At 47.2% G+C, this 102,123-nt stretch overlaps 3 protein-coding genes and 1 pseudogene across 14 annotated transcripts; all 4 read right to left on the reverse strand.

The window, feature by feature from the left end:
* Window positions 1–3,797: 3,797 nt before the first annotated feature.
* Myorg (myogenesis regulating glycosidase (putative)) lies at window positions 3,798–11,753 on the reverse strand. Of its 4 annotated transcripts, none has more exons than XM_038347769.2 (4): window positions 11,604–11,739; window positions 9,610–9,762; window positions 8,297–8,341; window positions 3,798–8,172 (listed from the first exon to the last, which is right to left on the reverse strand). In XM_038347769.2, exon 4 carries the CDS (start codon window positions 8,109–8,111, stop codon window positions 5,961–5,963), a length of 2,151 nt encoding a protein of 716 aa, XP_038203697.1. In that variant the 5' UTR covers window positions 8,112–8,172; window positions 8,297–8,341; window positions 9,610–9,762; window positions 11,604–11,739; the 3' UTR covers window positions 3,798–5,960. The 4 variants fall into 4 exon arrangements, with proteins under 4 accessions (XP_038203697.1, XP_038203695.1, XP_038203696.1 ...); XM_038347767.2 differs by having other exon boundaries at window positions 9,607–9,762; XM_038347768.2 differs by lacking the exon at window positions 9,610–9,762 and having other exon boundaries at window positions 11,604–11,719.
* A 1,772-nt stretch (window positions 11,754–13,525) lies between these two features.
* On the reverse strand, window positions 13,526–27,605 carry C11H9orf24 (chromosome 11 C9orf24 homolog). Of its 2 annotated transcripts, XM_038347771.1 has the most exons (7): window positions 27,471–27,605; window positions 20,100–20,244; window positions 16,567–16,679; window positions 15,583–15,658; window positions 15,147–15,381; window positions 14,059–14,145; window positions 13,526–13,671 (listed from the first exon to the last, which is right to left on the reverse strand). In XM_038347771.1, the coding sequence occupies exons 1-7, from the start codon at window positions 27,603–27,605 to the stop codon at window positions 13,566–13,568; spliced, it is 897 nt and encodes a 298-aa protein (XP_038203699.1). In that variant the 3' UTR covers window positions 13,526–13,565. The 2 variants fall into 2 exon arrangements, with proteins under 2 accessions (XP_038203699.1, XP_038203700.1); XM_038347772.1 differs by lacking the exon at window positions 15,147–15,381.
* A 467-nt stretch (window positions 27,606–28,072) lies between these two features.
* Window positions 28,073–86,256, reverse strand: Fam219a (family with sequence similarity 219 member A). Of its 8 annotated transcripts, none has more exons than XM_038347985.1 (6): window positions 85,900–86,256; window positions 35,030–35,078; window positions 32,091–32,193; window positions 31,839–31,919; window positions 31,258–31,312; window positions 28,073–30,757 (listed from the first exon to the last, which is right to left on the reverse strand). In XM_038347985.1, exons 1-6 carry the CDS (start codon window positions 85,957–85,959, stop codon window positions 30,602–30,604), a joined length of 504 nt encoding a protein of 167 aa, XP_038203913.1. In that variant the 5' UTR covers window positions 85,960–86,256; the 3' UTR covers window positions 28,073–30,601. The 8 variants fall into 8 exon arrangements, with proteins under 8 accessions (XP_038203913.1, XP_038203911.1, XP_038203909.1 ...); XM_038347983.1 differs by having other exon boundaries at window positions 28,073–30,760; XM_038347981.1 differs by having other exon boundaries at window positions 34,979–35,078.
* On the reverse strand, window positions 62,292–62,385 carry LOC119826928 (annotated as a pseudogene).
* Window positions 86,257–102,123: the final 15,867 nt, after the last annotated feature.

The following is a 102,123-nucleotide window of genomic DNA, read 5'->3' on the forward strand; positions in this document are numbered from 1 at the left end:
TGGTCCTGACCTGAGTCAGGACCTGGCCTGCTGGGATTTGGAGTCCAGAGCAATACAACTCTCAGGCCTGGGGGCTGGGATAGATGCGAGGGGCTGGGGTCTATGCTCCCAACTTAACAGACAGGACCTTACACGGCAATCCTCACTACCCCCTCGGCTGCCAAGCTCTTCGGACACCCATGCTGGTACCATCTCTCCAGGCTCAAGCAGGCACCTACTCAGGACACTTGGTATGTCCAGCAGACAGAACCTTCCACCCTCCAGTTTTCCAGGATGCCACAATGAAGGGCCTACCTGCTCTTCATCCTGGCACACTCATCTTTGGTGATAATATTTTTTTCCTAGACACCTGCTTTCTCACCTCTCCCAAGGAACAGATGCCTGGCATCTCCGGGATGACAGTACACGGGATGCCTTTCCAGCCACACCTCTCGCTGAGCCTGGACCCACCAACACCCAGCTCTCCACTTCCCCCTGTTGTCCCATGCCCGCAGGAAGTATCCAGACTTGAGTCTATGCCCCTTTTTTCTAAATGTTAGTCAAAATATCACCCCAGCTTCCTGTTACCTCTTATACAAACAGTCTGGAATGTAAACCCCAAGTCCTAGTCTCTGGCCTTCATCTTTGGAGGCCCCGTCCCTGTGCCCGCCAAACCTTGACTCCTCCCTGGAGGAGGGTCAAGACAGCCCGCCAAAATCTTGACCACTCCCTAGTCTATTTAAACTGCTTCCCCAGAAATTTCCCATGTGCCCCCCTCCAGTCGCGTTAATTCCCCTTTCCTCGGGGCCACCTGAGAGCACAGAACTCTCATTAAACCTGGATATTTTTAATTTGGCTTGTTGTGATTTGGCTTCATTTGCGTAGGCAGAGAGCTCGCGTTAAGAAAATTCCTAACAGTCAGGGCTGGGGCACAAGTCAGTGAAGTACCTAAGAGTAGAGTTTGTGGGCACCCTAAGTAGAGCATACTAAACCCTGGGACCTGAACAAACTGAGCCAGCTAGGGCCTGGCCCATAAAGACAGTGAGGTTTAGAAAGTGACCGCCATCTCTTCATATCTCAGGCACAAGAAGAATGTTCACGGAATGGCATGCATTTTCTCGGGGCCTGCAGGGTAGACACCAGCTAGCTGACTGGAGAAGGGTGGCTCACCTCCTTGATTTTAGAAGTGGTTTCACCTATCAAAGGACAGACAGGTGGGAAAGCTTCAATGTCTTCTTCAGTCTGAGGCTTCTCAAAACCCAAATCCACTTTTGGAAGCTTTCCCAATAACCAGCCATCCTGTTTCCTGCCAGTACTCAAGGTGCTCTTTATGGAACCCCCTTGTTTCCCCACTCCCACCTCCTCCGCCTAGGGTGAAGAAGCAGTCGTTGGACTTAGCTGGACGAAGAAGGCATACGTTTTCCTGTCCTAGGGCACGGAGGCTCCAGGAAATCAGAAAGCCCTCTTGACCATGAGAGCAGGACTTCTGTCTCCATAGAAGGCGCTTGTTTGCCGAACTGAAGACCTTAGGTGATGAAGCACAATACAAATCCCGTGCGGGTGTGGCAGCCATGGCGCAGCCCTCACGTCATCCAGGCTGAACTCTTGTCATCTTAGCCTTTGGTCTGACCCAGTTCTTTACTAACTTGAGGACTGGAGGGTGGTGCCAACTTCCTCCGGCTGCCCCCTTGGGGCTGTCCGTAGGTAGGCAGTCAGAACTTTCCAGAACCCTCATTCCACTCGGTGTTGTGTAATGTAGAGTGGTTAAGGCACCTGGGAGGGAAACGCAGTCCAAAGACACAGAGCATGACATCACAGCTTTCTACATCCTTTGGCCTGAGCACCCCAGGGACAGGGCAGCCTTCTGAGTCCTTCCCGTATCTCCTCCAATGCCACCAGCGCTTGCCACCCAAAGCTGAATAGCTCCCCTCTTATCAAGCTGCTGGAAAGATACTTGGGCTTGCTGAAGTAAATGATTAGCTCGAAGATTAAAAAAAAAAAAAAAAAAAACAGCCTGTGCCTTGGAGCTGTGGTGTACTCTGTGGGGGTTGTGTGCAGAAACCCTGGGAGCCAAACAATGGAAGGAAACCACCCAGTGGCCACTGCATTTTCCTTCAAGGCTAAGTCTGAGCAGACCTCTCCTGGCAAGGGATTGTTGTGCAGTTGTCCCCAGGATAGGAGGCAGTGTTTCTTCAAATGCTTTTTAAACTATACTTATATGTACCTGAAATTTTGGACGAAACAGAGCACCAACCAGATCTTGGATTCCCCCCATCCCACAAGAGACATGACTGAACTTTGGATAGCTCTCCTTGACTGCTGAGTGGGTTGGATGAGATCAGACATGTTTGGGGTGGTATGGTTGTAGACTTGTGTGAGTTTGACTCGAAGGCCTACCAGTGGAATGTCACAACAAGGCCTGAAGTGGGGAATGTCGCTGGAATCCTAGAGGTCAGACTCTAGGGATCCTGACAAATCTGACTCCAAAACAGAGAAATGGTGAACAGCAGGAAAGGAATTTCCATCAGCGTAACTATACTAGGAAGACAAGGCGGGCAATGTCTTCAGCCCTGGCATTAGAGGTGCTCACTCCTAGATTACGTTAGAAAGGGACAGAATCCAGAGCAAGAGGCGTGCAGTTAATCAACGTTGGTCCAACTGTGGTCTGGTTGATCATTATCTCAGGGTTGGTTTGGCAGGCCTTGTTCAGTTGCCTGGGGGTAGGGGTGGTTTTGATCCTTGTCACAGATGTTTATTGGGGGAGCTGTGTTCCTGGAATCCACCAGACTCTGAGAGAATGACTGGGTGCAAAGGAAACAGGTGCAAAAAATGGAGGCTTCTACCAAACTTTCGTTCTGCCTTTTTAGTTAACACATTGCGCACCTGGAGGGCCAAGGGGAAAGTCAATGCTTTTAGCAAACCACCCTTTAAGCCTTTGTTCAACAGGGGCCAGAGGATGGAGAGGCCAGTCTCACCCTGGATTTGAGGAAGAAGGGTCCCAGGGCTTGTGGAGGAGAACTGGCAGAACGCTTGCTCTGGATTCAGAGCAGGGATCAGAGACACTTTACTCAGAAGTGGGGAATGACGGCCAAAATTCTCTTAGAAAACCCACTTGGCTAAAGCTTAACCCATTCATAACCTATCCCAAAACCCCCTTCAGTGACCATTCAGGTTCTCCCCATTACCTCTAGAGAAGGGGGTTCCAGATTACTGTATGTCACCCCCACTGACATGTAAACAGCAGCCTGGGTGCAGGGAGAGACCAGCAAGTACAAGGCCTTGTGGAGCAATGTTAGGCTTAGGCTTTCAGAACCAATGTACAGGGAGAGACACAAATTTGGACTGCACAAGAGGTGCTGACAGGGGTGTGGGGGGACAGGACAAGGCCAGAAGGGGCTGGAGAGGTGGTTCGGCAGTTAAGAGCATTTGTTGCTCTACCTGAGTCTGATTCCTGGCACCCACATGATGGCTCACAACCATCCATAATGCTAGTTCCAGAGGATCTGTTGCTCTTTTCTCACCTTTGCAAGCAGCAGGCGTGCACATGGCACATGCAAGACACTCATATGCATAAAGTAAGTCTCTAAACATCCCAGCTGGGCGGTGGTGGTGCATGCCATTAATCCCAGCCCTTGGGAGGCAGAAGCAGGTGGATCTCTGGTGAGTTCGAGGCCAGCCTGGTTTACCGAGTGAGTTCCGGGACAGGCTCCAAAGCTACACAGAGAAACCCTGTCTTGAAAAACCAAAATAAATAAATAAATACATGGATAAATAAAAACCCAGAGAACCCTTGTTTTTAAACAAGAAAACAACAAGCACCACAAGAGCCATCTTTTATTGGGCACCTGCTTTGTGCCAGGCACTCTCTGTATATCTGTGCTTGTTATTACAATGACCTCAGAGGTAGGCACCATCATCACTTTCAGAGAGGCTCAGTGGGGTTAAGCGGCTTATTCAAGGTCACCCAGCTGACTGGCAAGTAAAGACCAACTGGGGAAGTAGCTCACTGGAAGAGAGCTTGCTTAGTATGCTTGGGCCTCTGGGTTCTGTCTTCAACACCGCCAATGAAAAGAAACAAAAGAATTGGCACTGGAGAAGGACGTCTGTGGGAACCCTGAAGCTCAGGGCTTTTCACCCAGAGAAAAATGAAGGATTCAGGCACAGGTGCTGTTGTCAGAGCCACTGAGGGAAGCTGAGAGGCGGTCCTCGTGGTCCACCTTCTCTGGCAAGTCGCTCCTCCAGACTTAGCCAGAGTTGGGAAAACCTGACTGGAGTTGATCTTAGAACAGAATTTCTGAGATGAAAGACCTTCCCGATACATGTGTTGGCCGGAGTCCGTGTGTAATGCCATTCATGTGCCGCACACATCACTACCAGAGTAAGGGTTCCCTTTTAGGCCACACTTGAGCATGTGTGCAGAGTGAGACAGCTATGTAATTTTTTTTTCTTCTTTGAAACAGGGTTTCTCTGTGTAGCCCTGGCTGTCCTGGAACTAGCTCTGTAGACCAGGCTGGCCTTGGGTTCACAGAGATCCGCCTGCCTCTGCCTCCCGAGTGCTGGGATTAAAGGCGTGCGCCACCACCGCCCGGCTGACAGTTAAGTAATTTTAAAGGGCTGTTTATTTCCTTTTAAAACATGATCTAGGGATTGAACTCAGGTTGTCAGGCTCACCAGTAAGTGCCTTCACCTACCGAGTCACCTCCTCAGGCCAGCTCTAGTGTTTTGAATCCTTAAACTTGGCTGGCGTTCTCCTAGGGAAACCATCTGGGAAGGGGTTAGCTCAACAATCAAAGTCTTGAGTTTGCCCCTGGATCCTCCTCTCTCTAGGTTTATCCACAGCCTCAGGGATATTCCGTTCATTGTGTGGATTAGAGACCCACAGTGGCGCTCTCTCTCTCTCTCTCTCTCTCTCTCTCTCTCTCTCTCACACACACACACACACTCTCTCTCTCTCACATACACACACACTCTCTCTCACACACACACATACACACACACAGATATAAGTATGTGTACACATACACATAGACACAGGTTCTTGAATTAAGGCATTGAGTCCGGCCTGCATGGCCCTGCAAATCTGCCCACTAGGCACTTGCAGCCCAGGGCTGGGTCCAAGGTTGAGTTCAGAGTGTACACAAATAGGTTAGTGCAGTGCTGAGTCTGTTCACAGAGACAATTAGTTCAGGCTGAGCCCAGCTCTCCTGCTGCCTGGGAAGAGACCTTTTGCTTCCTTGTCAGCTGGCCAAACCAAACGTCTGTATCTTTTCTTCCCCAGATGGAGTAGGACCAGGTCAATCACTGTCCAGGTGTGTGTTAGCAGCTCAGGGCCTCGCTGCTGTCATCAAGAAGGTACACTTGCTTTTTTTTATTTTTCTTTTCTTTCTTTTTTTTTTGTTTCAAGACGGGGTTTCTCTGTATAGCCCTGGCTTGTCCTGGAACTCATTCTGTAGAACAGGATGGCCTTTAACTCGGAGATCTGCCTACCTCTGCTTCCCAAGTGCCAGGATTAAAGGCAGGCGCCACCACTGCCCAGCTAAAGGTACACTTTCTAAATATGGTAGGAAACTATTTGGGAACTTTCTAAGATAATCGGTTCCTCATCTCAGAGGACAGAGACGGCTACAAAGGCCAGGGGGAAAAGAGGTTTCTCTGTGTGCTTTTAAAACCAGACCCTGTGTAACAGAAAGAACAGACCTTTGTCCTGAGTTCTCTGGTCTCCGACCCAGGGAAGAGGTTTCTGAAGACTGGAGTCAATGTCCGGGGTGGGGTGGGGCTGTTAGGACTGTGCACTGGGGCAGGGGGTTGTTCCAGCACTTCCATCTGTTTGGCTGGAGCACTTTTAAGTCAGTGCCCATTTCCTAGGAGGAACGGAGGTGGGAACTTCCTGAGGGTGCACCATTTAGGTATGGTAAAGGATTAAAACTCTGCATGAAGGCTGGGATTAGGGCTGTGGGATTCCTACTAGGTCTCGAAGTGGGTCAGGACGCCCAGGTGAAATAGGCGACCTCGTCCAGGTCGACTGGGTAATCCGTGAGCAGCACCGGCGTCTTGTCAAAAAGCTCACCCTTGTAGCTGCGCCACTTGCCGGCGGGCAGATAGACGTCACGCTCCTGCTTACCAGGCTCCAGCACCGGCGCCACCAGCAGCGTGTCCCCGATAAGGAACTGCGAGTCGATGCGGTGAGCGGTTTCATCCCCCGGTGCGATCCACCACAGGGGGCGCACGATGGGGTCGCCAGTGTCGGTGACCTCACCAGCGAGCTCGAGCAGCAGTGGTGCCACGAGCGAGGCGCGCAGAGCGGCGAACTTGTGTGCGATAGCTACCACTTCTGCGTCGTACTGCCAGGGCGGGATTGAAAACTGCATGGCAGGCATGAAGGCCGCCACCTCCAGCCAGCGCACATAGAGCTCGCGCTCCGGCCCCGGCCCATCTTGGCGGCCGTCTGTGCGCTCTGGCACCGCGTTGCCACCCACCATATCGGGCAGGATGAACGGATAGCCCAGCATACTGACCGTGAGCACTGCGGGGATAAGAGAGCGCAGCCCCAGGTCGTAGCCCCATACCGAGTCGCGGTCCACCAGGCGGAAGAAACAGGAGATGTTTTGTGACTGGTACCCGACGCGGACCTCGGCTAGAGAGAAGAAGGGCAGCGCCATCTCGGTGTATCGTCGGCTCCACACACTGGGGTCAGGCAGAGGCCTGTAGGTGCTGAAGTCCCGGGGCAGGTAGCTGACCTCACCCGCGTCGAACTTAAAAGATTCCACGTTGTAGCGTGAGCGCAGGCGTCGTAGATGTCCCTGGAACCAGTCTCGGGCCTCTGGGCGCGTGAAGTCCAGCACTGCGCCAATGCCGTTCCACCAGCGCACCAACGCTGGCAGCCGGCCCGTGGGTTCGCGCACGAACAGCTCACGCTCCACGCCCTCGCCGAAGCGCGACGAGTTGTAGTTGACAAATGGATGCACCCAAAGTGTGACGCGGAAGCCAGCCTCTCGCAGGCGGTGGAACATGTCAGTGGCATTGGGGAACTTGCCCTCGTCGAAATCGAAGTCGCCATAGGCGGGTGTGTACATGTCATCGATTTCCAGGTGGCTGCTGTTGAAGCGGTGCTGACGGATCTGCTGGGCGAATTGCAGCACCTTGTTCTGGTCCACGGCGCGCCCATACAGCGCCCACGTGGACCAAATGGGGTCTCGGAAGGCCTCTGCTGCTGGTACCCTGGATGGCTTGTTGAAGTAACGCCGAACCATGTACTTATGGATGGAGGTGACATCTGAGCCCACGCACACGCGATAGCTGAGCTCTGGCGCTGCAGTACGGCCAGCTGGTGGCTTGTAAGACGTGTCGTGGTAGCGTGCCTGCAGCCGCATCGAACGCTCCGTGCTGTTCCAACCCAGGTGGAAGGGCACGGAGTCATTAACTTTGATGGCTGCCGCGCGTGAAGATAACCAGTAGCGCTCAAGGATGCCCCCGAAGGCGGCGTCAGAAGAGTAGACGTCGCTCGTGACAAACGGCTGCGGCTCCTGCTGGCCATCCAGGCGGATAGGCCAGTGTTGCGTCCTCATCTCTGCGCCGCCATACCAGTGCGCCGCAGCATCTCCCAGAAACATGGCATGCTCCACAGCACGCCCCGGTGTAGTTTCTTCCCAGCGCACGCGGTAGCACATGACAGTGTCCTTGGGTTTTACAGTCTGGATGAAGAAGTGCAACGGGCGCCCATCGACCGTTTGGGAGCAGCCAAGCCGGGCACCCTCCCGGCTACAGGAGTCCAGATCCAGCTCACCTGAACGGAACGCCAGGCGGAAGACTTGCTCACCCTTCTGGTTACGGATGGAGAAGCCGCCAGGATTGAGGTCCAGCAGCTCTGCACGCAGGCGTTCGGCTTTGCGTAGGGAGGCGCTGTAGTAACACCAGGCCACAACCGCTGCCAGCACCAGCAGTAGTCCCAACACCGCCGAGCCTAGCAGAGGCCTCAGCTCTTTGGTGGGCTTGGGTTTGGCAGGTGAAAAATTGTCAGGCAGGAAAGTGTACATGGCTGCTGCTGGGGTGACTTCGAGGCTTTTAGGGCCTGTGTTGCTACTAGGTCGGTGTCGCTGGTAGGCCTGGCTCTTCTCCCGAAGGTTCTGGGACATTAGTCGCCAGCTAAGGAAGGAACCACCACGCCAAGCCCATCTGAATCTGGCCTGCTGGAGTCTGCAAAGGGGAGAGAGAGGACACTGAGCTTTCTCTTCGTGTATTTCCAGCAGCCTAGTTGAGGGGCCTAAGAGCTTGACAAATGGCAAAGTCAGGGTTTTGTCCAGGACAGTCGGTGTCTTACCCTCCTTCCTCTCAGGCCCCACTGCTTGCCAAATCGATGAGAACTCTGTGAATGGGGAGAATCGTGTGAATTAGAGCATGCTTCTTCTGTCTTTTCCCGGAGAAGCAAGGCTCTGTCCAGGTTCACAGCGGAAGCAGGCAGCCCCTGAAGAAGGAGCACTGAAGAAGCCCTGGCTAAGAAGAGGGCCTATTCTATCACATGTAAGGTCACGGTAAGAGGGGGCAGATGGTCCAGCCAATCCCTTGAGACCTTTTTTTTTTTTTTTGGTTTTTTCGAGACAGGGTTTCTCTGTGGCTTTAAACAGCCAGTATGCTGGCTTCCCTGTCTCTAGGGAGGCAATGACAAGAGGAAAAGGGACAGCTCCGTCATGGAATTTGATCTTGAGTCCAGCTAGATGGCTATCTGGAAATTAAAGAAAGCACTCAAAGCCACATTCAGTCACAGAGACTGGTTTAGAGGGGGGTGGGACTGGGGTCCAGCATTAGGACTGGGGCAGGTGCTTGGCGAAGGATCTTGCTTCTCTGATCGGCCTCTCTTTGCCCACAAATTCTACCTGGCTCTAAGCCACTAACCACCAAGCCCATTTCTCTGCTCATCTTTCTTCTCTGCTCCCAGGAGGGAAGCTGCAAGCTTTGTAGTCAAAGCTCAAGACCTGATGTGGTTCCAGTTACATTTCTATGCAGTCTAGATGAATGGCCCTGACTGTGGGTTCCTCCTGCCCTAACTTCCACAGCTGGAATTACAAGCATACACCACTGCATTTGAGCTCAGTTCCTCTCTGGCTCCATGTCCAGCCAGGCCTATCCCAAGCCTACCAAGCTCATTCCCTAGCCTAAACCCTCAAGTCACCTGCTTTGGGAGATTTCAGCCATCTAGCCTGATAGCCTCTCCTTAGCCTATCAGCTCTTCAGGGAACAAGTACCCATCACCACACATGGAAATGTTCACATGAGGGGCTGGAGAGATGGCAGTCAGTGGTTAGAGCACTGACTGCTCTTTCAGAGGACCGGGGTTCAATTCCCAGCACCCACATGGCAGCTCACAAATGTCTGAAGATCCAGTTCCAGGGGATCTGACACCTTCACACCAATGCACATAAAATAAAGTTAAATAAGCCATAAAATATTTTAAAAATAAAAATAAATGTTCACATGATATGTCTGCAGGAAAACTTAGGCTTGGGGGACGGTTTGTCTCACCCCTCTGCAAAGGCCACCAAGGCCACTAACTCTTCCTGTCTCAACCCTCAGGGGCAGAGTCCAACAAAGAAGCAGCAGCTGCCACATGCAAACACAGGCAGACAGACATACTACCAGCCAGAGGGTTGCTGAACTCCCCAGCTGGGGGGAAGACTGGTAGATGGTAATAAGCCGCTTCCCAGATGCCAATGTCTGTCTGTCTCCAGTGACTTCCAAGGTGAAAAGCTATCCAGGCTCTTCTCCTTGTCCAGCTCTCCCATGCAGAATCTGTCAATGCCAGGGGTAGGAGAGCACTTAACTTCCAGAGGACCCAGGGTTCGAATCCCAACACTCACACAGCTGCTCACAACTGTAACTCTAGTCCCAGGGGATCCGATGAACTTTTCTGGCTTCTGCATACATGGTGCACATACAGTCAGGCAAATGCCCATACACACAAAATAAAAATAAGTCTTAAAAACAAGTCAGGTGCAGAGCAGAATGTTGACCCTGGAAGACAATACTCAGCATCGTTCTTCTCTTTTATCTTTTCCCTCTCTTTTTTGTTTCTTTCGAGACAGGGTTTCTCTGTGAAACAGTACTAGCTGTCCTGTAACTCTCTTTGTAGACCAGGCTGGCCTGAGAGATGCACCTGCCTCTGTCTCCCTTTGCTGGGATTACCATTTTTATCCCTCACAATCTTTCATCTCTCCAATCACTGCCCAACCCCAGCCTGGAAGAGCCTCTTATTTCCTCTCTGCCTATACAAGTTAGAGCGCCCTAGCCTCCCGGAGGTAGCACTGTCCTTTGCTGATCCTCTCACAAAGCTAAGTGGAACCAAGGCTACATTTTGGGCACTAAGGGATTAAAGGAGAGGGACTGGTTTGAAACAGGAAAGTCTCCCTCAACTTCAAAACATCCATATTAAGTTGGCTTTCTCTTATGACCCCTGGAGACCTGAAAAGCTCACTTTGATGGCCTCAAAGGCCCTTTCAACACTTGGGTTCCGAGAAACAATGTTTAGAATTATTAGGTTCTAGCTGGGCGGTGGTGGCGCACACCTTTAATCCCAGCACTCGGGAGGCAAAGGCAGGCGGATCTCTGTGAGTTCGAGGCCAGCCTGGTCTACAAGAGCTAGTTCCAGGACAGGCACCAAAGCTACAGAGAAACCCTGTCTTGAAAAATTACCAAAAAAAAAAAAATAGAATTATTAGGTTCTTTGATAAAGGACAGGAGCCCACAGATTTAAGTACCCATTTTGATGGGGCCTCACTGTTTTCTTCCAGAGGAACCAGTAGTATCTGATACCATTAACACGGTGAGCTGTTGTGTCCCTTTTACAGACGGGAAAACAGGGCTTGTCTGCAATCACCCAGATAACGACTTTCCTGGGATCTGAAATCCTGCCGCCACCTTCCATAAGGAGAGATGGGCGTGGACCAGTGAGGCCTGTCTTCTCAAGGGCTGATGTAGCTTCTCCTTGCCGCAGGCAGATCAGGAAGATTTTAGGGGTGCGAAAGGGGCAATTTAATGGCATCTGGTATTGCAGCTGTCGGGAGGAACTCTGTGGTTCCAGTCTTAGTGGCGTTCAAGACCCCTGTAATCTGTCGCGTTTGCCATCTGGCCAAACACAGGCTAAAGCTAGCAGGTGGGATGGGCCTCCCTATAGGCTCAGCCTAAGAAGCCTCTTCCCGCTCGCTTCACACTCAACCTCAGACTTGGCTGCAAGCCCCTAGCTCACAGTTTAAGGACGAGGACCCAGCTCAGCCCAACTGAGCCACTTAAGGCGGAGTCCTTTGTCGGACACTATTGGGAGAGGAGTGGAAATGTCAAAGGTAATTCGATCCTGCCCATCTCCCTCCCCTGCTCAGGGACAGGATCCACAAGGATCAAGTGACTGCACTCCAACACAGGCTGGAATACTTCACACCCACCCTTGGCGCCACACCCAACACGGCCCAAAGGGGCAGAGGAAGGTCAAAGGACCGGTCGCCCGCTGGGAACCGCCGGCCTAAGGAGGGGCTCAGGTGTCCAGGGTCGCTCTACCAACGAGAGAAAGTTCAGGAACTGTGCTCCTCAGGCAGCTCGGCACCCCTTGGCCTCAAAGTCTTCCCACTGGGCTCACTCACCGCACTGACCACCACACGTAAGAAGGGGAGTAGCGATCCACCGGGAGATTCTCTCCACGCTAGCAGAAGTTGAGCAGCCACGGACCCTGCGGGTTGCAGCTGGCTGGGCAATGTTGAGCCCCTCCTGCGCCCCGCCCTCGGTCTACTCGGCCACGCCCAGTCGTCCAATGTGGCTTCAGGTTTGGGACTCCAGCCCCACCCCTGTCTCCCGGCCCCTCCCCCACAGTCTCTTGAAGCTCCGAGTGCCTTGCCGGAACTTTCTTCTCACCGCCCTAGCTCTGCCCTTTGGGCCCGCCTCTAGATTGGTGCCTCGGGTTCCACCTCCCGCCTCAGGCACCGCCCAGCTAGGAGCTGGCCACCGCTAGCCTGATTTATCCCCGGGCCTTATGGGAGATGTAGTTCTAAAGGAAGAAGGAGTTGCTGAATGTTGGGGTTCTTGCAACTCCAGACTAAGCTTGCTATGTGTATGAGAGCACCTCAAAGTGAGGGGCAGAGGTAGCTGTGATGGCTTGAATAAGGATGACTCCCATAGGCTCAAATATGTGACTGCTTAGGTACCTGTTGGAAAGGATTACAAGGATTAGGGATCATGACTTTGTTGGAGTAAGAATGGCCTTGTTGGCGGAAGTGTGCCACTCGGGGTGGGCTTTGAGGTTTCAAAAGCCCATCCCAAGCCCAGAGTCTTCCTGACTGTAGATCAGAAAGTCTCATCAGAACTCTCAGCTACTTCTCCAGCACCATGCCTGCCTGTTGCCATGCTCCCCACAATGATAATGGACTAACCTCTGAAACTGTAAGCAAGCCTCCAATTAAATGCTTTCTTTAATAAGAGTTGCTGTGGTCATGGTGTCTCTTCCCAGCAATAGAACAGTGACTAAGAGGTCTTTGGGAATCCATTCCCTCTAGATTTGGGCAGCTGGATACTTTAATGAACTAGTGCAGGGCACGGGATGGGAAGCAGGCAAAGGCACTTGCCACCGTCAGCTGACCCAAGTTCGGTCCCTGGAACCCACGGAGTGGAAGGAGAGAGCCGACTCCACACAGCACATATACTAAGTGTAAAAACAGGTTGTCACAATTCTGGGAGGACCTGTGTGTGGAGGACTGCTCGCTACTAATACCCCAGTCACAAGCTTCACAGTGGGAACTTGTAGACCCAAACAGCCTGTGTTGTAAGCCTTCAGTTCTCACGGGACCAGACCAACTATGTCCCTGTTTCTGCTAAGTGTGTGGCAATGCCCATTCTCTGACCTATAACGTGTAGCTCCTGCTCTTAGTGACAACCTTAGTTAGAAACGTCTGTGCTGGCTGGGAGATAATGGCACACTCCTTTAATACCAGCACTCAGGAGGTAGACACAGACGGATCTCCATGAGTTCAAGTTTATATAGAGTGTTCCAGGATAGTTACACAGAGAAACACTGCCTTGAAAAACAAAACAAAATACCTGTGCTGTGCCCATACCTTTTTCCCTAAAGCAAGCAGTGGTGCAAGAGAAGATTCTAGAACACCCCACCCACTGCTCCCTTGTAGGACAGAGAAACGTGTTACAATGGGAAGTTTCTTGATCGTGAGTCTTTCCAAAAATGATGTTCTGTAGCTCTTAGGCTGGGCAGGGGAGGGTGCCAAAGGTGTCTGAGCAGAGAGAGCCTTTGGGAGCTTGTGATGAGGACCTGGGATCTGAGATGTGAATGGAGTCTGTTTATGGGTACATTGGGGAAAATGTCGGCTAGAGGGTCTTCACATCGATGGAGCTGCGTGCCTAGCTGGGCTCAAGCTCTGCGGTGATGGGGAGGAGGACATCAGCGGGGTTACTCCTGTACCAGGAGGGCACTTAGGGGTGTCCTGAGGTGACTGGAGAGGGAGGGTTCACATCCAGATATTTCTAGGGAAGGACACAGGAAGCAGTCTTTGTGGTGAAGAGTTTATTACTCCACCCTCTTCCTTGACCTGGCCAAAGCTTTACCAGGAATGGTAGACAGGATAGGTCTCAGACACAAACTCAGGATGGACAACATAGTTGTTTCTCTGGGGACCACCAGTTTTCTTGAAGTGGCTTGTGTCCCATCTGCAGGGAGAGATGAACCTGACTCCAATTCTCGTTATTAACCTTATCTCAACATTTCACCTCTGACACTGACCGCACGCTGACCTCAGTTCTACTGTTGATTTTCTGATATCCAAGACATACCTTCTCAACCTTGACTTTTATCCTTTATATAAAACCCTGAACCCAGTTCCATCGACTCTAAGGCCACAGCCAACTCAAGCCCTCGTTGAGGTCTTCTGGTTTTTCGCAACCGTTGACTTCCCCATGGCACTAGCGCCCCCTGGCGTTAATTTCCTGTCTGAGCACCTCAACATGCATTTCCCACCCCCAACTAGTCTCCCGGCTCATCCCCCACCGCCAATAAAGGCACTGCCTCCGGTGTCCAAGTAAAAGCGCCGAACTTACTTAAGGTTGGGAAATGGGTAGTATGATGGCGGGGGAGTTGTAACAGCACATTGCATTCCGGGCCGGTGAACGTAGGGCGAGACACTCCTAGTGAAGGAAGAAACAGCAGGGAGAGGTCGGGCATTTTGATATCCTCATAGCCCAGTATTCCAGACCAAGAACCTGGATACAGTATCAGTCCTGTGGTTCCTTCTTTGGCCCTTCATAAACCCATTACAACAGGGCCTCTGAGAAGGTTCCAGGAAGTCCCCTCCGCACCAAGGCCTGGTTTTTGCTGCCAGGAGTCCAGAGAAGATCAGATACAGCCTTTGAGGATCCAGCATGCCCCCACCCCTTCCGTGAGACAGCGAGTTCTTCAACTCAAGTAGGTAGCGTTTCTAGGCCTTCTAGAGGCTGAGACGCTCCCCATACCCACACCCCTTCTGAGGGAAAAGATCCAATTTTTGACAATGAATCAGGCTTGAGGAGGTGTAGGAGATCATCATAGAGTTAGGGACAGCGTTCGGGGCCTTTCTGTACAGCTCTAAACAGTCACAGACTTGAAAGTTTCTCCCTAGACCCAACTGGTATTGTCTACTGTGTCTGGATGCAGTGCTGCTCTGTGCGGTTAGCATTCAGCACTCAAGGAATCCAGGAATCCTATGGGAAAGCAGTGACCACTTCCTTCCCCATCCCCCATGATGAACCTGCCCCCTGCTGACGGTGCTCCTAAGCCCAGGCTAGAACCTCTGCCTCCAGTCCCAGGAGTCCAAAACGGGCCAGGGCCCATGAATGTGAAAACCAGGGCCCATGAATGTGAAAAAGGTTTGCGACTGATGTGAGGGCTTTGGGATCCTCTTAAACTGTTTTGCAGGCTGTCCAGAGTACAAACACTTATCAGGTTGACCTTGAGCACGGAAGGAAGGGACAGGATTGAGGACTTGGGGTAACCTTCACGCTGGTTTTCTGCCTTAGCTGTTCGCTTGTGCCCTGGGGATGGGGACCTGGCGTGGAAACAGAGCCAGAATGAGGCAGAATGCGGGATTCTAGGGGGGGGCAGGGCTCGTTTGTGGGTGGAGCCCGGCCAAAGCGGGCGGAACCCTGCGAACCTTACAGTCGGCTCCACGGAACACAAAGGCCGCAGGCGGCGTTCTCGGCTAGGCTCCCCGGTGGTGCAGTAGTCCATCCCGCGCAGACAGTAGTGGCGGCCGGAGCAAGGGCTTTCGTATCCTTGGAATGGCAGGCGGCCCGGCAGAGGGTCCACGCACCCGCAGCGGGGCGCAATCTGTGGCAGAGTCCGGTTCCGGGACAGCGAGTTCAGCATGTTCACTACCACCTCGCGCTCTGAGCCCAGAGTCCAGGATACCCAAAGACAATGTCAGAGGGACGGGGGTGGGGTGGGGGGAAAAGCAGGATCAGCGTCCGAGGGGGAGACAAAAACAGGGACAGACACACAACTACACCCTCTTTTGGTCCCCCATAGCCCCTTCCTGCCTTCTGGCTTTCTCCTTCGCACTCTGTAATCCTGCCCAACCCGCCGTTTACCGTAGGCGTTGAGGCGCTCCGGCTTTGGAGGGTACTCCAACGGCATTCCTCGTACTACTGTCTCCATCCCGGCATCCTGGAAGCGGCACACAGTCTACCTTAAGCTCTGTCACGAGACAGTTGCTCCTTTTTTTGGGGGGGGGGGTCTTCCCTGAATGCCCAGACTTCAGGCGGCGCAGTCTCCCCTCCTCAGCAATTCCCCTATTCTTAGGGGTTGTTTGGAGTTGTTGCTGGGCAACGCATTTGCTCCTCCCACGCCGGCAGGGTGAAGGTGAGGATGCTAGAACCCGAGTAAGGGGTGAGTGGTAGAGGTGCTTTTAGGCCTGGGACTCTAACAACTCTACTTTAACATTTGCCTATATATCCTCTGTGTCTGTGCGTCTCTATGATAGGGGGCTCTAGCTAATATTGCTTGTTCATCAGAATCTCTTGGGGGAACTTGCGGGGGTAAAATCCGATTCACGAGAAAGTTCTATTTCAAAAGGCTTCAGTCAGCTTTCAGCTTCCAATTAAGCTGGGCTGCTCTGGATTTCAGTTTGCCTTACATGGCTTGAAATAGGCCCGGAGACTCCATTTTCTTCCAGGTCTCCTCTTGCTGTTAAGCAGTCTCGTCTTTCTCCAATCCTTGTTCCCATCACAATGGAGGGGGAAAGTGGGGCAGGGAGGACCTAGTTCATTACTGACTCGAGGGTAGCAATGGCGTCACAGTAGCCAGACCAGATGAGGCAGGGCTCCTTGGCAAACTTCAAAACGGTCAAGGAGTGCACAGTAGCCATGCTACCACCAAGCTGGGTCAGAGACTGGAACCCAGGGGGTTGATCCCAGGCCAACTCCTGGCCGCCATTGTCAGCTAAAAAATAAAAACCCTAATTTTACTGATGGAGAAGAGTCACCGCCGTGCGGAGATGGTATGTGTGTGTGCGTGCGTGCGTGCGTGCGTGCGTGTCCCAGACCTCAGGTAGCTGTAGTCGGCACAGTAGGTACCTTAGGCAGGCGGGGGAGACAGGTGGTGTACTTGTTCCAGTAGTTGCTGTAAGGTCCTGTTCTCCAAGTGTTGTAGCGGTCATTGTCCAGGTAGCTTGAACAGCATTTATCCTCTTCATCATAGGAGTGGAGACGTCAGGGTTACTTCTCAGTCCACCCAGAGCCCGGGACCGTCTAGATGTTTGATCTCTCTCACAAAGCTGACCCTCACTGACCCCCGTTCCCAAGTCCAGACCTGCAGATCCCCTACCAATTGTTACTCACTTTGGAGGCGGGATCTTACCAGGTAGCCTGGAATTCTATGTAGCTCAGGCTAACCTCAGTCTGTCTATCCTTCCTCACCTTCCCTAGTCCTAGTGATGGGGATACAGGCCTGGAACACGATGCCATTGTCTACCACTTCTGTGTTTGTTTTTGTTTTGCCATTGAGCTGCAGATAATGTCTCACCTAAGGGACGCTTTCGAGCAAAGTTTGTATCCATTGGGCTATAGTCTTTCAGCCCGACTGCACCCTCTTTGAATCAGCCAGCCTGGAAATGGGGCCTCCCCTCCTCTAGCATGTCCAGGCTCCAAGGTCTGCCTAGTCAACCTTAAAACTGCTTGAACTTCTTCCCTCTTCCTCTATGATCTCACCCCTTTATCCTTGTGTTGCCTTCACCAGGAGACAAAAATAATGTCATGGTTAGCAGTACACTGTGGTACAGTGCCTGGCTTCAAATTTCAGCCTGGCAGGGAAAAAAAAAGGTGCAGGATTTGTTGTCTAGATGAGTTAATCTATACAAACGTTTTAGAAAAACGCTGAACGTAGTGGCTCTTGCCCGTAATTCCAACAGGCTGAGGCAGGAAAATTGCTTTGAGTTCAAGGCCAGCTTGGACTATATGATAATATCCTGATTAAAAACACCAAAACAAAGAAACAAAAAGTCCAGACGAACCCAGGCCTGAGGAGGTGGAGACAGAAAGATCAAGAGTTTCAGGCCCTCCTGGGCTACAGATGGAGTTCAAGGTCAGCTCTGGGCTACCTGAGACCCTGTCTAAAGAAGAGCAGCGGGAAACGAAGAGGAGGAGGAAAGAAGGAAATGAATGCTTGGCTCACAGAAAGCTGTTGGGGTTAGCCTACACGTCTCCTCGCTCCGTAACCTAACATCAGTGTAGAAGTTACGACCCTTTCCCCCAAGTGAAATTTAAAACAAGATACTATTTATTCTAGTCCAAAACCTTTTAGTACTGCTTCATCTTTTAACCATGTCTACAAGGCTCTCTATGGTCTGCCCCCCCGCAAGTCTGAAGGACAGAGACTGATGAGGGATAGGATGAATGGGAACTCTGGCCTGATGGTGCATTCCTGCAACCCCAGCGTTTGTGGGGCTTAGGTTGGAGGCTCACCAAGGGTTCGAGGCCAGCCTGGATGACACTGTGTATTTTAGGCTAGCCTGGGCTACAGAAGAACCAATAAGTAAAGGTATTTTTTTAAAATTTTTTATTTATTTATTTATTTTTATTTATTTATTTATTATGTATACAATATTTTGTCTGTGTGTATGCCTGCAGGCCAGAAGAGGGCACCAGACCCCATTACAGATGGTTGTGAGCCACCATGTGGTTGCTGGGAATTGAACTCAGGACCTTTGGAAGAGCAGGCAATGCTCTTAACCTCTGAGCCACCTCTCCAGCCCAAGTAAAGGTATTTTCTACCCAGGCTGACCATCTGAGTTCAATCCCTGGGACTCGTGTGGTAGAAGGGGAGAACAGATTCCTCAAAGTTGACCTCTGACCTCCACATAAGGACTATGACATGGCTTGTCCCCCATACACACATATGAAACTGATACATGTAATAAAAATATTTTAAAAGACTGAGCGTGGCCGGGCGGTGGTGGCGCACGCCTTTAATCCCAGCACTCAGGAGGCAGAGGCAGGCGGATCTCTGTGAGTTCGAGACCAGCCTGGTCTACAAGAGCTAGTTCCAGGACAGGCTTTAAAAAGCCGCAGAGAAACCCTGTCTCGAAAAACCAAATAAAAATAAAAAATAAAAATAAAAAAAGCAATTAAAGCCATGTGTGGATTACATAAAATGGCCTCAGGGGAGACAATGGTGGGTAAAGGTGCGTGTACAGCAAGCCTGGTATGAACTCCACCTCTGGAGCCCACTTAAAGGTGAGAACAGACTCCCGGTTACCCTGACCACCAGATGTGCCGAGACATATTTCTCCGCTACCCCTGCCTGTAAATCAAAGATGGCGGCTCTGGATAGCACCCCAAAGAAGCTCCCATTTCCACACTGAGTGTGCTAGAGGCAGGGAAGTTGAAGAAGGAGGTTATTTCAGGGAGAGCGTGGTCAGAAGAGTGGACTGCAGGACCCGTCTCAGAGGCAAGTACAAGTTCAGGGTTCCAGGCTCCCAGCGTCAACTGGGAGTTATCAATTTATCCAACAAAGCTTGGAAATAGGGGCTGGAGAGATGGCTCAGAGGTTAAGAGCATTGCTTGCTCTTCCAAAGGTCCTGAGTTCAATTCCCAGCAACCACATGGTGGCTCACAACCATCTGTAATGGGGTCTGGTGCCCTCTTCTGGCCTGTGGCATACACACAGACAGAATACTGTATACATAATAAATAAATATTAAAAAAAAAAGCTTGGAAATAAATGTACCGATCAAGTCCCACGATAGAGAGGATTCAGCTGTGAAGAAGACAACATTTTGTCCTTTTGAAATAGACAGACAGATCCTAAACATGTAGCCAGAGGAGAAAGGTGGTTTTTTTTTTTTTTTTTTTTTTTTGAAACGATGTGAGTCTAGACTATGTCTCCGTGAAAGAGAAGAGCAAGATAAAAAACTGTAGGTGGAAAGAAAATGAGCCATGCTGTAAGGGCTGAAAAACAGACAGCTGGAGAAAGCCGATGGAGAAGGCTGGTTAAGGGATGGAAGAGACAGGGCCTGTAGGAGGCAAACCCTGTCCCCACTTTGCTGGGGGTGAGACCTCAGGCTTTGCCAATGATGTTTTTCTTTCCAATGGTATCTGGCTGTGTTCAAGTTGGCCTCAATCTGCTAGGCTAAAGTGATTGTCCTGCCTCAACCTTCTGCTTGCTGAGACTATAGCTTTTTGCCACCATGCCTGGTTAGATTCCAGCTCAATTTTGAGACTGCAAACTCTCCCAAAATATTTTTTTTAAAAAAAAGATTTATGTATTATGTATACAATTATGCCTACATGTCAGAAGAGGGCACCAGATCTCATTACAGATGGTTGGGAGCCACCATGTGGTTGCTGGGAATTGAACTCAGGACCTCTGGAAGTGCAGCCAGTGCTCTTAACCTCTGAGCCATGTCTCCAGCCCCAAAATATGGGTTTGAGTCTTCTCTAGGGTCAAGGACTGGACTAGGTGACAGGGTATCGGGGGTTGATTAGGGAACTGGTCTAATTCATGAGTAAGAAGGTAAGGACAAAGATCAGGATCCAAACTGGGCTCAAGTTGAGGGTTATTGCCAGGGCAATGACCTAAGGTCAAAATTAGGAAGAGGTTGAGAGCCTACCTTCATCTTGAGAGAGCCAGTATTTCTCAGGCAAGTAAGGGTGGCCTGATATGGAGTTCTTATAGGTGTAGTCCTGCGCAGCACATTTGACCATCTTCTGAAGAGCCTCGGGATCCACATGGCGGTGCATAGTCTGAGTCAGACCCTGGCCAGAGGGAGAGAGGAGGAGAAATGCAGAGAGATCCCAAGGCTTAGAACCTTGCTGCAGTTAGAGCTAGGCTTTCCTGAAAAGTTCAGCCTACCTGGAGTCCTACCTAACCCCAATACAGGAGGGATGAATTCTAGTGTCTCACTAGCCCTTCTGCAGAGACCTATTTTTGTTTTAATTTTATTTTTTTTAAAACCTTATTATTTCTTGTGCATTGGTGCCTTGCCTGCATGTATGTGTGTATGAAGGTGTTGGAGCCCCTGGAATTGGAGTTACAGACAGTTGTGAGCTGCCATGTGGGTGCTGGGAATTGAACCCAGGTCCTCTGGAAGAGCAGCCAGTGTTCTTAACTTCTGAGCCATCTCTCCAGCCCTTAATTTTAATCTTCTGTGTATGAGTGTTTTGCCTACACGTGTATACACGCATCACATAATGCAGGGCCTGAAGAAGCCAAAAGAGGGCACCAGAACTCCAAGAACTGGAGTTACAGGCATTGGCGCGTCACCATGTGGGTGCTGGGAACAGAATGTTTGCTCCGCAAGGGCAGCCAGCGCTCTTAACTGAGGAGCTGTTAACCTAGACAGAAGGCTGGCTTCCTGGGAACTGACTGCCCTATGCAGATTTCTGGGGCAGGGAGAACACCTGGCACCTTGAAGCCAAAGGATGGGTTTGGTGGGACACCTGCTTTAACGTTTAGCACCCTGTGTCTCTACAAGACCCAAAACACTGTTTTTGTTTGTCATGGGTCGTGGCGTTGTTCTTACTCGGAAATAAGAGGAAAGAGGAGGAAGGGAGGAAGAGGAGGAGAGGAGGAGGAGGAGAGGAAGAGGAAGAGGGAGGGAGGAGGAGGAGGAGGGGAGGAGGAGGGAGAGAAGCAAGAAGAAGAAATAGGGAGCCTAAACCTAATACTAATTCTCTCTCCCTCCTCCCTCCTCCTTCTTTTCTCCTCCTCCTTCTCCTCTCCCCTCCTTTTTTTCCAAGTCAGGGTTTCTCTGTAGCCTTGGAACCTGTCCTGGAACTAGCTCTTGTGGACCAGGCTGACCTCGAACTCACAAAGATCCACCTGCCTCTGCCTCTGCCTCCCGAGTCCTGGGCTTAATAGCCTGCGCCACCACTGCCCAGCTTTTTTCCTGTTCTTATCCTTTTTTAAAAAAAATATTTATTATGTACACAATATTCCGTCTGTGTGCATGCCCACAGGCCAGAAGAGGGCACCAGACTCCATCACAGATGGCTGTGAGCCACCACGTGGTTGCTGGGAACCGAACTCAGGACCTTTGGAAGAGCAGGCAGTGCTCTCAACCTCTGAGCCATCTCTCCAGCCTCCTCCTGTTCTTATTCTTGACTCTGGGGTCTTCTACTTATTGAAGTTTACCTCAGCCCAGCACTCCTTGTTTGGATAGATCTATGAAAATATAAATGGAGACTTCCTTTTGGGGTCCCTTGTCTTCAGCTGAGGGCAGAATTCCAAATAAGGCACAATAAGTTCCATGCTCTTAGAAGGACAACCAGTCCTAAAAAAAAAAGCTAGCTGAGACCCTTGACCCTTTGATTTCAAAGGCAAAGACTTTTTATGTGTGATGCCTGGTTGCTCCCAGAAAAGTCCTTAGTTCAGGACCTTCTGGGATAACGTGTGCTTAGCTGATGATGTTCTGCCATATATGTGGGTGGAAGCAACTTTATGTGCAAGGGAGCTATAGTTCAGCACTTCCCTGAGCTTTGTATACATAGTCTAGCTGTATTTAAACACATCAGAGATGTACATTTATATATACACATACTAAACACTCTCACTAAACCGTCAGACTCTCTCTCTCTGTCTCTGTCTCTCTCTCTCTCACACACACACAGGGAGAGAGAGAGAGAGAGAGAGAGAGAGAGAGAGAGAGAGAGAGAGAGAGAGAGAGAGAGAGAGAGAGAGAGAGAGAGAAGCAGCCATTCAGGGCTGGATTAGTGAAGTGTCAGCTGGGCAAGCATGGAGACCCGAGTTTGGACTGTAAAAAAGCCAGGTGCACTGAAGCATGCTTATTTTTTTTTTTTAAGATTTTATTTATTTATTATCTATACAGTGTTCTGCCTCCATGTACGCCTGCATGCCAGAAGAGGGCACTAGATCCCATTGTAGATAGTTGTGAGCCACCACAAGGTTGCTGGAATTAAACTCAGGACCTCTGGAAGAGCAGCCAATGTTTTTAACCTCTGAACCCTCTCTCCATGAACCCTCTTCTCCCATGAAGGCTGCTTATAACCTCCATGCTGAGAGCAGGGAGCAGAAACAGGCAGATCCCCGTAGCTCACTGACCAGTGAGACCAGCTGAGTCTTTGAGTTCCATGTTCTGTGAAAGGCGCTGTCTCAGATAAGATAGCTAGATGGACGGTGTGGGAGAGATGGCTCAGTGGTTAGATCCCTTGCTGTGTTTGCAGAGAACCCACATGGTGGTGGCTCAACAGGTGGAACTCCAGTTCCAAGGGATCTGATACCCTCTTCTGATCTCCAGGAACATGTGCACAGTGCACAGACGTGCGCGCGTGCACACACACACACAGAGAGAGGAGAGAGAGAGAGAGAGAGAGAGAGAGAGAGAGAGAGAGAGAGAGAGAGAGAGAGAGAGAGAGAGAGAGAGAGAGAGAGAGAGAGAGAGGGGAGGGGGGAGAGGGAGAGGGAGAGGGAGAGGGAGAGGGAGGAGAGAGAACCATTTAGAAGAACTCACAGGCATCAACCATTTTCTGTTAGAAGCTTTCCTAAGATGTCTGTGGTCTTTGCTCACGTTCATAAATAGAAAACTAAAAAAGCTTGTATCTGAGGCCATAGGCGATCTCGCCTGGGTAACTGGCGTGGCGCCCACCCCTAGTCCGGCTGGACTGTTGCCTGCAGAGTCTAACACCAGTGTCCCTCACACCTTTCCTCTTGTGGGGATGGGATTCTTTGGAACGGCTCCTTTAATCTTTGGCGTGGTGAAAAGAGCCAGCTGCCAGTGCAGAAGAGGGCTGCTGGGGGTTTTGACAGTCAGTGTGCGGATGCTCATCTGCTTTCAAGATCCTTGCAAAGAAAAAGAGGACAGGAGAAAAAAAAAAAAAGCCTGTGTCTTTTCTAGAGACAGAGCCAGGCAGTCACCCCGCAGCAAGGAATAAAAACAATTAGTAGGTTTAACTGCTTCTTAAATGACTTTCAAATATCCTTATTTTAGCCTTGGTCCTACTGCACCTTCAGTTCCAGAGAACCCCAATGGCCAATCCCTGAGCCTTTCGGAATTCTGTATCCTTAGGCAGAACGATGTTGGCTATCCCACTCCTGGCTTTCCGTCCGTTTTCTCAGGCGTGCTGTGCTAGGCCAGTTACTGCTCTCTGTCGTACTTCCCGCTTGCCAGGTTTCCTTGCCATTGGCGTTTTCTCGCCATCCTTGTGAATCTGGATCTAGAGTATCTGTTTACTGTAGTTTCAGGCAGGGGTCAGAAGGCATGTGTGTTCAATTTTAGCCCAGAGGATTATACTTCTTTATGTATTCTGTATACTAATCAGTTACATGTTGCAAATCTCTCAGTTTGTGGCTTTTTTTCTTTAATGTGTCTTTGATGAACAGAAGTTCTTAATTTAAACCAGCTGAATTATTAATCTGTTTGATGGTTAATGCTTTTTATGGCTAAAGAAATCTAGCCATACTCTCAGATAATGGAAATAATGTTCTGTGTTTTCTTCTGAAAGTTATATGGTATTATCTTATTTAATCCGACAGGACTTTCATTTTGGGTGTGGTATTAGATATTAATTTTATTTCTATCAATATGAATAACTAGCTTTCTTACCAAGCAGCCTATTTTTCTCCCATGAATTTGTCATGCTGCCCCAAGCTCGATGAATCCTTTTCCATAGTTTTATTGTCTACCATTTTTACTTGATATCGTTTCCATATGTGTGAGTCTATTCTTGATATATGTTCTTTTGTTTACTTATCTATTTATGACTTTCTATAACTTTTTAATTAATATATGTGACTAATATCTATTTGTAATTTTAAAAAAGATTTACTTATTCTGCCTGCATAAACACGTGTAGGTCAGAAGAGGGCACCAGATCTCTTTATAGATGGTTATGAGCGACCATGTGGTTGCTGGGAATTGAACTCAGGACCCCTGTAAGAGCAGCCAGTGCTCTTAACCCTTGAGCCATCTCTCCAGTCCTTGGAAAACTCCTTATCATTTGTGTGTGTGTGTGTGTGTGTGTGTGTGTGTGCATCTGTGAACATATGGATGTTCGTGTGAAGGCCAAGGCAATGTCCAATGTCTTCCTTTATCAATCTCTGCTTTACTTTTGAGACAGGGTCTCTCACTGGGCCCAGAGGTCTGGTTGAGTGACTAGCCAAAGGGCCCCAGGAATCCTCCTGCCTCGACTTCTCCAGCCATGGCATTACAGGCGTGAGTTACTGCACCTGGCTTTTTACACTGGGTGTTGGGAATTGAATTGGCATCCTCATGCCTGGACAGCAACTACCTTACCAATGCAGCCGTCTCCCCAGCCCCATTTATTCTTCCTTCCTTCTTATCCTTCCTTCCTTCCTTCCTTCCTTCCTTCCTTCCTTCCTTCCTTCCTTCCTTTCTTCCCTCCCTCCCTCCCTCCCTCCTTCCTTCCTTCCTTCTTTCCTTCCTTCCTAACTTCCTTTCTTTTTGTTTTTTGTTTTGTTTTTGTTTTTCGAGACAGGGTTTCTGGCTGTCCTGGAACTCACTTCATAGACCAGATTGACCTTGAATTTACAGAGATTCACCTGTCTCTGTCTCCCAAGTGCTGGAATTAATGGTGTACCCATCACCACCTGGCTCAGACCATTCATTTTATCTATTTTTTCTAGATCCTTGGTTAGAAATGTTTTTTTATTTGTCTGTGTCTTATCTTTCTAGATTAATCTCTCCAGAGATTTGTCTGAGTCTTATAAAAAAAAAAAAAACCAACTGTTGACCTACTGTCAATGTTGAACTCACTCTGTAGACTAGGCTGGCCTTGAACTCACAGAGATTTGCCTGCCTCTGCCTCCTGAGTGTTGGGATCAAAGGAGTGTGCCACCAGCACCCAGATTTCTTTATCTTTTTAGCAGTGTTGGGGGGTGCAATCTAGGGCTTCAAGCATGCTAGGCAAGTGCTCTACCACCAAGCAGTGCCGCCAGCCTTGATTTGCCCTATATCTTATTGTGAACTTACGTTGATTTGGTGGCACTTTGGATACCTGAAGATTTGCAGGGAGGGTATTTTCTCCCATAGAAGTTATACAGTGGTGTGTGGTTGTGTACATGCAGGTTTGTGTTGTATGTACATACAGGTGTGTGTGTATGCATGCAGGTGTGTGTTGTATGTACATACAGGAGTATGTGTGTGCATGTAGGTGTGTGTGTATGCAGGTGTAAGTGCATGCATGCAGGTGTGTTGTGTGTGTATGCGGGTGTGAGTGTGTGTATGCAGGTGTGAATGTGTGTGCAGGTGTGTATGCTGGCAAGTGTGTGTGTGCATGTGCGTGTGTGTGTGTGTGTGAATGTGCTAAGGTTTAGAAACACTGTACCTTGAATTTCAGTCTGGAGCTCCCAGATTTAGTTCCTCTGCTTTCCCTAGTTAAGCATATGCGGCTCACGTGGTGCTGGTATTGGCATTTGTTATCAGGCAATCCTGTTTTTCTTATCACTATATTTATCACTCGTGCTTGTTCAAAATAGAATAAAAATTAAAAATTAACTTCATGTGAGACTTAAGGCTTTATACAGGTATCCATATGCAGCCCAATTTGGCTCAATTTGCCGTCTTCCAAGCTCCCCCTCCTCCTCATTTTTTTCAGAGCACATTTAGACAAAAATACTTTTAAAATTTCTACTCATGAATTTCTTTTGTTACCACAAGCTCTAATTCCCCACACTCATTGTTCCTCTCCTGTCTCCCAGACACAGAAGGGACTGTGATGCCCAGGCCTAAGGTTAGCCTATTGGACCTTCCAGGCTGTCTTACAGGTAGCTCCAGGGAACTTGCACTTTCTGGTCATGTGAAACTTTCAGCTCTTCTTTTAACTCTTCACCTGCTTTTCCCTTTTCTTTCCAGTTCCAGCTGAAGGTCACCTTGAGAGAAAGGCCTTCTGTGACCCGTGGGAGTGGGCTTCCTCCATTTCCATTATGATGTTTATTTGCTGAACAGCATTTTGGACAACTTAGAAATTTTGTGGTTTTATTCTTGTTTATCATTACCCCCGCCCCACTGTAGTTCCACGAGAACAGGACCCTATACTATTTTCCACACTGCTGGATATACCTTGGAAAATGAATAAAATACAGAGAAGGAAGCTGGGAGCAGGTCTGTACTCTCTACTGCTGGAGGGTTGAGGCAGGAGGCTTGCTTGGAAAACAAAGCGAGTTCAGGGGTCGCCTGAGTAAGTAGGTTACTGAGCCCTCATATCAAACTTTAAGAAGCTGGGGCATGGGGCTGGAGAGATGGCTCAGCGGTTAAGAGCATTGACTGCTCTTCCAAAGGTCTTGAGTTCAATTCCCAGCAACCACATGGTGGCTCACAATCATCTGTAATGGGGTCTGGTGAATATTGTATACATAATAAATAAATATTTTTTTTTTAAAAAAGAAGCTGGGGCAATGGCTCAGTGAGTAATAATACCTGCTGTGTAGGCACGAGGGCCTGCGTTTGAATCCCCAGTATTCATGTAAACAAAAAGGATGCAAACAAAAAATACTTAAAAAATTAAATTGAGAATTTTAATAGCTAGAGTTATAGTTCAGGGAGTAGAACACTTAGCATGCTTGACACCTGGATTTGATTTCCAGCACCACAAAATGAACAATGACAAAAAAATAAGGCAGGTATGGTGATGCACATGCTATACACAGTCCCAGCACGTGTGAGGCCGAGGCAGGATGAGGAAAGCAGGGCAAGACTACACTACAGGTTTAAGGCCTGACTGTGTTATTAGACTCTGTCTTAATAAATGCAAAGCAATCACAAAATGGCTAGGCATGGGCCATGCCTGCAATCCCAGCCAACCTGGGAGGTTGAAGTAGGAGCATTTTCACAAGTTGAAGGCCAGCCTTGGCTATACGGTGAGGCCTTGTCTCAATAAACAAACAAACAAACAAACAATACATAAATGAAAAAGAAACCAAAAATAACTACAAACACAGGGACAGCAGCATGCCAGACATCCAGACACATGATTGTATAACCACCCCACCCGAAACCTGTACTTACTGGGGTCACAAACTTGTTGGCTTCCCAGGCCCATAGAGGTGGGTCCTTATAGACCTCCTTGATGGAGGTAGGAGCCCTGTAAGAGTCACTGTAGGTGCTGATGGGGGTCTTGGTCTTCCGGGAGAAGAGGAACATGGTGGAGTCTCAGGGATGCTGTAGTGGGCTCTGCCTATCAAGGACTCCTGCTGGACATCAGTGACCACCCCTTCCCTGAGATAGCCCACACCTCCAGCCTGGAAGGTGCCCCAGCTGCTGTGACCCCCTCCTTTTCGGGGACCTCTCAGTGTCCTTCCCCCTCAGCCTTCTTGCTTCTACCCCACCCAACTTCCTTCTCAGGATGGGCAGTGCCCATTGTGATATCACTTGCCTTGGCCGCATGCCTGAACAAGAGGCTGGCTTTCCTCCTGTGCCAGCCCCTTCCTGCCCTGAGCCTTTCAAAATCCTCATTTCCCAAGAGTTCAGAAGGCTCCTGGAAAACCTGTAGGCCACAGATTGACTAGGGCCACACCCAGGAACAAACAGAGGTAGAGGGACAACGTGCATCCAGGGGGTCAGTTTTCTCCCTTCCTCAGCCCACACCCCAGGTAAGGAGCTCAGTCTGGCTTGTTTGATGCTTTTAATATCATTATTTGTGTTACACGATACACAACCAAGGATGATGGTCAATACTGCGATGGAAATGTTAAAAAAAATATTATACACGGCTCATGTCTTCCACACACCTTCTTGGAAATAAATTAGTGAGCTCGGAGAAACCTGGCTGGGTGGCAGCCACAGCCGAGGGTGGGGGAGTGTTAAGGCAGTATCTACAAGGGGTGGGGGAGCAGGGGCAAGCTAAGGCCCTGGCTCTTCCCCTTCAACTTCCAGATAGGGGGGGAGGGCACCTTGGACTCTCCTTGGACACAGAAGCTGCTGGCTGCCAGCTTCCTATCCCTACCCACTGTGTATGAACCACTTCAGTCTAAAGGCCTTGCCTGCTAATGAACAAGTCTGTCCTGTGGGGAGGGCGCTTCCCCGGCTCTCAGGGCCAGAATCCCACAGTTAGTCAGCAGTCTAAAAGAGGAGGTACCCATGTTCTAGAAGGTGAGCCAAAGAGCCCAGTGGGGTGGGGTCGTAGGAGTTCTAGTTCTGGGGCCCAGAGGATGGGTGGTGGGAATGCTAACCAGGGTGGGGGAGGGGGCCACTATGGGCCTCGTGGCCCTGGCACATACTTTCTCTGACTTGCCTCCTTTGGCATTTTCGCATTATCTAGTTAGGATCTCTGCACTAGGGGAGGTAAGCTGGGCTGGAGGCGTGGGGAGTGGAGAGCTATACTCCCACACTTTGGAGTGGCAGCCCCCCGCGTGGCCTAGGAGAGGTGCTCTCCTTCCTAAGCCAACAGCCCCACTCCTCCCTCTCACCACGTCCATCCGCTCTAGCTCCCACCTCCCAGGACTGGCACCCAGAGTGTTGTGTGTGCATAGTAGCCATGACAGCAGAAACACCAGCCGTCTGGGGTGTCAGCAGGAGGCCTGGAGACGCTACACCTTGGCTGCTTTGGCTAGGTGAGAGGAGGCTGGTGGGGCATAGACCTAGCAGTCTGAGGCTCTCTGTGTTTCCAGTTGTTTTCACATGAGGGCAGGTCTATACTGCCCAGCCAGCGGAGAGCCACCATCTCCTCCTCACTGAGTTACATCCTCAGCTTTCCCTCCCCAGATCAGCCGAAGCAGCAGAAGCAATGACACCTCATACAGCTACACACACACACACACACACACACACACACACACACACACACACACTCAACACACACAAATTCGCATGTGCTCCCATGTCTACACAGGCATGCGCCCTCAAAGACAGATCTCATGGCTCTCTGCAGAAATTCCTTCAGATATGAAAAGACTCTGTCACTAATGTCAGCTATTTTTATTTTTCAGTTGAGAGAACTGAAGCCCTAAAGAAGCTTGAGAATTGCTTAAGAGCTCAGGGAGAGGGACCAGAACCCAGGCTTCTGACTGCCAGGCAGTGTTCCCAAGCCAAGCTGCCTTTCATACAGTAAACAGACCATAGCCATTTCCCACCACAGACACCCACCAGGCTGACCTGGATAGACAGGTTCAACCAGCACACAGACACACAGACACACAGACACACAGACACACAGACACACACACACACACACACACACACACACACACACACACACATGCACTACCACATACATACAGCCACTTGGTGCATTGTATTCTCGTAAGCTTGCTCTTGAAGAGCCTTTCTGGAAGACAGCCTCCTGGGCCTTGGGTTAACGTGAAATGGGAACAGGGCACTGGAGGCCAGCCTTATCTCCTGCTTCCAGCCTGGAACCAATAACCAGAAGACTGGGGGAGGGGGAGAGACGGGCAGAGAGACAGATGCATTGGTTAGCGGAGCTTGAGAACAGGTCATACCATCTCCAAACCTGGCCTCTCTCTAAGGCCCACCTACACTCCCAGTCCTCAGACAGTAGGAAGCAGGGAAATGTGACGGAGGGAAGGGAGAAAGGGAGAAGGCAGTGATCTAATGAAAGTATCCCTTGGACAGCTTTGCCTGGCGTCCCATCTGGAGATGAGGGGGAAACACAAATAGGTATAAGGGCTGGCACCAGGTTTGGGGAGAGGCGCTCTGAGGTGTTGAGAATTGTCCCCATTGCTTGGGGCCTTTTCTTCTCCAACCCCTTCCCTTCCTTTCCAGGCTGGGGTTGGGAAATTCATGGCTTCGCTGGCATGGGGCCAAACCCCTGGCCTTGTGATCCCTTCACCCGACTGCTTACAGTTGGCCTCTTGGCCTTTAGTGCTGCCCCCGACTGCAGCTCTGGGGAGAGGTGGCAGGGTGCTTGGGTGTGGTCTCTCCCAAGTAACTGAGCAAACAGCGTCCCCCCTCCTCAGCCCCTGGGCTGGAGACAGACCCGGTTTTGGTTTCTCCGGCTCCATGAACACACAGAGGTACACGTCCTACCATAGGAGGAAGCAATGACTGTTACGAGGTTGGCGGCTGTAAGGAGCTCGGGGCTGTAAGGGGGACCAGTGGGCCAGCTAGGTAGGGGTCGGCCACTGTCGCTTCCCACCTGGCCCGACTCGGCCCCGCCCCGTGCGCCGCGGCGACCCCGCCCGCTACTGAATGTGGCAGGCGGTGGAGGAAGTGGCCTGGCAGCACATGCAGGTGGGGTTCACGGACTTGGGGGGGATGAGATCTAGGTCCTCGTCGTCGGGGATCTCGTCTAACCGGTAGCCATCCTTCAGCAGCTGGATGTTCAAATCTTGGTTGATCTGCTGTAGAAAGGTTCGAGTCAGTTGGAAGGGCAAAACCCTGGGCTGGGGCCGCCACTGCCACCCCGAGGCCACTGTGACGGCCCCTTTTCATCCCAGATTTATTTCAAACTACGGCGTGACTTGCGTCTCATTTCCTCCAGGCAAGTCTTCCTAAGGTGCGGGGCCTCAACAGGCAGCCCCCCACTCCCCCAGTCGAAGGTCAACTTCTCACGTCCACGCTGGCCCTGTTCGGGATTTGCCCGATTTTAGGTCCACTCCTGCAAGTTGTTGCATGCATTTCACACCTGTTCTATTTTACAGCCCCGCTTTAATAACCCCAGGCTCACTTCAATTCTGGGCAGTGATTTCTTCCCAAGCTCCCCAGTCCAGGCCCCGCTTCTCGCGGAGCCCCGCCCCCCCACATGGATCGGCCCCACCTGCCTGCCTTCTGCCCCTAGAGAGCACCAGCCTTGCTGTCTGGCTCCCGTTGTCTGTGGAGGCAAGGGGTGGAGCCTCACCTCTGCAGAGGAGTAGCCAGAGGAAGAGTATCTGGACATGTCGAAGTCATCATCGCTGGCCGTGGAGAAAAAAGGAGAGGAAGTGATTCAGGGAAATTAAATAGAAAATTCTCGGCATCTTTGCCATACTCGCCGTCCCCCAGCAGTATAATTTAAATAATCCATGCTTATTATGCAAATATATGTTTGCAAAGACAGGTTTCCCAGTATGACCTTAAAATAAAGTGGCTTCTTAAATCCTTCAGGATAGAACTGCTACCAATCTCTCTTTCCTCCTCGTCCTCTGTTTTTGTTTTAACTTTTCTCTCCCTAGATTCAAATCATCCTGTTTGGATTTTCTCAAAGTCTCTGGCTAGCCAGATGCTCCCCTGAAACAGGGTTCTTCTCACTCTGACCTCTCTATGCTCAGTCCAAAACAAACAAACAAACAAAACAAAACAACAAAAAAAAGAAAACCCACCCCCTTGGGAAATTTTACCCATGGAGAGTTCTGGCAAGATGGCAGGTGTAGCCCGTACAACCCCATCTGTGCTCACATAGGATCATGGGCTTGCCCAGCTGCCCCCAGGCCCCATACACACCTGTCTGTGTCAAGAGCTACCAGTGGCTTCTCATCAGGGCTCTGGTCAAGCGAGGAGTAGCCTTTATTAGGGACGACCAGCCTGGGTAAAAAATTGGGGAGTTGGAGTGCCAGCTGGAGCATACAAACATGGCAGAGGATTTGATGGGGTCCTGTCCCCTTATTTTCCTCCCCCTCCCCCTGGATTCCCCGGAGGAGGGAGAGACTGGAGACCAGGTGCGCCTGGGTCTCAGTGGGGCAGAAGGATGCTTACCTCGTCCGGGCCATGACATTGTTCTTCTTGGGTTGCTGGTTGACAGGGCTGCCCATGCTGCCATTCTTCAGTGAACCCTTCCGGGCCAGCTCCCGCTGCTTCTCTGCAGGAGAATATGGGAAAGAAGCTGTGTCCTGCCCCAGGGCCACCAGGCCTTGCTGTCTGGCCGGTGACCTGCTCTGGGCCTTTCTTGTACACATTTCCTTCTCCACCGGGCAGAGAGCCCGTGGCCCTCCAGGCACCTGATGCTTGTGGACATGCACTTGGCCCTGCACAAGTTGAGGCTGACAGCGGTGGATGAAGAGAGGAGCTGAGTCCTGTTTTGGGACCACAGCTCCTGCGTTAGGCAGCCAGTGTGTGCTTGGTGTCAGGCTAGAGAGGAGATGTGCACAGATGGCTGGAGCCACCAGGGAGGCCTTTCTGGAGCGAGAAGGAAAGTATGACCCAGGCAGTGGTGGTACACATCTTTAATCCCAGCACCCAGAGGCAGAGGCAGGTGGATCTCTGAGTTCGAGGCCAGCCTGGTCTACAGAGTGAGCTCCAGGACAGCCAGTGCTACACAGAGAAACCCTGTTTCAAGCCCCCACCCCCAAAGAAGGAAAGCATGTAGGAGAACAAATCAAGACGTGAACATAACTGTGGATGGACTAGAGGGAGAGGAGGGAGAGCAGTGAAGTTGGGAAAGCAACCATTTAATCAGGTAATTTTCATTCAACAAGCACCAGAATTGCCAATTATGCACCAAGTACCCTAGCACAGGGACGGAAGGCTTCCAACGGCTATGTGCTCAGACCTCACAGAGACACACCCCCATTGTAGAAAACAAAATGACAAACAAATCTCAGAGCACACAAGCCCTGACTGTGGGACTAAGGCGTTTGAGATTAATGCCGATGGAAAGGAGTTCACTGAGAGTTTCAGAGTGGTAGGGGCAGAAAGGGGGTCAGTCAGGGAAGGGGCAGGAGGCTGGAGGAGCCCGTTTGGCCTCTGAACAGCCTTCAAGCTCTCCCAGATGCCCACCTATGGGGCTGGGCACCCGGGGACCCACTTAGTGCTAATGACCACTATTGCTACCAGGAGCTGCCTGGGTCCGGAAGGCTCAACCACTCTTTCTTACTCATGTCAAGTAAAGCCAAGATCTAGGGGGAAAAAAAAGCAGCCAGCCATGCAGTGGTGGCACATGCCTTCAATCCCAGCATTCAGGAGGCAGAGACAGTCGAATCTCTGAGTTCAAGGCCAGCCTGGTCTACAGAGTGAGTTTCTGGACAGTCAGGGCTACACAGAAAAACCCTGCCATGAAAAGCAAAACAAAACAAAACAAAAACAAAATATATAAATAAGTAAAAAATACAAAGCAAGAGCATAAGATGGGAGGGCCATTACAGCACCCACGACTCACTTGAAATGTTCTGATTCCCACACCTCTGAGCTCTCACATCCTACTGCCTGCCCACTGTCTTTGCCTCTTCCTCTACACGGGATTTTTCCAATCTCTCCAGCAGCAGTAACCGCCATTACCACATCCAGCCTCTAGGGGGTGCAATTTGCCATAAAGTTCTTGATTTTCTTTATCGCAAGTGAGACAGGTTGTGAATTTTCATGAGCTTTGGTGCTAATATAATGGTGAAGGAAAAAAGATGCTATTTTAAAAGCATGCTACGTTCGCTTGAAATCATGAAAAAAGATGAAGACAATAAGCCGGCAAGGCTCAGACTACGAACTACTATGCAACCATTTAAAAGAACGAAGTCATTCTCCATAGGGTCTCCGAGACATTATGTAGCGGGAGGGAACACGGCTCACAAAATGTGTACAATGCAATGCCATTTGTGCTAAAGTACAAAATGAAGCGCTGAGAACCTGCAATGGTTGCCTCTGGAGAGAGTAGAGAACTTATATGCACTTAAAATACTTCTATTGTTGCATTAAACAACAGTAAACAAAACTGGCTGTACTCTGAATAGAACGCCCTAGGAAGACAAGTGATTCCACTGAGAGAACTGCTGTTCTACTTAGAAATCGGCCTGGATGTGGTCTAAAAGCAAAGAAGAAATGTCTGTTTTAGTTGTATTTTTTTGAATAAACTAAAAGAATAGGCCCCGTGGAAAGGAACCCTGGCTGCTGTGGAGGGAGAAGCCTCTTAAAGAGATAAGAGGCTCAGTCTTAACTGAGGAGGATCCCAAGCTTTGGTGGCAGCTAGAGCCTGAGGTCTGATTGAAGACAGCAATGCCCTGCATCCAGTGGCCATCTCTCTCATGTGTGACAGGCTATAATTTTTCTTCAGGAAGTCAAATTTTCAGTGGAAGTCTGCTGTCTATAGTAGCCTTGGGTCAGTGAGATTTTGGTCCACAAAGTGGGAGGGGCAGTGTTTGGAAGAGAGGGGTAAGAACTGCAGCCAGGGGAGCTGTGGGTGCTGTGGGAGTCCGGTGACTTCAAAGCAGGATGTGGAACCTACCCTAAGAGAAAGGTGATGAAATATCTGGGAAGGAGTGGGTTCTAGGGTTCACTAAGAAGAGACAATCTCCCCAGATAGAAGCCACCCAGGTCCCTCAATCATAGTAGCAGCTCTATCTTGGGAGGCAGGTTCCTCCTGGGTGGCCCTTCTGCGTCCCGTCCTGGGGTTCCATGCTTTATACTTGCAGCCGCCTGAAGACCTGGGGCCTCTAGCCTCAGAGCCCTCTCCGGAGTTTCAGGACCCTGCCGCGAACATCACTGCCTTCTTTGTCTCGCAAGACATAAGGTGCCTGGGAGTGCCAGTGACTTACTTGGAGGTTTAGTCTTGGAACCATCTAGCCTGATAAACTTTAATTGTAGCACCTTGCTGTAAACCCAGCCCGAGAGCATCTTGTTCACTTCCCACATCGCCCTCCTCCCCCAGACACACTCACCCAGCTTCACTTGGAGCGGGGATGGTTTGTAATTCATGGCTACTGACTCACCCTCCCGGGCGTCACAGTCTCCGTCTGAGATAGAGGTGGCGGCTGGGTCCTGCTGGAGAGAAGGCAGAGAGACAGGTGATCTGGGGGGTGGGGGTGGATTGCCCTGAACCCTGAAGCAAACCTTCTCAGCTGCCTTCTGAGTTTCAGCAGCAGGCCAGTCTCCAGGGAGAGAGAGGTAGACTCATTTTCTACCTTAGTAAAAAGCCAGGATGTATGTCCTCCCCACACGCAGCTGCACCAGAAAGCCCACCCTTCCCCAAACCACAGGACTTCCTCTACAAGTTCACCCACAGGCCCTCTGGCTCGCAGGCTTTTCAACATATTTCTTAGGAAAAGGGTCAGTCTAGGTCCCTCTGGGTTAAGGATAGGTTAGGTCAGAGCAGGTCTTCCCTGAGAGGGCTCTTCTTTGTCTGTTTCCTCTTTGCAGGATCCAGACAACTGACCCATCCAGGCAAGACCCCAAGAGCTGAGCCACTGACTGAGACTAAGTCCTTCTGAAATTCCCAGATGAGCGCTGGAGTGAGCCCTGGGGGCTGGGGATGGTGGGTGAGAAGACCAATCAGCAGGTGGCCACGTAGTTTTGTGCTGCCCTGAAAGCAGAAGACAGGCAGCTGCTGACGAGGTAGGCAAGCACCCATTCTGGGTGTGCAGCTTTTGCAATCGCCCTACATGAGATCTCACTAGCCTCCAAGTCTGGACATACTCTGTGCTGCCCAAAGTCTTTAGCTAGCCTTGCCATCTCTCCGAAGTGCCCTCCCTCTTGCATGAGACCCATCCTGTCTCATGTCATCTATATACAGAGAAGTTGATGACCAACTTCTTTTTCTGTGGGGGAGATTAAAGATTTTATTCAGGTTAAGCAGTACTTGCATCTAGATTTGAGATGTTTCGTTTTACAATCATTTCTCTATTATAGGCAACCTGAGTTTTGTTGTAATTTTTTCTAGAACACACAAAGATGAATATTTTTTCATAATTGTCTGATTCATAATGGTCAAATTCACAATTTTAGAGGAAGCTAAAGATGAGCTTCTCTTGGGACGACCAACTCTTACTTTAAAATGCTTTTATTCTCAGGCCTGTAGACGTGGCTCAGTGGGTAAGATCTTGCAGAGGATCTGGATTTGATTTCATCCACATGGAAGTTTACAACCCTCTGATTCCTCTTCTGACATCTGTGGCACGAGGCACACATGTGGTGTATATACATACATGTAGGTAAAACACACAAGTAAAATCAAATAAATGTAAAAATGTTTTTATTCTTTGAGAACTTCATACAATGTATTTTGATCATATTCATCTCTACTCCTGCCAGATCCTCCCTTACCTCCTCACCCCTCCCTCAACTTTCTTTCTTTGTTTCTTTTTTTGTTTCTTTGTTTCTTTCTTCCTTTCTTTTTAAAGATTTATTTATTATGCATACAGTGTTCTGCCTGCATGTATGCATGCAGGCCCGAAGAGGGCACCACATCTCATTCTAGATGATTGTGAGTCACCATGTGGGTGCTGGGAATTGAGCTCAGGACCTCTGGAAGAGCAGCCAATGCTCTTAACCTCTGAGCCATCTCTCCAGCCCCATTCCTTTTCTTTTTTAATAACTCAGAAGTTAAATTTGTGCTGACCTTCTACTTCTGGGTGTGGGGCTGTCCATTGGAGCATAGTTGACCCGCCAACAGCCACAGTCTTAAAAGAAAATTGACTCTTTCTTCCCTTCCCAGAAACCATAAGCAGCTTATGCAACCCAGTTAGGGGTGCAGAATCAAGAGCCCTCTCCACTCCCGCTAGAATATCGATGGGCTTGATCTGTGCAGACTTGTGCAGGTAACCACTGCTGCTGTGACTTCACGGGTCTGGAAGACACTGTTTTGATCTGGTTCTCCCTGACTTTTGGCTCTTATAATCTTTCTGTTCCCTCTTCCTCAATGGCCCTTGAACATTGTGGGGCTATGATAAAGGGTTCCATTTGTGGCTGGGCATGCCACTGACACTTATTCTCTGCACTTTGGCTGATTGTGGGTTTCTGAATTAAGTACCAGGAGGATCAATGCAATCTGGGTGCTACCATCTTTAGCCAGGGATTAGAGTGGCCAAGTTAAGGTCTGAGAACTGCAGCAGATCCATGCTGCTTGCTCTGACCCTGAAGACACAGAAAGCAGATAGAAGGCTCCAGGACTGGCTCCAGAATCAGATCTAGGGATCTGTGTAGCTCCTGGTGACCCATTTAAAATGAAGTGAGGTCTGGAGGAGTGACTCAGTGGCTGAAGTGTTTGCTGTGCAAGCATGAGGACCTGGGTTCAAATCCCCAGAACTCAGGAGAAGTTGGGAGCACTGAGTGTCTGCAGTCCCAGGGTTCCTACAGAGTGAGATGGAGGAAGAGACAGGAGACTCTCTAGGAGCTCACAGTCTAGCTGGCCTGGTATGCGCACAGTGAAAACGAAAGGCAGTAGAATGCCAGGACCGATCCTCTGACCTTCGCACGCATGCCAAGACATGAGCACACCTGCTCTCTCACACACGAGTGCGCGCACACAAGCAGATCATATACTCATGAAAATAATAATAAAAGTGGGCAGTGGGCATGAGCACTGACTTGTTACTACTGTGTGAAGGAAGAATCTAGATGTTTGGGAGGGAGATCTTGACCCGTCTGTTCCTGGGTGGGCTAAGCTGCCACAGAGGCTTTCAAGTCCCTATGGGAAGAGCCTGGACCTCTTCCTCAGTCCCCACCCCTTAGCCATGGGCGAGGTGAGAGGGTGACAGGAGCCCTGTAGCAGGTGGGGTACAGCAGCACCCACATCTCAGAAGTGCTTGCATCTCAGATAACTTCCCAGGTGCAAACCTTCCCAATCCTCATCCTCCTCGCTCTGCAGAACTCCTTGGGACACTGTTCAAACTGCATCTTGGAAAAGCTGGCCTGCAGTGGCCCTTATCTCGGTTGCTACCCATAGAGGAGACCTGATGGTTGGACACCGCCATTACTCTTAGGCTGTAGGGTGAGCTCACCCCCCAGACATCCAGAGGGAGGGATTTTCAGGTGAAAAACCCTGTAAACCTGCAGGTGTTACCATGCCAGGAAGATACGGCCCATTTCTAGGCTCCCTAGTCACAGACCTTCATCCTTTCTGTAACCGTTGTCAGGAAGGACACAGCACACACATCCATCAGAACTGGCTTTCTCAGGATGCTATGCTCCCACGGCCCGTCTTTTGCTTCTGATCATTTCTGAGTCTATCCACACCTCTTTGTCTTCTCAGCAGGGTCCCACCCTTCTGACTCCATTTTCTCCTTGAAGATGCCTCCTGCAGTCTGGATTGACATTTTATGCTGATGGCTTCTAAATGAGGCCTTTTAATCATGTACCTGTTCCTTGACCCTCTCTCCTCGACCTGACACATGAGTGTTTGGTCTCACTGTGTTTTCCCTGAGGTTGGTTTTAGAGAACACAAACCTCTAGGCAATCAAGGCTGAGGCATAGTGCCCCAGCGCAGAGAGGTGCATCATTTTCTTCTCTGAGGTGGCAGGTATCAGAGGTAATATGTGGGGCAGAAATCCTAGGCTGAGGACTGGGGAGCTGTTGAGCAACTCTGGTTGGTGACCCTATCATGGCTCTCAAGACCCACTGGCAGTTCCTGCTAGTATTTGATCCTGAGTGAAGCCATAGGATCAAAGCCCTGAGCTAAGAGGCTCCATGTCAAACTCCCCTACTCCAGCAGCGCCTCCGTCACTGTCCATGGTAGAAGGCCATTTAAGCGGCAACTACAAAGGTCTCTGGCACAGTGCCATCAAACGCTGGAGACTTTGAGTGTCTTCTCTGAGAAATGCAGGCAGTGCACCATGACCACTGCGTAGAGATTAAATGTAAAATATTCATGAGCAGTAGTAGAGAAGACTCAGGCAGAAGGAAGCGTCTGGCTCCAAGAATCAGAGAGAATTTAAAATGCCCCCTAAGGACTTCCGACAGGCGTTAGCTAGATCCGGGAACTAGAGTGGGGATTAACAAGATTATTAATAAACACTCAGCAGAGACAGACCTGGAAATGCATCTCTAACAGCAATCCATGTCTCTACAACCATTCAAACAAATCCTCCAAAGGCTGCAGAGAAGATTAATAGCTCAGGCTATAGGCTAATGGCCAGCGCAACATCAACACAGTCAGAGGAAGCAAAGGAGCCAGAAGCATCCTTAGAGTAAGCGTGGTCCAGCAATTTTCATTAGCTTTGGGTGGGGCTGGAATGTAAGTGCGGCGTATGTGTAGGAATGGAAGGGGTCTGGGTTCCCTTTAACCAAAGAAAGCCATGGTAATTTACTTCTATATTGACTTTTCTGCAAAATTTGGGCTAGTAGAATCATTTTGTTGCTTAAGAAAAACCCACTAACTACAGCCCTGAGAGATGACTCAGTAGGTGAAGGTACATACCACTGAGGCTGACAATCCCTGGGATCCACATGGTGGAAGGCGAGAACCAACTCCTGCAAGCTGTTCTCTGACCTCCACATGTAAATAACTAAATAAATAAAATAAAAATAAAATGTTAAAAGTTCATTGATTTAATCTAATCTAGTCTTTTAAAATGCTTTATGGAAAGTACAGAAAACAATGCTAGTGAGATCCTGGGTACCTATCTGTGCACATGTGTTTAGGAGGGTGCATTCACTTATGCCTGTGTGCATAGAGAGGCTGAAGGGTCCATGCTGAGTGGCTGTTTCTACCGCTTTCTCGCTGAATCTGGAGTTCTACAATTAGGCTAGGTTGTCTGGCCAGTGAGCCCAGAGATCTGCCTGTTTTCACCACTTTGTCCCCCCAGCACTAGGGTTACAGGAACACACGGTCACGTCCAGCTCTTACATGGGTGCTGGGGTTACAGGAACACACGGTCACGTCCAGCTCTTACATGGGTGCTGGGGTTTGAACTCAGGTACATCTGCTGGCACAGCAAACATTTTGCCCATGAGCCATCTCCCCACCCACCCTCTATCAATTCTTTGTTTCTTAAAATAAGGAAAAATGAGCTGGACATGGTAGCGTGCTCCTTTAATCCCAGCACTCAGGAGGCAGAGGCAGGCAGATTTCTGAGTCGAGACCAGGCAGCCTGATCTACAAAGCAAGTTTCAGAACAGGCAGGGACACACAGAAACCTTGTCTCAAAAAAAACAAACAAATAAACAAAACAAAAATCCAAACCAAAGCCAAAAAAAATGAAACAAACAAAAAAACTGGGCTGGGGAGGTGGCGCAGTATTAAGAGCACAGCTGTTCTAGAGGACCCGAGTTCAGCTGCTAGCATCCACATCAGGCAGATCCACCCCACAATAAATGAGCAAATAAAGGACACCTGGGTCCTCAGAGGAGCTGAGGGAACCAACGACCTTGCTCAAAAGGAGAGACTGATCGAGACCGAGAACAAAGACGGCCCTCTGGGAGGCTGTGCCTCCTGTGCCCACACGTCGGCCTGCATGCAAGCCTCCACATGTGCATCACCTCTCTGGGGCTGTACTAACTCTTCAAGGCTCTCAGCCGCCTGGGTTCGTCACGGCTGGGGTAGCACAGCAAATAAAAATGTATACTGCGATCCAAGAGACCTATGGTGAGCTGAATAGATGTGGACGAGCAAACAGTGGGCACGAAGGAAGAAACTCTGTCTTGAAGGCTCATAGGTAAGAGGGAAGGACCTGGAGAGGGGGCAGGAGGAGTGCAGTCCTGGATGATCATCTACAGCCTGCTCTGGAAGAACTCTGGATGGAAAAAAAAAGCACAAGAGACCTGTGCTGTAGTTTTTCGTGCAGGTTCATGAGCCCCTGAAACTCACAAGCACCCAGTAGACAGTGTGGCTACCTCCTGGATATTCACGCTCTACCTCTCCTCCACCGGGAAAAGGCTTGGGTGCTGTGACTGCACTCTCAGTGCCAAGGTGATATCTGATGAAGGGAAGACGACCCACCCAATCCCACCCTTTGTCACACAAAGTGCCACAGAGATTGAGGTGGCAAAAGGTAGAGGCTGTGGGGCTAGTGAGATGGTTTAGCAGGAAAGTGCTAGCCAAGAAATTCCGACAACCTGAGTTCAAATCCTGGAGCCCACAGTGGAAGGAGAGAACCATCTCCCAAAAGTTGTCCTCTGACTTCCACATGAATACTATAGCATATATGTTCTCTCTCTCTCTCTCTCTCTCTCTCTCTCTCTCTCTCTCTCTCTCTCTCTCACACACACACACACACACACACACACACACACACCACACACACATACATACAAAACAAGACTCTGGAGGCACTGCCCCTGGGCTTAGATCCCAGCTCAGCCATTTACTAGTGGTATAATTTGGTTTCTTCAATTCTAAATTGAGATGGATATTAATATGTACATCCAAGACGCGTGTGAGGATTTATCACTCACTGCAGTAAATGCTGAGCACCACACCTGCATTAACATAAAGATGTTATCTGTAGAAGCTCAGAGTGCTCTGAGAGTGTCCAGCAGCCCACGGCCAAAGCTCTGGCACCGCACAGTTGAGATGTGGCTTATATGTGGAGCCTTCCGTGGGGAGGACTGACTTCACAGGGTCGGGGAAGGCCTGAGTAGGGGGCCTCTGTCTTCTCTTACCAAGCTATATTTTCCTATTCATAACAACTCTGCAAGCATCAGAAAGATAAACAGAAAACAGGCCCATCTTCAAGTGTCTGATAATTACCAATCAAGGGAAAATGAGCATAAAAAGTAGGTTTGGGTGTGGTTAAAGGCTACACCTTTAACCCCAGCACTATGGAGGCAGAGCAGGCTGATATCTATGAGCTCCAGGGCAGTCTTGTCTACACAGGGCATTCCAGGCCAACCAGGACAACAGAGACCTTGCCTCAAACAGGCAAGGAACAGGACAAAGGGCGAAATGGGAGTGACATCAAAATAGCAGCTTGGCAGTTCCTGGGAAGAACATTTAGGAATATTTGCGGAAGTTCAGAGCCTGCAGCTGGCAAGACACTTTTCAGGAACAGCCATGTCTGCGACAGCTGAACCCTAGAGGGCAGAAGTGAGGACGGGGGCTCAGATCGCAGTGGAAGGTGGGTCTTGAGTTGGATTTTTTTCTTAGAAGATAATGGGAAAAACAAAACTTAAGCATAGGAGCTTACTTGAACATGAACATACCTGACATAAAGAACCCTTTATAGCAGCTGTGTGGGAGACATGAGGTGAGGGAATGAGGATGGAGGTAAGACGATTTGTGCAAAGGAAAGGCAGAAGAGCCTAAACTAAGAAGCAGAAGACATAACAATACTCTGAAGCCCAGTGTGTATGAGAAAGTGTCTATATGCCTCTAGTTTTTTTATCTGGAGTATGTAGAAAAAACACTAATTACTCAGAAATGCAGGAGAGGGAAGGCACTGCCAGGTGCCTGGAAAACCAGGTTAGCTCATTTGGAGATACATTGTGTTTGAGTATATCTTTTGGGAAACAAATCACTAGTCAGTAGGATTTGGGGTTTGGGAACTGTGGAGAAAGGCTGGTCATGACTGAGGCTTAGGGAAGGATAAATCTTCCTAGAGAGAATGGACAGAATGGAAAAGCTAAGAACTCAGGATGAAGCCTCAAGGAGCAGACAACTTCAGGAACATGTGGAAGAGACTGGGTTGGAGCAGCGGGATGAGACAGGAATACAGTGGGGAGCTGTAAAGTTTCAAGTGCCCCAAAGAGAAGCTTGGTCCACAAGATAAAGATGAAATTTAGAAACAAGGATGTCCTGGCACCCCTGGACACAGTTTCAGCTGAAGAACAGGAGCAGAGATCATGTTACAAGGGAGGAAACAGGGAAGTGGAGGCAGTGGGAAGAAGATATTTCAAGGAGCTGCACGGGAGAAGGAAGAGACAGGAATGGATGACAGCCATAGGAAACATCAAAGTTGTAGGACTTCTCTAGGGCTGGGGACACACTAAAAGGAAAGAGTTAGGTATCTAAATAGAGGTTGTAATGGGGCATAGTGAGGAGTCTGGAGTAGACAGAGCCAGACCAGAAGAGAGAAGCTCTTTACAGAAAGGCCAAGGAAGTGCTAACGTGGAGGGATGCAGACAATTGGGTCAGAAAGGTCAGTGGAAAGTTGAGGAAGTTCATTCCAAAGGCCTTGCTGGGTACAGGAGAGGCGAGCACCAAGAGGATGCTGGTGGCTGGTCAGAAAGGAGGTCTGCTTGAGCAGTGCTAGCCAGCCTCGGGGATGGAAGGCGCTCTCCGAGGTGCTGAACAATGCTGCTTCTGTTTTGTGAACTGAGCATGGTTAGTTCAGGTAGAGGAAGTATTCAATTTCATTTTCCCCACGGGGGAACGTAACCTCTGTCTTCATTTCCAAGCAGCAGTTCTCAGGAGGAAGGGAACTGAAATGGACTTTGAATGAAGAGTGAAGTGAGATGCACATAGCAACATCATCTGACTTTTCTTCACAGCACAGTGTTAGAGGGGGCTGGAGAAGGAGGTTCTTAGTTGGGAATGCTAAATGGTTACCTCTGAAATAGAGTCATATATCTCTGGGTGACATCAGAAAGGAAGAAAGACAAACTATCAGGACGTTGGGGTCAGCAAAGATAATGCTGATAAAAAATAGAAAATCAGGGGAGGCCCCGGCTCAGGTCACTCTCTGATAAGGAGGTGTATTGATGGGAGATGACCAGCTCAGTGACTGTCACAATTTGTCCAGAGAGAAGTTCAACAGTCACCTGTGGCTTCAGCACTCTTGTTCAGGTCTACACACCTGTCCACTCAGACAACCCTTGGCAGTGGGCAGAATTAGAAATATTAAGATATGTTAGGCGGGAGAGCTAGCAAAAACACATTAGCTTCACTGGGTGTCCACCGCTAGGGAGATGCCTTTTCTTGTTTTTGTCTCCCATCTTCCCTCCAGAGCTAAGCAACTGGCTGGGACTTCTATCTTTCTGGGACATAGGAAGGACTTTAGGGATCCCATTTATAGGAAAAGACTTTTCGTGGGTTACAGTCTCTGAAGAAGAGATGGATGAGAAACCAGGGAAACACAAGATGATTTCTAATGTTGGGGGCTCTTACAAAGATAAGGGGAACAGAAAGGCTGGAGGCTTATAAAGCCTGAGTCTGGGGTGAGGGCAGAGAGTCCCTAGCTAATGGAGGATTCTCTTACTAATTTCAGTCTCCAGACTCCTGAGTTTTTCCTCTAATAAAACACTCAATTCAAACAAAATTAATACATTGTCCATGCTCTTCAGTTGTGGGTTACACACTGGAAGGGGAACGCAGAAAGAAGTCCATACTACACATGAGCAGAGCACCTGGGGGTAAGGACACACATACATTCATCACACACACATATATGCATGCTCATAGGCATTAACAAAGGATTCTCATGTTAGATCTGAGATCTAGGAACTCATGCTGGTCATGGAAGTAAGAAGTGGGCTTTTTTTGTTTTGTTTTTGAGACAGGGTTTCTCTGTGTAGCTTTGGAGCCTGACCTGGAACTATCTCTGTAAACCAGACTGGCCTCAAACTCAGAGATCCTTCTGAGTATAGGGATTATGCCCAGCTTTTAATTTAATTTTATATTTTTGAGACAGGTTCTCAAAAAACACCTGGGTAGTTCTAACTTGGTATTTCTTGGTATTGTTGTGTATCCCAACCTGGTTTCAAATACATAATAATCACCCTGCCTCAGCCTTCCAAGTACTGAGACTACAGGCATGTGCCACTATACACACTGTCTCTTTCAACTTCCTAGTCCACTACCAAATACAAGCACCAGTAAACCTTGGTATCTTTAAGAAATACTTTAAAATACACACACACACACACACACGCACGCACGCACGCACGCACGCACGCGCGCGCGCGCGCGCGCGCGCGCGCGCGCGTGTGTATGCGCCAGCATGCTCAGGTCAGAAGATGGCTTGCATGAGTCAGCTCCTTCCTTATGGGTCCCAGGGATTGAACTCAGGTCATCCATCTTGGTACCAGCAAGTACCTGTCCTAGCTGAGCCATCTTGTAGGCTTAGGCATTTACGGTATCTGTCATTTGGAGCATCAAAATGGATGCTGACCCCAAGCCTAATGCACCTGTGGGTAGCTGCGGCAAGTCCAAAGCAGTTTCCTCCTATAAAGTAATTAATGTGAATTTAAACTTTTCCTTCCTTCCTTCTTTCCTTTTGTGGGCATGGATGTCTGGTCTGTACCCGAGTCTGTGAACCACATTTGTGCCTGATGTCTGCAGAAGCCAGAAGAAAGTGTTGGATTCCCTAGGATCGGAGTTATAGACAGTTGCTGAGTCACCATGTGGGTTCTGGGAATCAAACCTGGTCCTCTAGAAGAGTAGCCAGTGCCTTTTAATCTCTAGGCTTCAATGCTTAGTTTTTAAAAACTGCATTTATCCCACCACTTTGAGACAATATCTATTACCAGTCTAGCATACTGGTGTTTTGTGTACACTACAGCTGGTAGCTCTCTGGAGTTTCCTCTTCTTTTCAAGCTGGAAGAGGGCACGGGATAGGCTGCTTCTGTGTAGTCCCACCTCTCTGGATATACGCTTGGATCAGACAGAGCCAGCCAGTTTCCTTGAGAACTGTGAAGTGCGATTAATCGAGAATGCCTGTGGACAAGGACATACAGCAAAGCCCGTGTGAAGGGGGGACTGAAAGGGCTCCCAGGCCAGGCTCTGGACCCACAGCTGCCTTGCCCTTGAGCACTTCATGGCAGAACCATAATGTTGGGGTGAAGGCTATTGCTTTGTGGTAGAGCACTTAGCAGGCCCAAAATCCTGGGTTCAACTCCCAATACCACAAATAGAAGGAGGAAAAAGAAAGCCCTAAAGAAATTCTACTGTCTTTATAGACTGGTCTCTCGTTCTGGGTAAACTAACTTCAGTTGAATTTTGTTTCTATAACCAAAAAGCACAAACTAATACACATGCATAGCACATTTAAAGGGAAACAAGATGGGCTGGATTGCTCAGTGGTTAAGCATGTTTGTTCTTCTTGCAGAAGACCAGAGTTTGGTTCCCAGCACCTGATGTGGGAGGGTCTTCTGTTTTAATAAAGAAACTGCCTTGGCCAGCCCTTAGGTGGGTGGAGTAGACAGAACAGGAAGAAGGAAGTGAGGTAGATGGCTTAGTCAGTTGCCCCGCCTCTCCTCTCTGGGGCAGACTGCCGTGCCTCTGCTCAGGGAGAGAGATGTGATGAAGCTCCAGCCCAAGATGGATGTATGCTAGAAACTAAACGGTAAGGCACCACTTCGTGGTGCTACAAAGATTATTAGATATGGGTTAATCAAGATGTGAGTAAGAGGCTGAAAATAATGGGCCAGGCAGTGTTTAAAATAATACAGTTTGTGTGTTGTTATTTCTGGGGCATAAGCTAGCAGGCGGCCGGGAGTGGGGCGGCGGGAAGCCGGCCCACAGCTCCTCACTACAAGCACCCACATTCATTGGTGGCTCACTAATGTCTGTAACTCCAGCTCCTCTGGATCCAACACCCTCTTCCAACCTGTAAAGGCACATGCATGGGCATGCAATACACATTAAAAAAACCTAAAAAAAAAGCACATGGTATGTTCTATTCTGATTGCCATTGTTACTATTGTTTTATTGAGACAGGCTGGCACTAAACTCGGGCCTCTACCTCAGTTTCCAGCAGCAGCACTGTGCCATGCCTATTCTGTATTTTATTTTATTTTGATTATTGGTTTTTTGAGACAGGCTATTGCTATGTAGCTTAGACTAGCCTGAGTTGTAGCCCAGGCTGGCCTCAAACCCATGATCCACCTATGTCTTCCTACAGTATGCTGGGATTACTGGCATGTATTGCTATGCCTGGCCCATTTGGCATTTTAAACAATTAGTATCAGAGGGCTGGAGAGATGGTCCGTGGGTGAAGTTCTTGCTGTGCAGGTATGAGGACCTAAGGTTGGATCCCCAGTACCCATATGAAAAGCAAGGTATGTGGCACATCCTGTAACTGAGTCCTGGGAAGGGAAGAGGGGTTCTGGGGGTTTTCTGGTCAAACAGTGAGCTCCAGGTTCAGTGAGAGTGGACCCTGTCTCAAAAAATATGGTAATTATTGACAGAAGACACCTAACATCAACCTCCAACATCCACATGTTCGGTCATGCACACATGTATACATATGTGTACACATACAGCACACACACACACAATTAATTCTCCATACTCTAGAATTGTTTTTGTTGCTATCTGTTAAATGGCTGCATATGTATCCACAGGGAGAGGGACAATAACTTTGTAATCCTTTGGGCTGACATTTAGGATGTTTGCAATTTTTCACTGTTGCAAATGATGCATTTGGAACCATTTCATAAATAAAGTAAAATTACAAAATCAAAAGCATGAATGTATATCAAACCATTTTCCCAAAGGATTGTTCCAATTTACAATGCTCCTAGTCATGAGTGAGAATATGGTTGCTTTTTAATATTTTATTTCACACTGTGTGCCAGGGAATTCCAGGCCACCAAACCTATCCATCATCTTCCGAGAGCTTCAGCTCTCATTTTCCTTCTTCCCTCTGGGAAATCTTCTTTCAAAGAACAGAACTTCCCCTGGGGATCACCTGCCAGACAAAATATTCCTGAGGCTACTAGTGGGGAACAAAGGAGGGACAGGTCTGTCACACTGCAGTTTGGGGAGGCCTAAGTGGATCACCAGTATTGCCTGGTAGCTAATCATAACACTTACGCCTATTGGTGTCAGAACACCAGCTATGGGAACCATGGAGATGGCAGAGCCAGGGGGGCAACCTCACAAAGCGTCTCCTTTGCTTTCAGACTAGGGCTAGGATAACTAAGCAGGCTGAACTGGAAGTTATTGAAGCTTGTATGGCAGTTCCTATGTTAACATTACAACAAGTATTGTGTATGTGCATGTGTGACGTGTGATTGCACATACACGGAAGTCAGAAGACAACTTTGTGGAATTGCTTCTCTCTTTTCACCTTTATGTGGGTTCTGAGGATGAAAGTCATGTCACAGTTCATGCACAAGCACCTTTACCCACTGAGTCTTCTTGTCTGCCACACTTTCCCTTTCCCTTCTCTTCTTTTCTTTTTTTAAACTTAAAATTATGTGTATGGATATTTTACCTGCATGAGTGTCTGTGTACCACATGTATGTCTGGTTCCCAGAGAGGCCAGAAGAAGACAACATATCCCCTGGAACTAGAATAACGGAGGATTGTGAGCAGCTGTGTGGGTGCTGGGAACTAGACCTTGGTCCTCTGGAAGAGCAGCCATTGCTCTTAACCACTGAGCCATTTCTCTAGTCCCTTTCTTTCTTTCTTTCTTTCTTTCTTTCTTTCTTTCTTCCTTCCTTCCTTCCTTCCTTTCTTCTTTCTTTCTTTCTTTCTTTCTTTCTTTCTTTTTTTTTCTCTCCTTTTCTTCTTTTCTTTCTTTTTTTTCTTTTTTTTTTTTTTTTTTTTTTTGAGACAGATGCCATGCAGCCCATGCTGGTCTCAAACTCACTGTGCAGTTAAGAATGGACTTGAACTTCAGATGCTACCAAGTACTTGAATTACAGCCATGCACGACCATGCTCAGGTCTTTCACCTATTAGTTTTCAGCTCTAGGGTGGATACTTGAAAGAAATGCAAAGTCTGGGGCCAGGGGCTTACTTTTATTTATTTATTTTTGTGTGTATGTTTTCCATGCATGGATGTATGTGTGGGGGCACACATATGTGTGTAGGTGTGGGTACATACACATGTGGAGGCTAGAAGCTGATATTGGGTAACCACTTTTCACCTCCTACATTGAGGAAGGGTCTTTGGCTAAACCTACAGCTCACCAATTTGGCTAGTTTAGGTGGCCAGATTTTTCTGGGAGTTGCTCCTTTCCACCTCCCCAGTAATGGCATTACAGGCCTGCCTGTCATTCATGTGGGTGCTGGAGATGCAAACTCCGGATCTCATGCCTGTGTAACAAGCACTTTACCTGCTGAGCCGCCTCCTCAGCCAGTCAGTGTATTTGAAAGATCTAGCATCCTGTTCTTCATAGTTAGGCTGTACATTTTCAGATCAATTTCCAGATACTCACTCTCTCCTGCCGGAGTGAAGCTGTTTCCTCCAGCTTGGGCATAAGCACCACGCTCTCAGAGCATCTGTGTGATCTTAAGACCCACAGGAGTGGAGGGAGTTTAGTAACGCTCTCATGGAGGGAGAAGGGAGGTATGATGCTCATCATACCTTCCCAACGCCATCTCACCCCAAGATTCCAATTGCCAGTCTACAAGGAAACAAGTGACTGGGATAGGATGCTTTAGTGGTGCAGCTACCTGGGACTCACCCTTGGGATCCCAGTAAAGGCTCTGGCTCACCAAGTTGGACGTTGGTATGTCAGTGACTTCTCTAGCTGGGGTGTATAGACATTTGTGTCTCCCCAGGAAAGAAAATCATGCAACACTCTCCAGAAACCTGGAACCAGGAGTCCTTGTTTGGGAGATGGAACAGCTGCTTGAGTTCAGCAGCTTTGGTCTGGGGAAATCTGGGTATAAAAACCAGAAGGTAAGCGCCAGGAGCTCAGAGCTCTTGGCTCCTTCAGGGAAGCCTGGTTTGGCTTGGCCCTGATCTTCAGCCCTACCCATGTATTAAGGAGGCTCCTTTCTTGCCCTGGACCAGTTTATGCTCTCCTGTGATCTACAAGGTCTTTGAATACCATTTATTCCCACCCACCTCATTTCAACCTCTTTAGAGAAAGGTCACCTCACTTAATTAAAGAAGTATAGACACAAAGTTCCTTTAAAAGAGATCAACAATGGGTTAAAATGGTAAATGCTATGCTATGTATACTTAAACATATGCACATGTGTGTGCGTGTACACACACACACACACACACACACACACACAAATCACCACCAGGTCCTAGGCAGCAGATGATGATGTCAGGGTGGGCAGTAAAGTAAAAGTAGTCCACCCACTCTTTAAAATTCAGATTCAATCAACACAGATTTCTGGGGAATGAAGCTTTTCATAGAAGAGAAATGATTCTAAGTGCAGGAGAGCTGGAGGGGACTTGGGCTTTGGAGATGAGACCCATTTTCTTCCAGGATGTGGATTCTGGTTCTTCAAGGTAAAGCAAGAGGTACACACAAAAGACACTACCCAGAACTGGCAGATGGGCAGGGGTTTGGACTTGGTCATGGGCAGGAGGTAGTGAAGCTAGAGCAAGAGAAATGTCAGCAGACACTGGGGTGCCTGGGCAGAGTCACTTGAGGATCCTCACCTGGACCTTGGCCCTAAATTTCACTAAAGGGGATTATTTTTTCTCTTTCTCTTTCTTTCTTTCCCAGAGTTGAGGACAGAATCCAGGGCCTTACACTTGCTAGGCAAGCACAGCATTCTAACTCTGAGCTAAATCCCAAAACACTAAAGGGGATTTGTTGTTGTTGTTGACTAACCTTTCTTTTATTCTCTTCCTCCTCCTCAACAGTGTCTTACTGTGTAAGACTTGTCCTTGGACTCTTAGTTATCCTCCTGCCTCTGCATCATGGGTGCTAAGATTATAGGCATGTGCCATCTTGCTTCAGATGGTCCAGTTACTTAAGAACTGAGCCTAGCCTGTTCTGGTTCACGAATCTTGTTCTGACTCAAGGACTAAAAATAATAGTCTGATAGAATCCATGGGATGCCTGCCCAGAGCAGCCGCACTTGTCCCTTCCTGTAGCAGCGGAAGAATAAGGAACTGCTTGTCCGCGATGGACAGTAAAGTTGGAAGGATGGTATCAATGGAGTCTCATACCATACCTCCTATCCCTGTCCTTGCTTCCGTTATGCCTGTTCTAACTTTCTAATGCTCATTACACCTGCCACATAGATTCCATCTTTTACTCATAAAGCCAACTTACAGCTCTAAAGCTTAACTCTGGCCAAATGCTCTGTTATTACTATTATTATTACCATTACTATTATTATTTTTTCTTTTCCTCTTCCTCCTCCTCCTTTTTCTTCTTCCGTCCTTAAGAATGTGATATTTCCTGAACAACAGCAATGGGTAGGACATGCTGTCTGCTGGGGCGATGAGACTGGGCCCTGGTTTTTTCCATGAAGATGATTTATTGGCTCATTCACTTCTTTCTGTTCACTCTTTTCTCTCCTCCTTTGCTCCCCTCTCTGCTATCCTGTTTGGTGGTGCTGGGAATCAAATGCAGGGCCTTGGACATGCTACCTCTGAGAGTCAGGGGTGAGAGTCAGGCATGGTGGTGCACACCTTTAATCCCAGCACTAGGGAGGCAAAGGCAGGGGGATCTCTGTGAGTTTAAGGCCAGCCTGGTCTACAGGGCTAGTTCTAGGACAGCCAGGGTTACACAATTAGTGGCTAGTTATGCAGCTCTCAAGGAAAATAATCAAATGCCCAAGTAGATTGTCGTGGGGTCTCTGCTAAAGGGTCTTCTCAGACTCAAGGTGGATTGTCGCCTATTCTGGCTCACCCATCACTTCCTGGCTGATGTGACCCTGACTGAATAATTCAGGGGTGCAACCTCATGCCCACAGCACCCACAGGGAAAGACTCTTGAAAGAAAAATAATGTGTGCAATCCCTAAGCCTCTGTACAGGTAACACACACCTCAGAGGATGCCTCTGTCCTGGCTGCATTCCTCTACCACAGTCCCACCCACCTGTGCAGAATTCGTCTCTTCTAGATAGGTGTGGCACCCGGTGCAGTCCACGTCCCTGTTATCCTAGGCCAGCAACATGAATATGTGCACAGATCACCTGGGAATTAGTGAGGTGCAGAGCCTGGTTCAGTAACTATGCCGCCCAGGGTCCACATTTCATCCCAGATCCCAGGGGATGGTAATGTAAGTACAGGGTTATGCTTTTGAATGGAAGCGCTCTAGGTCAGGTTTCCCAATGTCCCCAGACAGTTTTGCAAAGATTCCTGTAGCCCAAACTAGCTCTTATAGACCAGGCTGGCTTTGAACTCACAGAGATTATGGCTATATGTATAGCCATGGTGCTGTATCTGTACCTGTATTTCATGTAACCCCCTACCCCTGAACCGAGTAAGACCAACCATACCCATTTTAAGAGTGACAGTCCAGGTTGCATTAAGCACTCATAGTCATGCCTAGAAGATGATTTGAACCTAATTTGTCAATTTTTTCATACCTCAGTTTTGCCTCCAGAGAAATCAGATAAGATTACACGATTAATGCCATGCCAGAACTTACAGGGCAGTGGGACTTGTCTTCCAAAGCAGTCGCCTAGAAGGCTGGCACCTAGTCCAATCAGGTCTTTTACGCTCAGCTGGCCTCTGAGGCCCTTCTTAGAAGATGACAGTGGATGCTTTTCATCACTAACTTCCTGCTGAGTGAATTTTCTACAGGAAGAAAATATTGCCACCACCAAAGCAGTCCCTACCTCAAGATGAGGGTGAGGTGGGAGACAGTGTGCAAGGGGAAGGCATAGGGGATGGAGAAAGATGAGCCCAGGGCAGAAAAGCAGAGGCAGCATAGGACAGGGCACTGAAAGGGATGAAAAGGAGGCTAAGGGGTCCTTCAGCCCTGTCAGGGTGAGGAAACGGCAAGGTGACTGAGCTGGAGCAGAGAGACTAGAGAAGGAGCATCAAAGGAGGTGCAAGAGCCGGAGCCAGGCATGTCCACAGGTTAAAGAGGGTGGACGTGAGGATGAGGGTGAAGAGCTAGGCAAGGATACCCAGTTTCCTTGCTGACCTGGGCGACTAAGAGAATTATAACGCCACTGGATAAGAGAAAGACAGAAACGGGTTGGTTTTTGATGACTATGCAGAAGGGTGTACTTGTTTAAACATTTGAAGGGCTAGAGGAAAGAAACCACTAGAACATCAACATACAAGGAATGGGCAAAAGAAGATCTTGAGCCATGGTGAGAGGGGCAGGGACCAGGGAGAGGGTGGTGGCAAGGATGCTTGGGTTTTGAGAAGAATAATGGCAGAGAGAGAGGAGCCAGGACCAGAGGGCTGTTGTCATAATGACAGGCTGAGTCTGGTAGAGAGGAGGGCCAGTCATCTGAAGATGCCCAGAGAGAGAAATCATGACACACCATTCTAGGCTTGCTGACATTTTCATGAAAACTTTACTTCATTTTCAATAATTATGGATCTGATCCCTGCAAGGCTTCAAGGTTCCCACAGAGCGATGCCTTTTAGAAGGCACATTCAACCATGGCAGGTTCTGCTGTTTCTTAGGAAGTGTGATGTAAAAGCAAGGGATGCTGAGTAGGCTCTGGCCAATCTAGAGGTGAGAGCAAGTGGTGCAGGCAGGCATTTGACTCAATTCTGGAAATCCCAGAGTACCCTGATAACCTCTGGCCATGCTCTCCAGACTATATCAAAAAGCAGCCAGCAAGCCGGGCGGTGGTGGCGCACACCTTTAATCCCAGCACTCGGGAGGCAGAGGCAGGCGGATCTCTGTGAGTTCGAGGCCAGCCTGGTCTACAAGAGCTAGTTCCAGGACAGGCTCTAAAAAAAGCTGCAGAGAAACCCTGTCTCGAAAAACCAAAAAAAAAAAAAAAAAAAAAAAAAGCAGCCAGCAACAATCTGAACTTCTAGTTTTTGGGACAGGGGAGCCGGTACAGACTTCAGGAGTGGCCTGGGAAGCCAGGACAGATAGAAACAGTAACTCAATTTCCCCAGAACTTGGAACACCTGCTTCAGCAATTATAAACAGCCACACGGAGGCTCAGCCTGGGAACCTGTGCTCTGGGAAGTGGATATCATAATTTCTTACTTTTCAAACCCTCAATAACACCCTTCTGTAAGCACAAAACAAACAACAAACAAATGTAAAAAACAATCATGACTTTATTAATTCATCTTCAGGTGTAGTGGATTCAGTAAGCAACATTTCCCCACTATAGCCAGAGAAATTTAGACCATGCAGCTAAAGCTAGGGGTACGTCTTTGCCCTTCTGTCTCTTCATCTAGACACTGAATTCAACAGTGAATGGGAAGGCACTAGGGAGAGGGAAGGCAGACCTGAGCTATGGCACTGAGGCTGAATTCCTTTCAAAACCTTGACCTTGAAGAGCTCTACATAGTTTACCATGAACATGTTGCAGCATACATGCTTCAGTCCTACAAGGCATGACTTGCCAGGTTACGCAGCAGCCACAATCTCAGTAATTGTTTGCTTTGATTCATCTATTAGACTTCATTTGCCAGTTCTAAAAACTCCCAGTCTTCCTCGATATTAGTCCTTAATCTTTCATGTTCTGAGCAGGAAGGGTCAGAGAACTAGCCTATCTTAGGCTGTGGGCTGAGAGCCAGGCATCCTTTTTTTTCATGTTGCAGTGTGGCTAGACACATGATCAGACATCAGAGGGTTGGGCATTCTTGCAATACCTTAGCAGTGCTGAAATAGGCAGCATGGTACTAAGGAAGTTAAAGTTTGAATGTAACCACTTATTTAAAGTTTTCTTTAATTTAAATTAAAGTTGAAGTGAACATGTTTTTGTTGACCATGTTTGTGAATTACAGATGCAACATGCATTGGTAGAATCGTGTGATGGTCTAATGTGATTCTTCATTTTCACATCTCTCAGTCTGTGTGTATCTACATAAACAAAAAGAAACTCTTGCTTTGCTCTGATTGGAGGATTTCCAGGACTGCTGTCTTCTCCTGAACTTCATTTTAAGTGCGTGTATCCTTTGTTTGTATTTTGTATTAAAAAAAAAAAAGAAAGGAAAAAAAAGGAAAAGAATCCTTATTGTTGAGCATGTTGGCTTTGTCCCCTTTATTTTTTTCTCTTTGGGGGGACATATGAAGCAAGTTATTTTCTGTATCTTTTTCTTTTATAAACCTTTTGGTTTGTTTTGTTTTAAAATGGCTTTATAAAAGGGCTTTTGTAACCCCCCCCCAAAAAAAAAAAAACAAAAACCTTGACCTTGGAGAGCAAATGCATTTGGGGAAATAATCATGTTTTAGACATGAGCAGCTTGTATTTGCTATTTATGAAAACTGGCCTGTAAATACTTCCCAAGATGAATGAATGTATTATGACATTTGATGCGTTTGAAATAACTCAATAATCTAAAGACTTTCTGCTATGAGAGGAATGCTTGCTCTGTAGAATTAAATCTTGGTTACAATCAGGAAGGAGACTATGTTCCCTGGCAGGGAAACAGTGCTTTCTTTACCCACTCTACAACCTGGTTTCAGTGAGAACTCTGGTTATGAGACCTTCATATCTGGGCTTCAAGGAAGCATAGAATATTTATTTCCGGGACTACTTTGGATTTTAAACATACAAATATAAGTGTGGTACCCAGTACCTAGAATCCTGGCATTGGAGAGGCTGAGACTGGAGGATAGCAGCCTAGGCTACAGAGTGAGAGCCTGTCTCAAGAATACAACAAAAACAGGCTGGAGAGACTGCTGAGTGGTCAGAGCACTGGCTGACTTTCCCCACCTCCACTCTCCGGAGGACCTGGGTTCAATTCCCAGTATCCATATGGTGCCTCACAACTATTTCTAACTCCAGATCTGGTGTCCTCTTCTGGCCTTGATGGGCACTGCATGTACACGGTACACAGACATACACACAGGTAAAACATCCATAGAGATAAAATAAAAATTTAAGAATCTTAAAAAAGACCATAGGAGCTGATCTTTTACATATTACAGTTTCTACTCTTTCCTTAACCCGTCCATCTTGACCCCAGAGGAAACCTTTTGAGCACACTGTCATGCGTGCTTTTGTGTGATTCAGCGTTTCAGAGAGCAATTTTCAGCTTGTTACATCTAGGTCCATTAAGACAGCTTCTCTCTTTACAGACAGAAGAAACAATAATTTATGGAAAGAACCCCAAATCCCAGGTGCCTGCCCACAGTAGACTCTGGGGTGCTCTGAATTCTGAGAGAGTTTTGCACCCCCACTCTGACTCCCTCTGGCCCTGCTCCAGCCGGCTGCAAATTGTGTGGATCCAGCTGCTTTGACAGGCTGATGCTATCAGCCTCATGGTGCCTGGAGCACACAGATAGGAGCAGGCAATGGCGCCGTCTCACCGTATGTAGTAATGTAATTTAGTTTCTGAAATTCAAGTATAGACTCTTGAAAGCTGATGTTTTATTTTTTTTTTCAATCCTCCTCAGGAGGGAGTGGGCGTGTCACGGAAGTCCCAGAGGAGCCGTCTAAACAGCAAAATGGCTTCTGTTGTGTGTTCATAAACGGTTCAAAGTGATGGAAAAAACATGTAGAGAGGATTTGCAGGGAAGGTAAGTGCCTGGTGTGTCTACCTCCTTCCTTCCTCAGCTGTGCTGCTATGGAGCCCACTCCACTGGAAGGCTTCCCAGGCTAGGACTAGGCCCTCTTCCACAGTCTGCCGTGCTGGCGCTGGAGCAGATGCTCACCTACCCCAGGATCCACACACAGCAGCGTGAGTGAAGGAATGACTCAGATGGGCTGAGAATGGTGGGGGCTAAGGAGCAGAGCCAGCTTTCCCTTCAGGCTCCCCAGCCCTTGTACCATTTTTCCCTGGCTTACTGTACTCTGTGTCACTAGTCTTGTTCCCGACGGGCCACCCCAACCGCTCCCACCTCATATTCCTCTTCTTGGATCTTTCGTCCTCAGCCTCGACTGGTATGTTGTCTCTAAGAAGCTCCCATGGAAGTCAGGCTAGGTTAGACATTTCTGTAATTTACTCACAATTCCCCTCCTCATTTTCATGCACTTAACAGATGTTATTAAGTGATTATTCATACAGTTTATTTGTTTAATAAATGTTCCTGGAGGTGGGGACTGTGTCTTTCTCCACAGTGTCTTCCCAGTGCCTGGAACAGAAAAGTGTGGGCTATAATCTGACAGCAGACAATGCAGGGTGAGGCAAGGGTCTGTTTGTGACAGGTGACAAAGGCTGGTAGCTAGGGCTTGACTAGTGCTGACCCAGACAAATGTTGCGGCTGTGTATCCTCTTAGGGCTTTTCTTGGAGCTAAGAGCTGAAAAACTGCTTTCCAGGAAGTTAATTTGGAAAATAATCCCAGCAGGAGTCCCCAAACACTTACTCATCTGCAGGCCAGGCCTGGTTAAACCCCTCAGAAGGGGGCTGGGGAGATTGCTCAGGGGTTAAGAACACTGACTGTTTTTTCAGAGGACCTGAGTTCAATTCCCAGCAACCACAGGGTGGCTCACAACTATCTGTTACTCCAGGACCAGGAAATACCCACTCTGGCCTCCTGGGGCACCAGACACGTATATGGTATACAGAAACACATGCAGATAAAACACTTGTTACACATAAAATTTAAAAATTAAAAGTCCTTATAAAGTTCAAGGCCAAGGTAGCAATTTAGCTCTAGATAACTTCTCATGCAGACCAACTGAATAAGCCGAAACCTTTTTTGGTGACCAAGGTCCAGCTCAGCTATTTATTTACAATTATTTACTCTCAGGAGCTAACAATTAAGGCTCTGTTTGTTTGCTTGAGGCAGGGTTTCATGTCACCCAATCCTCCTGTCTCTACCTCCCAAGTTCTGGGATCACAGACTGTGCAGCCACACCAGCTTAAGTCTCAATTCTTGTTGGGTATTAGAGGAATGGACAAGCAGCTTGAAAACAAAACCACCGAAAGCCCTTGGAGGGAAACTGAGGTGGGCTGCTTTGATCTGTCCATTCACAGTGCTTTTGGATAACCCAGGGTTACAACCATGCTTATCAGCCAGACCCAGGACCTCTTGGGAGTTCAGCATCAGGACAGGAAGGCTAGCTAAGCAGACACCCATGAGAAACCTCCAGGACAGTGAGTTTGTCCTCCGGCTGTGGGTTCTAGCTTGCTGTGAACAGCACCAACTGAGGTCTGACAGGTCTCTTCGCCCCCTGAAAGCCCAGGCCAGCTTGGTTTCTGGCCCAGGCCAGAGTTCCAAAAAGAGGCCCAGGTAGAGTAAATGAGTTGTCCCAGGTCAATGCCAGATGGCAGCCCTGGGATTAGAATTCATGGGCCCTTCTTTCCAGCCAGCTGCTCCCTCCTTTGAGTCCTGCGCTGTTTCTTCTGAATGCTCAGGGTTGTATTCAATTTAGTGAGGTTTGTGGTCACATAATCACAGTTCCTAAATAAAACAATGAGTACAGAGCATTCGCCATGAGGAAGGAAAACACAGGGGTGCCTTTGCCCCTGAGAACAGACGGAGAGCGAGCTCTGGCTGAGTTAGGATTGTTCTTCTTGAACAAAACCCAATACAAACAAATCTCTTGGGACTGGGCAAAGCCCTCATCTGCTCTTATTTCTTCTCTATAAATACTTGTTGAGAGAGCCTGTGCTCAGTCTCATGGTAAGAGCCTCTCGGAAACTGAAATGAGGTGTTTCCAAAAGCAAGATGGAGTAGGCTGAGGAACAGCTCAGGTCAGGGCACTGGACATTTTCTTTTTACCAATCATCAGTTACTGCCCTGCCAGCGGCTCCATCTTCAGGAGTGCTATCTGAAAGCACTTCAGCTGGGGTGAGAGCCGCCTTCGTCATCCCAGCCTAAACTCCATCAGGCTCACTCACGTCTCGGTAAACAGCGAATGCTCTTTCCCTACCCTTCCTGTCCCACTGTGGCTGGTTGTGCTAGGCGTGTGAGTCAGCCTGCATGCATAGGGAAAACCATTTCCATCATCTGGGCAGTTTCTTCGACCAGTACATTTGTTGAAGTATAAGTTAGGCAGTGACTGTGGGGTGTAACAGATCCCTCACAAAAGGGTCTAGGAACCTGTGAGTGTTGACGAAAACAAGGTCTCTGGAGGAAAGGGTCTGCACAAGGCCAGAGCATGACTGGTTGAGAGGAATGGCTCAGGAGCATCTTTGCTGGGCCTCAGTGCGGGTGCATTCATGCTCTTACCTCCTTTGCTGGCCCATTCACTTGGCTGTGGGAGAGACAGGCAGAGGAACTTTCTACTAGAAAATCCAAGGTCTGTAAATGGCTGGGACTCTACTGCCCTCTCACGCCCTCACATCCCTCAGTATCACTAGGAGAACGGGAGAGGATCCTTCCCATGAGAGTGGTCAATCAAAGTTCCACCTGTGGGCTCTGGGCCACATGCATGGCTAGAGTGGGGTAGGCAGTCGGGGAGCCCCCAGACTCACTCATTTCATTTCTGCTTCTACTTGTTAGATATGCTCCTCCCATTCACGCCAGTGCCCATCCCCTAGCACAGTGTCTTTACATCAGATGTGTCCTCACTGCCAGGCTGAAGTGAGGTGGTAGCCATGGAAGACTCTTCTGTCAGACTCTGAAGCATGCTCGGTGTCTCTCTTCGTGTCCCTCTCTCATGCTCTGGTTAAAGAGGAGGGTACCAGGGATATTAAGAGACAGAGAACCTTTGTTCCCATACTCCCACAGAGTCCTACAGCCGTGAGGAATTTTGGTGTCAGATCCTGGCCATGGACAGCCCAGGAAATGGCATGACGTCTCTGAAACTTACTTCACTTTGAGAGAGATGGTGACCTCAGGAGAGTTCAATCAGGCTAGATGTGTGTTTGGGGAAGGTAGCAAAGGTGCTGATGCAGAGAGAGCCTTTGCACTCACAGGGAGAGTCTTGGAAAGAGAAGAGGCCAGGCCCTTGAAGTGAAAGACATGTTGAGAAAGGCTATTCAAATTAGAATAAACACAGGGCCTTAATAATGTCGGTATCCCACTCGGGAGGCAGAGGCAGGTGAATCTCTGAGTTCAAGGCCATCCTGGTCTGCAGAGTGAGTTCCAGGACAGCCAGGACTACACATAGAAGTTCTGTCTCTAAAAGAAAAAAAAAAAATCTAAATGAATGAATGAATGAATGAATGAACAAAATGGGTCTTCAGGCTTAGCCAGGAGAGGCAGGGCTTCTTTGGGAGCTATCCAGCGTTCTGAATCACCGCCTGAACAACGTGGGAGGATCTGGACAAGGCCTGCCTACTGTTAGTGGTGACCTTAAATGCCGCCAGTTCATCTTTGCCCACAGCTGACACCAGCTGCCTGCTTGCATCCATGGCCTGTATGCCTGAAGTTGCTCCAGAATGACTCCAATCACTCATGGCTCCAGCCTGGGCTTCATGCCAGAAGCTTGACTCTCTAGCCAGATTTAATAAGGGGTGAGATTCAGAATCTTAGTGTGTATGTGAAAAAAATGTTCCCAGTCTCTATGGATCTTCAGGACCAAACAAACCTTGTCCAAGGGCAAGGTGACTATAAGGAAGGGAGAAAATTCTTTGTGTGGTACTCATTAGCTCCTCTCCTCTCTCTCCCCTCTGTGACTAACACACACACACACACACACACACACACACACACACACACACACACATGCCGACATCACACACACAATGCACATCTAACACATGGGTGCACACACATGCATGCACACACATGCACAACACACACCGCACACACACATGAACACACACGCACGCAACACATGCACACTCTCACAACATATGTACACGCACACACACACACACACAGCATCAATTCTCCCTTCTGCCATTTCAGAGAAGATATTCTTTCCCTGTACCTGTTTTGTTCTTGTCTTAGATATTACAGGAAGTTGGTGGAATTACCCAATCTTAAATAACATGATATATTTCCTAAATTCAAAAGGAATATAGTCACTTAAAAGTCCAGGTAAGAAGAAAGTAGAAAAACATCACATTTAATCACACCATCTAGAGTTGTGGTTCTCAACCTGTGGGTCTCAAACTCTTTGGGGTCAAATGACCCTTTTACAGTGCTTAGGCCCATCAAAAAGTGCAGTTATTTATATTACAATTCATAACAGTAGCAAAATTATATTTATGAAATAGCAACAAGAATAGTCTTATGTTTGGGGTCATCACAACATGACAAACTGTATTAAAGGGTTGCAGCATTAGGAAGGTTGAAAACCACTGGTCTAGAGCTACTCACTGTTAGCATCCTGGCACAGCCTGGGTCTGTGTGTGTGCGTCAGGAGCAGGAGTATAGTGTAATGCTCAAAACAAATGGTTTTGAATTAAGTCCTACTTCTGCCATTTACTTATCTGTGTGGCTTCCTCCACAGCTGCGGCTGAAGCCAGGCAGGTTCTCTGCCATTGAGCTGCACCTCTGAGGTCCCACTGACATGAACTTCACCACGTTTCTAATCTCTCTGGCTCTCCATTTTCACCTTAAACACGAGGAACATCATAGCACCTGTCTCAACATTGTGGGGAGGAGTGTTTCCCACAGTCTGTGCCTCAGGGTAAGCAGTTGAAAAAGCATGTGCATGGTAGGTGTGTGTTAATCACATAAACACATGTGCACAGAGAAATCACACTGTATGCTGTTTAGTGCCCATTCCAAAACCAGATGATTCTCTATCTCAAGCACAAGCAGCACAGGAAATGGATAAATCTACCCTATTTGCTTAGATTGGGCAAGTGCTCCTGCACTCTGCATCCTGGCACCTTGACTCCTGTACCCACCTCCCCCACACCTCTCCTTGTCTTCTCTCACCCTTGACTCCTGTACCCACCTCCCCCACACCTCTTCTTGTCTTCTCTCACCATATTTTTTAAGATTTACCTTTATTATTTTTAGTTATACACATGTGTGTATGTTCATGTGAGTTCGGGTGCCTGTGGAGGCCAGAGGCCAGAGGCACTGGATCTCCTTGGAGCTGGGGTTATAGGCAGTTGAGAGGTGTCTGATGTGAGTGCTTGGAAATGAACTCAGGTCCTCCTTAAGTCGAACATTGTAAGCCATCTCTCCTTCTGATAACTCTTGGGGCCAGTTCCAAGCTCCTGGTTAAAAATCCAGGGGCCCGGGGCTGGAGAGATGGCTCAGCAGTTAAGAGCATTGCCTGCTCTCCCAAAGGTCCTGAGTTCAATTCCCAGCAACCACATGGTGGCTCACAACCATCTGTAATGGGGTCTGGTGCCCTCTTCTGGCCTGCAGGCATACACGCAGACAGAATATTGTATACATAAAAAAAAATCCAGGGGCCCTTTCACTCCCACCCACTGGATATGAGAATTTATTACGGAGCATGATTTGGGAGGGTATAGGGCAGAACAATGGAACCCTTGGGTGTGCAGGGCCTGCCACTTGTCTAGAGGATGACAACTGAGAATATATGTGACTCCATAGTCATCAGGGATAAGTTGCTTTTCAGCTACTATGTCTTCAGGGTCATCTGGGTTAAACCTGAAGCAGGGCCTCAGTCACATGCTCCTTATTCTACAGTTTGGTGAAGACAGACATGATGACCTGGCACTGTGCCCCGGGCCTTCCCAAAGGCATCTGCACTCCAGTCTAAAGCCTGCACTGGGGAAAGCAAAGGGACTAGATACAGGACTAGCAACAGAAAATTATCTTCAAGGTCCCTTAGGCTGTGTGCATCCCCAAGGAGGCCGTGTCTGCAAACACTGCACACCGTGAGAAACAGCTTAATTTGCTGCAAAGTCAATGGTCTTTTCCTAGGAGAATGTCCCCCACTTCAGAATCACTGGAAGTGCTGATTAGATCTTTTTGGAAACTATTTTCTCTTCAGTTTTTGTTTGTTTATGGACTGTGTAGCCCAGCTTGGCCTGGAGCCTGCTATATAGTCTTCATTTTCCCTTTAGCTATCTTCATCTTGTTAAAGGCAGCCTTCTTTTCTAGCCAAATACACTAAAAAAATGGTGGTGGAGATATTTTTAGCCTTATATTTTGGTTATGAGCCTAGCCTTTAACAGCTGAGTCATCTCTCCAGCCCATAGCTATAGTTATTTTGAAATAATTAAAATGTTTTAAAATGATATTCATTTGTTTGTGGGGGAAGGCAGTGTGCTACAGTGCCCATGTGCAAGTCAGAGAACAACTTTCGGAAGCTGGTTCTCACCTTTCACCATGTAAAATCCTGGGGGTCAAACTCAACTCATCAAGGTTGGCGGCAAGTGCCTTCCCCTGATGAGCCATATTCACTAGTCCTGAAATAATTCTATATTTATACATTGGGATAATTCAGAGAGTTCACCATCTAGTTTCCCCTAATGGGAACATCTAATGTAACTATGGTACACGATCAGCTCTAAGAGGTTAATACTAGAATGCTGTTATTAACTTAGCTACAGATTTGATGTGAAGTTCTCCAGGTTTTGTACTAGGTCCTTTTTCATTTTCAGCCTTTTCTTGACTTTTGAGGTCAAGAAAATGCCTGGTTAGGCACTTCCCAGAATGTCTTTTCAACTTGCCGAAAGTTTCTTTAAGAGCTGTTTTATTTCATTCGATTGTGTCAGAGTGTATGCATGTGCCTAATGAGCATGCCGTGCCTGAGGAGGCCAGAAGAGAGTGCTGGGTCCCCTCGAACTGTTGTAGATGGCTATAAACCACCATGTGGGTGCTGGGAACTGAATCTGGGCCCTCAGTTAACTCATCCTAACTGCTGAGTCATCTCTCCAGCCCCTGTAACCAGTTCAGGTTATAGAGACTGAAGGAGAATACAATGGAGGTGACATGTACTTATGATGGCACACTGGGAAGTACACGTCTCATTACCAGGGGGATTAACCTTAATCACTTAGGGTGGTACTCGACAGATCTCTCTATTGTAAAATTTCTATTTCTGTCATATTGTTTTCTCTTCATCAAAAACAAGTCAAGCCCATATATTCAAGGTGGAGAGAATTAAATTTCCAGAGAGAGGTGTGTCAAAGAAAGTGTGGATACATGTTTAAAACTGCCATAGCACCTAATAGTAGGAGTATCATATAACTATTCAAATATCTTGGTTCTCCTTAAAGGGCCACCCTCTAGATTTAGCAGTCAGTAAATCTTGACAGCAGCTATTGTTACTATGATGTTCCGTGGGAATTTTATTTACCTCATTATCTACAAACATAAAGTTTTAGCCGAGCGGTGGTGGCTCACTCCTTTAATCCCAGCACTTGGGAGGCAGAGGCAGGCAGATCTCTGTGAGTTTGAGGCCAGCCTGGTCTACAAGAGCTGGTTCCAGGACAGGCACCAAAGCTACAGAGAAACCTTGTCTCAAAAAAAAAACTTTAATGAAATATATTTCATGAAATTATATATATGTATATATAACATATATAATTATAATTCTTCTAAAAGGAGTATTTGTACCTTCTCCTTTGTTTATTTAACCATGTATGTGTATCGGTGTGGATTAATATTTATCTTACTTGGGGGTTATAACCCAGTGCCATCACTATTTTCTTACAGGTTGCTCCTGTCTCTCTTAGACCCAACTATGGGTCTTCCTCCTTCTATTTAGACTTCTGGCAAAACAATTGGAAATGTAATGTAGCACTTTCTTCAAAATACTTAACATATATTTAAAGACAGGGATTTCCTGTATAGTTCAGGCTGGTCTTGAACTTAAACTCTCCCTACTGTAGCCTCAAGTTCACCACCATGCTTGACTATATTTTTGTCTTTCTTTCTTCTCCAAGTCATCTTGTGCATTATTCTTTATCAAAAAAGTATGTGTAGCCGGGTGGCGGTGGCACACGCCTTTAATCCCAGCACTCGGGAGGCAGAGGCAGGCGGATCTCTGAGTTCGAGGCCAGCCTGGTCTACAAGAGCTAGTTCCAGGACAGGCTCTAGAAACTACAGGGAAACCCTGTCTCAAAAAACAAAAACAAAAACAACAAAAAAAGTATGTGTAAAATGGATAAAGCTAAAAATAAACAAAAAGTATGTGTGTGTGCACGTGCAGACATGTGTGAGCACATGTGCCATGGCATACATGTGAAAGTCAGAGGAGGGCACCATGGAGTTGGTTCTTTGTTTGCACCTTTACGGACTCTGGGGATTGGAAGCAGGACTCCAGGCTTCCAAGGCCTGAGCTATCTCGTCCACATTCATTACTCTTAAACACTGTTCTGAGAATGTAACTACTGAATACAGTACTGCTTTGCCCAAGACCCTCCAATGGCTCCTACCACTTAGAAACTCATTGACCTGATATTCAATAGTTTTAACAATATGGTCCCAATTGCCAATCAAGCTGTTTCCCCAATTGCTTATCTTTCTAAATCTTCTGTTCTCTCTGCCCCAGCTGCCGACCTTGTGGATGACTTCCAATGACTATTTCTAGTTTGATTATAATACCTTAAGCCATTAAAAAGTCTGTATTGGTTTCTTTATCTCAAAAAAGCAAGGCATGTTCACTGGGGAAACAAGGCAGTACAGAGTAGAAGACATGAAGACAAGCTTGACTCCCTCCCCTCCCTTCCCTGGCTTCAACATTTTTAGATGTACAGATGTTTTAACTGTGTGCACTTCGTGCACTTCATACATGCCTGCTTGCCCTCAGAGACCAAAAGAGGGTGTTGGGTTCCCTGGAACTGGAGTTACAGCCAGTTGTGAGCTTCCATGTGGTTGCTGAGACTTTACCATGGGTCCTCTGGAAGAGCAACCAGTGCTCTTAATTGCTGAGCTATCTTTCCAGTCCTCTTAGGTTGGTTTTAAGAAGTGATCTTTCAAGATTGTTCAGTATCTCTTATCTTCCTATTAACCTGTTACTCCATAATAAGCAAATGTAGAAGTATGTAGACATAAGAGCATAACACATAGCTGAAAAGATTACATTAAAAATAGATGTTTATGTTTTTATTGCAACTTATGTTTTCTCATTTAATCTCTGACAAATCATAAGGCATAGAAGTAATGTCTATTATTTATTATAATTTTGCAGAGGAAAAAAATAAGGCTGCATGTAGTCCCCATGCCAGGAGTTGTTACGTTTTCTGGTCCCTTTCCAACTTTGCCACATAAAAAGGCTGCACTGAAAACACAAGCAGGAAGGAGAACACCCAAGCACGTGATCATGGCTGTAGCTTGGGGGTCCTGAGACTAAACTCTCCTCCTGGCCCCCTTTGCTGGTAAAGGTGAAGCAGGGAGTTAAGAGGCAAGAACATGTCTGTTCAGTGTTGAGCTTTTCATTTCCAAAGAAAAGCCTTGCCTCCTCACAGCCAGACTCTGCAGTTTGGGAAGGCAGAGAGATATGAACGGAGTGTGTTAGGTCAAAGCTGAGGGGCCTGGCAGGGACAAGATGGCCAGATGAGTAGCCGAGAGGTAGGAGGTGATATTTCCACTCTCAATGCAATTAGTCAACTTGTCCACACAATACCTGATTCCACACACACATGAATGATGGAGAACAGCTCTAGTGTCTGTGTAGGGAGGGATGGGCCAGGGGAAAGAGTGCACTTTTTAGCATTTGTTACACAAAAGAGAAAAAGGAATTATAAAAAAATAAGTTGATTTCTCTTAACAGATTCCAGTACAAAGGTGAATGAGGAAGGAAGTGAAAGTTCTCATATGATTAGAACGGTTACTGCTCTATACTTTCAGACTTTAAAATGTATGATTATACATACAGACTGAAGCACAGATGGAATCAGACTACCCACATTTCATATGTATCTTATAAAGGCAACTTCTATGTTATATGCTTTTTTTAAATACTATGAAATCTTTCTGGTTTTTAAAAATTTATTTAACTTTATTTTATGTGGATTGATGTGAAGGTATCAGATCCCCAGAAACTGGAATTACATACAGTTGTTAGCTGTCATGTAGGTGCTGGGAATTAACCCCGGGTCCTTTGGAAGAAAAGCCAGTGCTCTTTACTGCTGAACCATCTCTCCAGCCCCTGTTATATGCTTTTTATGCCAAGGAAAAATAGCTTATAAATATCTTTTCATCTAAAAACTACTCACTATTAGTGTGCATGGTGTGTGTGGACACATGTGCTACAGTACATATGAAGAGGTCAGAGGTTGACTGTAGAATCGGTTCTCTCCATCTTCACGTGGGCTCTGGGAATCAAACTGTAGTCACCAGGATTATCTAGCAAGGGTCTTTACCTGTTGAGTCAACTCATCTAGCTGGCTGGCTTTTATTTTGAATTTGTTATAGAGCCAAAGCTGGCCCCAGCTCCTGATCCTCCTTCCTTGGTGTCCCAAGTGCTAGAATTATAGGCATGGGCTTACCATGCCTGGCTCACGTCTCCCATAAGAAACTCCCTAGGTATGCTGTGGGAAGGGTGTTTCATGATTTATTTAATCAGTCTCCATGGCCAAAGGCTTAGGCTCTTTGTTTGTTTTTGGAGGGGGTAAATTGAGACAGAGTTTCAATAGCTCTGGCTGCCCTGGAGCTCACTGTGTAGATCAGGCAGGCCTCGAAGTTCACAGAAATCCTCCTGCCTCTGCATCCCAAGTGCTAGGATAAAAAAGGTGTGTATCAGGGCTGGAGAGATGGCTCAGAGGTTAAGAGCATTGCCTGTTCTTCCAAAGGTCCTGAGTTCAATTCCCAGCAACCACATGGTGGCTCACAACCATCTGTAATGGGGTCTGGTGCCCTCTTCTGGCCTTCAGGCATATACACAGACAGAATATTATATACATAATAAATAAATAAATTTAAAAAAGGTGTGTATCACCATACACAGCTCTTTGCTTTTTAAATTTTCCTCTCCTCACTGTGATAATGGCGCAGCTACTGTAGCTATTATGTTTACTGCAACTATTTTAATGCTACATCATGAAATTATACACATATTTGTTTTCATGTTTTTTAATATTTATTTATTTATTTATTTATTATGCATACAATATTCTGTCTGTGTGTATGTCTGCAGGCCAGAAGAGGACACCAGACCTCATTAAAGATGGTTGTGAGCCACCATGTGGTTGCCGGGAATTGAACTCAGGACCTTTGGAAGAGCAGGCAATGCTCTTAACCACTGAGCCATTTCTCTAGCCCCTTGTTTTCATGTTTTAAGGTAGTGTCTCAGCACAGAGCTCACTCTGACTTTGAACTTGTGGTCCTCCAGCTTCAGTCTCCAGAGTTCAAGGATTACAGGAATGGACCATCACACCTAGATATATTTATTTAAAAACAATTATAATACTTAGTAAAGGGAAATCTTTATACATTTGCCTATTTTTCTAGTTTAACCACATCCCAAAAATAGGAATGAGGCTCCATTGTTAGTTGTCTATCCTCACCAACTCAGTTTGGGGGATGCTCTGGTTTCAAAGTCAGGAATACCAGTTGTATGACTTTTGACAAGTCTCTTTACTAATGCCTCTTTCATTTTATGGGTGCAGTATTAACTAGTTTGCAAGGAAGTGTTAGAATGAAGGCAATAATGAATACAGAATGTTTTACAGCATGCTTGGCATGGTCAACAAATGGGAGCTGGGCTTTATATTTATGCCACCTATTCCTTATTTTCATTTCCCCATCTAGTCTAAAGTATTCACCAGTTCCAATTTCCCTGCCACCAGAGAAGCCCTGGGATGCTGGATAACTTGAGCTTTGCTGTGATCAAGACTAAGAGGTATTGCCTTCTCACTGGGTCTGCATTTCCCAGGAATGCCTTAAAGCTAATTTCCAGAGTGCCATCTTTAGTGACTAAATAACAAAGAGACAAACATTCCTTTTTCCCTCTCAATTATTTTTATTGGGATCTTAATCAGAACTATTTACTCCCTGGACACTGCAGATCAGGCCGTTTAAACAGCCGGTCCTTCTTTTCTCTGAAGCAAGATGCTATATTACAGCCTGGAGGTGGCAAAGGGTCTATGGAAAACATATGGGGCAACAGACCCTGAACTGCATGAGCCTAGAACAGCAGCCCAGGTTGAATCCCACCACCCGTGTCCTTTCACAGCTGGGCTCCACCGCCAGTTCTGCCAAGTACTCATTTATACAGCTGAAATTAGCCAGGACCCAGTGGTAACTCTGTGACATGCCAAAAGGGGGCAGTGTGGTACTGTGGTTAAGAGAATGGGCTTTGCGATTTGAACACCTGGGTTTGAAGTGGTTTGAAGTCAATTATCAGAGTGACCTTAGGTCTCAGTCCTTTTTCTGTAGATGAAGAGGGGACTCCTTTACAGAGTGGTAAAGGTTAAGTAAAATGTTGCATGCATGGAAAACGCTCACCACTAGCAGGGCACATATTAAATATGGTGGAATGACACCGGTTACTAAGAAAAGGAGGTTCATCCCTCCACTCATTCGTTCAACAGGTATTCAGGGAAAGAATACTATGTGACGGGCACTTTGCAGGGGACTAATGTAAAAACAGAAATGGTCTCTGCCCTATGGAACTTAAAGCCCTATAGCAATAGAACAATTATGCACACCTTTCTCAAGTTACACCTGTGAAAAGTACAATAAGGAGAGATGGCCCCAAGGCAAGTTTAGGAGATGAGTTGGAGTCAGCCCAGACAACAAAACATTCCAAAAGCAAAACTATGTGCAAAAGCCCTGAAGCAAAAGGAAGCAGACTTCAGAGGAAAACCAGGGCAGGATGCAGTCGGTGGTGAAGGCAATGGAAGAGGTGAGCTGGACAGGAAGGCTGCAGGCAGACGACCTGAGGCTTTGCAGGAGCTGTAGGCAGACAACCTGAGGCCTTGCAGGAGCTGCAGCAGATGACCTGAGGCCTTGCAGGCCACTGAAGGATCCCAGTCTTTTTCTTTTGTTTCCAGACAAGCTCTCATGCAGCCCAGACTGGCCTTAAATTTACTGTAGCTGAGGGTGACCTTGACTCCCGCCTCCACCTTCTAGGTGTCGACAGGTTCCCATTACCATTCCCTGCTCAGGGATTGAATCTTTACAGGTGGGAGCAGAAGCTGGCGTGTAAGGGGTAACAGACTTCCCTGCTACCTAGCAACACACTTTTCTCTTTGTGCCTTTTTAGGGAGTTTGGGAAGTTCAGGTAGATCAGGTTTTACTGTATGTTCCAGGTTCACCTTGGAACACTGTGTAGTCTTGGCTGACTTCAGACTTGAAGCAATTCTCTTGCTTCAGCCTCATGAGTACTGAGGATCACAAATGTGTGCCATCACATCTGGTTTTTGTTGATTGTTTCGTTATTTTGAGACGGAAGGTCTCGCTATGTGGATTAGGTTAGCCTTGAACTCACAATCCTACTTCAGCCTCCCAAGTGCTGGGGTCACAGATGCATGTCCTTTCAGATCACTGACAATCTTTCCTCATGGGATGAAAGAGATTGGGTTTCACATAATTCTTGCTGGGGCCATCCAGGAGAGGGGAGAAATAATCTATGGTGGGTCCTCTTGTGAAGCAGAATATGGCCCTTCAGGTTCTCACTGTTGGAGGAAGAGCCAGGCATATGGAAGAATGAGGGCAGGGCATCCAAGCTGCCTCTTATCAGAAATCCTAAAGTGCTGGCCCTGTGAATTTGTGAGTTCTGCATATGTTGTTGATTCAACCAAGCTTTGATTGAAAATAATAGGCAGAAATTATCTGTACTGAACATGTACACACTTCCTCACTATTCCAATATAGTATAAGAACTATTTATACCCAGCACAGTGGCACACACCTTTAATCCCATCATTTAGGCAGAAGCAGGTAAATCTCTGAGTTTTAGGTTAGCAGAGCTACATAGTAAGACATTGTCTCAAAACCAAAACAAATCAAACCAAACCAACAAAATAACTATTTACATGACATGTACATTGTTTTAGTCATTGCAAGGAACCTTGGGAGGATTTCAAGTGTACAGAGTGTATGTGCATTGTATGCCATCCTAAGCTTCTTCCAATTTTGTTTTTCTTTGAGACAGGGACTGCCTCTGTTGTCCAGGCCAGTATTGAACTCAAGTACTTGAGCAATCCTTGAGACTCCAGGCACATGCCACCATGCCTGACTATCAAATAAGTAACGGGCTTGCATGTTCATGGGTTTTGGTGAAGGGTGTCCTAGAGCCACAGATGCTGAGAAGTGATTGCACTGGGCTCTGATACATTGGACATAGTGACCAGAGGACTAAGAGCTGGGTGTAGAGTTGCAGGACTTGTGTGGGCAGGGGCATGGTCTGTAAGCTCCCAGCTCTGAGTTTCCCAGGGAAAGCGGTACATCTGCTTTGTCTGGGGTGCAGGAGCACTCAGAATACAGTGTCCACAGTCTCTCCTCTGAGCAGAAGAACCCAACAGGAGCGGCAATCATGGGAAGCAAAGGGATGCCAAAGTATCAGAGGATGGTAACTATTCAGGCCCTCATAGGAATCTAAACTTGGCAGAAGAGAGAAGAGGACATGAGTGTTGGAGTTGCCCTTCCCATGCCTCCCTCAACCTCACCCAGCCTGTAAACAGGAAACCAGGCTTGGGTCCTTGCCAGGGCCCAGGCTTGGGCAGGAAGCTGAGGAAACAAGGGTGGAAGACTCTCCTCAGTACAGAAGAGGGCTCCTGAGAAATTCCTGAGAAGAGGAAATGAAGCCTGCTCCCTGCTGAACGCCCCCTCAGGAGGAACAGCCCAAGCTGCTCACACTCCCCTGGGTGGGTCAGTCAGGGCTCTAGCAGGACTCAGAGAGCTGCTGCAGTGAGAAGAGACCCAAGTCAGGAGCCTCCTCTCAGGGAAGCAGATGGAGTCCACAGCCTAAAGAGCTGTTGAGCATCTTGGGCTGATGAGGAAGGAAATGACGGTGTGGATTAAGGACAGTGTGGAGAGTGCAGATGCAAAGGAGAGGGGGCCGGGGATACTAATGGGACGAGGAAACTCCTAATGAAATAATGGACCAAGGCAATGACATCAGGGACTGCTGAGAACATTAGACAAACGGATGTTGAGAAACCTCTGTAATGGGTTGTAATCAGGCTAACTACCCCATCAATCAGTCTGAACACCACAAAAAGTAAGACAACTGTGTTGAGGACGATGTGCACGATCACACTTCAGTGAGGAGAGAGGAAATGCACAGTGCATCTACTAAGCATTCTTCATAAAAGGTTTAATCTGAATCTGGTCTACTAGTAGTTTGCAGACATGTAGGAGAGAGAACAGGATTAAAACCACCACAGGGATGCAATCAACAAAATCCAGAATGTAGGAAATGGTAACAACAGAAGATCACCAAACAGAGAAATTGTCAGAGAAGAAAAAGTAGAAGGAAGCTCTATAAAGTAAAGAAACATCAACCAGGACTAGGGAAAAGCCCATGATGCCCAAGCCTGACATGGTGGTTTGATCCTGGAGCCCAAACCCAAGTAAAGATGGAAGGACAGAACTGACTCCACAAAGTTATTCTGATCTCCATGTGTGTGCAATAAACAATAAACTTAAAAAAAGGGGGGGTCAGCTGGGCAGTGGTGGGCACCTTTAATTCCAGCACTAGGTGCGCATCTCTGTGAGTTGGAGGCCAGCCTGGTCTTCAGATCAAATTCCAGGACAGCCAGGACTACACAGAGAAACCCTGTCTTAAAACAAAACAAAACACCAAAAAAAAAAAAAAAAAAAAAAACCCAAAACAAAACTGAAAACCAAACCAAACAAAATAAGCAAGCAAGCAAGAAAGGTCAACTGAATGCAATGCATGGACTAGTTTCAAACAAACCAACTAAAACTAAAACTTCATGATTTAAAAGAACTATTCTCAGATAATGTGAAAATATTATGGTCTGTTATACCTGACTTTACAAGAGAAACATATGCTGATGCTAAGCAAGAAAGAATTATTTTGAATTATGTGTGTGGAGGGGTGCTGAGTGAAGCAGTCTTGTGCTGGCAATTGTTGAAGCTGATGCGTACCTGAGGGTTCATCTTAGTTTCTTCTCTACTATACACAAGCTTGAAGGTTACTCTGACAAAATGTTGGAAAGAACTCAAAGTCAGCAGTCTGGGGCTGCCTCCTTCTTCAGCCCACTGACACGGGGGAGGGGATTTTCAAATGTTTCCTAAGCACTGACCTTGTAAACTGAGCTAGCAGCAAGACAAGACCTTCCTCCATCAACAGTGAGCTCTCCAGGACGGTACAATGGACTCAGACACGGCACAGGGGAAGGGCATGGTCTTGGCTCCCCTTCACAGCTCCCCTTGCACCTGCCCTCTCATGGGATTGCCCTCTGAGAAGAAGGCTCTTTTGTTTCGAGGCTGGCCTCACCACAGCTCCATCACCTCTTCACCCCATCCCACAGAAGTTGCCCTGGAAACCACTGATGGGAAAGGAGATCACCAACACCTTCATCACCATCAAACCCGGACCAGAAGCCATACAGGGATTTGCAGTTCGTCTACATGTGTCTGATCTTATCCACTTTATAAGTAGCCTGAAAGAGGCCAGGAGGCCAGCCAGAAGTCAAATTGCAGATATAGCTAGGATGCACCCAGTTGACTTCCTGGCACTGTTGGGCATACCTCCTGCTCCAAGGCCAGCACCCTTCACTAGCTCCTTAGGGTCTCTCTCTATAATTAAAGATACTCAAACCATTTCCTCCCAAGGATGCTACCAGAGATTGCCTCATTGTTGTATCTCAGAACCTCCAATCGGCATGAGGTTCTGGCTGACGCTGATGGAGAGGTTGATAAGTTGCCCAATCTTGTGTCAATGTCTTTGACTTTCTCACTTATCTCCCTTCCTGCTATCACCTAATTCTTCCTTCTCTTCCCCAAAACACTAGCCACACATCATGATCCCTGCTTGGCCTTTCTGAGCTTGTGATCCCTTCTAAGCCAGGGTTGGGAGCAGCAGACCAGCTGAGAGCAAGGAAGGTTTTTCGGAAGCTCGCATCTTCAGGGGACTGCTCTGGGGTCCACAGGAAGCTCAGTAGAGGCTCCCCTCACCAGTTCTGCAATCTACAAGAAAGTGCCTGGTGGCTTTCTCACCAAGAGTCAGGCCTGCCTCAGACAGGATGCCTGCCACATTTAGCTTCTGTGCTAAGACCATGAACCTGGCATGCTAAAGACAAGCTGTCCAGGATGGTATTCTTCCTTCTCTCTTCCCACCAAGACCTTGGGCCCCTTTCCCATCTCTAGGAGGATATAAGCAAGACAAGCAATGCTGGACGACTCAGGTAAGGGCTCTTCATCAACAGTGCTCATTAAATATTAAATATCATCACACTATTAATAGCTCTCCCAGTGCCACAACAGAGCTGGCAGTGTGATTAAAGGTTCACTACCAATGGGAGCAGGGCTACACTGGCCCTCCCACATTTCCATTTCTGAAAACTTACCCAGTGCTGCAAAGGGAGAGGATGGAGAAAGGCCAGTTTGGAAGGGACTCATTCGGATGTCCCTTGGTGTTCTAGGGAGCAAGAAGTCACTCCCTGTCAGAGCACCCCAGGACCACCACCTCCTGCGGCCTGAGCTCAGACAGCACTTCCTCACAGGTGGCTCACCTGACACCCCGTCTCATTGTTCTCATCCAAGCCACTTTTCTCGTGTTTCTACCACTCACCTGCTTCTCACTGTGATTTTTAGTTGTGTGCTTTAGCTGTTTAGGATCTGTTTCTCCCACTGGATTGCTAGGTTTGCTTTCTTGATTACTCTGTTCCCTACTTCTGGGGCAGTGTCTTGCATACAGCAGATGCTCAGAGGATGTGCTTTGAATATGAATGAATTCTTCAATCCATATATCCCCCTGAAACTCCCACAATTCTTCAATATGTACATCTCTGCTCCCTGGCTCCCACCTACTCATTCCTCAGAATCCCCCAACTCCTGTCTGCTCTTACTCATCCTTGAAACAAGCCAGCTGTCTTCTGTAATTCCATTTCACAAGAACAGGTTTCTTCATTTCTGGACTGTCAAGCCCTGGGAGAAGATGCTTCCAGCCAATGAGACAGAGGAGGAACTGGGGGTCAGCACAGCTCACTGAAGTGGACACCCTGAGCCAGAATGTCATATATACCGATTTAGGTGCTAGACTAGATAGAGGTTAGAGGCCTTGAGACTAGTTGACAGTTCACAAGAATAGCCAGGGAAGGCTTCTTTGAGAAGCAGAGTTGTCCTGATTTTGAAGAATGAATAAGAGTGAGTAGTCAGAGATAAGAGAGTTCTTAAGAGGAGAATATTCTCCATGTGCCAATAAAGAGAGGGTGTGGAGGGGCTGGCTGGTCCTGCATGGGGCTGGCACGAACGGAAGAAATGAATAGCTCTGAGGGATGAAGCTGGTTTAGAGGCCTCATGTGGTGCTTGATGTAGAAAACTGAACTAGGCCTCAAGCTGTAAAGGGGATACCCTGAGCCTGGGACCAGGTTCTGGCCAGGCTAACGCTAGGCCGGCCCCGGGGAACAGCCAAGCCTATTCTCTGTCTTCAGACCCTGCATACAGGAGTACACAACAGATGTCAAGAACCCTCCCAACCCCTTCCCAGTGTGGGTCAAGTGCTTGGGAAATCCATTTCTTCTCTCTTAAAAAGGAATTTAGGGTAGGCCTAACACTTTATACAAAAGTTCCACACCAGGGTAAAAGATTATGGTATGCTTGCATCTTGTTGAAAGAAAGAAAGGGAGGCCAGGAAAAGATGGAGCCTGGAGGACAGGCCTCAAAATACAGAGATTAGCAGAAGCTCCTCACAGGAACCAAGTGTTGCTCACAGTGTGGGGAACATGACAGCCTCACTCAGCCAGGTTTCTGCTCCAGCACAATTCCTGCTGCCTATTTTGGAAAGAGCATGGCATTTTCCAAAGAGCAGTGTGTCTCCAGGTGTCTTGGCCTCTGGCCAGCTGAAAAGCCGCTACCTCAGAGAAGACAGGGATATGCACCCCTTCATGCTCCCATCCAGTGGGGAAGGGGAGGGGGAGCCCCTTCATTCTCCCACCCAGTGGTCCTGCGTCTTCTGTGAGAAGTCACAGGTAGCTTGAAATCCAACCTTCCTTTCCCAATCCCGGTCAGTGAGGACTCGAAGCCTTAGTCGTGTGCTCTGCTCTCTGAGACTGTTTCCCCACGGGCTGGACGGCTGCATCTCTTTCAGCTGATCTCACATATGATTTTGGTTCTTTTTGTCACTCTCTTGAATGATGAGAGCAAAGAATTCAGGGTTTCAGACAATGCTGACCAGAGCAGAACAAGATAGAGGAGAACCATCACCTCCTAGGATCTGACCCCATACTTCATCAGTGTAAGCCAAGAGTAATTAGCTTTCCTAGTGGCCATCTCATATGGAAGACTTTTTTAACTTCCTGTCCTCTGAGGCACCAGCTCTCTTTGAAGGTCTACCTCATCAATCTAATCACACAGCCTTACCTTGATTCTACCTTGATGAACTCAGATAACTACCTTTCTGAGAATAATGGTTATATTACATGCACTAGGAATGTAGGCACATGCTTGTAATCGAACACTTAGGAAGCTGAGGCAGGAGAATTATATGCCTTTGGGGTCAGCCTGAGCTACATAATGAGTTCCATGTCATCATGGGCTACAGAGTGAGGACCTGTTTCAAAAAAAAACAAAATAACAACAGAAAAGATTTACATCACACACATATGATGTAGTTCTTGATTAGTATAAACTGCCCTTCCACAGTCCCTGTGACCCCTCACCTGACTGCCTGCCAGCCCAGCTTATGATGCAGTTCCAGGTTTGCCTCCTGATTTTACACTGTGAACAAAAAGGCCACCATATTTCAAATATGCTCCAAGTTTGACATGACAAAAGGCAGAGCTATGGAAAGAGATCATGAACCGCAGTGGTAGTCACGGTGATGCAGGCTGCTCAGATCCTATGGACAGGACTGTGTGGGAAAACTTGTGTGGCTAGGACAGCCGGGGTAGGGGGAAGTGAGGAGATGGGGGAGGGGGATACGTCAGCAAAATCCTAGAAGGAAAAGCCAGGGTCTCCTTAGCCTGGAGTAAAACCAGGAAGATGTTGAGGCTAACAGGCTCTTCGTGCTCCTATTAAGAAATTATTTCATTTTAAGTGTGGCCAGCCCCTCATATGCTATTCATGAGATCTCTGCCTCATTCTGCTTCATTTTCCCTCTCATCTGTTTGGCAGAGTGAGGGTTCCACCTTCTCACCTAGCCCACCAATTCCCAAAGGACCATTAACTTTGCATATTCTTTAAGACCTAACGCTGCAGGTCTGGTTAGGGAGCCTGGACTAGGAAAGGTCGGTTTTCAGTTTGTAAGTACCTATGTCACAAGACTGCAGCCTCAGTGAGACAGCTTGCTGAGCAGGCTCCCAGCCCCCAGAGTCTCCCTTTCCTGTGTTGTCTGCCCAGGATAATGATGATGATTAAGGGAAACCAGGATGGTAGGGCAGAGCATCAAAAGTGCTATTCCTCCCACTGAAGACCATGGCAGACACGGAAAGTCAATAATGCCACTCTTCCCATAATACCAGGACTCTTTCTCACTCTGCCTCCACACTGCCCAGACACTGCAGTCCAGTCGGCATTGGACTCGTCACCCATGCTTTGTGTCACGTAGAGACCAAGAGGGTGTGACGTGGCTGACACGAGAGGTAGGGCATTTAATAAGGCTTCAGATAGGTCCTGGCACGTCTTGTTTTGATCCCAACAGCATTCTTCCTGACAAGACATTTGGACTATCATCTTTATTTTCCATACTGTCCAGCTGAACATAAAAGGACAAAGCACAGCCCACAGGCCAAAAGAGAAAGAGAACTAAGGCATAGGTAGCCAAGCTAGAACTAAAAGTAATGTTTAAAATGGTTAGAGCATACAGAATATGAATTATATCTCAATGAATTTGTAAAAGCAAACTACTCACAAAACTGGACAAAAGGAAAGTAATATTTTTCTCAAATCATGAGAAAAACAAGGCCTGTGTATGTGCTTCTCTACCAAAAATCACAAGGAACTTGCTGCTGGCAGCCACAAGTCAGGCCCTGAGTCAAGCTAGCAATATCCACTAGGCCTCACACTGGGTAAGATGGTGTGGCTTCTGAGAAAGGCTCAAAAGAACAAGAAAGAGGCTGAAGAAATGACTCAGTGGTTAAAGGCACTTGCTATTCTTGTAGAAGACCTGGGTTTGACTCCCAGAGCACACACGGTGGCTCACAACCACCTGAAACTCCAGTCTCAGGGGATTTGATGTCCTCTTCTGATCCCTGCAGGCAAACACATGGTACACAAGCTAAACACTCATAAACATAAAATAAGATAGACAGATCTTTAAAAATAATAATTAAAAAAAGAACAGAGAAGAATATACATTTAAAGTAGATCAGAACATAGACTCTTCTAAACCAGAGGCTAGAGACAATTGAATAAAACATGTTTGGCTTGATAAGATGTGAGTAGTATAACATTAAAAAATAATGTTCTGGGCTGGGTGTGGTATACTCCTTCAGTCCCAACACCGAGAGCAAAGGTAGGCAAACTGCTGTGGGTTTTTTTGGGGGGTGGGGATGGGGTGGGAGGTCAGCCAAGGCTACATAGTATGGGAAAGGTTAAACTCAACACAGTTGAAGATGATGCTTTATAGCAGGACTTTGCGGGGTTTTTCAATGCTAGTGGATACTCTAGCAGGACAGTAGGTAGTGATTTTCGAGGAATTTGGGTAAGAAGCCTTTTTTATCTTAAGTATCCTAAAGGATCACTATTATTAACAAAATACTATAGGAGATGCAGTTCTAAGTCATGGCTGACTATCACTAATTTCTTTATATACAATTAATATGGGAACTGTAAATAACTCACAGATTGACTGTAGTTATACTAAAAGTAACTATATATTGAAATATATAGAAATATATAGATTCTCATTTAACAGTTTGTGTGTTATTTGGTTTTTTGTTTTTTCCACACAGTGCTGGTATATTGCCCATGCAGTCCTGGAGCTTGCTGTGTATTCCAAACAGAACTCAAACTCCTGCCTCAGCTTCCCTAGCATGAGCATTAAAGGTGTACACCCCATGCTCAGCAATTCAGTAAAAATTTTAATGGAATTTTGACAATTCATTTTTTAAATTTTAGTGTGTGTGTGTGTGTGTGTTTGCATGCTATGTGTGTGAAGAAGCCCATTGTGGCCAGAAGAAGGCCCTTGGAGGAGGAGTTATAAGCAGTTTTGAGTCTACTTGATGAAAATGCTGGGAATTGAACTTGGGTCCTCTGGAAAAGCAACCAGTGCTCTTAACCAGTGAGCATCTCTCCAGCCCCTTGGGTATGTTTGTGTGGGTCATACACATGTGCATGCCAGTGTGTATACACATTTGTGTGAACACATCTGGAGGCCAGGGATCAATGTTGATTTTTCCCTTACCACTTCCATTTTATTTTTGAGACAGGCTCTTTTGCTGGCTGGTCAGTGGGCTCCAGGGATCACCTGTCTCTCTCCAGCACTGGGACTACAGACCCATTCCACCAGCCTCCTTAGGAAACAATGGCTCCAGACTTCAACCAGACTCTCTGGCTACCTGCTTCAGTCTGATTCTCCATCCCCAGCTCTCTTGGGGCTCCTTGTACCAGTTTTCCCACAGTCAGCTGAAAGGCACAGTACAGCTAAGCCCTTTCCGTGCACAAGGCTTGTCTTAGGTTTCTATTGCTGTGATGAACACCATGACCAAAGCAACTTGGAAGGAAAAGGCTTTTTTCAGCTTACAACTCTCAGGCCACTCTTGGTCTCCAAGAAAAGTCAGGGCAGGAAGCTGGGGGCAGGCATTGAAGCAGAGGCCATGGAGGAGTGCTGCTTACTAGATTGCTCCTCATGGCTTGCTCTGCTTACTTTCTTATAGAACCCAGGACCATCTCTCCAGCGGTGGCACCACCCACAGTGGACTTGGTCCTCCCATATTGATCACAAATTAAGAAAATGCCCCACAGACTTGCTTACATGCCAATCTCAGTGAGGCATTTTCTTAATTGTGGTTTCCTCCTCTCAAATAGCTCTAGCTTGTGTCAAGCTGATAAAAAACAAACAAAAAACAAAAATAAAAACAAAAAACCCAAAACAAAAAAATCAAAATCAAAACCAAAACAAACCAACAACAATAACAAAAAAAAAAAAAACAGGACAAGGTTCCGTCTGCTGTCTTTGTGTGTGTGTGTGTGTGTGTGTGTGTGTGTGAGTGTGCGTACGTGTGTGTGTGTGTGTGTGTGGTTATGTGCCTGTGTGAATGTGTGTGGATGCCTGTGGAAGCCAGAAGATGTGGGATGCCCTAGAACTGGAATTGCACGCCATTGTGAGCCACACGCAACATGGGTGCTGGGAACTTAACTTTGGGTCCTCTGAAGAGCCAAACATTCAAACCATGGAACCATCTCTCCAACCTATCTTTCTTTGTTTTTTTTTGAGATAGAGTCTCATGTAGCCCAGGCTGGCCTCAAACTCATTATGTAGCCAGGGATGACCTCGAACTTTTGATCCTCCTGTTTCCCTTTCCCAAGTGCTGGGATTACAGGTGAGTATTACCACACCCAGTTTGTGCAGTGGTGAGGATGGAACCCAGGGTTTCCTGTTCAAGTGCTCTGCCAACTGAGGTACATATCTAGCCCTCCATCTGTCCTTTCCTCGAGGGCAGTGCGGTCCAGAAGCTAATGAGGTTCAAGGGAAGAAGTCTCTACCTTCCATTTTTGTTCACACAGGGCTAGCAGCAGTGGGTTCTTGGGCCTGTGTATGAATACTTTGGCACCCCTTGGCTGCAAGGAAGTAGTACCCAGGTTTCAAATCAGTCCAGCTTGCAGGGTATGAAGTGATTTCAGAAAAGGGAGGCATATATATGCCCTTTCCTTTTGTGACTCTTGCGGATAATGTTGTGGCATGCACACATTCATGGTAGAATAAACCAGTGAAACAAAACCATAAATCTGACCAAATAGATGATGAGAAGTCAGACCAGAAACTTATACCAGGTCAGAGGATTACGGATTACACTGGAATCTCAGTGCCTAGAAGGTGGAGGGAGGAGGATCCACAGTTCAAAGTCATTGTTAGTCACTGTACTGTGATTTATATTCTCAGTTACATACAGAGGCAGAGGCAGGAAGATCAGGAGTTCAAGATCACCTATAGCAGAGGCAGGAAAATCAGAAGTTCAAGATCGTCTACAGAGACTTACTGAGTTACCACCCTGAGTAACGCAGGACTCTGTCTAGAAAACAATAAATAAAAATCCCCACTATGGTTTCTTGCTGCCACCAACTCTGTACTCAGCAAAGTAGGCTGCAGGGGAGAAATATTCAGAGGAGCTCATACTGGGGGACCCTGTGAGGCTGGGGGAGTCACTGTCAGAAATATTCAGAGGAGCTTGTACTCAGGGACCCTGTGAGGCTGGGGGCACTGTCATCATGTTTGGCTTTCTAGAACTCCTGAGTTTCCCATAATCTCAGAAGTCAAGCAAAGGAAAAGAGACACATTCTCTATTACAAGAAGTCCCTAAAGCAAGGGCCAGGCCTTCATATTTCCTGAGATGGTTAGTGGTGGTCCCTTCTTCATCCAATTGTCCATATCAGAAACCGTGGATCTGCCTCTGCTTCCCTAGTTCTCCACCCACCTCTAAAGAGGCTCCATACTCTGCCCTGGCATTTTATTCACACCTGTCTCCTCTCCCCACTCTGCATCTGCTTTAGTTCAGCCTCATCCTCTTCACCCCACCTCCCTACTGACATCTTACCCTCCAGCCTCACCTTCTCCAACCTCTCATTCACCACTAGAGAGTAGTAACCTAAGCTCAGATCTGTTGCCCTTAGTTACAGCCTTTAATTCATCCCAAATGTACTCTTTATTTTTTCTTCCATGTCTGGTGCCTGGAATTCTTGCCTTTTCTGCACCACATCAGACTTGTGTTCCTAATTCTCTTCTAAGAGCTGGTTAGCAGTGTCGACTCTGTGAAGTCCTCCCTTACCATTGGATAAAAGCCCATCTTTGGGCACTGGGCCCTGCTTCTTGGTTCTCCTTTGGTACTTATGGTGCCTCAAACAACCCTGCTCTGGGCATACTTCTACAGTGAGAGTCTACTTGTTGAGCCCAGCCCAGCATCTAGGTTCTTTCTTAGTTTTTTTTTTTTTTTTTTTTTTGTTTGTTTGTTTTGTTTTGTGTTTTTTGAGAAGGAACTGTGTATCCAAAGACTAAGGTTATGGCAAACACAACCCCCCCCCCCAGTTTTTCATAGAGGAAGATGGAGAGGGATGTCCTCTCTCCAGGAGCCACATGGATACACTGGGAAAATCCACCCTTAACTGAAAAGCCATCTGACTATAAGGCACATAGACCAGAGCAGACATATAGGCTAGTCTTCCATAGTACTGATCTACTATCTTTGTGATGCTCTCTCTTCCACTTTCAGGAAGTGGTCCAGTCACTGAGTTGATGCCCTGGCAATCTCCATCCCTTAGACTCAACAGGTAACAGCAGTCTCAAACTCCTCCTCCAGCTCCAACAGCCAAAGAGTCAGAATGGCAGCATCCTCTCACTCTCAGGATCACCATGCACTGCTATTCATGCTGACATATACCTATAAACCTTCCTGTTATCATTCGAGCCCATCCTTCTCCTGGAGCTGTTACTAATCTCTGCATCCTTAAAGTACCAGGAACTGAGCAGACATGTAGCAAACACTCATGAACTAAACAAATGAGTTAATGGGTAATCTGGTTTCAGTGAGGCTAGACTAGCATTCTCTCAAGCGTGCAAGGACCACGTCTGCTGCCATATGCCACTCTGTATCTTATGCCTCCAACTGCACAGGAGGCAGAGTGTTGCTTGATGAAATTAAGTACTCAAAAGCTCTATTTGTTTTTCTTGCAACAAATCTCTTCCAAGACGTAGACTGTGTGGCTGCACCAACCAGTTGAACAGACAACAGGCCAGAGGGCTGCCACTCATACCAATAACAGCCCAAATACTACTCAATTGCTCAACAGGACCCCGGGAAGCAGGGAGTTCCCCTGGATCGGTGAGGTGTATGGCACAGCTGTCACACAAAATGGGTCATCCCAAAGTTTCTGGAAGACAAACAGCAGGAGCAGAGCCCAGGGAATGGATTAGCAAGAAGAGCTCTCCTCTCTTTCCTACAGAGACAAGAAGAGACCCTGGGGAGCCCAGAGATGGGCTTAGACCTGGTTCAGCTGCTGAGATGCATCCAGGCCAATTAAATAATTGGCATGATAGGGAAAGAAGGGAAGCCACTCCTTTCGGGCAAACTCCCACCCCACACAGGAGGCTACAGGCAGCTGTGGTAACAGCAGCAGCAGCAACAAGGCAGGGATTTCTTCCTCTGCCTCCCACTAGCTGAGAGCTAATGCTTAAATTAGCACCTTGGAAACACCCAGATTTACTGGCTGCACCTTCTCTCTCAAGGGCTGCCACTCCCCGAAGCCTCTTTTTCAAGATGAGTTTCTCTTCAAGTAAAAAAAAAAAAAAAAAAAAAAAAAAAAAAAAAAAAAAGCTTCTCCGGGGGAGGGCTATTGTATGATGGGGCCCAAGACACAGGCCTCTGTCCATACATACAGGTCCTGAAAGGGGAAACGAAGCCAATAATGGAGCTTCCATTTTTTTTTCCTTGGGGCCTAAGGAGGCAGACTTCACTCTGCTCTCAGGAAGCTCACTCACGGAATGAGCTAGAGAAATAAGCTTTTTACCAAACTGTGTGTTCCAGCAGGGCATGGCCCCACCTGAACTTATGTGGCTAACCACTGTGTTCCTGATACCTTGTGTAGTATCTGAAACAGTGTAGATGGTCAGTATTTGGTAAATCAATTTTCTGAGTCAATATATCAGACTCCGTGGTATTCTTTGGAAGGGAGAATGAGGAACTATTGTTTGCCAGGTGGTGGTGGCACATGCCTTTTATCCCAGCACTTGGGAGGCAGAGGCAGGCAAATCTCTGTGGGTTAGAGGCCAGCCTGGTTTACAAGAGCTGGTTCCAGGATAGGCTCCAAAAAGGAACTATTGTTTAAACATTAAATGAATAGTTTGTCTTCATTTTTGTAAATGGAAAACCAGTTCAAGGAGAGACTTCCTAGAGGTCACTATAAATAACAGCAAAAAGTGGAAGACATTCCAAGTGAGGCTGAGCCTGGGACCCTACTTTTGTGGTCTTTCCCCAAGCACCCCACAAAGCTATTCTGCCCTCTCCTTCTGTGGTGTGTATCTTGATACCTTATGACCCAAATGAAGGTCCCTGGGGGAAAGGTTACACAAGGGTCTGCTGCTCTCAATAGAATAAAGGGCCCTTAAGGAGTCTGGGGTGTCTCTAGACTTGAATATAGGAGCAGAGTCAAGAAACAGGGTCTATGACCCACAAGTGTTAGGCTATATTGTTATTTCTTTAAGATTCACTCAACCTCAACACAGTTTTCTCGTGCAGACTACTCTAGCTTTCAAAAAAGGGTGTGAGCAGCTACAGCTATCCTAATAAGCACCCCCCCACTGCAAACTCCTCCTTCTTCAGGGCCACACAAACCAAAACAGCTCAGGAGTCTTCCACCCACGATTAAGAAAGAATACCAGGAAATAACAGTCACCAAGGATATCTGCACAAACCTGATGGCCTTACCCCTTCTTCTCTTTCTTGGACAGCTATTATCTCACGAACATCAGATGAGAAAAAAGAACCAACTCCTTTATTCGACTTACTAGAAGCTCCGCCCCCTTCACCCACCCTTCCACACAGGATTAGCTTAGATTAGCTTAGAACTGGAAGGGCATCCTAGTTTGGAAACAAGGTTAGCTGAATAGGGAACCTATTAAGCAAAGTTCTAACCCAATCAAGGTCCTTCTTTATGCTCATAGCACAGACTGCTCCCTGGGGATTTTCTGGTAGAAGAATCAAGGTAGGAAAAAGTTCTCTAAGACCTCTCTCAGTTTAATGCTGTACACTTCTACAAAGCCCAATATGTTCCAACATCACAAAATGTAGAAGACATGTATCTCCAGCTAGACGCCAACTAATTATCCAGCAAACTATGAGGCATGAAGATTGCCATAGCTCCCACCTTCCTACCTTGGTCCATCTTGGCTACTGTAATAGGCAAGTTACTTATCTAGGAAACCACAAGGCATACTGTCAATTGTGAAGCTGCAGACCCAAGAGAAAAACCTATTCTGGGCCACCCTGACTAACATGGAGGGAAGAGACCTAGGGAGCCCTGGAGCTTCAGGGGTGGGAAAGCACAAGTCACTGCCAGCAGACAGCACGGCATCCACACCTTTTGGTTCCTAGCCTCTCCTGCCTCCTTTTAGCTCTTACAGCACGGGCCCCAAGGTGGGTGAAGTGAACGAATACAGCCTCAGCATTCTGCTCCTCCCCCTTCTCTAGTCCAGCTGGCTAGGCCTCTGACTTTCCTACCCATTTGCTGGCCCCAATGACAGCCAGGTAGCCCTAGGGCAATGGCCAGCAGGCATCATCTTCTTTAGGCCATGCCTCCACAAACCGGCATCACCCTCCCCCTTCCATCCCCTCGGCGCCGGCATCGATGACATCATTCCTGCCTGACTCCAGGACCGCGGACCCGAGGCAGGATCCCCGCCCTGCAAAGACTCCAAGCACGTAGGCCTAAGATGACAAGGGCTCTTCCGAATTCCCAACCGGTCTGCACAGGCTGCTCCAGCGCAGCGCCACCTCCTATTCTGGAGGTATCTTAGTGTTCGCATGGACACCCTTGATCCTTGATGACATCTCGCCACCGCACACTCTTCCCCTTCCCGATTCCGGATGCCCCCAGCTTGAACTGGGGGCGCTCCTCTCTCTCGAGAAGGGAATTCCCAGGGCCTGCACCGAACCTCTGCCCTCATCGGTGCCTGGTTCCCATTCAGCTTTGCTATTTATATAAAGGACTGGAGGGCAGGCCTCTGCTTTTCTAAAAGCCTATTTGCAGTCCTCTTTAGACTGACTGATTTCCTGGCCTCCTCCCTCGTCCTGAGCATCACAGGCCTCGAAGGCTAAACGCCTTTCTTGCCCACCCCCATTTCGATCACCTGGGCCTGCTGCCAAAGCAAAGATGCCCCGTGACATCTCTCTAGATGGACCCCCATTAGCGGTGTGCACTATTGGGCTTCTCTCGGTCCTATCCGACGGCGTTCTGCCTCCGCTGACCGTGTCCTCCGCCCTTCCAGGTCCTTCGCTCTCACCGCAGTAGTCTCCCACGGTTTTCTCGCTCTGTAAGACTCCCTCCCCCGGCACTGGGTTTTCAGGGCTCCCCTGCCTTATCAGATGGCGCCCCCCTCGCACAATCCCCGCGGCCTAGTTCCTTCTCTCCCCTCCGGCGGCGCCCCTCCCGGCCCTGGCCTGCCCGCCGCCCGCCCCCTCACCAGCGGCTGCATCTCCGAGTGCGCGGTGGGCACCTGGAACCGGTCGATCTCCTCCATCATGGTGCCGGCGGGCGAGCGGGCCAGGGGCCGGGCGCGGCCAGGGACGCCGACGGGACCGCGCGGGGCGGCGGCCCCAGAAGCCCGGCAGATGATGCAGCCTAGGCCGCCCCTGACCAGTCGGGCGGATAAACGGATGGAAGGACGACAGACGGCGAGAGGCTAGCGGGCTGACTGTGGCCGGCGTAGCTCCGTGGGGTTGCCTAGAGCTAACGCGGCAGTGGCCCCGCGGAGCCGCAGGTCTTGCCTCGCCTCCTCCTCCGCCGCCGCCTCCTGTCAGCAGCTCAGCCACTGCGGTGACTCTGCAACTCCACTTCCGGGTCCGGGACACCGCCCGGATCTTGCATTATTCATGAGGAGGCGGGGTCTGGGCGTCACAGCCCTGCCCACTTGCGGGAGCTCCCAGTGCGCGCGGCGGGCGTCTTTTTGCTGCGGGGGCGGGGCTTAGCGGAGCCAGAGGAGCCTGGCGGAGCCAGCTCCGCCTCCACCCCGTGCCGGGAGGGGGAGCTAGGTGCGCCTGCGCTTTGGCTGCCTGTCGGTTGCTGGGTAACCGCGTCAGGGAGGAGCAGATGCTGTTCTACAAGGGCGCGGGGACCCACGACGACAGCTGTCCCTGAAGAACCCTGGTAACTGGGAATTGAAGTGGAAGAGAGTCTGCATTTCTTGTGTGTGGCCCAGAAGGAGAGAATTCTCCCCAGGAGAGGGAGCATTTTGTAGGTTTCTTTTTCAGGGTTTGAGGTGCTTTCCATTTTTGCAGCAATGCCCCAGAAACAGACTCGTAAGCAGGTAATATCATACTGTGGCCTGCTGTCTTCTGATGACCTCTGACCTTAACCGCCAATTATTTCCTGTTGATCGCCAACCACTCTCTCTTGAAACCACCATTTCCTGGCTTGTGTTCCCACTGACCCGATTCGCCCGTTCTCTCTCACAAATCTGTCCTTCTCTCCTTTATTTTCCTGAACTGTCATTTTATTTTTAGCTTCATCTGCCCTTTCCTTATTTCCACCTCTTCACTTCACAGGCCCATCCCGTCCAGTCCATCCCTCTTAGCCCTTCCACCCCTCCTCCCTTCAGCCCCTTCCTCATTGCCTTCTCATTCTTGTCCCAAAGGTTTTGTCCAGCACTCTGTTGTACAGAGCTAAGTGTGGGGACAAGGGGCCACTTGCCATGTGGGAGTTCAGAACGGTGCAGGAGTTTCGAAAGAGAAGTCAAACAGACAGGAGGAGGAGAAAGACCCTTTCCCTGCCATTAAACATGACTCCACCCTATGAAACTCAGCCATGTGAATCTTGTGTCTATGTCATATGGCAAGATGTCATCCTTCCCACAGGAGTTTCCAATCAAATCGTCCCCAGGATCACTATGGATGACAAGCTAGTCTTGGGTTCTCAAGGAACATTCTGGGATATAAAAGAATGACTCCGTCCTTCAGAAATTGCTTTTCTAACTTCTCTTAAGGCTTCATTTGTTTTTAAGTTTTCTACACTTTAAGCCTATGTATATTGAGATTGGGAGAGCAAATCTATCCATGATGTTTGTGACTTTGCATATTTTGGTACATATTTTTGCATACTAACCTTGTGCCCTCCACTTCTTTTATGCTGGTCATCTACAGTTGAAGAGCATTATTCTTAGAGTTCTGTAGCCATTGAGAGGTTATTCTGTTCATGAGTTGGCCATGCCCTAGTTTTATGTTGAGTCTGAGCTGTGTTTTGAAACCATTGTAGGGTGCTTAAGGCAGCTGGCCCTAGGTTATGGGTAGCTTGCTTTAACTTGAAAGTACCAAGGTCTAGCTAATGATATATAATAAAATCGATCCTTTTATATGCTCCAGGTTTTGACAGAGCTGTACACTTACAGATACAATCAAAATATAGAATATGTTCTCTATTACAAGAAAGTCTCTGTGCCTTAATCCACTTGAGCTCTCCCTTCCCCCAAACAATTGCTCTGCTTTCTCACCACAATTTGAATTTTGTTCTAGCAGCTTGGACTTTAAACAGGATGAGTGCCTCAAGTCTCATTAGGGGAAGCTTCGATGACTAGTTACATTGAAAGCAGAAAGAGGTGGCAACAGATAGCGAGGAGAGCAACCTAGGTGAACAGGCCGCACACATCAGCCCTGTCTGCTGGAGGGAAGGGTATTTCAGTACACTATAAGCACTAGTCTGCTGTAAGCAAAGGTTAGGCTGTGGTTATCATGATCTTGTCTGGGCGAAACTCAATTTAGATCAGTGCTAAGTACTAAGGTATACTTCGTACTGGACATGCTTGGGATGTTGTCTCTGTCTCCCAGTATAAAAAGACCAGAGAGAAGAGTTCCTGGGACTGAAGGAGAGAAAGACATGTAGGTTGAAGCAGTAGACAGGCTTCATGGAGGACAGTAGGCCTTGGAAGCCCACAGCAGTGAGGAAGGGTCAGGATCGGGATAGTTAGAGGACAGAGAGAAGCTTACCGTCGGTTCTCGCCATGCCACTGATCAGGGCTTTTAAAGGGGCGTATGCGTGTGCGCGTGTGCGTGTGCGTGCGCGCGCGCGTGCGTGCGTGTGTGTGTGTGTGTGTGTGTGTGTGTGTGTGTGTAAGTGGCTGCTGCTGCTGAGACCAGAGGCATCAGATACCCCTGGAGTTAGAATTTCAGATGGTTGTCAGCCACCGGAAGTGGACTCTGGGAATCAGACTCACGTTGTCTTCAGGAGCAGTGCATGCTCCTGATGGCAGAACCATCTCTCCCATCCTGCTTTTTAGTATTTTCGGTTGCTCAAAAGTCTAACTAGGTTGTTTCATAGGGCCAGGACGACCCCAAATGGACTGCTCACTGCTACCCAGTCTACTTCAGACTTAACATTACCTACATGAGAATTCTTCCACGAGTACCCTGACCTGCCCTCTCCCTGCAGACCAATATCCACACTTTCTCCTTCAGGCCTTTGAAACTGCTCTTTCCCTGTGGCTGGTACAGTCTTTCCCGTCTGCGCCATATGCTTCACCTCGCCCTGCCCTAAATTTCCTTTTTCTTTCTTGTGTGTCTGTCAAGTTTCAATGCAGTATTCTTATTTTCCTACAAAGGACTAAGTCTACTTTCTGGAAACAGCGCAGGGTGACATGGCTACCCCTGTATAAAATCTATTGTGGCAAAGCTCAAATACGTATTCTCGTTCATGGTTGCTCTCCGTGTCTTGGATAAAACCTTGCATATATTTAATTCTGAAAAGAAATTGGTTGAATATCAGTCTGGATGCACAAGCTTGTCTTTGGAAGTTTTCATCTGAGTGTGTTTGATGGATGGGAAGTGGTAAGCCTGGATGAGACTACTAATAACAGGAAGCTTAGTGGGACCTGGAAATGCATGTATGAATGGGCTCCTCTGGGCTCCTGGGTGTGTGGCTGCCATGGCAGCAGGGCTATGAATGACGTGGGTTTAGGAGCTGGGTGTAAGGGACTAAGAGGTTAAAAATCTTCATGAGGTAACTACTCCGTCTTATGCAGTAATTGCAGACAGACGGTCTTCTCTGTGCCAGGTACTGTTGTAGGTATCGGTGACACAGAAAGAAACAACACACACACACACACAAAAGATAAGCTCTCGTGGAGCTTATCTTCCATGTGCAGGGAAACTGTCAACAAATAAATAAGTAAAGCACGTGGTATGTTAGACAGTAGTGGGTGCCGAGAAGAAACACAAATCAGGGTGATATAGTTAGACATTCGCCGTCAGATGACTGTAATTTAAATAAAGTGTTCAGATACAGTCTCACAGAGGCAAGAACAGAGCAAAGACCTTCAAGAAAGGCAGGAGGTGTGGTATCACTGGGGGTGGGGTGAGGTGGGGAGCCTTCCAGACGGTTGGCACAGCAAATGTAACACTCCTGAGCCTGGGCCCTGCTACTCATGTTCTGGCTCAGCAAGGCAGAGAGGCAGGTAGTGGGGACAAGGTCAGAGAGGTGTCTCTTGTCTCTCATGCCTTTACCCCCTAGAGTTAATCAAATAACTCACACCATATTAAAGCGGTCACGATGGCACTCTATGAATCATAATTTGTAATTAAAATGCATGAATGCCAGGCACCATAAACCATGACCAGCTCCAAACATCCCTGGTAATGCCCCATGACAAACTGCCCTTCCTAAAAGTGGTGAGCATGCCAGCTAGCTGTGTGTGTTATGCGCAGGAGCTTTGCAGCGTTGCCAAACATTGCCTGGCAGCCAGACTTCTTAGTAGAAAACCAAATTAGAGTCTTCTGTGAACTCCAGTTAAGAGCTAATTTTAGTTTATGACTAACAAATTTTAGTACCCCTTTATAACTCAGTTGGTTATCATTAAAAAAAAAGATTTGGAATTTTGCATTGTTTGCTTATAAAAGTCCCCCCCACACACACACACAAAAGGACTTACATTTAGACAACTTTCAATAAACCCCCCTGGGGCAACACTTTCAGAAATAGTGATCTGGATGAAAAGTTACTAGGGGTCAGGGACAGGATTGGCGAAGAGAGCATTAGATAAGTAATTTCTTCTCAGACTTTTCTACCTCACTTCCTTCTAAATACCTCTCGGTCTAAACCACTCCCACTCCCAAACCTTTAAACCTCTTCCACCTAGAATGTTACAAAAGGCTCACACATGGTCATGCCCCTTCGAATCCATTCTCTACACTGCATCAAAATATTTTTTTTTCACTAAGCATGGTAGCACACAGCAAGTCCTTGCTTCAAAAAACAAAAATTTGGGCTGATGAGATAGATGTCTCAGTGGGAAAAGAGGAACTTGGCATCAAGCCTGAAGACTCAAATTCTATCCTGAGAACCCAAATGGTAGGAGGAGAAAACCAATTGCCAGAGATGGTCCTCTGGCCTCCTCATGCATGATATGGTACGTGAGTGCTGTGTGAGCGCGCGCGCACACACACACACACACACACACACACACACACACACACACACACACACAAATAGATAAATAAACACATAAATGTAATTCAAAACAAACCAAAGCCAAAATCTTTCCAAACCGCCAATACGATTAGGCTATTTCCCCAACCCCCCAGAATTCTTTAATGACTCCCATTGTTTTTCGGATAGAATCCCGATTTTTAAATAACCTTGGGACCTGAATGGACTGAGGCTTGCTCATGTGTTAAAACTTAATGTGTACTGTTATTCACTCACCAATACTGTACCTCACTTGTGTTTGTTGTCCCCTATTTATAATATTTTGTTTTGTTTGACATGGGGCCCAGCTGAAGCGGGCCTTGAACTCCTGATCCTCCTGTTTCTGCCTCTCAAATGCTGTAACTACAGCTTTGCCTGCCTTTCCCTCCATTCCAAACAGTCTTCATATCCTCACTCAGACATGGAATCCTAAGATTTTTAAGTCAGATGTCAATCCCCACAACCAATTCTGATGTCTCCTGCCCTGTTGTTGAAGATAGGGCTAAAGTTCATAGTCATTCATATTTATATATGTATTATTATGCTGTACGTTCCTTTCTCCCATAGCATGGTTTGTGATTATTCATTTGGTTGTGTAATTGTTTGGTCATTGTGTGTCCTGTGAGATTGTATGCCCCTTGGACCAGAGCTTGTGGATACTTGTGTTTACAGCTGTATTCTAAGGCTAACAGTGGCTCTCATGTCAGAAACTCTCAGAGAATGACTGAGTGTTGAGTGAATGAGGGAATACGGTAGGCGGTGTTCTACACTGTGTCTCCTCACACTGACCCTGGGAGAGACAGGGAAGACATGTGAGAGGAATACCAACATCTAAAGTATGAACAGACACACATGCTTCCAAAATGAAGACTAAGAAATAACCAAAGAAGCAAGACAGTGGGGTGGTGGGTAGTTCTTCAGCGACTGAGGGAACGAGTGAGCTGCCTGCCATGTGGCCCGCTACTCAAGTGTCAGCAGAGTAACCACAAAGACGTGGCCTTCAGATGCAAGGATTAGGAATTCATTAAGGACTTTGCAGAGAACAACTTCAGAGGTAAAAGCGGGACTGTGAACTAGAAGGCAGTGAAGACCATATGGGCAGGGATATTTCTTTTTAAGATGAAAGTAAAACTTGAATATATTAAGCCCTGTGGCAAAAGATCTGGATGGAGAGAAGCTGAAGATAAAGGAGAGAAAAATTGAATTATGACGATCCAAGTTTCTGAGAAGGTGGGAAGGGATCTGCACAGACGGGAGGGGCCTGCTTTGTAAGGAGGGAGAAGAAAGGAGGGTGCTGACGATGGTAATTTTGAGGTTTCGTGGCAGGAAGTTGAGAGGGTTTTCTCTTTCTCTTCCCCTAATAGTGTTACGGAATTCCTTCTGGAAGTGATAACTAGAAAACAAATTTTGCCAATGGCTGTTCCATTTTGTTATGATTGCAGTCATGCTATTTTCAGAGTTATGGTCTGAGGTTTGTCATGCGCAATTATCAGATTACAAAACAGCTGTGAGCGTTTGAGGCCAGAACCCAGCCCCACCCCCACCCCCCCTTCGCTTTGGAGCCTAACACATTGTTAGGATTTGGGACATGCCAGGTACTCGAATAATAATGACAGAGCACCCTTGTGCTTATCATTGGGCTTTGCAGCCTGCCAGCCGAAGAGTAATGTGGGTTCTTTGGTTCCAGCTGTGCGCAAGCCACATGAAATCATTTCTGCCAGTTAGGAATGTGTATGGCGTGCTCAATCTTCCCAGTTGCTGAGCACTGACAGGGTGGTGTGAGAGGAGCAAAGAATGTAGCTGTTGATCAAACTTTAGTTCCACTTCTTTGAGTGTCACCATGCTTTGGAGTCGCTGGGTTTTAATGTCCTCCATTTATCTTGCCTCCCTGCTTTAAGAGCCCTCGGGAGTGGGAGCTAGCCCAGCTCTGCCTTTAGCTCTTGTCCCAGGACCTGCACCACAAATACTGGGTGAATCAGGAGATGAGTGGCTAATGATGGAATGACGGATTATGGAAAGGTACGTATGGCAATACTTTGAGCACTAACTTCTTGCTGCCTAGAGAAGTTGCTCATGCTGCCTTTATCCTAGTGAAAGCAGACCAATCCCGAATATAAGGAGGGACCCTGACTCTGGTGTTTAGCTTAGATTCCTCCTCCTCTTATTATTTACCTCATATATATTTTCTTATTTACTTGTTCTTTCCATGCATGTATTCAGATCCAGCCCTGGAGGATAAATAGATCAAATAATCTGTGGATTCTTGAATAGACGACACCTATGTCTATGCTTCTTGCCTTTGTGATGGTTTAAGCCTCTCTCCCTAGAATGTTTAAGTCGTTTCCTTTATTCTTATAGGCCTAGTAGTAAATTCTAAGGAATATGTACCGGTGTTTTGTTTTTTTCTCTTCCAATGGGTTTACAGCCATATAAACCCACTGCCAACTGAAAATATTGCAAGTTGAATGCATTTACTACACATCACTTACCAAGCATCATAGTTTAGCAACACAGTTCATTGTAGAGTATGAGTTATTTACCCTTATGATCACTTAGCTGGGTGGGAGTTCTGCCTCACCGCTGCTGCCTAGCATCTGGAGGAAGTATACCGTATAGTGTGGCATAGGGAGGGACCAGAATTTAAAATGTTGTCTGTACAGAATGCATATCACTTCCACCCATCATAGGATGAAAAAAAGTAAGTCAAAGCATCATCAGTCAGAGGCTGTCTACATTGTAGGTAAGAGAACAGAGGTCTTCAAGTTAGCTCAAAAGAGGCAGGAGGGAGAATGTGCAATGTGTCTATGTATAGGGCTGTGTGGGTATCCCGTAGAGATGCATCACGTATAGACAGACGTATAGATAGCCTGGCACTGGAGTTGGAAAGCCATCCAGTCTGAAACAGGTGTAGAGATCCATGGCTTTGTCCACATTGCTTGCAGCTTCTCTACTTAAGCAACCCCTCTGCTTTCCCAACCAGCCAGCATTTTCACATCCCTTGTAACCTTAGTGTGGTTCTAGTTCATCATACCTGCTCTGGCTGGTCTCTCCCCTGAGCATTCCCATCAGTATCTCCAGCCAACTACCAGCTCTCTCTGTGGTGCTGGTTCAGACTCTTAGGTTAGGGAAGGGGTCTGGCTGGCCTTAGCTTTGCGACTTTAGTTCATGGAGTCTGTTATCAGCATGAGACAAAATTCTAAGGCTCTCTTAGGCAGCTAAAACTGGGAGCAGGGCAGTTTGCCTTAGATATACTCTTTTTAAAATTGGTTCCTTCAATGCAAGGTATAACTTGGTTTACACTAAAGTAACTTTTGTGTTGTTTCTGGTAAATCTCTTCTTTCTCATGAATTGTGCAGGAAGGGGCCTCAGATTTCTTCTAGTCCAATGCCTTCATTCAGAGCTGATATTTACATTACAAAGGGCTCGTATGACCTTTAAAAAGCCTTTACTGTAGAACTTAAAAAAATAGCACATTTCTGTGTGAATTTTAAGATACCATATATTTTTTATATAACTCTTAAAGATGTTACCATAGGGGAGTTGTAATCTTGCCATCCTGAAGCAGTTAATCTCTGACTTGCCTCCCAGGGTGAATAACTATGAATGTGGACACAATTCTAAGGCACTGAGCCATGAGCAGCACAGGACATTGATTCCTGCAGGAAAGGAAACACCCAGTACGAGTCACACATTTTACCCTTGTTCTCTGCTTCATGACAATTTCTTGATCATGGCTGGGGGGGGGTGTGGAGCAGAAGATAGAAGCATTGAAGAGCCTGGCACTGCAAGAGATGAGCTATAGGCAGTGGTGAGAGCAGGGAAAGCTTCCAAAGCAGTCATCTTACAGAATGAAAGACATCACTGTCTTAATGGATGGACAGACGGGAAACCTCAGCAGAAATATAGACAAAATAGGAAAACACACTATCAGAAGCGAAAATTTCCTTGGATGACCTGACCGCTATCACAGTGGACAGTGTTGCTAAGCAATGCGTTTGGTATCTTAGGTGCATTGCATGCATTTGACTTACAGTACTTTCCATTTACAATAGGGTTTATCTGATGTAAATCTCATGAAAGTGAAGGAACACCCGTGCGCATACCTTCCAGTGTGCTAGGCCTGGAAAGGTGCATTCTGGGTACATGGATAAATGGGAACAATTTAGATCGCAGAACAGAAGGAAACACGTTTTTTTAAAAAGGAGCTTTAGTCACCTATGGGAACGCATCACGTGTATATTTGGAATATGTATGCTGTTGGACTGCTAGAAGGAAAAATAAAAGAGAAAGAAATAGTGTTCAGAGCTTCCCCAAATGATGGGAAACCTACGGAATGATGAAAATCTCACTGAGTCCAAGCAGAATAAATGCGATAAAGTCAGATCCCTTATAATAACACCTTTGAAAACCAAAGATAAAAATGAAACCACTCACTCTGCCCCTGGACTGCACTCAACAGGCTTGGCAAAGTCTGTCACGTTAGACATCTTGGGGTTCTGTGTTGCTGTAGAGTCCTGCACCGCTAGTCACAGGGATCCAGGCAGTCTCCTGGCCTTGGCTTGTATTCCTGCTGCTTCACCCAGACCCTCAGCCCCTTTCCACCTGTTTCACCATGAGTTGGAAGCACTCCCTAGGGGGCTATTTCCCAAGAATTCCCTGAAGGTGACATGACCCTGCTCTGCCCAGTGCCCAAAGCACAGAGGAGGCAGAGCAAAGAGCTGGCTCTAGGCTTTTGCACCCCACACCCCTTCCTTTTGCCTCAGTCTACACATTTGCCACATCCCAAAGCCACTTCTAATCCATCTAACTTACACATTCTTCCTAGAGATCTTGTAGTTTCGGAGGAAGGTGGGAGGGAATCAGAGTATCTAAGATGTGGGGGTAGGAAGAGAGGAAGACGTATTGCATACAGTGAACAGCTGTATAAATTATGTATTACTTCTCAGTGGAGTCCAGACACAAGGCAATTATATATTTAAAGCACTGAAAGAAATTACTACTAACCCAGAATTCTCTATCCAACAAAACACCTCTCAAGAAAAAGTAATAGGGCCAGTGAGATGACCGTGAGGGTTAAGCTCTCACTAAGCAAGCTTGACAGCCTAGGCTCAATTCCCAGAGCTCACAGTGGAAGCAGAGAGCTGGCTCCCAAGAGTTGTCTCCTGACCTCCATCTGTGTGCACTTCCACATGCATACACACTAGTAGTGGTAAACAAAAATGATAATAAAAAGGGTTCCTCAGAAAAGGATGAAAACATTTTTTCAAGTGAACCAAAGCTGAGAGATTTATTATCGTCATACATCAAGACAAGGGCACATTGGTAATAGGAAACATGTTGATAAAGGCAAAATATAGCTGCCCCCACCCTTATATTAATTTTTAAAAGGGCATGGGATTATTTACTGCAAAAGTAATTATTATTATTATCATCAAGTGGGACCCATAATCTATGTGGAAATGAAATAGATGACAATATAGGTTAAAGGTAGTGGTGACAAATGGAATTATAAGGTGAAGTTATTGCAAGTGGGCTCAGTAATGTACTCCTTTATTGGAAGTGGAAGTATAAGGCCTGACTACTTGAGACCCTGACACAAACCAAAGCAAAATCCACTATTATTACATTGTGAAATGGTATGATCTGTATTCTCAGTAGACAGTAACTGCACTGTGAAGTGTAGAGTGGCCTGAGGTTCTTTTCTGTTGTTTTGTCCTTTCTTGAGACAATCTGATACAGCCAAGGGTGGCCAGAAATTTGTCATGTACTCAAGACCAGCCTTGACCTCCAGATCCTCTCTACTCTACATCCCAAGTGCTGGACCACAGGAGTGCACTGCCACACCTAGTTTAGCAAGTTACTCTTGACAGAAGGCACATGCTGTAGACCTTCCAACAAACAGAGACATAAACACATAAACACTGTGCAAAAGGGCACAGATGAAAAACCAACCAAGAAAATGAAATAGAACACTGAAGATTTTTCTCAATCAACACACCCACAAAAATTACTAAGGATTAATAAAAATCAAATGATGAAAAAATAGAAAACAAAATAGCAACATAACACACACACAACCACGCACATACACACAGAAAAGAGTGACATAGCAAAGAGAGTCACACCAATCAATACCTTCACCGAAGAGGTAGAGCTGATCCAGCTGGGGGACAAAGCTCAAACTCAAGCTATATGTTGCCTACATGAGATAAAGTTTAAATGTAAAGACATAAAGAGAGTACAAAAGATGGGGAAAATGTATTGTGTAAGCCAGGGTTAGTGTAGAGGCAGGAAGATCAGGAATAACCCAGTCTTGTGGCTCCATCGTGAGTTCAAGGCCAGCCTGAGTTACCTAAGGCCCTGTCAATAATGATGATGTTGATGATGACAACAAGTATAAGCAGCTTCCTTTGTTAAACAAAGTAACTTTCAAAATAAGTATTCCCATTTTGTAATGATTAAAGGTTCATTAAAGAAAGAAGAAAAATACAAAGTATATGCATCTATTACTAGAACCTCAGTCTATATGTGAATTAAGAATTGACAGAACTAAAGAGAGATAAACAGAGAAATAAGTAGATTTTTAGCACTCTTCCCTCACTGAGTACAGAAGTCTGAACAGTACCATCAACCAACTTGACCTAATTAACATTTATAGAACATTACACTCAAGTACTTCAGAGTGTTTCCAGAGATCCACTGTACACTGGGATTAAACATAGCCTTAATATATTTCTAAAGATTAAGCTCCTGCAGGTTTTAATTCAATTGAAATTTAATACATCCACCGAGGACAAAACATTTAAGCATAATTTAGGCAAAATAGAGTTAAACAATATGTTCAAAATTTCCAAACATTAAACCATTAAACTTCTAAATGATTCATGGACAAAACACACACACACACACACACACGCACGCACGCACGCACGCACGCACACACACACGCACGCACATACACACACACACAAAAAAAACCAAGAAAAATTAGAAAATGCCTTAACTAAAGGTAATAAATATTATAAAAATTGTGGGGTGCTGCTAGAATGGGGCCTCTATAGTTTTTTAAATGCTTTATTGGAAAAGAAGAAAGGCTTAGATTCCCTTTTAAAATGATTTATTTACTTTTATTTTATGTGCATTGTTGTTTTGCAGTATGCATGTCCGTGTGAGGGTGTTGGATCCCCTGGAACTGAAACTACAGGCAGTTGTGAGCTGCCATGTGGGTACGAGGAATTGAACTCAGGTCCTCTGGAATAGCAGCCAGTGCTCTTAACTGCTGAGTCATTGCTCCAGCGCCATGCCAGGGGCGGGGGTGGGGTGGGAGGGTGGGCAAGGAGAGGCTCTCAGTGGTGCATCTACCATCCTTCCAAAGGACCTGAGCTCAGATCCTAGAAGGCATATCAGGCAGTTTACAGCCACCTATAACTCCACTTCCAGGGTAATTCGATGCATATACCAGCATACATGTACACATAAATAAAAATAAGACTAACCTTTAAGAAAGAAAGAGGCCAGTGGCTGGTGCAGTGGGCCAGGGCCCTCGTCAAGCCTGATGAACTTGGTTCAACTCCTGGGGCCCACACAGTGGAACAAAGAACTGACTCCCGCGAGCTGCCCTCTGACCTCCACATGTGTGCTGTGACAATAAATAAGTAGATAGATAGATAGATAAAGAAATACATGTAAAAGTATTAAAGAACATAGAAAAACAAGCAAATCAAATCTAAAGTAGCTGAATCAGTATTTATTTGACATCTGCGTTTCTTTGATGAATTAAGTTAATTTATTATTTCAGAGAAACTTGGAAAGAAAAAAGTTTAGCAGAGTCAGAAGCTGGGGTCTTTGGAAGGAGTAATAAAGTTGATTTTTATTATTTTATTTTGAGATTATAATATAATTACATCAGTTCCCCTTTCCCTGTCCTCCCTCCAAACCCTCTCACACTCCTTGATCTCTTTCAAATTCATGGCCTCTTTTTCATTAATTCATTCATAATTTCATTAATGCATAAATGTATATGTTAATTCATCAAAGAAATGCAGAAGTCAAATAAATACATACATATTCCTAAATGCAACCTTCTCGGTCTGTATGATGCTGCTCATATGTATGCATACAGGACTGAGCAGTTTAATTTGGCTAGAAGTTGGTGCGTTCTTGACTGGGAAGACTGTTGCTTCTATTCTCAGCATTCCTTAGTTGCCTGTAATCCTTTGTATAGAGCTGAGGCCTGGTGTCTTTCCCCATCCTCTTTGGCATGTCTGTTGTTGTCGTCCTTGTTCAGCTCATGTCTAGGCAGTCATATTAGTGAGACTTCATACATGTAGCTTCTAATGTTACTAGAGACACAGTCTCACAGCAGAGTCCCTGATCCTCTGGCTCCCACAGTCTTTCCACCTTCTACAATGTTCCCCATAGCCTTAGCTGCAGGAGTTATTGTGTTACTGGTGTATCCATTGTGGCTGGGCTCTACAACATTGATTCTTAAAAAGAATTATCAAGCCTTAGTGAGATTTTTAAAATGATACAGTAGCCAGTTTCAGGTCCTATAGATATTAAATGGATAGTAGGAGAATATTATTAACAACTTTATGCAATAAATTCATCAACATATATGAAATGGACAAACTTCTTGAAAAATACCTCAACTGATGTAAGAAGAAATGGAAAATACCCTTATCTATTAAAGAAACTGAATTCATAATTTAAAACCTCCCCCAAAAGAAACTTTAGGTGTAAATGATTGGGAACAAAGAACTTCAGACTTTCCTGCCTTGGTGGCATGAATTAAAACCCCAGCTACCCAGAAAGCTGAGGAAGGAGGAACAAAATTCAAGGCCAGCATGGGCGTTGTGAAACAGACCCTGTCTCAAATCAAGCAGTACTAAACAAAACGGGGAAACCCAAGTCTTACACAGTATCCTTTTACAAACAGAACAATGATGTAGCAGAAGACTGGTAGCAAAACCCAACTATTATACACAAAGAAAGTTGTGAACTGATCCTTAGAGACATCAATGCAAAAGAAGATTTGACAAAATGTTATTAAATCTGTTCCAGCAACATGCCAAAATATATATTAGATCGAGTGTGGTTTGCCTTGAGAAAGTTGAAGAACTCAAATCAGTTTAATGTGAAAACAAACAAAACCAAAGTCTTTCTTGACATTAACAGAATAAAGGAGAAAATTCATATGGTGGCATCTCTAGATTCAGAAGAAAAAACTGACAAATACAACATCTATCCCCTAAAGATTGTTATAAAGGTCAGATGGGATTGTGTACCCAAGAATGTGTGGCAAATTGAGAGATTCTCTATAATGTAAATCATTGTTCTTACTGTGACACCCTAAGATTTGCAGGATACTCCCTGACATGCTTCTTGGGCCCAGAACAACACACTCTTCAGTTATCGCCCTCAGAGAAAGACTGGCTGCCTTGTGCAGCAGACTGTGCTGTAATAGTAATAACAGCTGTAAAACCTACATTGCCACTCATGGTTGTGGAATAGAATAATTGTTTAACTGCGAAAACATGTGTTGCTGTTTTATCTTGCCTGCCTAAGGCACCTGATTGGTCTAATAAAAGCTGAACAGCCAATAACTAGGCAGTAGAGGGATAGGTTGGGCTGGTGGCCAGAGAGACTAAGTAGGAAGAGGAATCTAGGCTAGAGAGAGAGCTAAGGAGAAATAGAGGAAGAGGCCCAGGACCAGTTAGCCAGGCAGTCACCAGGCAGCCAGCCAGACACAGAGGAAGCAGGAAAGTAGGACATACAGAGTGAAAGAAAGGTAAAAAGCCCCAAAGCAAAACATAGATGAAGAAAAACAGATTAAATTAAGTTATAAGAGCTAGCAGGATAAGCCTAAGCTAAGGCTGAGCGTTTAAAACTATTAAGTCTCTGTGTGATTTGGGAACTGGCTGGTGGGACAGAGAAAGTCTACAGCTGATAGTTAAGGACTTCCTGGTGCTGGGCACTGGATGAGTGTTCTTTGTGTGCTATCTGAGAGGATATTTTCTGTGAGGTGGGCACTGATATTCTCCCCTGCTCTGTAGACAAGAGTGAGGACAAGAGAGTGCCGTGTGCAGTGACCACACCATGTGTGGCAGAGCCAGGGGTCCAGCACGGCTTGTTTGGAGCTTTGTTTCCTCTCACCCTCTTCTTTTCTTAATTATTTATTTATTCATTCATTCATTCATTTGTTATTTATTGTGCATGAGTGAATGCCTCCAGGTGGGTGTCCATAAGGAAGTCAGAGGACAGCTTGGGGGAAATCTCTCCTTCCACCGTGAGTCCCAAGGTCTGAAAGCTTGACCTCAAATGTCTTTGTCTCCTGGGCCATCCATCCCCTCAGCCCCTGAGCTCTTATCTTCTAGTCTAGACACTGCTTCGTCTCTAGCCCCGTATCTGGGAAGAAATCCATGGAGTTAGTTGGCTTTGCCCTTATTGGTTTCCTAGTTGGCCCAGGACAGAGCTTTTGTCTCTCTTTCTTGTCCACTGGGTTCTGGTGGCAGGCGCCTTTACCCACTGAGCCGTCTTTCTGTGCCCCTCTCCCCCACCCGACACATTAAAACAAGGGACCTCTATTCCTGTAACTTGTGTGGTTTTTTTCCTTTATTCTTTTTCCTTCCCCCTCTTCTTTTTTTTCCTTACCTCTTCTCTCTTTTCCTGTGCTAGCGATCAAGCTCAGGGCCTTACGCATGTTCTACTGAACTCCATACTTAGCCCCTATACCTTGCTTTTTGTTTGTTAAGCATTATGAAGTTTCATTTTATTTTTATAAATTATTATTATCTTACAAATAAGCAGGTCACATTGTAGCACTTGTCGGTCAGTTTGTCTTTGTGGAACAAATTTCTTCCCCCTTCTCCTCCCTTGTGCCTTCACCTCCAGCTGCCTTCCTTCTGCTTTCAAGGAACTGCTTTTTCTACTGTGTCTTGTTCCCTTTGGCCTCCAATCTAGTTTCATAGTCTACACCCATTCCTTTTTTATTAAAGATTAATCTTTTATATGTATGGTTGTTTAGCCTACATATAAGTCAAGTGTGTGCCTGGTGCCCATTGAGGTCAGAACAGGGCTTTTGATTCCCCAGGCTGGAGTTACAAACAGGTGTGAGCCACCATGCTGGTGCTGGGAATTGAACCTGGCTCCTCTTCAAGAACAGCCAGTGCTCCTAACCTCTGAGCCACCTCTCCAGCCCCTATACCCACTTTTTCTTTAATAATATACCTTGGAG

This window comes from Arvicola amphibius, chromosome 11 (genome assembly GCF_903992535.2).
Source record: "Arvicola amphibius chromosome 11, mArvAmp1.2, whole genome shotgun sequence".
In the NCBI taxonomy this organism is placed as follows: domain Eukaryota; kingdom Metazoa; phylum Chordata; class Mammalia; order Rodentia; family Cricetidae; genus Arvicola; species Arvicola amphibius.

Bases quoted from the DNA above. Each gene is read 5' to 3' on its own strand.
- Myorg (XM_038347766.2), bottom strand. From the start codon at position 8,111: ATGTCCCAGAACCTTCGGGAGAAGAGCCAGGCCTACCAGCGACACCGA.
- C11H9orf24 (XM_038347771.1), bottom strand. From the start codon at position 27,605: ATGTTCCTCTTCTCCCGGAAGACCAAGACCCCCATCAGCACCTACAGT. The intron at 20,245-27,470 runs GTAAGTACAGGT...CCCTCTGGCCAG, and splicing joins CCAACAAGTTTGTGACCCCA to GGTCTGACTCAGACTATGCA. The intron at 13,672-14,058 runs GTAAGTTCGGCG...CTCTCCCTGCAG, and splicing joins TACCCATTTCCCAACCTTAA to ATGGGACACAAGCCACTTCA.
- Fam219a (XM_038347976.1), bottom strand. From the start codon at position 85,959: ATGATGGAGGAGATCGACCGGTTCCAGGTGCCCACCGCGCACTCGGAG. The intron at 35,082-85,899 runs GTGAGGGGGCGG...CCTTCTCTCCAG, and splicing joins ACTCGGAGATGCAGCCGCTG to CAGGACCCAGCCGCCACCTC. The intron at 32,194-34,978 runs GTGAGTGTGTCT...ATTCTCCTGCAG, and splicing joins CCCGCTCCAAGTGAAGCTGG to AGAAGCAGCGGGAGCTGGCC.